Raw genomic sequence first — 143185 nt, 5'->3', positions numbered from 1 at the left:
CGGTCGGTAATAATGTTCTTTTAGGAGATGTAGTTTAGTTGATTTTTCAAGTGAGAGGAATTTGTGCACTTCTGTACCTGCACTTGAGAGATGAAAGCATTCCTCTTGGGCACACTGCCCGCTTTCATAACTGACACTGAAGTCGCCGTTGAACAGGCTGATAATCCCATATGCTACAGGGCCTGTTTAGAAGTTTGGTAGCTGACTACAACTAAAGACAGCAAGGATTATTGTTAATAAATGTAGGACTTTACAGGTTTAGAAGCATGGACAGTATACGGTGAAATGTCATAATAAATAATTCACTAGCAGGGGCCACATCCTGGGAGAAGAATAGATCTGAGGCTGCGGTTGAGGACTGGCAGCGTCGGGCAGACCCCCATGTGTTAATGAGAGGCGTGAGAAATGAGAAAGGGGGGAGGCAGGGTGGGGGCACAACAATGAGAACAATATACCTGTAGTTCAGGGAGGTGTGTTGTTATGGCATGTTAAAGAGCAAGGAGGGTAGTGTATGAGGTGTCTCATTTCTGATCTCCAAAAAAGGTGGTGGTGTTGTTGTTGTTGCAGTACCATGCATGGCCACTGGGAACAATTGCCATCGAGGGTTGTGCTAATAAATTCTTAATATATCCATGCATATATCTGGAACTTCACTCGGAGCGTTGTTTGATCTCATGGTTTTCTTTCTTTTAATACTTCACTAATTAACTATAAATTGCCCAATAAAGGTAATTTTAAAAATAAAAGGATTTTATTTTTAACAATAAATGAATGGTGTTTTATTTAGATCACGTCAGCTGTCCTAAACATTAACAGCTGATTTCCATCACATACAGTATATCGTACGTCCGAGCTAGGTCTGGTCAGTATGCTGTACTGGCTAGTGAACATCCATGATAATTATGTGGTAGCCTTTGGGTTTGGGGTTGTTTTTGGGGTTTTTGGGGTTTTTTTTGTTTTTGTTTTTTTCCATTTCAAGGGTGTCTGGGCTCTCTTTTAGCGATGAGGTGAAAGGCTCAATCATTCAGGAGGGACTCACAGTAGAGTCCATGTTACTCCACATTGAAAGGAGACGGCTGTGGAGGTTTGGGCATATAAATAAGATGCCTTCTGGGTGCCTCCTAGATGGGACGTGTCCATAGAGGGGGAGGCTCCAGGATAGACCCACGTGAGAGTTTACATCTCTCTGCTGGTTTGGGATGAGCTGAAGGACAGGGCTGGGCATTCCTGCATACGATGCTGCCCTTGTAATCACTGCTTTCTTCTGACATTATAACATACATGTACTTGTAAATGCTAATAAAAGAAGCTGCTATTGAAAATATTGTTTAAACCGCATGGTCACTACATTAGAGATGTGTGCAATCCTGGTGGGTGGCCTCTATAAAGGGGCCATGCACACCTGACTTAACGTGAATGTTTAAGCAATAAATAGACTTTTGATAGTTTTACTAATAGATGACTAAGTACCTGTAGAGTATTTATCTAATTGTTTTTTGTTTTTGTTTTTTGCTTGGCATGCCCTCAGTCTACTCTTAGCCTTCATCGGCAGTGTCTCTCCCAAACATAATATGGCCTTGTTTCGCTCTGGTCACCCATGAATGGCTGCTTTTCAGCTGTTCTCCTCCTCTTTTCTTTTGTCGTGTCCTCTCCCTGCCTCCCTCACTCTTTCCCGTCCCCACTCAACCCCGTTGTCACCTGTGTAACGTAATGTCTTGTGTTTTGTGAAACCCTGCACTGTTCCAGGTTGAACTACAACCTCGATGTTGCCGATAGACTTGCTGACGAACATGTACTCATTGGCCTCTATGTGAACCTACTCCAAAACAACCCCAAAACATGGTTAGTGGGTGTGCCGCTGTGTTTGCCAAACACTAGTGGAAACTATGTGCTCCGCTGAACTGCCGCCTTTCCCCCTTTCCCCCTAACCTAATCCGAGTGTGTTAAAGTCCTAACGATGCATGCTGTCAGATTGTTTTAGAGGCTGGTTGCTTTGACCTTTGACCCTTTCTGCATTCCCCGGCAGTGTTTCTGACTGATTTGTATCCAAAGTGGGTAACAGGGTCTATTTCTTCCAACATTATGACTCTATAACTCCATGCAGTGTACATGTGTTGTCTTTGAGTGAAATTTATCAAGTTAAAAGTGGCAGCTTTTTAATTTTGTGTAACTTCCAATACAGATTAGTTTAGTTAACTGGTATCAAATTATTAGTCTTTTGTTTGTTTGATCCTGTAAATCCTGTGACTTTTAATCATTTTAATTTACTGCAGGTGATTTGACATATTTTCTGTTATTGTTGTGTGGCCTATGATAAAATGCCTATATGTGTGTTTTATTGGTGAATGACTTCCAGATAACATGTTGTGTTATTGTAGCAGCTTTTGACCCTACTGTACGCATGTGTGTGCATAAATGTGTAAATACAGGGCTGTATGGTTTCTTTGCTTTTTGTTTTTGTTGTTTTTACTGTATTTGTAATTAGATAAGCTTTCAAATACAAAGCGATCGATTGCTTTGTATCTCCACTTTTTTACTTAACCCCTCTTAATTTATTGTTTTGCTTTTCACGCGACTAGCTTAGTGTTACTTCCTGTCGAAGCTTTCATGCCGAATCTGACTCAGAAAAGTAAAAGTTATTTGCTTTTTTTAAAATTTCGAGTGCTCATGTTGCGTCCACATACACTTTTTTTTTTTTTTTTAAATTAATTGTGCTGTGTATTTTTTCTCCCGTCTCTGTTTTCCTCTTGATCAGTTTGCTGGAGAGCAGTAACCATCAAGATGACGAGCACAGTCTCATTGCTCGCTATGCTGCTAGACTGGCTGCTGATGCTGCGGTGAGATAAAAGATATCCATTTCACACAAACATCTTTCATCACTGTCCAGTTAAAAAAAAAAAAACAACAACATAAACTCGAGTTGACATTTACTGCTACTCTACGTTAGAGGCTTTCATTCGTTTTTTTGTTTTTTACAGTCAAGAAGGTGATCATTCTGTTATCATTCTTAACCAATACAGGAGGGAAATATTACTACTAGAAATTTATACTCTGGATAGTTCATGTTACATGAACTATAACAGCTGATTTCTAACCCTTAGACAGTGTAAAGGTGGAATTCAGTGAGTGAATCTAATTAGCATCATTGGCTCAAACTCAAATTGTTTGTTGCCCTGGTACACTGACCATGAACGCCACAGCTACTCCTCAATAGTCCAACACAGTTCATTACTCTAAACTTTGCCACAGCAGAGTACTCACAGGTCAGTTGTTCGCAGCATGCACACAAAATCTACTGGAGCTCACAGTAGAAATTATTGTGACTAATTTCTAAGTGATTCTCTTCTCTACACGCCACCACTACAACTGATCTGTTCCCACAGCAGCCAAATCCCACCGTAACCCCCGACTGGGCTCATTTTCCGGTTTAGATGTGGAGGCAGAGTGACCCATCCACAGCGTGGGCAACAGACGTTCAAGCTGAAAACGTTTATTAGAATTAGAAGTTAGTTTGATTTCTCATGTGCTAATACTATTTTATCATTGTATTAACATGACAAGTATCAGTTAGTTTTGCACCAGTTATTATTGTATTTTATGATTAGCTTTTGTTTTTATTTAATTTTGACATTTTAGTTTTTAAATTCAGTTTTGTTGTGGGAAAATGTTTTATTTAATTTAGACTTTAGACTTTTTAAATATTATTGTATGTAAGTCATTAGCAAGAGTTGGGAAGATCAGTACAGCTATTACAATGGAAATGATTTTATCTGACTTAACAACAATGGTTTTTAACATCTGGTTTTGGTTTTTTCAACTATAATAACCTTTTTTTTTTTTTTTTTTTTTTGCACACACATAGTTGATCGAAATGTCCTCCAAAGAGCCACTTACTATACTATGACTACATTTCACACCCTGTACTTTTTCACTATACTTGAGTAAATTAGTCAAATCAGTATTTCAGCTTTTACTAGAGTATTTTTAAACACCTTTTTTTTCTTTTCTTTTTTTTTTCTTTTTTTTAAATCTGTATTTCTGCTAAAGAGACATTAGCCACCTGTGCTAACCAGAGCCGTGTGCCTGCTCATGCTCTTATCGGAGGTCTTGATGGATGGCTGGTGACTTAACTGCTTTGTTCCCTCCTGTGAGATATGTGATAAGCTGGTGGATGACATCACCTAGAGGTGAAGCCAGTTCACGTGATGTCTCTCGCTTGGTTTCACCAACAGGCTCAACAGCAGAGGGTCCCCACAGACCTCCCCTGCTCTCTGGATGCCAACAAACAGCAGAGACAGCTCATTGCCGAGCTCGAGAGCAAAAACAGGTTAGGCATGGCTGCGTCCGAGAAACTGCTCGCCTCCTTTCTTTTGAAATTTACCTCTCAGAATGAAGGCATCTCTGAACAGACCTCAAAAAGCATTCACTACTCCAGGCTGCCATTAAATACTAACTTAAACACTGCAGCTGAAAGTCATTATTTAAGGAAATAAAACCTATTTCATTTCAGTTATATTATTCTTGAATAATTTTTTGAAGTGGTTTAAAATTGCTAATAAAAAGACATAAAATATGATTCTACAAAGACTATTAAGAAATATAAAAGAAGTAGCTGTGAAAAAATTTATGTTTAATGAAATTAGGGAAATTTATATTGAGGTGGAGGCAAAGGTGAGTAAAACATGTGAACCAGAAGGCTGTAATCATTCATTTTAGCTAGACCTTGGATCATATCCTTTTTCCCTGAGCTGATGTGTCTGCACCAAAGACATTTGGACTTATCAGCTTAAAAAAATATTAATGACTCTATTTATCTTCCTCCTATGGAAGCTTGTTTGAAGTTAGAGATTTAAATTTTATTTCAACCTGTGTAGTAATATTATATTTTTATTGTATTTATATGATTAGGATCAGTTAATTGAGTAAAAAGTAACAAAACTAGGAAGCTCTAATCAGTATTTTTGATCTATGACTTCTTTTCTTGTTTCCACCACTGGAAAAAAAAAAAAATTACATTTTGCCATCCATAAGTCAAACTGTTTATTCATTTTGCCTAATAAATATTTGTGTACTATTAACCAGATACTGGCCTGTGGACACTACAATGGTGTATCAGTATACCAGTATTCAAAAGGTAGAGGGGTTTCGTATTGGAGCATTTAGCTGCTGAGGTGTTTCCTACAGAAGTTGAAACCAAACAGCTGAGAGAAGGCGATAGTTGAACTGATATAGTCACAAAATTATATTGTTCTGTGTCTGCTGGATGCTATAAATAACTGAGCTGATGAGCAGCTTGTTTCTGCTGCCTCATAGTGGACAGAAATACCAGTTACTGCAGGTTTAGATCATCTTGTTGACTTCCTGTCAGAAATGCGGTTTGACGTGGCACTTGCACATGTTTGTACTCATCGCAGAGAAATCCTCCAGGAAATCCAGCGACTGCGCCTTCAGCATGAGGAAGCTTCCCAGCCGCCACCAGACAGGGGCCAGCAAAACCCCACCCTGCTCGCTGAGCTACGACTCCTCAGGTAGCTCCGCCTACGTCGCGTTACCAAATGCAAATGGGTTATGACAGACAGCTTTGCTTAGGGTGCTAAAGAACATGCGTAATGAATATTATGTTTTTCAGTCTGCAGATGTTCATTATGTTTTGGGGGGGGTTGTTTGAGCCACTGACGTGACATTGTGGCTTCATTATGCTGTACAACTTGTTTCTTCTGTTAGGCAACGCAAAGATGAGCTTGAACAAAGAATGTCTACTCTGCAGGAGAGTCGCAGGGAACTCATGGTGCAGCTGGAGCAACTAATGATGCTTCTCAAGGTACTACAGACGTGCCTTTTATCTCTGAGCGCAGTGCAGTCAGATAGTGAACAGTTTAGTTTTATTCCTTCTGATCACTGAAGGAGCAGACGCTATTTTTCCTTTTTCCAGAGTTTCTTGGACTGAATCATATCCATCGCAGACTGTTTACATAGAAAACATGGACATGTGGGCTATAGTGAGCTTATATATACATAATAATAATAATAATAATAATAATAATAATAATTATTATTATTATTATTATTATTATTATTTTACAGCAGGTGGTGACCAATATGCTCCGATAAGGGATTTTTCCTTGTATTACTATTTCTCTTAGCTGTGAGGACTCATCATAGCTCGGGAATGTCAAACTGGCTCTTTCCCACAGTGTGTCTTTTATTCTGTCTCCCTCCCTTCACCCACAACCAGTCATGGCAGATGGCCTACCTTCCCTGAGCCTGGACTGCAGAAGGTTTCTTCCTGTTAAATGGGAGTTTTTCCTTCCCCCAGTTGCCAGTTTTTAGCTCAAAGGGAGTTGTTTGATTGTTGGGGTTTTCTCTTTATTACTCTAGGGTCCTACAATATAAAGCACCTTAGATGACTGTTTTTGTGATTTTTGGCGCTTTATAAATAAAAGTGAATTCAACTGCTGTAAAAGAGAACAGTGATAAAGGTGGGTCTTTATCACTAGGAAAAGCTGTAAAACTTGTGAAAATACAGTTTAAAATCCAAAACTTGTGCCCTCCTTCATATTTTCCAATGCCATTCAGTGGTGCCGGATTGCAGACTTAAATGGGATCTTAATTCAGAGGATGCTTTAGAAGACATGTCTGCCACCCTCTACTATGGGGGGTGAGCTTGATCTATAGTCGACATAATGCAAGTTTCCCAAAGCCTGCACAGCCTGCCTGCAGTACTGCCTTAAGTGGGGAAGATATTAATCTAATTAGCCCAATAGGATCAATGTTAATCCACTAAACTTGCACGAGGAAGCCGCGTGCTGACCAGGTCTTTGCGGAAGTGCGATTCGATCTTACAGACATGGCTGCTGTTTCATGAGCCGTCAGACATTCTTTCTTTTTTCCTTTTTTTCTTTTTTTTTTTTTTTAGCAGGAGGAGGAGGAGCGGAATCAAGCTGTAAGTGTGAAAGAGAGGAAAAAGAGACCAGGATGCATGTTCAAAATGAAACCTTTGGTGTGGGTGTGTGGCATCTGCAAGAAATAAATACCGTACATACAATACCAGTGAGATGTCCCTTTTGGAAAAGTGTTTTTGTTGTAAATGCATTGTGTGTATATCTTTAGAACAACATGTCTTATACTCACAATAATGTGACCACAGTATCAGATGCAGACACTATACTGCCAAAAGTATTTTCTCATCTGCCTTCACAGGCATATGAACTTGAGTGACATCCCATTCTTAATGCATAGGGTTTAATATGATGTCAGCCCACCCTTTGCAGCTATAATAGCTTGAACTCTTCTTTGAAGACCTTCCGATGCCATTTAGGAGTGTTTATGGGAAATTTTGACTATTTTTGAGGTCGGACATTATTGTTGGATGAGAAGGCCCAGCTCACGGTCTCCACTCAGATTCATCCCAAAGGTGTTCTGTCAGGTTGTCAGGAATTCACTGAACTCCTGGGAGCGACCCATTCTTTCTTAAATGTTTGTTGAAGCAGTCCGCATGCCTAGGTGCTTGATTTTATACATCTTTGGTCATGGAAGTGATTGGAACACCTGAAGTCAATGATTTGGATGGGTGAGAGAATACTTCTGGCAATATAATGTGTCATTGGTCACCATATATGAAACCTAATTGTTTACTAATGGACATTTTCCATTTCTTTACATGCCAAATGATGTTCCGGATTAGTTGAAACTTTGATAAATATTAATTCAGCATCTTGTGGTTTGTTCTCTGCAAATACTTGAAGTGGTTTTTAAGAATGTGATTCTGTTTGTAGCAGCATGTTACCTTATACTGCATGGGAGTCGTTCAGGCTTTCTTCTTACACAAAAAACTAAATGTGTACATCCTTTAGACTCAGGGTCCCGGCTCGCCGCGCTCTTCACCCAGCCACACCATCAACCGGCCAATTCCCACACCAATCCACTCGGATTCTGCCGGCACGACCCCGACTCACACACCTCAGGACTCACTCATGGGCGTGGGCGGGGACGTTCAGGAGGCCTTCGCTCAGGGTAACACAGCGACACTACAGCGGTCTGAGTCCTTGTTATTGGAAGCTGCACAGGATCCCACTTTAAACTGTTTTTGTTTGTTTGTTTGTTTGACCGCAAAAGGTCCAAGGAGAAATCTGAGAAATGACCTGCTCATTGCTGCTGACTCCATCACTAATACAATGTCATCACTGGTTAAGGAGCTCAATTCAGGTAAAGATGAATGGAGGGAAAACAGTAGTCACATTCAGACTTATTATACATTAACTGTTTTTATTATCTTTTTTTTTTAATAAACAGAGGGTGGAAGTGAAACGGAGAGCACTGTGGATTCAGATTTTGGACGTGAACTACTGGCCACAAACTCCTCAGATCCTTTCTACGCTTACAAACCAAGGTACTTTTAAGATACTGCAAAAGCAGCCATGTTATTAAAAGTACACAGTCTTTTTTTGTCAAGCCATACCATGAAGATATAAGAAAGAGATGTTGACGCTAGGTTAATAAGAGAGGTGACGAGCACTGAGCAGGAGTCATGCTGAGCACCACAGATGTGAGGTTTGTTTTAAGAGTGTCGATGGAGAAGTATCGAGAAGGTCAGAAGAAGCTTCACTGTGTTTTTGTGGATCTAGAGAACACATATGATAGGGTGGTGAGAGAGGAACTGTGGTACTGCATGAGGAATTCACGAGTGAAAGTATGTAAAGGTGGTGCAGGACACGCAGGGCAGTGAGATAGAGGCGGGATGTGCACCTGGAGTGACAGATGGGTTCAGGTGAGGGTGGGACTACATCAGGAATCTGCTCTGAGCGCCTTCCTGTTTGTCATGGTGATGGATTCGCTGACAGATGAGATCAGACATGAGTCTCTGTGCGTTATGATGTTACAGACAACATTGTGATCTGTAGCGAGAGTATGGAGCAGGTGGAGAAGAGTCTGAAGAGGTGGAGGGTTAAAGTCTGGTTAATTTTAGGCCCGTACAAACAGTTTGAAATTTTAGCTCAGTTCAAAAGATAAACGAGAAAGATTTTTTTCAATCTTCTTTCTTATATTAGTTTATTTCTGAACATTTTTGGGGGGCTTCAAGCCCTTCAGATTAAAGTATCTAAGAATTTTAAAGAACTCACACAGAGGTGTCTTCTGGCTTCTGCCGCCTCTGGGCTGCGACCGTGTGCATCGGGGCACAGTGGACGGTTTATCACAACCGGGTTTTTTTTTTTTTTTGTTTTTTTTTTGTTTTTTTTTTTGTGCCGTGGTCACAAACCTGTCACGAGCCGACTTAACCCACTCATGCAAAGAGTCGAGTTTGATCACACAATAGCAAAGGCTGCTTATAAATGCACCGTGTAGTGCTTTGAACTTTTCTGTTTTGCCATGTTAAATTACTACTTTGGACATTATTTACATTTATAATATGTACCCATGCAAAAGCAGTATATACTTGTGAGGGACTTAAACTTTGGTGGATTATCCCACCGAAAACAGATTTTCTTCTGTCTGTTTGGGGTGGGTGGGGGGGGGAGTCATTGCTCAAGTTGTTCCTGACAGCTTTGATTGAACAGCGATAAGTGACGGCCTCTTCAGGCATCTTTACGTTATCCTAATCCTAAACAGTCCTTTGCAAAAAGAGCCTTTCACCTCAGCAGGCGCCGACAGGAAACGTCAGATAGCCTTAGCTGTGGGTAAATGATGATTGAAATCCACAACAAGCTCCCTTATCCCCCACAGGAGACGTCAGAGGGTGCAGCTAATATGTGTCTGAGCCTACTCTGGTAGCGCCGACACTCCTGCTCCAACACTATCATCCAATGTCAAAGCTGCAGTTCTCCTGTGAGCTTCAGCTAGCAGCGTCACGTGACCTCCCCCCCCCCCCCCCCCCCCCCCGCACAGGAGGCAGAACTGAAGCACTCCCACAGCTGTTGCTGACAGTTTATGCTTTGCTGACCTGCTGAGTGCGCCTTTCTCCCATAAACTGTTTATGCTTTCCTCACGTTAATGGATAGTTGACATTTAACCCACAGCTACAACCTACACTATTATGACATGATTTAATCTGATCATATATTAACCTTTCAAACCCTTTCATACTATACTACTGTATGTTTTTAAAATCCCATTACTGCAGTTTTCATAATAATGATGCATGGATTGGGGAAAAAAAGCTGAAGACCAAGTGATAGCACTGGCTCCAGGGCTCTGGGCGTGCACGCCCTTTGCTTCGCTCAGCTGTCTGTGGGACTGAGAACAGTTAGGGCAGTGAGATTGTTTTACTTACTGAGAGGAAGTCCATGCACCTTCTTCTTATTTGTGATCATCTTGAACAGTATTATGCTTGAGTACGGGTTATAAAAATGTGGAATTTTGTTATGAATGCTGCTGATTTTCTCTTTGATTTGGCTAAAATGTCAGTGGAGTGGGTGCAAATTCAAGAACTTTAGTTGTATTTCATAAAGCATTCAGGCAGTTCACCGTTTTGAGTACACCAAGCACTTTATACGTAGGTCATATATTAGACTTTTATAGAGAACTATTCAGTCGCATCCATCCCTTTTTTTTCCCAGTTTTAAACTGCTTTGTTTTTTCATGACAGGCCTGCAAGCGCTGCCGATGAGGAGTGCTTTGAGAAGGATCTGGAGCGGCAGCTGGAGGATGAGCTCCAGTTGGATGAACTGAAAAAGCACAGGCAGGAAACGGACAAAACGTGCATGGTGAGTTATAGCTTTCCAAGACTGAAATAGCAGGAGAAGGTGGCATATTGTGTGTTCTGAATTATTAAATTGCCCCTTGTCAGTACCTGCTCTGACCTGCTGTGCTGGTTTTAATTATGTGGCGCAGGTGACTCTGCAGCAGTGACCACGTAGGTCCGGGTGACTGGTAAGTTATTTCTACCTGTCAGCTGTAGATCTTTTTTTTTTTTTTTTTTTTTGATCTCTAGTTTCTAGTGCATCATACCAATGTAAGGGTACACAAGGCTCTGTGATAGGCTAACCAAAGATGTTATGGGTACAATAAATTAAAATTCATAATAAAATATGCAACAAAAGGGAAAAAATACACTGAAGCCACCGCAAAAGGAAATTTACAGTGTCGTTGGTGATCAACAACAATTAACCCGGGTTAATTCTGGTCAATTGCGAAAACAGTAACCATAATTTATAACCATGATATTGCCTATAAAAATATGAGAAGTCTAAGTGAGACTAGGGTAACTGATGGGCGTAGGGCAGCAGTGGACAGGTAATTTCCCCCAGGGGCCACATGAGAAACTGAGACTGTTGTGCAGGTTCACCCCAATAGGCTGAAGTCAGTTCTGTTCAATATTAATGCTGTCTCTGTATTGTTGGTGTGGCCCTCCACAACAGTCTCAGTTTCTCATCTGGCCTCTGGGGGAAATTAACTGCCTCTCTTTGAGACCTTTGATTTTATCCTCACCCAATCAAGAGTAACAGTTTGAATACCTGACACTCTCAGGGTTGAATTACTTCCATGATGTTCTTCAGTGCAGTGCTTGGCCAAAGGATAATTCAACAACTGTCAGGTGATGTCCTTAAGGGCTTACCATTGCCCCTAGAGGCAAAAGAAAATGATGCAAGTACTTGCTGCACAGCTGTGGTGTCTGAGGCTTGCTCTGTTGATATCTTTGTATCTCTAAGCCCTAAAAAAGGCACAAGCCAGTATACACTGGTAAAAAAATTTTATCTGAAAATATCTACCAGTAAAATAAAGACATTTTATTACTTTTCCAAGCTGACCTTAAGTGCCTGGACTTGGATGTTTTATGATATCTTTTAGTTACAATCTTACCATTTTACTTTTTCTGTTGTTTTTTTTCCCTTGTTTCTTTGTTTCCTTTTTAATTTATTATCGTCCAAGAACTGGACAGCTAGACTAACTGGACTTGAGTTTCAGCATTTAAGAAATACGTTTGATCTACAGAAAAGTGAAGGCAAAATTTAAAAAGGTGTTTCTGTCAATCCTGAAATCCATGAAGCAGGTTGTCCAGGAGTTTTTTGGGGGGGTTTGGCAATCGCAGAGCAGAGAATCATGCTGAGCTTGTGAATAACATGTGGTAACATGCTCAATTTCAACAATTGCCTCAAACTCTTCTGAGCACGCTGACTTTGTTGTATTTTAAGCTAAACTGGCAAAAATGTGCATCTCTGGTTTTGTCTCCCAGTTTTCAGAATAAGTGCTTTAAAACAATTTTGGTGGGAAATAGTTAAAATCGATATGAAGTGTCAAAACCTCAGTAATTTGTATCTCAAAAATAAGAACTGCATTTTCCTGTTTAGCCAAGTTGGATTTAGATGGACATCTAATTGTTTGAAGAACCGTTTCAGCTTCATAGCAAGCTGTTAAATAAGCATTATTATTATTATTATTATTATTATTATTATTATTATTATTATTATTATTATTATTATTATTATTTAAGTTATAATGGATTGCATTTATATAGCGCTTTTCAAGACCCTTAAAGCGCTTTACAATTCCACTATTCATTCAATCTCGCATTCACACACTGTGAGAGTCTCAAATGTAGACTTGGGGCCCAAACCTCTCTCCATCTATGTAAAGTTCTTAAAGCAGCAGATTACGATGATACTCCAGTAAAATTTAAATAAATGCACCTTAGTTTGAAAACTGTGTGCATGATTTAGGGAGCAAAACTTTGTCCCTTCAATAAAGAGCTGGTCTGAAGTTCTTTTTTTCTTTCTACTTTTCTACAGATGTTGCTATATATTCTTTTCACCAGTCATGTAGTGAAGAGCAGATGATGTATCAGGCTTATTTTAAGACGTTTAAGTTGATCTCTACATGAAATGTATGAATCGTTTGCCCACATGGCAGACGGATGAAGCACAAACGAGCTACAGTACTGATGTTACTATGGGAGTACAGTCATCCTTCCATCAATCCAATTTGTTTACCGCTTATCCAGCACACTTGTCAGAGCTGGGATTTGTCTGAATAACGCACTCACACGCCTTCTAACGTTGTCCTTATTCTTCACAGGCGAGCAATATGAAAAGCAAAAACAGCTGAAGACACTGGACGAGACGACGTTTGGCCGACAGTATAGAGCACTGCGGACATGAAGAATTTAAGTTATGCTAAATCCAACCATAAAATACATTTATGTAAAGATATATATTTTTAACCAAGCACATATTTAAGGTAATTCTGTGAGCTTATGTAAAGAGATTAATTCCTGAGCTGTCTCTTATACCACAGGTGCCATAAGGAAGAAAACAGAAAAAGGAAAGAACACAATTTTGGGAAATTATTTCTTAATTTTTATCGGGGGGTTTTTTTTTGTTTTGTTTTTTTTCTATATATCAGTTGTTTAGCAAATGTACAACTGCACTGTTAGCACAGGGTGGACACCGTGATTCTTTGAAGTCAAATTGTTGTCATCTTCTTTATAATTTGTGATAATGAGCCTGGGATTACGTTGGAGCTGATGATGATGATGATGTAAATGATCAAAGCTGAAATCTTTTGTAAACGTGTTGCCCTGGCCAGGTTACCATGAACAAATGTTAGTATATTTCTTACAGCTGCTGTTGAGTTGCTTTGGCATTTTTTTTTTTTTTTTTTTTTTGAGCTGGCCAATCAGATGCGTTTGTTTTATTTGATACATTAGTGTTAATAATAACTCACACTGCCTTAGCTGATTGGATGACCTCTCAATGGAGTTTGCTCAACCTGTCAGTGCAGCATGTAGCTTTCAACAAAACCTGCAGCGATGCTGGAAGTCTTCACTGGAGATGATAATACTGATACTAGTAGGGTTTGTTTGTCTGCAGAGGGAACTGGTCTGCAATCATGTATGCTGTCTATTAAATGTCAATTAAATATAAGATATAGATGACTGGTTCTGATGTCTGGAATGTTTGTTTAAAGTGGAAGCAGAGATGACACAAATGGATCCAAATCACTCAAACTTAAAGATTTACAACCATGAGGGCATCGAAGAAACTGCATTTACTATCAGTGGTTTATGAATTAAGGTTAAATCATAGATAATCTGCCATTGTTCCCTTTGCTAGTCACTCAAATCTTTGTGACTTGCACACAAACACACATATACACACACACACACTCGATGTATTTTCTGAGTGTGCACCAAACTTTACCCAGTCACTTTAGGAAAAGTGGCGAGCCAATCTAAAATCATAAATGTGTGAAATATCTAGTTTGATTTTTGAGCAAGTTCATAGCAGTGATTTTGCATGGTGGTGGTGCATAATAAAGTGTTGACACAATATCAAAATTTTCGCCTATGAACTCCTTTCTCTTTCTTTTTCCATTCCAGAACGGCACACTTCAATTGGCTTGGTTTGGCAGTGCACATTTATTATCTGTCATAAATGCACTGTTGACTGCCCTCAACCTATTGTCTATAATTCATCACAGAGACCCACCATCTGAGGTAACATAAAAGCAGCCATCCGGCACTGAATCTCATAGTCATGTGCATATTAGGAGGGAGATTTTTGCTCTTGGCTCAGGCGCCATCAAAAGCATATGAATTAACTGATTTTTAGGCTTTATTATTGTTATATGGGTTCGAGGTTTGTTTGTTGTTGTTTTTTAAAAACACACAAACGAAGGCCAATCATTTGATCGTTTGAAGACCGCTTAAATAGATACACACTGAACATTCATCTCCAACTCTTTACAGACTACTAACCACTTTATGACAGCACAATATAAAGAATATATTCTGCCTTCATCTGCTCCATGTTGTGTGTACTCAGGTAAAATATGTAACAAAAACTAACAATACAACAAAGAATATAGTCCAAGGCACTTTTGTCCTGTCTCAAAAGTGCATCACTGCACCCTGGTGGTAAACGCGGAGAAGTGCAGCTTCAACGATAAATCAGAAACATTCACTTTTTGTGTCTCTGAAAAACTAAAGATGTATTATGGTCCATAGGTTTTTGGACAATGACACGTTTTTATTTTTTGTATTTTTGCTTCTTTACACCACCACAGTGGATTTTAATTCAATCAACAAAGATTTTATTTATAGAAGAACCTGACAACAGCAGTCGCCTCGAAGTGTTTTATACAGAGAAAACTCCAACAAACAGACAACCCCCTATGAGCAGGCACCTGGTGACAGCGGGAAGGAAAATCTCCCTTTCAACAGGAAGAAGCCTCTGGCAGAACCAGGCTTGGGGAGGGTTGGTCATCCGGGTTGGGGGAGGAAAACATTGAAGTGCAACAGTTTCGCATGAACTGTTAAGGAATTACAGATGTTTTTATACAGATTCATACATTTTCAGAAGTAATGGGAAAATGTATGACAATTTTAAATATCAGGATTGTTTTTAACACCAGGATGCAAATCCTTTGCAGTCAGTGACTGCCTAAAGATTAGAACCCATGGGCATCGCCAAATGCTGTGAGATGCTCTGCTAGGCTTCGACTGCAGCCGCCTTCAGTTGCTTTTCATTTGCTTTTCTGCATTCAGTAAGTGAAAAGCGTGCTCTGCTGGGTGGAGTTCAGGTGACTGACTTGTCCATTGAAGACTATGCCTTTTATTTACCTTTACTCTTGGGTTGCTTTTATAGTATGCTCTGGGCCATTATCCATCTGTGCTGTTAAGCTCAGTGTAATTGGTTTTGCAGCATTTGATTGAATCGGACCAGGGAGTACAGCCCTGTTAACCTTACAATTCATCCTACTTCTTCTATCATCAATAAATGCTGGTGACCCTGTTCCACTGGCAGCTATACATGCCCATACCATAACACTTCCTCCACCATATTTGATATATGATGTGGTATGCTCAAGATAATGAACTGATTTTCAGCTTTAGGCTCTTTTGGATGTTCTATGATAAGTGAGTGTAACCAGTAGTTTGCACATTGCTGTAAATCATTTGCATTTCCATTCTTGAATGCATCCATTCATTGTGGTCGTGGACAATACACCTGCCTCCACAGAGTGCGTTCTTGTCTTGTTTAGGTGTTGTGAAGCTGTTTTTCATGGAAATAATTCTGCCATCATCCCTTTTGGTTGTCTTTGTGTTTTGTGGGGGACATTTTGGTGTTACTGACAGTCAGTCAGTGCATTCCTTGTTTTTAGATATGTATCAAATTTAGCCATTGCTACAGTTTTTGCCAACTGTGTGAAAGGTTTATTTGAATTTTTCACACAGATATACATAAGGCCCCACCTGGTCATGAAACTGCTTGCTAGTCAGTTGCCCAATTATTTATGAGCCACTGAAAAAGCATAAACAGTAAATGCAAAATGTTTGTTAAGTACCTCGAATTACAGCTGAAAGTCTACACTTTAATCACATTCTGGGTTTTTCAATACACTAGCGTGTACAAGAGGGAACAACAGCTCAGAATATGCAGATACTCAGTTTAAATAATTCAGCCAGTCTTACATTTCAAGTGCTGAAAACAGACAATATATGGAAATTTTGCTTGATTAAACCCCTGTAGTTATTATTTGGAAATTAATTAATCAGCCAAATGCATCCACTGTCTCATATCAGCAGCAATACCATTTTCTTCAGTGCAAAAAAAAAAAAAGAAAAGAGAAAAAAACCCCGTCATTGTATCACTCAGTATGCCTGACTATATACACAAGTTTTCCAGGATTTAGACATAAACATAGACTTTATTAATCCCACACTGGGAACATTAATTTATTACAAGGGTCAGGAAGAAAAATGAATTAGTTATATTAGAAAAATAAAAATCGAAAAATAAATAACAAGAATAGTGTACATAGATGCCAAAACACTATGTTATATACAAATGGTCATTATACACTGTAAAACAACAACAAAACAAACAAACACCGAAATGTATGTACATAGAGTGCAGTAGGTGTGGTAATGTAGGTCTTTTGACCTACATTACCATTGAGGTCTTTCATTCGTATTATTTTACATATTTATTTTATAAACGGTGGTGTTCAGCTGCGTGCATCTTCAGATGGACGATTTGCATTTTCCTGGAGTAAAAGTGAAGTGACACGAGGCGACAGGACAGAAAGCTGTCTGATTGTTGTGAACGATCAACGCATCACAACTCGATTGGTCAATATCATGACAGAGGTCGGCGACGCACCAATCAGCAGAAAGAGCGATGAGACGCTGTCCATTCAGCTCTCCGCTCGCAGTTCACCGTCTTACGAGAATGGGCGTTTGAGGGTGGGGTGACTCAGCCGGAAAACAGCCTTTTTTTTTTAACACCTTGTAACCTGCGGATCGGAGTTCACTGGTGAGTGAGATTTGCTTTTACTGAAAATTTTCACTGTGGAATTTGAATTGAAACGTGCAACGGCGAAAATCAATGCAGAAATATGAACGTATTTAAGCGGCGGTCGCTGTTTTGTACCGTGATGTTGCCCGGGTTCAGGACATACGTCTGCTGTCACAGCACTGTCAAAGTAATGGCAGGAGAAAATATTAGCCAACTGTAACTTGACGGTTAGCCGGAGAAGATGTAATACTGTATTTATAAGTCACGTCTACCTTCGTAAAAGTCTGTTTGATAGCATTAGCTTGCTTTTCCAGGCAGTCTGTCATTTCTAATACAAAGTTGAGTTAGCTTCATTTACGAGACTTGGTGCAGCAGCTAGCTGCTCGGTGGCGGTGGAGGCGCTTAAAAAATCTCAGAAAAGAGGAGCACTGTTTGGTGTTTTCCCTCTTCAGCAACCACAGCTAAAAGAAGGGACAGAAGAAATGAAGAAGGGGTCACCATAGACGAGTGTCGCCTTTTGTCTTGGGTGCAGATAATGCCCTTTCTAAATGCCAAAGGAAAACTTTCTTTCTAAAGTAGCGGGTTAACAATCTCTCAGGTCTTAGGAAAAGACTCCTCGCAGTCTAACAGGGGTTTTCTCCCTTAATATCATCCTAACCCGTTTTTCTGGAGATCATAACCTCTACAACCTGCAGCTCGGATTAACAGAGGTGCATTTGGGATCCTCTACCAAAGGTTGGTTAGCTCTTAGTGGGAAAAGGGCAAGCACAACTCTGCCTGATGCTTCACAGCCCAGTGTTGACTCATTGCAGGCTAACGTATAGCAACACTTACTGTAAGAGCATCATCTTCCAGATGTGGGCTGACATGCTACCCCACCCTTACAAAACCCTCAGCAAGCAGCATTCACAAGACAAAAAAAGCTCTCGGCTGTCTGGCTGCTCCCTTACACTTAAAGACTTATGTTTAAAAAAAAAAAAAAAGATTCACTTATTGCTCTATATATGACGTACTGTGTAGGAATGTGGGGAAACACAAGGCGAGCAGTCTTTTTACTACTAAAAAAAGCCATATGAATGATAACAAACTCTATGACTAGTCAGTAAATCCATTATTTATTCAATTAAATACACAGAAATTCAAAGATTTAGTAGACTATAACATAGTTTAAATGATGTACAAAGCATGCAATCCACAATTACCACTTAATATCCAGAAGCTGTTTAAAATGAGGGATAACAAACACAAATGACGATGTATGATGATGATTATCCAGTTTAGTGTGAAGATGCTTTAAGTACTGAGAGTTCATCTGTAGCTGGATTTGACATGAGCGATTTATTTCTTTTTCTTATTTAGTTGCGATTCTTTTTCAAATGTTCCTTTTTTGCTGATTTTAGGTGTTCCAAAAGTCTCACCTTTAACCTATACCCTTTTGGATTTCTCATTAATTTCTTGTCATATAAATAAACTGAATAAAGATAAAGAATTTGCAGCCTAAATGCATTTTTACTCATAGTCTTACTCAAGTCTGACTCAACTAACATATTATTAGGTTAGTAAAACTTATGAGTTAACTTATAGTTGTACTCCTAAAATTCCATGAATGAATGTTAAATGGTCACCATATTTCCACTCTCAGTATTCCTTGTCTTACCCCATTTAAAACTATTTCAAGGGATTATATAAGATTGCTGTTTCTCAAGATTACATTATGTGACACATCATTTGATTGATGTATATATTTTCATTTTAGTGTTAGGGTACATCCATACTAAAAACTATGCTTTAGTTTTCAAAACATGTAACTTTTCCTAATCTGTCTCGCATCCACACAGCTTAAAGAGACCGTTTTGAAAAAAGCTTCTGACACACTTTTAGTTGGAAAACTCCAGCATTGGATATTTTAGTCCAAACATGCTGATGCTTTTTGTAAAGGGATGACTGTGTTCACCTCATGATTGGGTCCTTTAAAATTGAGCCAAAACAATCTAGCAAAGCTCACAAACCTTTTATTTCTACTGTCCCACTGCCATGACTTAATCAAGCAATGTCGCTGTTACTTATCCACAGTTTTGGTCAGAAGTTTACATACACTCATCATGGGCAGGAATATCATGGCAATCAGCCTCAAACATATATATGTACACCCACACTAATGATTTGTTTAAATGTCTCTTAGCAAAAGCATCTAAACCAGATGCTTTTGGTAGCCATCAACAACCTTCAGTACCACTTATGAAAAGATTTGAGTGAGTGAATATTTGTGAGCCTGTATATATACTTTGATCCTGTGTGAATTAGAAAAGATGTGCACTTTACGCTTCCCTGTTCCTGCTCCTTTTTTGTTTTTATAACCTACCATACAGTGTTTTAGCATCTAATAGGCATTCATGTTAATGGATCTACTCTACTTTTTATTTCAGTCAATAACTATAAGTGTGTTGTTTTTTTTGTTGTTTTGTAATGTAGTGGTAAGCATCAGCTACCTGCCTCAGATTGCGATGATACTGTACACATTTAAGAAAATTTCTGTTCTTTATTTCAATTTCTTTTTGTCAAGTGCAGCACGGAGGAACATCCCTCTGCAGTTGAAGTAAGCAGTAATAGACCCAGAGGATGTGTGTGTTTATATTTCATTCTTAGGGCTTTACAACCTGACCATATATTTAGAAAAAGCTATGCATGCTCCACCTCTTCAAGCCCTTCAGATTGGGAAGTGATAAGTTTATTCCTGTGACAGCCTAGAGTTGACATTAACCCACCCACCTTGCAGTGACACGGTATGGTGGGGGTACAGTTTCTGGCCACTGGGACGAGCACACTTTCCTGTTTTCATGCCTTCCCTGAAGTTTGACCATGACATGCTTTCACTGTGTGCTGCTGCCAGACACAAAGCAGACCTCTGTGCTTGTGTTGTGCCCAGCGTGCTACGGTATGGCTGTCACTTGTCAGTCTGAAAGGGCTTCTAGCATTACCATAGTGGAAAAGTAGCATTGCATGCCTGTGGCTGTCAGTGGAAGTGTCTGCAATTCAGTCATTAATGAGATTAGTCTTGGTTATGCCTTGTGTTCAGCTCTGCAGGAATTTGTGTAGACTACTACACAAAGACTACTTTTGACCCAGCAGAGCAGTGGTGTCAAATTCATTTCAGTTTTGCGGGCTGCTTGCATTTGAGTTTGCTCTCAAATGAGCTGAGCCCAGTAAAACCAACTACTAGCAATGTGGGCTTAGTTCTTAATATCTCATTTAAAAAAAAAAAAAAAACCTCACACCAAATATATTCAGTAAATTAACAAATAATGAAGTGCAGCCTCAGTCTTTATGAAAAATAAGAGCAAACTCAGCTTTCCACACTTAGTTTACTGCCATGACATAGTCATGAACTGTTTTGTACTCTTTAATGACTAATTGGAAGTATCGATGACTTCTTTACATTTATTTCACAATTTGGACTCTTGGGTGTTCCTTGTGCTGGATGTTTGACACCCTTACAGAAGAAGAAGAGGGAATGTCTTTCAGGGTGACCGCACAAGATTCCCAAGTTAAATTAGAGATTAATATTATGCATACTGTTCACTGCCTTGATTTATTTCTGTTACCTCCATCTGAGTGATTCAAATGGAAAAAAATAAGACTCATAGTGTAAATTATGGGAGCAACTTCACAGTTAAATCATATAGGAATCTGCAGCTTCAGATTAAAGCTCTTTTGCATTGTTGTCCAAATGTTGAAGCCGTATAATTACTGTTGTGAGTGTACAAAAAGTAATGCATGGAATTTTGACATGTTGAAGGCCCTGATTTATACTGATGTGGACATTTGTAGGGGGGTAAAAACTGATCACAGAAGGAGAAAACAACATACACCTAAAGCAATAAAACTGTCAGGAGAAACTGCTGTAAGACCTACCTGTCCTGTGTTCTGGACCAGAAATGTACACATCCTTCAGCAAGTGACATTTCTGTCATTTGTTTGGGAAGAGTTAGCGGGTGCTTTCCAAGCTAACAAACTGACTGCACCCCCTGGGTAGTACAGCCTTCAATGCCTCAGCTGCTTCTCCAACAGAGATGGATTTTTTTTTACATATAAACAACTGTATTGGCTGTGTATGTCTGTAAAATACAAACTGGAAAAGCTGATGTCCACAGCCTTCAGCAGATGACATAAAAGAAAAAAAAATTGAACCAGAAACAGAAAACTGATGTTTTATTTTTTTTGTTTGTTGTTGTTGTTGTTGTGGTTGTTGTTGTTGTTTTGATTGTATTAAAGCTGTTTGCTAGTGGAGCAAGAAAGATAGGTGTTATATTCAAAAGTGCTTTCATCACCTGGCAGTATAATGAAAAAAAGAACTAATGAAATTTCAGATGATAGAGAACAGATGACTATTTTCTGCACATGTAAGCACAAGTGTTCTTTTTAAACTTTGACTTGCCCTTTGGTATGTCTTGGATACAAAAAATGTTAAAAGCTGTTGTCCTATATCATTTCATAACTAAGTTAATAAAACTCTGTATATTCACTGGCCACTTGCACCATGCTAGTACAGGATTGGATCTCCTTTTGCTTTCAAAACTAATGGGTTTGAGCTTTGTGACATAGTATGTTATCTGTTGGAAGCAGCCATTAGAAGATTGGTACACTGTGGTCATACAGGGATGGACGGGGTCAGCAGCAGTACTGAAGCAGGCTGTGGGATTTAAACAATCCTCAGTTGGTACTCAGGAGCCCAAAGTGTGCCACGACAATATCCCAAAAACGGGTTAAACCACTGATGCAATGCTGGATGGCTCTATGGTCTGACCCTACCATCTAAATGTAGCAACAGAAATTGAAACTCATCAGACTAGGCAACATTTTTCCAATCTTCTGTTGTCCCATTTTGGTGACTGAATTGTAACCTCAGTTTGCCTTTTTGAGTCTGACCATTCTCCTGTGATCTCTGGCATCACTGAGGCATTTTCAGACAATGAGCTTTTCTTTTTCTGACCATTTATTTAGTCTATAAACTCTAGAGACTGTTATGTTGGGATCCCAGTAGATCAGCAGTTTCTGAAATACTCCGACCTGCCTGTCTGGTACGAGCAACCATATTAAATTCAAAGTTGATTACACTGCCTTTCCTTCCCATTCTCAACTTTTTGAAATTCAGCAGGTCGCCATGACCCTGTCTGCATGCCTAAATGCATCGAGCTGCTGCTGTGTAATGATCTGATTAGAAATTTATGTTAATGAGTAGTAGGTGTACCTAATGTAGTGGCCTGTGAGTGTACATATGGGGCAATTAAAAAAGAAAGTCCTTATATTTATACTGAAAATTGTATTATCAAAAGACAAGAAGTGAATAAAACTGGACTATATATATCGTTTTCCATTTTTAAAACATTCATCTAGAGTTAAATTTATTGATTTATAACTGTGACCTCAGCTTTGGCCTGATGGTGGCACCAGAGTTCTATTTAAGAGTTTCAGCTGAGCACAAAGACTGTTGACTCTGAATTGTGAGTATTTGACATTAGAAGCAGTATTGTTGATTTTGACAGAAAATTGTTGGCCCCTGCATCAGAGTGAGTGTTGACTTGAGGATCAAATTCCAGTAAATAAGCCCTGCTAATGTTTAACGGAAGTTGCTCCCTTACATTGCAGGCCAAAAACATGCTGACATGAAAAAGTCCAGTCACCTCAGGTGTGAGTTTACCTTTGGACCAATGATGGTGGTGAATAGATTGTAGGATAGACCTCAAAATCTGTACCTGTATTTCTTGCACCATCACCGTTTAAGTTTATATGTAAACTGTAAAGGCCTGTCCTCAGACTCAAATAGCAATTGGGTCTTCTAAATAAAGGAGTGGCAGAGAAAATATAAGAAACAGTAGGAAAGAAATCAAGGCAATAGAACAGAAGAGCAGAAATGCTTCATCTTTGTCCTTTGAACATAGTTTGTGCATAAAATCCCTGCATCTTTGCTTAACTGTTTTCAGCAGGTAGCGTAGTCCCCTGCTATTATAAAGCTTTTCATCATCCCTGTTAAATACCGTCATGTGTACTATTGCATTCTTGATTACTAACCATAACAGGCTGGACTGATTCTATTTTGATATTATCAGTTTAATGCTGGGCTATTTGCACAAATCATTATTCTTATAGTGTGAAAAAGAAATTCATTTTTAAAATCAATACAAATGAGATATTTGTATTAGTTACATTTATTTATGTAATGCCTTTTACAGACATAAAAGTTACAAAGCGTTGTACAACAACTAAAACCAATAGAGAGTGACTCACACTTGTGTTTAAAATATATAGAGCTCACTTTTTAGACCTTATTTCTGTGTCCCATTTCACTGTGGTTGCCCAGCAGTGATAAAAGCAACACAAAACAAAGCAGTTTAACACCAACACATTGGTAACACAAACAGAAGAGAGCTTAGCAACCACAGGACTGTTGTTTGCACTTAAACCACAGACCCGTGCATACTGATTTATGATGTTCATGTGGTTTATAATTACATTTATTACACACATTTTATACATTTTAACGTATGTTACAGCTGAATTATAGACTGATTAATTGGTTTGCTGTTGAACAGAAAATTAATCTGTAAATGTTGAAATTGGGAATGGACCTATTCTCAAATTATGGTTGATGCTGATTTATCATATTTGTTCATATAGTCTTGTTTGTTATTCATTTCCCCTTTTGTGTCAGGCAATCAAATCAAAAATAATATGAAATAACAGTTTTAAAGGCTTTACATTTACATTTACATTAGATTTCATGACATTTGAAGACACCACTTGCATTTTGGGTAATGGTTATAATGCACTGATATATAAAGGCCAGTATTTGTCCTTGTGGCTTGTATCAGTGATTGAAGTGGTGTGTTTATATTTTGTGTCATATCAGTTTTTGATGGCTAAATGATTTAAAAAAATGTACTAAAGAGCTAGAAAAGTATAAGCAAGGAAGCAATTTATTTATATAGCACTTTCAGAACAACTCCCAGCTGAACACGAAGTGGTGTACACCTGACATGCCAGAAATGATACATTGAATAAGTAAAAAATAAAATAAAATAAAGATAAAAATTAAAAAACAAGATGATAATTAAAATTACATTTAAAATAATAAAATACCCTGGCTTTCACTGTATGACCACTACGTTGGACTCCAGCCCCCCTGTGACCCCAAATTAGGTTAGCGGTTTAGAACATGGATGGATTGCTTTGTTTCTCTGGAACAAAGGTGAAATGACTATCGTCAATGACATAATTTTGATTTTCACATTAGCTTCACAATTGGTACATCCCAAATAATGGTGATATTTTTTATTTTATTTTACTGATTGGACATTTTGTGATTATAAGTAGATTCCTCAGATCATTTAAAAAGTAAAATAAAATGGATTCTTGTTCTCGGTTGATTTACTGGTGATGATGCCGAGTAATTGATGTTGATTAGATCGATAGTTTGCATACATGCATCATGGTCATGAGGGTTATGCTAATTTGTAGCTTTTAAAGATTCATTTGAGCTGTTCTTTTTCCAGGGTGGAATTGTTGTAAACCATTAATCTTAAATGACTTTTAAAAAACTAAATTTTGTGAACTGGTTTGAACTTATTTTGGATTTACTCTAATCTGCAGACCCTCAAAAATATTCATGCACCCCCACTAAAATTTGGTTATATGTCTCTTAGCAAGTTGCTCTTCAACCAGACTCTTTTGGTAGTCATCAACAAACTTCTGACATAACTCTGGCTGGATATTTGAACACTTCTTACGAGAATCGGTAGAGTTGTTGGTTTCGTGGCACAGACCTAGCTTTAAGCGTAGTTCATAAATTTTCAATGGCATTGAGGTTTGGGTTTTGGAAGTCTATTCGAGTCTATTTTAGGTGAAGTTGTACAATTTGGAGATAGTCTTCCTTCATTATTCTGTCCACTTTGTGCAATATACCAGTTAGAGGTGGGAATCACCATACATCCCATGATACGATATTATCACAATACTTAACGCACGATACGATATTATTGCGATTTTTAAAAAAATATATATATTTTGCAATATTCAGATTCTGTACATAAGGTTAAACTTTATCAATATTCATTTTATCTACTATCAAAGTCTTGCACTCAGTCTTTCTCTCATTTCAGTCAGTTTTATTGTTGACAAACTGAACGGTTTGTATTACAGTCTAGTCCAACTTAACTGAATGCAACCATCTGGTACAATTATAGCTATTCTAAACTATGCAATTTATGAAAACTATGCAGCCCATTCAGCAACTGAAGAATTTGAAAGTAAATTAAAACAAAATATAAATTTACATTAAATAAAAAAAGTTTTAAACTTAATTAAGATAAAACATATCTTAAATTAAAATAAGTAAACTGTCATGTTTATTGCTGCCAAAAAAAAGTTAAACACATTTGGACAGTGAAGGAATGTCAGGATTCTTGCTCAGAAAAAGGATCAACATGCTCTGAGCACAAAAACCATTTTTGTAACAAAATATCGATTTCTGCTGTCCCTGTATCGATACATTATTAGCAAACAAAATATCACGATACTACACAGTATCGATTTTCCCCCCCCACCCCTAATACCAGTACCACTAGACATGATGCCCCAGAACATAATGCTACCACTACCATATTTTTTAAAAATGTATGCTGTACAGTATTTCCACCCTGGAAAAAGAACAACTCAAAGAAATCATTAAAAGTTAACCGGATATTCATGCCCATGATGAGCGTGTGTAAACTTCTGACTGAAATTCAGTTAGTAATCAAAACAGCATTTTATCACACACCATGAATGGACATGATTTCATCACCAACACTACTGGGTATCGTTTGCCTACATCTGCTTTAATACCAATCAGCTATCTGATGATCTAATTAAGGTGAAGTGGATGTGCTGCGTCTTCCCTTTATTCCCATCCCTTCTTTTTAGCTGATTGGTTGTCGCCTCTGAGTTTTTTTGTTGTTGTTTTTTTCCCTTCTTTTAATAAATCCCCTCGCCGCACCTCAAAAAGCGACGAGCATCACACATCGATCTGACCTCCCCGGCGATACTTTTCAGCACTCAAGTAATCAATGAAATTTTGGTGTACTGAAATAGCCCACCATAGGGAAAACAGGCAGCCAACCCCGCGAGTCACGTGGTACAGGGAGCAGCAACGTCATTAGGGCAGAGATTTGTGAGGAATAAGCAGACAGAAGGAGAGAGAGCCCCGGAGGTGCGGCACTTTCTTAGCATTTTGCATCGTTCCTCTTGCTTTTTTTCCCTCGTCCCCCCTCGGCCAGAGAGAGAACAGAGTTTCTGTTCAACATTTTAGAGACCCAAATGCCCGGTCCCACCCAAGCCCTTTCCCCAAATGGAGAGAATAACAACGACATCGTCCAGGACAACGGAACCAACATCATTCCTTACAGGAAAAATACAGTGCGAGGAGAGCGCGCCTACAGGTAAACCAGTGAAATGTCGCATTTGGTTTAATGTCAGGAAAAGAAAATCACACCGCTGCAGACCCCCCCAAAAAAACCCGCAATCCGGCCTCCTCCTCTTCTTCGGCGTTTTCCTCCCTGCACCCATCCGCTTTTTCCCCCCACTCACCAATCACACTCCCCTGTCATGTTAGCCCTCTGTACCCGACACTGTGTCGTAAATCGCTCTTAAGTTAGCTTAAACCCTCCCCCTGCTTCTCCAGTAGCACCCGAAACCACTGCTGGGACTAGCATGTAACGCTGTCAACTGTTTTATTGTATTTGGTGGTGCGCAATGGTACAGGCACGTTTTTTGGAGGAGTGGGTCCAGCTTGTCAGATGACAGGACTACACAGACAGCTCCTCCTGTTCCTCCTCCTGCTGCTGCTGCTAGAATATTCCCATCGTGACTTGACACTCCGCAGCTACTGAATCCCCCCCACTGTCGCCATTAATATGTGTCTGGGTGATGTTGTACTGTGGGTGTCTGTAAGGGGGAGACCCTCTACTAAGACTTGCCGCACAAGCCCGGTTTCTTCTTATTGAATTGAAGCATCATGCCCAGCCCTGGTGTCGGCAGGCTATCCCTGCAAGGCTAACAAAGCATGCTAAGCGGCGCATACATCCGCTTTGTTGACATGGAGAGGGGCTGGCCCAGTTTCCTTCCTAGAGCCGAGGCTCTGCTGCTGCTGCAGTGGTCTGATAACCCAACTTTAACGCTGAATGGTTGGGGTTATTATTATGCTGCATATCCTGGTGTCTGTTTGAGGGGGATGCTTTGGCACCATATTATCGCGGTTATAAAACCACCAGATGGGTGTTTCTTTTAATGCAGCTGTTCTTGTCTGTGAAATGTTGTAAAAATTAGAATCAGTATTGAGATCAGCTCGACTTCTTGCATTGAGGATTGTAGACCTGCGAACAGCCTTTGGAGAAGTGAGATTGTGGGTTTTAGAGAAGGCCTCAAGGCAAAAACAGCAGTCAGTGAGAAAATAAATGCTTTATCTTGCTTTCCTTGCTGTTGGAAGTCAATATTGTAGTTGAATTTAGTTTTTCTTTTTTTTAATTCATTGCACAGCTTTGCTCCTTGCACAGGAACATTATAAAGCTGCAGTAATATGTGCAATGACATATTTGCATGTTTATATATTACTGATTGTGTTTTAAAGAGCTCATTTCCATTATTATGATGCTCTGTTGCAATTCTCTGAATGATATTTTTTCATATTTCAGATATTCTCAGGTGGGATGTCCACTCATGTGCAGACTTTCCTTCCACAATATCTCACGCTAAGAGTTAACAAATGAATTAGGAAGAAATAACTGTTTTGTTGACTTCTTTTAAATGTGTAGCTTAAGGGTCAAAGTTTGAGTTTACTGATGTATCTTTGGCACATTGCATGCTTTCAGTATGCATACTGCAAGTAGAGCAGGTGCCCTGAGGCCTCCAAAGTCACAGTTTTGCAATTCGATCAAATCTAATCAGCCTTTGCAACAGCTTCTGTCTGCTCCGCTGTGCAGGAAAAGTCAAATTAAAAGATCCCTTTTTCATCCTGCAATGTATTATAAGTAGAGCTGGGCGATATGAGATTTTTTCATATCACGATATGTTTTTTTCATTTCAGGCGATAACGATATCTATCACGATATAAGCCAAATAACTATATTTGTAAGATTTAAATGTGCCGTTGCTCACAAGTAAAATGTGAAATAATCAGCAGCTTGTTTTGATTTAAATATTTATTTCCCATAATAAGTTCAACAGGGTAGATGTACTTAAGGAACATGAGACTTTTTCAGATAAATAAAGGCAAATATTGCAAACTACACAAAAGGCAGCCGCTAAAGCGTTTAAGTTTCAAAATAGAACAAACGAAACAGACTACTAAATTGTCAATTCCACTTAGAAACAAAATATTAATTCTAAAAATAAATCTTAGTTTGTTTTACAGAAGAACAGACAAAACTGACTAACTTTTGTCAATATCAAATAAACTGAGAACTAAAAGGAAATTCTCAATCTCTCCTTGTATAGCTTAGCTTTTCAAACAGTTTTAAGTTACTTTAGTCTGACAAAAGCCGAATGACGAATTAGCGCTTCCAGTCAGAGACTGAGGCTACGTCCACACGTACACGGGTGTTTTTGAAAACGGAGATTTTCCGTTTTCGTTTTAAAAAATAATCCCGTCCACACACAAAGGCAGAAATGAAGGAAAACGCTGCTATGAACATGCCAAAGCAGCAGGTGGCACTAGATTCCTAACCGTGCAGAAATGTTGGCCAATCAGAAGTCTAGAAGCCTCGGTGGGAAAAAGTAAACAAAGCTGGGGCATAGAAGCAGACCCGAGTCGTATGTGTGGACGGACAGTAACTGTGTGTATATGTAAGCATTTAAACACTGCAGAGTAGAATTAACAGTAACAGTATTGTAGAAATTCATTTCACCGAAACAATAACGTGGCGCACAGTGTGACGCATGCACCAGTTTATTGTATTTCCAGACTTGCTTTCGTGCCGAGTAGCGTGCAATTTACAGTGCACGCTACTCGGTTTTTTGTCAGACTTGAAATAGCCGAAATACCTTCACACTACGGAACTTCTATGGCTCTTCCGTTCGACAATCTCTCCGGCATTGGAACCGTCATCTGTTTTCTCTTCGGTCACGCTCGGTTGATTTTTCTAGTCGGCACACTCATTTCCTCCATGACGCGCTGGCTCCATTACCCACTGCCTGCTTCCCAAACAAACACACGTGCGGCTTGGCACTTGTGCTGTACATAACAAGTCATGCGACGTGACGCTGCGGCTGTGATTGGTTCGGCTCTGCGCTACTTAGTTTGGATTGGCTGACCTTTTTTTAAAAATGTTTTTTATTTTAAGAGGACAAGAGCGGCGAAGTCTATCGCGATAGCTTAATTTCTCTATCGAGTAAAAGTTATATCGCGATACATATCGTTATCGTTCTATCGCCCAGCTCTAATTATAAGTATCTACAGTAGATCATCACCTCACTCAGTCATTGATTTGGTTAAAAAAAACAAAAAACTGCTCAGATATTTTAAGGAGCTTGGAAATAAAGGGACTGGACTTCTTAAAGACATTTCACCTCTCATCCGAGAAGCCTTTTCAGTTCTAAAACCAAAAGGCGGAGAGTCCCTGCTCAGATATGACTGTTTCTTAAAGTGTATAGCAAAGAACTGTTTATGCTGAGATAATTGAATCTGCTTTGAGTTTGCAGACAAAGTTACCCCCACAAACCCAGGGTAATTTCTTGAATTTATTGCTGTGCTTTTGTCCCGTGTTCCACTGCTGTGTGGTTATTTTAATGTGACTTATCTTGTTAAGCAGATAGTCTTGCATGCAGAGATCATTTTGCCCAAGATAACATTGATTCATGCCAGATTTCAATCTCCAAGCCCAAACTTGTATTTCCAGTATCAAACTGTGATCTTATCTGCACCTCTACTGCTTTGTGTTATAGTTTGCCTAACAGTCTATGACAGACTGTTAGGGAGGGCTTTGGACTCTGTGTGTCACACCTGAGGATGATAATGTGGACATTAGTATTGTTGACATGTAGCAGCCAGGGGTTGGGTGGCATTGGGGGGTTCAGAGTATGTTTTATGCTGCTGGGCTTCTTTGCGGGTCAGTCTGGGCATGTGGAGAAATGCTAAAGATCAACTCGTGTGCTATGTCTAGATGCAGTCTCACTGTTTGCTTTCCAGGCTGAAGATTTTATTTAAGAGATTATACAATTCTGTATAGTTTAACTGATTGGGCTAAACATGAGCAAAGCAGTTAGGATTTGTTTGGCCAGTAGTTGTTCTAATTAACCAACATTAACTGTCCAGCAGCTCTTTTTTTGTGGCCTTTTTAAAATTTGATTTGATTTTTAGATCTCGTCTTTGTGCTTTGAAATAATTTAAGCTGGGCTGTTTTATTGTATATTGAATAGTCAACTGAATTTGCATTAGTATAAACTGTTTATTGATGTTTTTTGTGTATTACCAATTCTTATTTCACTTTCCCAGGGACTGCAGATAGCTGAGTCTCTGAGGAGACTTAAAAAAAAAAAAAAATACATCGTCTCACAGTAAATAGCAGCCCCTTGTCACCATGTCTTAAAATCTTAACCTATTTAAGAAGTTGTCCCATTTTTGAAGACCAACAAACTGACTTGAGACAGAAAGAAATAGGACATCTATCACAGCAACCTAGCTTTTGTTTTTCAGTGTTGTTTCCTTTCTATTGCAGTTGGGGGATGGCGGTCAACGTATACTCTACCTCAATAACCCAGGAGACTATGAGCAGGCATGACATTACTGCCTGGGTTAACGATATCCTCTGCCTAAACTACACGAAAGTGGAGCAGCTCTCCTCAGGTGAGAACAGACGGACCTTTAAAAAGAAAGGAAAAAAAACTTGTTCTTCTCTCTCGCTTCAGCTCATCCTCTTCCTTCCTCCTCCTGTGCCCGACTCGCTGTCTGAAATGGGGGGGGGTGTGTTTTTAGTGGTTGGTCTTCGCCTGAATAGCTTTCGGTGTAAGCTGGCGGTTAAAGCAACCTGTGGAAACATGTTCACCTCTCCCTGGAAGAGAGTTGTCTATAAATAAACTCTGCCGTGTGCTCTCCTGCTGTGACCAAGTAATCCAATTTCAATCACCCTCTGCCTACACAAACACATGCACACCCACCCCCTTTTTCTCAGGGTGTGGTTTGGTTTAGATGGTTTTCTCATGAGTTCCCTGGTTGGGTTCATGTGAGCTTTACCTAAGGTTGAGCTGGTGTCCTCTTTTCAAATGGATCACTAAGCTTCAGGTTATGTGAGCCATGTTAACGTGAAAGCTCATTAATATTTGTCTTTTTAAAGAAATGAGGTCAAGGATCTGGACATGAAAAGCCTCACATGTACAAAGGCAGGCATAAAAAAAAAAAAGAATCGTAGACTGTGTGCAATAACATAAGATGTACTTTATTTATCTCCAAACTTTGTGAATGCTTATGTTACAGCAGCTAAAATTTAAGATTAAACACTGCCTTTAAGAAAATGGGTTTATAGTATATAGATCAATAAGATAAAATGCGCTGTGACAAAACCGGTCATTCAGGAGGAAATCTGAGTACAGCCGCTACTCCTCTGACCAAGTTGAGGTGGTTCACCTAGGATGACTCCTAGGTGAAGTGTTTTGTACATATCTTGCTAGCAGGACAGACCCAGGACAGGCTGGAAAGATGAAATAATAGGTAATAATATATTATAACAAAGTAAAATATCTCAAATTTAACCAAGAAAAGAAAAAAAAAAAGCTGGCTAAACGTAGTAACAACACAGTAAATATCAAATCACATTCAAGTGACTCCGTATAACAGTGCAGTGCAATAAAGTTGCTTATTGTACACAGTTTTAAGTGTTCTGACTGCAGAGTTTATTTAAGCTGTTAACACGGGAGAACAGATGATTCCCTGCCCGACAGACGTGTGTATTTTAAAGAGTTATTGCACGAGTAGAAAAGATTTCCTGTAACTGTGGTAGCACAATCAGTCTGTTAGAGATTAAGTGGTGCAGAGTGTGGTCAGGATTATTCACGGCATGTTTTTCAGTGTTCTGCTCTCCACCCCCACCCCCCCACATACATAATTATTCTTGTGGTGCTTAACTATTTTTATTATTAATAATTCTTTAGGAGCTGCTTATTGCCAGTTCATGGATCTGCTCTTCCCTGGCTGCATCAGTCTTAAGAAGGTCAAGTTTCAAGCTAAACTAGAACACGAGTACATTCACAATTTCAAACTGCTGCAGGCATCCTTCAAAAGGATGAACGTGGACAAGGTGAGTGTCCTGAATATATTTTACTTTTTTTTTTCTTTTTTCTTTTTTTTTTTTTCACCTCGCTTTACTGTTCGGGGGTTTTAACAGTCTTTTTTTTTTTTTTTGTTCAGATTATTCCTGTGGAGAAACTGGTCAAAGGCAGATTTCAGGACAATCTCGATTTCATCCAGTGGTTTAAGAAGTTCTTTGACGCCAATTACGACGGCAAAGATTACGACCCAGTTGCAGCCAGGCAGGGTCAGGATGCCATCCCCCCGCCTGATCCCGGTGAGCAAATCTTCAACCTGCCAAAGAAGTCTCACCATGCAGCCAGTTCTCCTACCGCAGGTAAGATTCAACTGATGAATAAAACAAAACGAAGGTTATAAATCATGCATGTATGCTTACTGTTATCTGCACATTTTTTTTGACACCTTTGCACTGGATGTATAGGGTATCAAATGGCTAGACTGTTACTTTTCCTGCTCATATATCAGCTCCTGTGATTATTGGGTCTGATTTGTCAAGTTTACACTCAGATATAGTGACAAGCGACCCTTTATTCATAAATATTTCTTCGCTGCAGGAGCATCCAGGTCGAGCTCTACTACTCCTAAGTCTTCAACGCCAACATCCAGACCCTCTTCCGCCAAAAAGATCCCCACATCCGTGTCAACTCCTGCCAAAGGAGAGAAAGAACTGGAAGCACAAGTCACGCATCTTACTGAGCAGGTATGTCTGTGTACAGCTCAATTGTGAGCTTTTTTAAAAATGTTAATTTTTTATGGTAAATGGCCTGTATTTATATAGCGCTTTACTAGTCCCTAAGGACCCCAAAGCGCTTTACATATCCAGTCATCCACCCATTCACACACACATTCACACACTGGTGATGGTAAGCTACATTGTAGCCACAGCCACCCTGGGGCGCACTGACTGAGGCGAGGCTGCCGGACACTGGCGCCACCGGGCCCTCTGACCACCACCAGTAGGCAACGGGTGAAGTGTCTTGCCCAAGGACACAACGACCGAGACTGTCCAAGCCTGGCCTTGAACCGGCAACCTTCCGATTACAAGGCGAACGCCCAACTCTTGAGCCACGATCGCCCTTTTATAAACCTTTCAGCTGTAAACGGCTGGTAGGGCAATAACAATACCGTAACGGGTGGCGGCATGGACATCCATTTGTGAATGTGATAACTTGAAAATGAGGAAATGTAGGATTTTGAAAGTGATAACACAGGTGTATCTATTTAAAATCTTGGATGAGTTTGAATCTCAGTGACCTCAAGGTCAGAGGTCAAGTTTTCTGAAAATCTTTTGAATGCAATAACTAAGTAGGAAGTCACCTAGCATTTTTAAAATTGTTACTCAATGTTATTGTGACTCAAATAACTGGATCCTAATTTATTAACATCATAGAATGATAGACTGTAGAATTTATTGTATGTTTATCTAAGGGCCAGTTTATGCTCACTGCTCTCACCAAATGACAGAAGTGATGTCACTTGCAGTAAGGCATGGCATGTTTTGGCATTTTTTTCGGCCAGCCGTGCACCTTTTCAGTTTACGTAGCTTTGGAGCTATTGCAGCCTCAGCTATTTAAAAAAATTGACAGGCTTGAGGCAAGGCTGTCTATATGGGCATATATATGACACATGTATGCAGGGATTCCCATATGGTACAGAACTCATGGAGAAAGATTTCTACAGCAGCTGAAGAAGATCGCAAAGAGACAAAAGCGCCACAGTGACGAGTAGAAACAGACGTAGCTGTGCAATATCAGCACATCGGTGTGAGAAGTGACCAATGCGGCGAGCATAAATAGGGTTGAAGACTCTGTCTCTGTCAGGCTGTCAGCCAGCTCCCCTGCATTGAATCTCCCATATGTTACTGTGGTGTGATCACTGTGTAAATCAGCCTGCATGAAGCTGCAGAGACACACAACCACTAATCAATGTGAATTATATTTGATGTGTCATAATCAGTTGCACTAATGGAAAACTGCCCGTCACAGTTGGTATCGTGTTGGAGTTGATGTGAAACTGAGTCTGAATTTACTATGTATATATTTTTGAATGGAACTAAATTTGAAAGACGAGTCATTTCATGTTGAAGTACAGTCGTTAAGTGCAGGAGTTTTGACACATTTTTCACTCCAAATTGCCCACATTTGTATTACTGGGTCTAATATTACAGGTCTGTAAGTAAACTGTCTTTTCTCTTTGATAAGATATAGTTTTATCTTCAGTTGTCTGCATGTTGTCCCTCCAGGCTTTAACTGTTTGGTCGTGGTTGTGGTCCAATGTAAAATTGGTTGGTTGGCCCTCACTGAATCAGGTTGGTAATCAGTGTGGGCGAATGACAGAATAAAATTGCTGTTTTCTAGCTTCCTGGCATGGTCCTCACTGACACTGATTCGTGTTCTTCCGTCTACTGGATTAAAATGGAGGGTCGTCTCTTCATTTACTCGTTGCCATGGTGAATCCTGGTATTGGAGCTCCATTGATGATGGCTTTTCTTCTGCTACACATACGCTTGACTGAGAGAGAACATACTCAGAAATGATTCAATAATAACTAATAGCTGTGATCAACTTCTGTGGCACTCAAAACTCAAACTGAGTTTGTTAAACCTGCTTTGTGGAACATGGCCAAAGTCGCCCCCTGCTGGCTAAGAAAGGGTGCAGATTTAAGGCACTTGTACATTTCACTTTTCAGATCTGGAGCTACATCTATCTTTTATATACAGTCTGTGTCAAATTAGGAGTCAGACCTAAATCCACTTCTCACTCTGTGGATAGACTAATGGTTCCTTAGAAAGCTGGTATAGAAATAGGCTGTGATTAATGTTACACCTGACGCGTCATATTTGGAGATTCAAAGTACTAGAGATTTAAAATCTTAGCAGACATTCAACTTGTTTCCAAATATTAAAAATAGCACTGAGGCCTTTTAAAGGCACTGTATGTGGTTGGTTTAAAAAAACAAAAACAAAAAAAAACCCCTGTGCATACAAAGCTGCTAAATGCTGTGTGGATATTGTGTAGTTGTTCCACTCTGAGATCCAAAATGTTGCTGGCTGCATTAAATTTGGTACAGTACATGTCAGATTCAAGCCAAGGATTAAACTAAGAAGAAGCGGGCTTGGAGCTCTTGTGCAGTGACCACAAGCCAGAAAATGCTGCCAGGCAGCATTTGATTTTTTTATTTGATTTTTTTTATGTACATTTGTTAAGCAGAAACTGGTGAATAGAAGACAAAGACTTAACTGATCGGTAGATCCTTTACTGATATAATGATTGCATTCAATCATTCAGAGCTGCTCTAGTGCTCAAATCACATGTAACTGAAGACAACTTGTATCAGTTAAACAGTTTATCTTGAGTCGTTTTCTTAGAAAGAATCATTCGGATCAGTTTTAATCAGCTTTGTGTTTCTTCTCTGCTTATCTTTTAACGTTGTGAGTCTGTTCAGAGTTTGTGTGTTTTGAAATGCTTGAACATTTATTTTTGCAGGTGAACACACTAAAGTTGGCACTGGAAGGAGTGGAGAAGGAGCGAGACTACTACTTCAGCAAGCTGCGAGAGGTGGAGCTGCTCTGTCAGGAACAGGGGGAGGAAAACGCCCCGTTTGTCGATCGGCTAATGGAGATCCTGTACGCCTCCGATGAGCAGGTCAGTCCAGGCCTTTAGATTGATCCAAGCAGGATCGTGCTCATTCTTTGTTGAGGAAATCATGTGGATTTAATTCAGTGTTTGTGTGCAGTCACATGCGCTTGCCTCAACTCTCTCTTTTCTTTTTTAGGAACGAGGGGAGCTAGCTGAGGGCGACGGACAGGAAGTGGACCAGCAAGCCCACGAGGAGGTGCCAGACGATCAGCAGGAGGAGCAGGATGAATACTGACTGCCATCATCCTTCACCGCAGTTACACCCCACTCTCTCTTTATTTTATTTTTTTAATTTAATTTTTTTGACTATGTGAGAACTGTTAAAGGATTTTGATTTGTCCTCATTTTTATTTTTCATCCTCTCCGAAACTGAGCACATGAAGAAGCCTCCTGAAAGAAGCACCATCACAGGTTTTTGTTTGGGTTTTTTTTGTACCCCTCTGCTCACTGTTCAATGTTTCTTGTGACTTTTGGTGAACTGCTGTGGCGGGTTTGTGGCAATGAGCTCCACCAGCGGACAAGCTCAGACCATCAGAGGACTGTGTGGGCGCAAAGTCAATTCAAATCCTGCAGTTGATGTGATGAAATGCTGAAGTTTAGACAGGTAACCACTACCTGTCAGTGCAAGTGTTAGACTCCCTGCTATTTTTATTTCTTTCTTTTTTTTTTTTTCATATCAACAATATTAATCATAAGAATGCAATAAGCAAAGCCCTGGAAGGGCTCATAGTAGCTCTTATTTAACCTCCTTCCATATGTTGCACTGACATTTGACTTCGTATTGGACAATCTGTCCATAGACCCTCACCGTATTTATTATTGTTGTTGTTATTAAGACTTAGGAATAGTGCAAGGATCTGAATTGCATCCTCGTGAAGGAGGATAATAAAATGTAGTTAAATCCCAACTGTATGACTGTGTCACAGCTGTCATTACAAATTACAAGATTTCAGATAATCAGTGTGCTCGGCTTAGCGTTTGTTCCCACCACACAAGGTGGCTTTAGTGATAGAGATTTAAACCGTAAACATAGGGAAGGAAGAAACATTGTGGAGTAGTCTTATGATGAAGCAGCAGTTTTAAGTTGTAAACCTCCGCTGGAACTGTTGGGATATTTTTTATTTTTTATTTTTTTTTAATCACAGGTCTTAGGGAGATGTCAGTTCACTGAGCAATTTGTTACACTATATTCCAGTAAGTACATTGTATACCCTTTCTTAATATTGCATTTACTAATATTGAACTGGGCAGTGCACCATGATGCTTTAGTCATATATTATTGTGTAAATGAAAAAGAATGTAAACATGTACTGTCAATAATTAATGAATGGTAAATGTTTTGTTTTCTTTTTTTATGTCCCACTCATTATGCATTCCCCGACAAAAAATCGTGTTGCATGTTTGCATTTTATTTGTGAATAACTTGACCTGCTTTTTACATATTTAATAAAAAACAAAACAAAAAAAAACATGTTAAGTGAGCTTTTGTATGTTTAACCTGCTCTTTGAAAGATGTTGAGATTCGAATGGATTTGCTGTAATAAAAATCACCTTTTGAGTCCACGGGAGGTTGTTGTCCGTCAATCCATTTTCTTCCACTTACTCGGGGCCGGGTCGCAGGGCCGCCGTCTAAGCACACTAGAAGCGAAACTATGAAACAGGAAGTGAGAACATAACTAAAGCTTAAGTGAACACTTAACTACAACAAGAACTAAAGATGCCAGTATACTCAAGAATATATAAAGATCTATGAATGACAAAAAAATTAAAAAGCTTTAAAAAGACCCAGTCATATCCAGTATCATCACAGAATGAGCCTGAATTCATTTAGCATGACCTGAGATTTAATTTATTCTGTAGCTGATTTTAGACAAAAGGAATTACAAATCAAATTTTATCTTCATTTTCCAAATTAATCGGGGGCTTTAAGGGGACAGGTAGAAGGTACAGGACTTCTTTACATCTGTGGACTGTGGAATATTTAGTACTGAGGGATTTACACAACAGGACTTGTTTCACAGGTGGCATCCTATCATGGTACTACGCTGGAATTTACTAAGCTCTTGAGAACGACTCATTCTTTCACAAATGTTTGCAGAAGCAATTTGCATGCCTAGGTGTTTGATTTTACACACCTGTGTCTATGGAAGTGATTGGAACACAGTGAGTGAGTGAATACTTTGGGCAATCCAGGCTATCCAGGCTATTCGGGGCCTGAACCAGGTGTAGGACTGGACTCTCCCAAACACGTCACTATAAGACTGGACTCTCACACACGTCACCACACGCACCACCACACATTTCCTATAATCCTATAATTCCTATAATTTATAATCCTTATCTTTAAAATCTCTTCTGCTATTTGCACATTCTTTACTGTAAATTCCTAAGTTAATTTGTAAATTTTTGTAGTAAATTGTAAATATTGTAGAACTTTTCTTCTGTCATTTAATGGTCGGGCATTGTACAGCTACAAGCATTTCACCCCCATGTCATACTGTGTATGGTTGTGTGTGTGTGACAAATAAAATTTGAATTTGAATATAGTGTATCTAGTACAGCATTTATAGTTTGTTTTAATCAGCAACCAAAAAAAACTCTTTCTATATTATCATTTATTAGATTTACTACAAACCATTTTCCCCCTTTGCCTTCAAGTCAAATGTTCTTGAGAAAATCACAAACATCTATTTATTTCGTTTTCTGTTTAGTTTTATTTTCCAATTAAGAGGCAATTTATGTGAACAACTTAGAGTGTCCAAAAAGTGCAAGGTAAAGACCTCACAGTTAGGGCTGGGCCATATTATACCGTTCACGGTAATACCGGTATAATGTTAGGCAACGATAGGAAAATGAAATATCGCGATAGAATGGGAGTAAAACGCGCGTGCGCAGTGCCTTTGTTTTCATACGCACATGGCCGATTGTTGAGTGAAACAGATGAACCAGAATTGGTTTGTAAAAATGGTGCAACTTCCGTGATGTGGAACTGGTTTGGTGTTTGTCCGTCAGATACACAACAAAGCACATTTTTTTGCAGAACATGCAAGCGGCCGTTGTTATTGTCATATTTGTCGGACTAAGATGCTCTTAAATCTGGGAGTAATCTGGGTCCTAAACGCCGTATTCTTCAGGTCAAACAACACTGCAGCATCACTTAGAGTTAAAAACTGTCTAAATTCTTTCATCTTTAATAAAACGATCAGCATTGCTGCTTTACCAGGTGTAACTATGAAGTTTAACTTCCAGGCATCCATGAAAACAAAAGTTATTACATTTAACGGAGTTAGAAGTTAGCAGGAAGCTAGCGGAAGTTAGCTCGCTAGTTTCGCTAGTTACCTAAGCATGATATTGCATGTTCTGACTGAGAGATTTCTGAAAAAAATCAAACGTACAGCTCTGCTATCACTTCCAACATAAATGAAGACGGGAAACTAAACAGCAGTGACGTTTGTAGGGTTACTGAAGTTGGGCTAGCTGGTATATAATGATGTGCTACGTGATCGCTAGCGACACAGCTATGTTAGCATAACATAAACAGTGAAGCTGGAGGACGAACACTAACACTTTTCCACTTATAAAAGTTAACGTGAAGGTTCCTCATGGTTAGAGACAAATGCAATCGCATGGCAGGATACTGTAAACGGACCAAACTTCAGTCAGGAGAACAACTGAGATAATCCATCCACAATACGAGGTTAGTCATTAATATACTGCAGCAACATGGGAATAGAGCAGCTGCCAGAGAATTCAACATTAATGAATCAATGGTACAGAAGTGGAGGAAGCAAGAAGAATGAGTTTAATAAAGTTTGATTTATCTGACTGCTTTGTTTCGCTTAATGTGCCTTATAATCCCGTGCACCTTATGGTCCGAAAAATGCGTACTGCACACTGCAGTTTAATGTTGCAAAGCACCTCTTTTTAACTTCAGTGGATATTATACATGGTTATGCTCAGGATATGTCAGCCCATTTCTACTGGAAATGCCTTTTGGTTAAACTGTCAGCAAGGAATTTGCATTTGCACTGTTATATTTTTATAAAGCTTTAATGTACATAAAAACCAGCTTCTTGTTTAAGTGAAAATAAATGGAAGGTTGTCTTTTTGCGCTAGTAATGTTGTGGAGTTGTATTTTGTCTCGCATCAATTATATCGTCGGTTATATCGTTATTGCAAATTTTCAAATATATATCGTGATAAATATTTTTGGCCATATCGCCCTGCTCTACTCACAGTATTAGGGAGGAAATTGACAATCAGACAAATGTAATCTTTCCAGTGTGTCACCTAGGACCACCTAGGACCACCAAGGACCACCAAGCGGGAAGGAAAAACTCCCTTTTACAGACTGAAACCCCTGGCAGAACCAGGTGGTAAGGGGTGGTCATCTGCTGCAGCCTATGTACTTATATTTTGAAAAGAGGGTTGTAACTTCGCATGTAAATAAATATTTCCTTGTCTCTGTTATTCAGTGGTTATGCAGCAGGCGACTGTCTTCCTTAAACCACAAAACATGGAAGAGAAGATTCTTGGGTTGATTTTTTGAGCTGTGCTTTTAAGGCCTCCAAAATGCCTGGAACGACAGTCACATCATTGTTTTCCATCACAGTCTGAAGCACATATTTCGATCCAAATTTGTGACACAGTTCTTTATAGATTCGGATGTGCTAATTTTTTATTTTTACAGTATTTGGTACCGTAACTCAATTCTTCTACAATCCTCTCCTTCACATAAGTCACTATTTGATGAAAAAATATGTTTGCAACTGATGTGTAGGTTTTGCTAGCAGTGTGGCAGACTAATTTTGCAAGACACAAGGTTAGAAAGGTCTGGTCAACTCAACATTTAAGAAGCAGTGGAAGTGGATATGTAGTCGAACATCCCAAGGAATTAGCTCCCTCTGTTGTAGAGGTCTCTGCACAGTCCTGCTCAAGATTTTTTTACTTCAGTGATGCAAAAATCAAGATTGTGGCCATGCAAAGTTTAGCAAGCCAAGACTCATTTCATTGCTGTCATAATTTTCGAGCTCATATGGAGCCCTGGATCCTATCACATTCTTATTGTGTAAAAAGAACCTTTCACACAATAAGGCATAGTATTTAAACCAAAATTTGTGATGGATAGTTCAGTTGCAGAAAAAAAGTGTTTAGATATTTTACTTAAAGTAGGTTAATAGTTCAGAGGTTGTACATTGTAATATATATGAAGTAAAATGACAGTTTTTAGAATCATATACATGATGTCATTGGATAACAGTTACTGATTTATTGCTGTCTATGTCTTTTTCATGTCGCAGCTATTGATTATTTTAACTATTTATATGTTGTTTAGTAGCTTGAGTTATAATAATCCACTTAATTTTCGGAATAATACATAACTAAAGCATTTTAAAAAGTAGTAAGAAGTAGAAGAGTAAGAAGTGCAATAATTGGATTCAAAATGGGAGTGGTTGTAGCTCAGAAAGGTAGAGCAGATCATCTACTACTTGGAAGGTTGGTGGTTTGCTGGTTGCTCTATTCTGCACGCCAGATACCCTTGGACAAGATATTGATTCCAAGTTACTTTCCGATGCATCCATCAGAGTGTGAATATGTGTCAAAGTGCTTAAGTGTTTGTATGTATGTCTGGGCTACTCTAACATTCTTTGTATGAATGGGAGAATGAGGCATAAAGGGCATTGAATGCTTGGGCAGGGAAGAAAAGCTTGAAAAGCTTAAAGACTTTTAAACAGTTATTGTTATTATTAAAGAGAAGGTCCCTTTGCTTCCATGCAAAAATGAGAAATGCATTAAAGAGGCTTCCACCATAGATTCCAATTCCAATTAATAATAATAATAATGATAAAAATAATAATGACAGTGTGATATGACTCTTTATAAAGAGTAGTAACTTGGCCTGTATATTTACTGTAGTAATGATTTTTGGACTTTTACCTGTATCAGTAGAATAATATACCCTTTGGTACGTATTTAAACTTGTGCAGTTCAGCCTAGTGCAGAAAAGCAAACTCAAGAAGAAAACTGTATTAAGAGTTTCAAGAAAAGTGAATCAATCTAAATTTTACAGGCATAACTGAGTGATTTGGTGTGAGAATCTCACCCATATCCGCCTCCGGTCCACGCTGGTGAGTTATGAAACGCACCTCCAGATTGGGTAAGCGCCACTAGTTTGTTCCTGCGCTTAGCAAACTAGTGAGGGAGGAAACACTGGTAACTTCACAAAGATGGGTTCGAGATATATTATATTTCTAATGACGCTTTGGGGACACGCACACAGACCACTTCAGTAACTCTGCATTGACTGTTTTTTTTTTTCTCAATGAGTTCCAGGAAGGTAAGAAGTCTGGTAACTAGCTAGCCAGTTAATGCTACTCAATGGAGTATAGCTAGTTAGCTTTAGCAGCCCATGTTATCCGGTTTTGCCCGCCCACAGCGGAAAGGGGTTTACTAGCCAGGCATGTGTTGCTAGAATCATATTTTAACTATTAATAACAGCAAATATAGCCACTGTCATTTGTAATTCAGTTGTCAGAGTAAATACAGGTGAAATTATCATTAAAGCCTCCAGCAGGGTTATCTTAGCAAAAACCGTTAAAGGCTTTTAAAAAAATTATTATTATTAAGCTAACCCCTTTTACTTCTTCATTAATTTTCTGCAGCGTAAAAGGTACTCCAGGGACATAAAGTGCGTTTTCTTTCCCGATGATATCCAAAATGCTCTCCCGAAAGTGGGCAGGGAGCCCTCTTCGCTCTCTTCCCTTTCATCCGCTAAGAGCTGGGAGAAGTGTGGAGACAGTTTTTTGGATAGTCCGGTGACAAAGGTGATAAAGATCAACAGCTTTCCGTCCATCTCTTAGCATTATCACCCTGCTACTCCCAACTGTGTTCATACTGTGGATTTCTATTTTTTGTTGCAGATCATTCCGTCTTCAGGAAGAAAAATATCTACTCTAAAGAAGCTGAAACAGTTGTCTGCTGCAGGTATCTTGCTCAGTTTGCTGGCCTTTTTTGCTATGGTCCATCTCAGATTTTTCTATCTTCTATCTTACCTCACAACTTTTAATACTCTGTAAGTACCTCATACTTAAGTGTACAGTACTGTTCACAAGTCAGGGCCCACTCATTTCTTTTAAATTTGTTAGGAAAATGGGAAATATGTACAGCAGTTATAAAATTAGTTAGTCTGTGGCAACAGGTAGCTTCCTTATAATAGCTGTCCGAAGCTTTCCAGAGGAAAAGAAATATCTAATGTATGATGTTTCAGAGGGCTTTTACTTTGAAATGCACAATTAGACTGGGTGACACTGTGAGGGTGTATCCTATTACTCCAGGGCAATTACTAAGTAGAAACAGGAAGTTTCCTTATCATAGCTTTCTGAAGCTTTCCAGATGAAAAAGAGCTCATATATGCCATTTCTTTTACTTTGAAATACAAAATCATACTTTTTGGTTATTGACTGGAAAACACTTTAGGGGTGTGTGCTCTTAATCTAAATTGAAATTAGTCTGTGGAAACGGTGAATTTCTTGTACACGTTTTTTTAAAATGGAAATGTTTAAAAAGGGTTATTAATATATTTGTCATATTTGCATATTTTTAGTTGTCATTTGAAATTTACTTTTCATATTGATTTCTGTATCATTGCTTATTTAATGAATCATTACATAATTAATGACAGATTAAATGTACTGGTCAATCTTGAAATCACCTTCACCTGAAGATCACTTTTAAGTGGGTTTCTCTTAACGTGATAATAATAATAATGATAATAATAATAATGATAATAATAATAATAATAATAATGGATACTTTATTGATCCCCATGGGGAAATTACTTGTTTTTCCTCTGCATTTGACCCATTCACTCAGTGAAGCAGTGGGCAGCCCACTAAGCAGGCGCCCGGGGAGCAGTGTGTAGGGACGGTACCTTGCTCAGGGGTACCTCAGGGTAGCCGTTAAGTGGATTCGAACCGCCGACCTTCCGATCATGGGGCGACCACTTTACCTACTGAGCTATCCCTGCCCTGATACCTAGTATATGCGCACATAACACAAAACATGGGGCATGCTTGATTTATAGTAATTATTAAAACATGTGCAAACCTAAATGGAAATAGTATCTGAGGCAAAAACAGAGTTTGTACAATTCTAACAAGCTAGAAAGTCAGTATTTATACAGCCACCTTTATTTTTCAGCACAGCCACAACTGTTATAGGCAAGCTTTCTTGTAATTTCTTCAATAGTCTTCAGAAGTAAGTCTCCAGTTTTAACAAGCACCTCATAGTGATTCAATTCGAACATTGCATTGTCCCCTTCTGTATGTGTTTCCCAGTTCAGAGCAGTTCCCCTCACCGTGAGGAGGACCCAGTGAACATTGCATGGAGCTCCAGTGACTCTGAGCAGCCTGATGATGAGACCCAGGAGCAGCATCCATCCAGAGTTACTGCACAGAGGCAGCAGCAGTGTCACAGTCGAGGGAGACCCACAGCTTCCACTCAGTCTTACAGCAGAGCACTGCTCATGCTCAGCACTGATAAAGGTATAAAATTAAGTTGTGACTTGCTGAGGGAGAAATTTTACATTTCAGGTTATTCTAACTGAAGTTCACCTTTATCTTCAAAATTTCTTCTTTTTTTTTTGTCAATTTTTTAACGACAAAACAAATAGTTTCTGACCTTTGGAGGTGCTTTTATGGTCAAACTAGCGCATTCTTTGTTTCAGTCTTTATGACAAAAAAACATATGTTGGTGTACTATCAGTCTTCTTCATTTACAGTTACTTTTTTTACAGTTTGCCATTTTTAGAAGCTCAAAATGAATTGGACAAACCAACATAACATTTAAATGTAAAAGTAGTTCTTAATATTTAGCTGAAAATCCTTTATAGTCCGTGACTGAGTACTAGAACCCATGGACTTTACTAAATGCTAGTGATGGGATTTCCGGCTCTTTTTAGAGAACCGGCTCTTTCGGTTCGGCTCACTAAAAAGAGCCGGCTCTTTCGGCTCCGAACCGGCTCTTCAGGTTGTTTTGTTGCTTTAATTAATTTATTATTAACAACAATATAAAATTATGCACAAAAGGAATCACTAATGTAAAAAAAAAAGTGGTTTTATTTATATATGTTTATATATAAATATATGCGGTGGCCCCTAGAGACAAAACACCTACAAACTTCAAAACACATTTCTAGTATGAACTGAACTTCCAAAACAGAGCTACCTAGATCACTTAAATTACACAATTAAAAGCATATGTGTATTGTTTGTGTATTTATACACAAGCATTCATATATAGTCAAATAATAATTTAAAAAAAATGTTCATTTACCTTTTGCTACCACACACCAAATCCGGTCGTTGGTACTTGCTGGCTTGTGTAGCCACTAGGTAACAAAAGTTCAACACTGCCCCTAGCATCCTGGAGCAGTTCTGTTATCTTTTGTACGTGTTTTGAGTTTTTATGTGCTTCTGAGTTTTTATGTGTTTTGGAGTTTGTACGTGTTTTTACGTGTTTTGGAGTTTTTACGTGTTTTGGAGTTTTGAGGGTGAGAGAAAAAAAACAAAAACGGCTCTCGATAAGAAGCCGGCTCGCGTCGTTCACGTCAAAGAGCCGGCTCTAAGAGCCATTTCATTCGCGACCGACCCATCACTATTAAATGTGCTGTGTTTCCTCCCTTGAGATGTTCTGGTAGGCCTTTACTGCAGTCACCTTCAGTTGCTGCTCGTTTGTGGGTTTCTCTGCCTTCAGTTTTTTTATTTAATAACTGAAAAGCGTCCCTTATTCACTCGAGATCAGGTGACAACCGTTTCTTTGCTCTTGGATTGCTATTGCAGTATGTTTTGGGTCATTATCAAGTCAAGTCAGGTGGCTTCATTGTCATTCCAATCATGTGCAGTGGTACAGCACACAGTGAAACGAGACAATGTTCATCCAAGACCATGGTGCTCTATATGACATATAACAGACAATCAACACAGGACTACATAAAGTGCAATGTGCAAAAATTGTCAAAAAACACAACAAAAACAGTGCAACACCAGAGAGAACAGAACAATACAGACACAACAGTGCAATTGAAATGTGCAAAAGAGTGAGTATTGTGCAAAAAGTGAAAGCACGTCTTTATTGTAAACTTTAACTCCTCGAGAAAGTTGTCTTCTGTTGTTTTCCAGCTCCGTTGGTGTTGCTGAGCTGATCAGTGCATTCCTGCTTTCCAAGAATGGGCTAGTTGGACTAAGTGTAGTATTGGCTATAATTCGTGACTAGTTAATGCACCGCTTTTGTTAAACCCCTTGAATCAAAATCTCAAAGTGTGGCCTTCAATCAGATTTTCATTATTTAACCTACTGTGCTGGTGTACAGATGCAAATTTTAAAAAAAAATGCTTATTGTCTGTAACGCTGGGTAATACAGTAAATTAACTAATTTCTTAGAAAGCTTAACTGTTCCTTTAACTCAGTCTACTTTGTGGTCCATTTCCAGATTTTTCTTAGTAAAAGCAATTGACTTAAGGTGATAAACTTCTGTTATATATTAACAGCTCAGTTATCTCTATAGTCTGATAAACGCCATAAGATAAAATTTACAGCACTAGCACAGCTCTTTCTTTCATTCCTAGATGACCTTCCCGTTATTGACACAGACAGCGACCTGGGTGATGAGTCTCAGGAAGATGTTGAAAAGCACAGTGGGCAACAAATCTCAGACTGTGATTCCTCTGAAGAGAAGCCAAATGACTTCCCTTCTAAAACTGAAGATGTAAGTAAACCTTAAACTATCTGTGCCGTGAAAGTGTTTTTTTTTTTTTTTTAAAAACTCCTGCATAGTGAGGCACACTGATCTGTAGATCAGTGCTGTTTGTGTTAGGGGACACTAGGTGGGGCTATATGCCTTCCTAAGCTCTTAATACCTTAGTCCAGTATATTACCAACTGTGTTTCTAATTATCAGCTGACTGCCAGTTGATGCATTTGTCTAAGAAGTGCTCATCTGTGTGTTTTAACAACTTTTCTGGCGTCCTGCTGGAGAATACTGTTCGCTGCTAATCTGATGGTTTTGTTTGCAGCTGTAGCAGATGCTGCATGAAAGCCTGTGTTCTTGCAAGATACTATGTAGATATTATATTTTAGTGTTTGTCTCAAAGTTGTTGTTTTTTTTTTTGTTTGTTTTTTTCAGTAATTTTTTGTTCAGTTTGTCGCAGTTGAATGTTTAGCCTTGAAACCACTAGGTGGAGCGTTGTCTCAGCCATGTTTTGATGTCCTAAGAAGGCCCCATAGGCTCAAACCAGAGTAGTTTCTAGATTCAGGTTATGTTCTGTCAAAGTTCAGAAGCTGAGCCAGCAGTAAAACACAGGTTTAATGTGAAGGGCAAAGTAGATCTGAACACTGGGGCTAATTTATGCGTGATGTGAAACTCACAAAAAAGCACTTGCCTCTCTTTAAGTACAATATGTAAAGAATTGCATAGTTTACACTCGTGTTATTTATAGAAATAAAAACACTGTAGAGCTGCGACACAGAGAAAATGGAAATTATTGAGTAATATTTGAACCTTTCAGGTTTACAAATGTGCAGATTTGCGCTCCTTTTTTGTACTTTGTCAAAGTAAATTAAATATTTTTGAAGTGTTTGTTCTTTTTTTTTTTCTTAAAGCCAAAACACAAAACATAATTCATGCAAACTGAACCATCAGATTCAACGGTGTAATGAAAGATCCCCCCCCCCACAGTGGCTCGACTGCTCCCGCTCACAAGCCATTCAGAGGTACTGTTTGTTGAAGGCAGGGCTGGCATGGTGAGAATGTACAAGGAGTGGTGACAGTGTTTAGCTCATAGACCACACACATGCAGTTTAGTTGTTAGAGCACATATTACAATTTAAAAAACAAAAAGATCAGCAGGTTGTGGCAAAACTGAATGAATGCGGTTGACTAGATAGCGGTTTGTGAGAACACCGTTGAACACGAGGATGGGTCAGATTGAAGCCGGTGATCATTTGTCTCGGTACTGGTATAGCCTCTGCCTGTCGCTTACGGTCCTTTTATTGAGGCTGCAAAAAGCACTAACTTGATATATCGAGAGGAAGCCTGATGAGAGATTAACATCAGTCCCGCAGACCCCAGCTACTTCCTCTTGTCACACTTATAATTTGCTGTTATCAGCTCTTTGGGGTCAAAAAAATATAAGATCAACAAACAGGAGGCTTGTGGTCAGAGGGCCTCTAGAAAGAAGCCTTTAGAGTCCTACTTTTATAGTTTAATGTAGTCGCACTGAAATATGTGCACGGGGTAGTTTTGGCAGATCAAATGTTACATATTTGAAAGGAATAGTACGTAGCTTTCTTGCATCCGATTATCAGTGGGATTAAATTTAGTATATGCACAGTAAATATTGACTTAATTAGAATATCAGAATGTTCTGGCCTATTTGGACTTTTTATTTGCTGCCCGGAAAGCTCACTTACACATTTCCAATTGTAAATCAAACCGGATCTAACAGGATACGGGAGGGGGAGGGGGGAAGGATCCTAATCCTAGGCAAAATTTACTACTCCAGATAAACGCATGGCTGAGTCACTTAATGTGCCCCTGCCAGATTTCTGTGTTTTTGTACTAGCCGCTAAGAGAGGACAGGCGGAGCTGTATAGGCGACTCCGCGCTTCAAGGCCAAAGGGGATGGCTGCTTCCCAGATGAAGTGTGTTGCTCGGTCCGACACCCACCGACATCGGCGCTTAAAGGGTCAACCACCCACACCACATAAGAGCTCGAGAAGGGCTATAAACAACTTTTTTACTACTGTTTGTTCAAGAGAACTTGAGTGAGTGGAAGAGGCTGCGTAGAGCTGTGTACTTATAATGCTTTCAGTGCTGGTGAAAACATTTTTGAGCCGGGGCCAGGAACATAGTGTTCCTTTTTCTCTGTAGCTGGTTGGAGTGTGACGTCTGCTGGCACGCTGCCTAGCAGGGTCAAGTTGATTCAAAGAAGAGAGCATATTGGCTGACAGGGCCTGGTATGCTGGTCTTGTCTGCACATGACAGGAACTCAGGTTTCTCGTGGATTTTTCCATGAGAACAGATTCCTTCAGGTGTAGCCAGCAATGATACAGCAAGAAAGATTGTTTAGTGCACTAATTTGCCAATTAATCAGCCTGACTGCATGTCGGTGTATCATCCTCTTGATTTTTGATATTGATTTTATTGTTTTTATTAATCATTAATTACTCATGAATATGTTACAGGTGGATGAACCCTTTTAAAAGCGTTACTTTTTGCCTTTATATATAATATACACACTTACACTTTTATAGGGATGGGTGCTCCTATTGTTGAAATGTGTGTATGTGCAAGCAATAAGCTTAGACTTCTGATTGCTTTAAACACTGTTTCAGACAGTTTTTCTATTTCAGCTCTGTACAGGGAGAGGATATCCTGGTGATTAATGCAGCAACCTCACTCACCTGCTGACACCTTCTGTTTACAAGGGTCAGCCAATCAGAAGAAAGGGGAAGGAATTTAACACTAGGAGGGTCATTTTGACTGCAGTAACAACAGCAGTAATAGCAAAGGTATCATTTCTTGAAGAAGTTAGGTTGTTAATTTTCATCTAAATTTTTATAATATTAAGGAAGATTTGACAAAATACATATTTAAGATTCATTTTAAGGGGTTTTATTAGTTTTATTAATGATTTACAGCATTTTCTTACAGAATGTGAAATAAAAAATATACATTAGAATAAATGTAAATGAGATTGAATTGACCTCACAGGTAGCTGTGCTCTGGATTTACTTTACTTGCTCTGCACAGCCAGCAACCTGCCCTGTTCGGTCAAACACTCCCCGCTCTGCTCCAACTCATCATGTGCCCAGCAATAATTATTCATGTGTTATCTAACTACAGTCACTCTCTATATGTATTTATCAGTCACATCTACCTAGCTGTAACTCGTTTTGTGACAGGCTTTACACACAACCTCACAATGTGTGTAAAGAAATCATGTTTCTAAGCAACATGCTGTGCTGCAGTAGTGGTTTTACATTACATAACATTTCGGCTTTGGTAAAAGTTGTCCTAATTCTTTTGATCGCCCACACCCCAAAATTGAGTATTTGATGAATAAGCCAATTTTTGAAAATGGCAGAAAATATGACATGATTGAATTTTAATTTAACAAACCTACAGGATTTTTAAAATACCAAAGGGCTCAAAATGAACCCTTGGCAGTTTCTAGTATGAAGTTTTTTGAGAGGTTGCACCAAGACAAATAAGGGTTACTTTGAGATGTAAATCATTCAGAGTGTGTTTAGAGTCCTAGAAGAGAAATGTGGAGCTGGATGTCAGCATATAACATACAGTTGCATTTGACTGCAGTTGAGCATTTTTAACATTTTCATTCAAGAATGTCAAACTACAAAATTACAACTGTTCTCCACGTCAAATGCTTACTTTGTTCCCAGGTTAAAGAGCTTGAGATCTCAGGGTATGTGTCTGATGGAGAGGATATTGGCAGCCCAATGACTTCAAGCAGACTGGACTCTGAGATCTTTCCTTTCCAAACTGGTGAGGGCAGCAAAAAGTCAATCAGCAACTGGGTGAGATCTGCTCAGGCGATGCTGCAAACGCCCCAGAAACCAGTCAATAGACAACCCAAGACTCCAGAAGACTCTGCCAAAAAGAGAAGAAAGTTTCAAAGGTGTGACTTTTGTTCCAGTCCACTGTTTTTAAATGCCTAGTACCTCTGCTGATACGCAGCATATGAGCGTATCATATTACTGCACCGAATTTAGTTTTATAGAAGTTTGATATCAGTCAAGTTACATAACATTAACCTCACACAGGTGAGCCTTCAAAATTATCATAAAGTTATGTCAGTGACGCTCAAGAAACCGCACTGGTCTTTGCAGCCTTCATGGAGTTAGAGTTTCTGCAGGACGGTGTTAGTTTTAATAAAAATTGCACCTGAGCGTATAATATGTGTGATAGTGCATTGCTTCACAATATGAACAAACAAAGCAAGATGTATTGCTTGCAGCCAGGTGATAGACAGACTTTGGTGACAATGTTTCCACGGCAGAACTGATGATGAAAGGGACACCTGGTGGCACAATGTGGGTGCTAAATGTCGTTTGCAATCTCTAAGCCCACCAAATCTGACAGATGGCTTTCTATAGTCTTTGACAGCTGGTTCTGTGCATCAGAAAATCTTTTACTTCACTTTGAAATAAACATTTCTGCTTGTGCGTTGGTTAGACTGCTTGCGCTCTGTGAGTTTATCACATTACATCATCTACCTCTGTGGGGGTGGGGGGCGTGCGCGTGTGTGTTTTTCACAGTGGAGGTCTGGCAGAAAGGCTGAATCGACTTCAGTGCAGGCAGAGGTCAGCTATCAGCTTCTGGAAGCACCAGTCCATCTCTGGTTCCTCGGCAGCAACAACCACAACAGGTGATCCACGTCACACGAGTCCTCTGCCAGATCACACCAGGATCATACACACATAAACCTGTGAATCATCACTTAAAGTTTAACAGTGAACTTTGATTTGTGAGTGGGATGAAGCCTGGCTGAAAGGTGTGATTTTTTTTTTTTTTTTTAACCATACATGTGATTGTACTTAGGGGCCACGCTGAGGAAATGCTGGCTGAACTGTGAACTCGACATGTAGGTGACAGGAAGCTGCTTGCCTACCTTTTTTTTTCTTTTTTCCTTTCCGCGGCGTACCAAACCACTTGCATTGTCTTGTTGTTAAGTATCTCCTCGTAATAGGACATGAGCATTGACTCAGAGGTGACAGTTGATTGTGGAAAATGAAAACGCCTACCTGATCTAACTTAGAGTTTGTGGTCAGTCGATGGTTTGACTAGCGTAACGAGCTACGAAGATGGGTTGAAATGTAGGAGTTTATTTTGACTTGACCTGGTTTCGAAGTCTAATCAATATTTGATCTTTCTTTTGTCTTTTTTGCACAAAGACTTTTGTTTGTTTAGTCTTTTCAACCCATTAACGTCACATGGCTGACATCAGGATTTTTTTTAAATATAAAAAAATATATATCTTTTGGTGCAAAATGTTCTTTTTCCAGAACATTTTTCACAATTTAATCTGCTACACTCAACCCGCAAACTGCAGGCCAAACAGTCACCATGGAATCAATGGTTCAAATCACCAATTAAGTAGCATTAAAAGTCATGTTTTCAGCCTCATACAAAGGCAGTTTTGGCCTCTCTGAATAATTTCCTTCATTATTTTATATATATATATATATATATATATATATATATATATATATATATATATGAGTGAACTTCTTTCTGACTCATACATTTGGATGTTAATAAGGCTCAGAGTTCACAGAATGGCCAATTTGACTGACACGTGTGAAGACACACACGTACAGAGTGTCTCTGTCTCCTAGGCCTCTCTGCTAATTTGGACCTGGTTTGCACCTCTCCACCACGTTTGTGTAGTTGGTGCCTTTCGGAGCATTTTAATGGCATTTATCTGGTAAATGCTACGCTGTGTGGTAGAGTTCAGCCGAGGAGTTTGTGCTTCTGTTTTGTTGAGTGAAATTCTGGCATTTTAAGCAAGATTTAGCAGGTTATGGATGCAGGTTGCTAAAGCCTCAGTCACATAGGCCTAGACACTTGTCTGCGATGCCCTTGAAACTTCTGGTCAAAAGGAAAAAAATGTGCATTCCCGACTCATTGCGAGTGTTTCTTGGAGGTTGCTGTCTGTTGCTAGGTGAACCTGGTCACGAAGATGGTACTGCATTAAAAAACCTTCTTGTGATTGCTTTTGTTGCCCATGGTTTGCATGACGCACATCGAATTTCTCTGCAGACAGTGCTAGCTAGCTGCTGAGCAATAGTGAAAACTGAAAAAGTGCAACGCAAACTGGAAATGGAGAATGTTCGTGAAACTAACACGTTTTAAAAGGTGCTACTTTCACTTTTAAGGCAAACAGTCTGTTCCCGGTTTGCCACCTCAAGGCGCTTTATATTGTAAGATAAATACCCCACAATAAAACAAGTATGCAGGTGTTGAGTTGTTTCCTAAAATATTGAATTTGCAGGTCAAGAGGAGGACTCGAGTATTCTCTCGGTTTTGGAGTCCTGCCTGGTGTTATTGTAATGATTTTGTTATTTGGGATCTCAATGCACAGAGCACAAATGAACCACTTAGCATTCATGTTTGGACAAATGCTTGTTAAAACCTAATACCTCTCCAACAGTCTCCTTGATCTGATTCATTCGTATCATATTAAAATTCCCCCTCTGGCCACTTACCTACACACACACACAATGAGCTGCATTGACTTTGCCCCTTCTCTTCTGCAATTTTAACAATTCAATGCAATCAAGTTTACACACTTCGCTTTCATGATGCCAAGTCTCCCTCCTATCTCGCTTTGGTTTACAGCTGCAGGGCATCGTTGTGATTTGCTCTTCTTAAGTATCTCTGTGGACTTTATAGTTCACGCCAAGCAATCAGCGTTGTGGTGAAATTCCAAATATTTGTGCAGTCATCCATTGGGATTTACTGTGTCTCGTATCCAGCTCAGGCTGAGTCAGTAACAGCTTTACAGATATGCAATGCAAGTTGTTCTGATGCTAAAAAAAAATTTCATAATGCATAATGAGTCCCACAGAGAGCATGAGTACACTGTGTACACAGACACACACACACAAGCATTAAACATCTGTGTTGTTGTTGTTGCTCTGATCTCCAGTGGACAAGGCTGGCGTGCTGGTGCTCGAGGTACTGGAGGTTCATGAGGAGTGCAGCATGCAGTTGGCGCACTGCGAGCACCACCAACCCCCCGGAGACGGCCACCAACACATTAACCCGGTCTCTGAGGAGAGCGCTCGTATGTTGGTGTTATTCAACAGAGAGACAGCTGCACAGCTGATTCCTGCACCCAGTGACATCATCCACATATATCCACCATGGTAAGCAGATGGTGCACGGGGCACACTTTTAAAGCTGACCCCTTTCATTATTTTCTGTTACAAAGTTATAGTTACATATTAAACATGGCTTAAGTTTCAAAAGGTCAGTGTATATAAGAATAATTCCAGTGAGCCAAAACCTTGGACTGCAGGTGGCTCCAGTTTTTTCTACTTTTAGCTCTGTGTGATGTCACTGAGAGCAGATATTCCTACTATGGTGGTATCAGTCAGAAAACGAGCATAGAGAACTCTCTTAGCTGCAGTTCAAACATGAGGGATAGCCATTCAGAAGAAAGCTGGGCCTTACCCAGAACTAAACAGTTCATTTTATTTTTTAAGATATTTATTTTTGGGTTATTTGACAGTTCAGGAGTGAAGAAGTAGACAAAAAAAGAAAATACGCAGCAAAGTGCTGCAGGTTGGACTCGAACCCAAGCTGCTACATTTCAACCTTAAGAAATATGGCCGCCTAAACAACTTGTTTTAAAAAGAAGACAAGCTGAGGCCCACTAACACACCAGAGTTCAGTATAAGATGAATAAGGTTTAATTTGAACTGTGAATAATGCAGAGTTTGTTTATTTATATTTTTTCTGGTGTTAATAGTTCTGTGCTGTGAGCAGCTGTAAGCAGCGTTTTATTTTTCCACTGCGCCACTTAAACTGATAGTGAAGATGTGCTCAATCTGTGGTTAACACATCATAGTTACTTTAACTGCTCCACAAAAAAGCACCACATTTACCAGTGGAAAGCTTTTAGTGTTTACATCAGCTGTGACTTCTCTGATGCACCTGAAGTGTGAAATATGGCTGATTTGTGACGGTACAAACAAGGAGACCGAGCTGAAACTAAACTTCAGACCACAAATATTCAGACAGAACCGACAAAGTATTAAGAGCTTAAAACTGGCAGATAGTTTACATTGGTGAAGACAAGGAAGTAAACTGGTACAGTTGCCCTTGACCAGCCCTGCTACTTAGTGTCTTTGTACAGATAGAGGCAAGGTGTGTGGGGGAAAACATGTAAGACATGTACACTTGTGAATACAAGACGATCCTATTGTGTCAAAACCAGTTTGCAGCCATTGTTATGATGTGCAAAGGTCAAAAATACAGTAAAGAGAATTAACTCTGGACCAAATTTTGAGGAAAGATTTTTTTAAAAGTACATAATCTTATGTTATTTTATGATTTAAAATAACAATGAATGGTTTTTTTAAATGTTTAATGTCCTAATTTTTTTAAACTCTTATATTATTAGGCACATGTGGTTGAATCTGGGCATGTGGTGCTGGAGGGTACTTGGTTAAATTTAGAGGTCCCATGTAAATGTCAAAAAATGCAGAGAAGAAGAAATTCCTCACACTGAGAAGCAGATGGTCAAACGACAGAAGAAAAACCTCTGTTTTATTTTTTTTTAATGGAATAATGGATGAATTATATCTGCTGTAATAGGCACATAATTAAATTTTAAGAATTAGAGCATTTTTTTCTGTTAATGTCTAAAATAACACTGGGACTGGGTGACACATTTGGGGAGTTATATCGGTCAGTGAAACCATTTTTTCCCCCATCTTTGGTTTTTCTTTCTAAATCATCTCTTGGCCGACGCTCAAAACCTACAGAGCAAAATACACTGTTGCGGGCAATTACTCAATGCACGAGTGACACAGTACATGCAGGGCAAGGAGCTCAGAAGACACTGAATAGGAGGTTTGCTGGAAGTTGCACGTCGAAAATCTTTCAAGTTGTACAACTGTGTGTTTTTAAGTGTTAAAACTTGGTGTTCTCATTTTACAATAGTAAATACTCGAGAGCCAGATGTGAAGAACAGTGCCTCACATGGGGGGATTGTTTTTGGGATTGTTTGGGAGTTGGAGCGAGGTAGCGGTTGACTCCAGCTGTTGGGGGTTTGGGTTGATCTGGAATATCCAAGCTGGCGGAAGCGCAGGGGCCTCCTCAGCGCTCTGACGTCACAAACAGCTCCAGGGAATGCTTCGCATTCCTCTTCCTGGCAGTAGTTAGGTCATTTCCAGCAAGCCGGGGAAAAAACACAGTAGGATTATTTTCTGGAGCATTTGGGAGTAGAGAGTGGAGGGAGCCAGAGGCCTGAGATTGAAAACACATGGTGGTTTGAGAGGATCTCTGGCTTTAGCACCTCTCCTTTCCTGTTTTATTCTCTTCAGCCACAACCATTTACTCCTTCAAAGCATTATTTTTGCGTGTATCTTAAAATTTTTCTGTTTATGTGTGGGGTTGACAGTTTAAATCAATCAGTATTCTGCCTGTATAAAAGCACATCATAACAGCAAGAAAAAGTGGATGTTCTCTGAGTCTAATGTTAACAGCTACAGGCCAGGCCAAAGTGGAAAAAACACAGAAATTAGATGAGCAGCCTGTCTGGTAAAATTCCTCTTATCAGTTTCCTGTGCGACACTCGAGGGGTTAACCACCCCCATAATTCCTGCAACGAGTAGTTTGACTCCTCCCACCTCCCACGCCTTGTTTTAAGTGGGCCAAGGCCCGAGCGGAAATACCTGCAGGGATTATTCACTTACAAGCTGTGACGCAAGCAGTCAGTGCCGCTCCTTAACCTGGCTACCTGTCTGATGATGACAACTGCCCACTCACCTGTTCACAATGGATCATGCTTCCTGTAAGGGTGTTGTTCATGTGAATATGAACAGCACGTTCTGCTCTGCTAAGATTAGAGTACGGCTTTTACAGATTGTTGTTGTGATCTCTTGTCAGATAACGATCGCTGAGGCTTAATCGTTGCTTGTCTTGCGCTTGTTTAGTTTAGTTTTGTTTTTTTTAAGGTTGGCAAAATTCAGCTGTGGTGGAAAAAAAAAACTAATCCCATCATCAGAGTAAACAAGGTACCGTCGCTCTAAAAATACCACACTTCAAGTTGAAAGTCCTGCATTCAGAAGTTTTATTTGTATAAAAGCACTGGCAAACATTATTTAAGGTATTCAGAACATGCAAATTTATTTAAAGTACACCAGAAATACTTACACTCACTCAAACCACACAGGAATTGGTTTAAATGCTGCTGAACGACAAAAAGAAGAAACCAGATATTCAGATAACGATACTATTGTATTGATGCATTAAAATGTAAGTATTATTTTAATAGTGTAGATCATATAACTCCTTTATTTTTGGTAACATTGCATCATGTACTATGTACTGACATTTCAAATGAATTCAGGTCAATTCAGTTTTATTTATATGGTGCCAAATCATAAAAACAGTTGCCTCAAGGTGCTTTATAATGCAAGAGAAAAACCTACAGGTTTAGAGATACAACTTCAACACTCAAGCGCTGTTCACTCCACTGTGAGCAAACAACTGGTGACGGTGGGAAGGAAGAACTCCCTTTTAACAGGAAGAGACCTCTGACACGACCAAGCTCAGGGAGGCACAGCAATCTTCTACAACTAGTTGAAGTGAGGAAAAAGGAGACCATAGGGAGATGAAGAAAAAACACAAACCACTGAAAAGAGAAGACACAATTTCATGATATGCAGTAGTGATATATTTAAAAAAAAATAGGCAGGGGATACACTGTGCGTCACAGGAAGTAAAACAGTAGCAGCATAGCTAGGGGTCCTTCAGGTTTGCAAGATACAACTCTAACTATCACAAAGGAAAGGGTTAAACTTGACCTTAAAAGTAGCATGTGTATGTTTCATGAATCCAAACTGGGAGCTGGTTCCACAGGATAGGATCCTGATAGCTATGAACTCCGTGAACCTGTCAGTCTACAGTCTGAGAGTAAAATGCTCTGTTAAGATAAAATTACAATATAAGGTCTTTAAAATATCACAGAGATTTCATGGTAGTGGTTATTTTAAGTGGAGACCACCAGAACTCTGCACAATATCTTACTCTTAATCCTACAGTTTTGATTTAGCATTAAAAGCTGTAGACTGGGGGCAATTTGTGTTCATAAAGCTAGCATAGTGTGTCTTGTGTCATAATTTTATGCCACTATGAACTCATATGCTTGTGACACAGCACCTCTGTCTTCTCAGGTGCAACAAACTGCCCTGCTGATAAGCATCTTGCTTTATTAGCCCACTGCTTGGCTGGAAAGCAGAGGAAATACTAGTCTGCACTGTCAAGTGATACTGAATCCGAACAAGTTGAGGCTGTGGTAGAAAATATCCCCTGTGCAGGGTCTCTGGCCCCAAAAAGTCTACTATCCTTTGTTTTATGATATAGAGCCACCAAGAAAGGAAAAACTTCTTTTCATATATGTGTACTTGATATACACCTGCCATTAAGAGGGTAGATTATTTTGCAGTGGATGAATCACAGATGTCTCCACCTGCACTGGTAAAAACCCATTACTGGATTTTCTCCATAGTCATTGTGTAGTTGGTAGTCTTGCATGACAAAAATGCTCCAGGGGATGGAAACAATGCCAGTAACAGTATGTACAGTCCAGCGCAATCAGGGACAACACTGTGGCAGGAACTCATACTTGTGTGGTTTAGCTTTTTTTTATTTCTTCTTTTGCTGTCAAACATGGCTCTACTTTACAGCTACAGTCTGTTTAATAAAGACATGTGGAAGTGGACAAGTGTAAAATATTAGAAACACTCATCAGTACTATACAGTAAGGACTATAAAAAAAATAAAGCCTCCAAACTGACCAGCAAATAAAGTAATTCCTGTAAATCCAGAACTCTCAAAGTCTGAACTCTTTAAGGTCACATTAGACTCCCTTTCATTAAATGTGGGTGCACATAAACCGTGTGAATCTAATAATTTGGCTCATAAATTCTTTCCCACGGTGTTTTCATTATATGTCTAAACAAATAGTCCCCCCCTCCACACTTATCTGCGTGTTTAAGTATCACCACACGTCTTGGGCGAGCTGCGACATGCACAGAGGTTCCAGTCACAGAGTGCATTTGGCCCTGACTCAGCGATAAGCCGTCATCACGGTATTATCAATGTTACATGTGGAAAAAGTCGTAATTTATACTTACCAACAACACAGTGCTATATAATTACTGTTATCCTACTTTTTTTCTTTTTTTTAAGCTGGTGCCACTCAGATGGGCCGTATTTATGTCAATGAGCCAAAGTACCAGACCTGAGGTGGTTTTTTTTGCTTTTGTTTTTTTAGGTTTTAAAGGAGTGGTTCAGCATCTCTGCCACTTACAGATGAGTGAAATCTAAGCTGATAACAGTAAAAAAATTAAAGCAAGATCAGCACGTCAGGTCACACATACACACACTTTGAGCTTGATTTTTTATCAGTTCACTCTCAGGCTTGTTGACTGTGACGACTGAAGTATTTTTCCACACATGACATCACATTTGGAAAGTATTCTCACCCGCATCCCCCAGATTGAGCACTGCGACATGTAATTACTTGGAAATTTTGTCTTTCACTAGGTAAAGTAAAAGAGGACGCATGCATCCGTTGCGTTCTTCTCTCGTCTTGGAGGAGGTTAACGTATTTGAACTTGTACTTTGTGCTGGGTGGTACGCAGCGAACAGACCTGTGGAGGTGGCTGGTACCTTATCTGAGTTTGACATTCAAAAGGTTCTCGAGCTAGCAGCCCCCACCCCTCTACATTTATGCAACAGCCTCTTCCATTTAATTCACAATCTGACTGTTTTCAAGTGTTATCAAGACAATCATAACATAAAGCTGTTTATCTTTGCCCTTCAACTTTATAGATGTGTATTTCATGCAATATTAAAATACTCAAACCCCGTGGTAACTTTTATTAAGAACCAGCATAAGAAACGCTCAAACAGCTGCTATACCAGATTTGCCTTGAATCTAAACTTGATGAACTTTACTTGTTGCAGGCAGAGCCTTTCTGTTGAGGGCTTCAGCTGTCCTATTATTCTCAACACACACTTCAGCAAGAAGGTCTTCTGTGCTTCCAAATCGGCCAATGCGTCTATTCCTAGAGGCCCAGTCTTTGCAGAAAGGCGCATGCCATATTATTTGGGAAAAACATTCGGAGTGCTGGATGCATGCAGGACCACAGAGGAGAGCAATGTGAAGCAGGTGTGTGTGTTTTATCGCCTTTACAGTCAAGTGTGTAACATTTTATTTCAATTCAAAATGTAAAGTACTTGTTGACATAAAGAGGAAGGCGTTTAGGAGATTATACAAACCGTATTATGCCTCTAAAACTCCTGTCATCGGTTTAAGAAAATGACTGCACTTTATGATTATGTGTGCAGTAGGTTTCTACTGGCTGTAAGGTTTCTGCTCAGGTTTAGTCAATATGTATAAACACAAAACACTCAGAGGCTTGCATCAATGTTTTTTATGACTTTATAATTATGAAATCAACACTGAAAGAGTGTTGTTTTTTTCCCCAGGTTTAATCATGCTCACTTTATACAGATCTCAGATATAAACAATAAATGGTCTCAGTTGGATGCGGAATCACTCTATTCTGCTGCTGTAGCAATCAGAAGTGATTGATATATGTATATGTTTGATTCACTGAGTGAGTTTTAATAGCAGTACTTTCATGAAGTTTAGTTGATCAACTAAAAAAAGAACATTTAGCTGTTTTCTCCTTTATGGAGCTAAGAAAGGCAGAAATTGTAGTTCTCTTTTACTTGTGAAGGATCATACACTACATGGACAAAAGTAACACAGGTGTATAAAGTCCATGCAGTCTGCCTTTACAAACATTGACGCTGAGTGAATTCAAGGATGATACTGTAATAGGATGCCTTTGTTACAGTGAGTCAGTTTGTGAGATTTCAAAGATATTCCACAATCAGCTGTAAGTGGTATTGTTACAGAGTGGAAGTGTTTAAAAACCACAGCAACTCAGCCAAGAAGTGCCAGACCACGTAACATTATAAAGTGAGGTTACCGAGTGCTGAGACATATAGTGTGTTTAAAACAAATTAAATAAATAAAAAAGACCCACTAGCTGCAGAGCTGCTTGACTCCTCTGACATTAACATCAGCACAAAAAACTGTGTGCCACACAGCATTTCCATTAGCCAACCTCCGCCTGTGAAATGTGTAGGTGGCCCAGTACTTTTGCCCATATAGCTTTTATAGTCTTTTTTTCATTTCTTTGTCTGAGTGTTTTAAGAACAGTGTAAACTGGCCATGTTCGTCTGTGTATTTATGTATTGTTTATGCATTTATCCTAAAAAAAAAAAGGCTTAATTATTTAAAAACACAAACAACCTTAAAGTCTAGGAGCTTATTGCACTCTCTTCCAACAAAGATGTGTCTTATATTCATACTTGAATCTATTGGTGAGTGTCATATAGGGCATTTTCTAATAATAAGACATGCCTGCATTTTTTAAATGTTAAAATGTTAAAATGTTAATGTTAAAATATCTCTAAATATCAAATAATCTACTGATTATCTTATCAGTGAATGAATTGTTTGCTTATCACTAACTTCCAGATTCAATACATGTATTGTTTTATCCAGTTAACTTTGATTTTAAGCTCAGTAAGAAATCCAGATGTTCGTTCATTCATTCATTCATATCTGAGATGTTGAGACAAGTGACAGTTGACTGTTTATGCCTACAAACTTATCAAAGTACTTATCAGCGTAATCTTCTACCAGTCAGCTAACTGATTAAATAACCTATTCAGCTCTGAGAAGTCACACTTTGGGGCGATGTGATGTTATTTTCTTGCGTTTCTCTGTTACAGGTTGCTCAGTGCAGTTTGGGGCCTTCTAGAGTTTTGACAAGATACTGCGTCTCTCTCCTGGAAGCTATCGAAGGTCTCGGCCAGGCTGGCTCTGTGGAGCAAGATGTAGAGGTGGTTGTGCAGAGAGTTTACTCCATCCCCATTGCTGAATGCTCTCCTGTGTCCATCCTCAAACCAAGACTTCCCCTCAGGTCCTCTACAGCTCCTCCTGCAGAGAAAGGCAAAACAAGGTATTGTTGGGCGAGCTCATAATTGGGATCCCAGGGAGGCCTTTTGGTTTGTCACATGAAGCCAGAAACAGCTGGGAAAAATGAATCGTATTTTATCTGCTGTGAGAGCTCTGCCCCAATTGAGATCTTTTTGTTCAGATTTCATGCTAGTTTCTTTGCTCTCGGGCTTTGCATGCTTCTCCTCGGTGGCACGATGTGTCTCAGCGGTCGAGCTATTGTTCACAGCACAGCAGGCCCCACAAAGTGCTCACGCTGTCTCCAGCCATATGGCATTGCTTGACAAAGGACACAAACATTTCTAATTGAATCCAGCCCCTCTGTGAATGGTTCTGGCCAATTCTCAGGAAAGACAGCATGATGTTTTCAGAATCTCGTGCACCAGCAAGTCTGAGTTGAATTGTTGCCCGTTCGCACTCCTCTGGGTGGAGCAGCTTTGTAGCAGTTTTTTTTTCTTACCTTAATAAGGGGAAACCAAAGTGTTTTTCCTTCACATGTTAAAACATAATTCCTCTTGGTACTGCAGAAAATGTATGGTCATAAACAAATGAGGCAGATTTGTTTTTCCTTCATTTAATCAGCAAATAATTTAAGAATCTTTTTATTCATTTGTTTTGTTTTTTTTAAGACAAAACATTAACTGTTACACCGTGTGTCGCCTGTCAGTCATTTATCTGCAGTCTTCAGAATCTCCTTATGGACTCTGCTGTTTCGGTAAAATAGCCTAGTATCCTCTAGCATTCATTGACCAAAAGAGTTGCACAGTATAACTATGTTTGCCATGTTTCGCCCTTGGGAGGCGTTCAAGCAACAACCTGATCAGATACCTGCACCACTTTTTCTGGCTTTTTTTCACCAGAAAGATGCAGGGATTCCTCTCCCGACTGGGGATTTTTCACCAGGAAATCTATGTCCTATTATGTTGGAACCACTGCACCCAAGAAATGTTTGGTCGATGCTGCCCACGACTGTTGTGATGGGCCTCATTAGTATCATTGACTCCTCTTGTCCTGTATATTTCAGGCTCCTCTTTAAACACAGTTTTTAAATTGATCAGTGACAGAATAACAATCATGGCCTTAATAATAAGGGATCATAATTATAGCATCAATTTTAGGACTCACATATGTCAGCAAATTCCTGGACCAAATATCACATTGGACGTGAGGCAATCTACAAATCACTAGAAAAACTTAAGCTCCGCCCCACAAAAAAATAACCCCAACAAAGAATTGGTACCCAGGATGCAAAAAGTTCCAGCATTTTATTTGTTTCTAAGTCATCGGTACACCACCACATAGTAAATAACCCATAATGCACATGCACATGCACAAGCGTCAATTCCGGCAAAGATGTTGGCAAATTGTGCGTGTTATGCCGTAGGCTCTATAACGATTCCTCCCTGTCTAAATCAGGCCTGAGTCTGAATGTGATCCCTTTAGTCACAAGCTCATGGCTGTGGGTAAGAGTAAGCCTCTGGATAGACTTTCTTTCATCACAATGACAGACTAGTACAACTGTAATCCAGCTGCCAAGCTCCAGGTCCTGTCTGCCCTCAGTGATAAATAAGACTGTGAGCCCTAAAACGAACAGAAAAATAAATAAATAATGCACCTAATTGGCTCAGGTGAGGAATTTCTTCTCCCTTGTAATTCACTCCCATCCTACCTGAAAATGCATATAGCTGTCCTTACTTTTTTTTTTTTTTTTTTTCGTAGGTATGTCATTTACAGTTCATTTCTAAATCATTGTGAAACTGTTTCTCTGGCAGATATTTGCTATTTTTAGTCATTGTAATACTACAGAAGGGCTGTATGTGGATCGTAAGGGCCCAGAACTTAGTTTGTTCACATGTCTTTGTATTTCCACTTCTGAGTTGTTATGTGGTCTGTGAAAACGATGGGAAACTGACAACCGTGTGGTCTTCTACTGTGAAGTGTATTTGAAAGGCGGTTTGCCCTCCTGGGCTCTGCAGAGTCACCCACCTATGACATTGTAGACAACTGTTTTGCTGCTAATAACCAGTTAGTTACACTTTGCAAAAAATCGAACAGATTTTTACATTCAGAGACTCGCTCAGTTTTGGGGGGTTTTCACACTCTTAATATCTGACTACAAATATTTCACAATAAAAGCCACCTAACTAGACTGCTTTTAATTTGAAAAGGCTGTATTGAGTTTGAACTGTAATATACCAAGGGCACTTGTTGATGAAGTTCCAGCTTTGTGTTCTTGTGTTCAATGTAATAATTAGCCTTTTCTAACCCTAATCAAATAGTTTGATTGTCTAAACTCAGTCAAAGAAAGAATTTTGAAGAAAAAAAAAAGCAACTGAAGTGTTAAAGTAATTCCAAAGAAAGTATAAAAACGATGTGTGGGAAGTGAGCTGCGGTCTCTGGTATGAGAGGAGTAATTACTTACGTCACCCCGACTAGGCTCCAAAAATATGGGCATATTTTGTCCTTTTAGACCTGGAACAGCATCACTTTGTGTAGCTGAATGATTAGCTATGACACCAACAATAAAATAGTAAATGAAGAAAGGAAGAAGTCAAGTTCCAGGAACATAAAATCTGATTACTTTTTGTAAGTATTTCATCGTCTGCCTTGAGGCTTTTTACATGTTTATGATCCTCTGACAGTATGGATCATGTTTCCGTAGACTGAGTCATTGGCTCATTAAAGTTTATTTGCTGTAAACAGGATACTTGTCCACTAAGGATGGAAAGTAGCTTTTCTTTCCCGTTTGATTCTGATTACCGTAATGCACCAAATTGTTCGCTTCCACTTTGCTGAGCATCACCATTAAGTCATGTGAGCGAGGTACAGGTCTCTCCTTCAGCCATGACCAAGTGGTAGCCGCTCAGTCTCACGTCTACTAGCGTTTCTTTGTAGATGTGTTTGAAGCCACCCATAAAATAAAATAAAAATCCTTCAAGCTTTGTTTTTGTTTCCAACAATGCCTGAGGTAAATATTTGTCTCCTCAGTTACCAAATGTCCTACTTTGTATGTAGCGCTGCATACGAGTGCGGCAGCAAATGACGCAGATGAGCGCGCCGAGACTGAGCCAAAACAGTGAAGTTGCAATGAAATGAAACATGCTCGAATGCTCAGTAGAGCTGTGGTTTACTACCAGGGATGAGTAATGAATCTGTGGATTTGCCACACATAAAATGCAGGTTTGTTTCCACTGCAGATACAAGAAAATCTGTTTTTTGTTGTTTCATACATGCTAAATTATCAAAAATCCTCCAGTCTTACTGAAATGACTTGTTCGTGTGGTCTTGTAGTAGTTAACAAATCAGTAAGTGCTACATTTGAAGCAAATCCAGTAAGTATGACCTTCAGTTTCCTTGGCCTTCCCCAGGCATGTTGTTTTTGTCCTTTTGCTGAGTAATAAAAGCAGCGGTTTCTCCAAGCAGAGGGACCCGAGGGCAGGGGAGGAGACCCCCGGTCAGCTGACAGGCTACATGAGCTGTGGTTGTAACATGACACTCCTGCCATGCTGCTTCTGTGGCTGGTAAACAAATGAGCTGCCCTCTGACCGGAAACACTCTTACCCTTTCCTCAGTTTCTCTCTGGCTCGACCAGATTCAGCAGCCTCGGGTTTATAGTGAAAGGATGAAGGTGGGGCTGAGGTTAGCAGTCGATCACGAGGGTTCAAGTTTAGAATATCAGGATGACTCAGCCGCCTTTATTGTGACAGATGTGAAGATGGTACACAAAGTTTATTTTGTTTCCCAGCCGTTCCTGAATTTAATTTATTGTTATTATTACTATAATTTTTACTATTTATTCATTTATTTATTTTTGATAACATGGGCAAGCTTTGCATCACTTTGATCACTTGTATGTCTTTTTATGAGAGGCTTTGCTTTGCATTGCTGCTCAGAAGTAACATCATGTGCTACAATCTGTTGCTTGTGTTATTTTTTTCAGAATACATGGCTGCTTTGCGGAGAGCGGTGTAGTTTACTTCGCAGCCCACTGGGCTCATTCTGTGTAAACACGAGGACAGTTTGTACCTCTCATGTTGTGTCCCTGGCCTCTATGACTCACTCGCCTGGTCAGCGCTCTTATTTGATCCTTTTGTTGTTTAGCCACTGTGTTAAAACACGAGGGAGACGGGCCAGTATGATATTTATGCCTGAAGAAGATGTTAAGTTCCCGTAAATTTGGGATGGAATAAACAAGGAGATTAACTGTTTGCAGGAAGTGGAGAGAGACTGGTTGTTTTTTCTTTTTCTTTTTTTCCTTCTTTTTTTCTTCGTTGAGCAGGAACACAATGTGCTGCAGGGATCCTGTTACAAACGTGTTTATCACTCTGCCTGCAGTGATTGGTGGACAGCACATAGGAAGGAATCCCGCCTGTCCGCCCCCCGCCAATGAGGCCTCTCTGCTGTATTCTTAATGTGTGGGACTTTAACTTGGTGTTTTTCCAAGTAATGTGAATGTGCGCTGGCTTCCATGCATTCGCAGTGTGCCTGAAAGAGTTCATATGTGTGTAAGCACAGACCCAGTGGATCGCACTTCCTGGAAGAAAACCTGAGTTGCTGAGAATTCTGTGATCGCTCACAAAAACAAATTCCTGAAAATGGCCTGTAACTAAAACTGGCCAGTCACTGAGGATATTTTTTCTTCTTCTTTTTTTTTTGTGGGAGTGAGGAAGTAGGTCTTTGAACAGCTAAAAGGGCTGACAGAGGGGGGAGGTAGTTGTTTATGACAAGCCAGCACCACAACAAGTCCCGTCACCCTTTTCTCTCCAGTCTGTCAGGTGTCCTATCAAGTTTCATGCTTCAGGACTGAACATGCTCTACGAAAAGTAAAAGTGTATTTACACCAAGCAAGACTCTACCAGCTGTATTTATATTTTAGGAAAGGTCAGATGTTGATTTGTTGACAATGTCTGGCTTGTTTTGATAAAATGCAGCTTTTTTAATCACCCACGCTTTGTGCTGTTGGTAACTGTGGTTTTAAATGATTAATTTCTTTCTTTTTTTAAATGAAAATACTAAAAACTTTGTGCTATAGACCTCCAAAACTATTAGTGAGTGCATAAGAATCACAACAAGCTGTGATTAGCATTTCTAATGTCTAATGTTCTATTGAGTGTTTATCAGTAGCAAATATGCTGTAATAAATACTCAATAGAACATTAGAAATGTGTATTAATGAACTAAAAGATTTTCAATGTGAACTTTATTTACTCCTGGTTTAGAAAAACTGCAATTTATGTCCTTTAAGAAAATAATTGTTTGGATCAGTGAAATATGAACACCTCCAGCAGGAAACACCAGGCTTGGTCAGGTGTGGACAAACAGAAAAGCATTGTTACTTTTGCACTTGTTCATGGGATTTGTCAACCAACAAACAAACATGCAAAAAATACAGCCAGCCTGTTTTCTCGAGATATTAAAAACGTTTAAAGTTGAGCCAGTTGTATTACTAACATATCTAAATGATACAATCAAGCAAACCATTTAATAGTTATTAGAGAGCGAATTCCCAAGTGCTAATGATATGTTTAACAGTCAAGTTTTTGTTTTGTCATAAAAAATACTTCATCCTGTATTTAAGCAAATGACTGATAAGTCGTCCCTTTATCTAAAATACCTCGCAGTTTGTGGTTTCACATACTTGAGTGAGAAGTTTGCTGCTTTGCTCTGTTTTCTATGACTCTGATTCGAGGTTTAGTTATTAGTTGATCAAAATACACAATATGTTAGGGGCATACGAGGCCACCTACACATTACACCTACAGGAGCTGCTTTGCCATGGAAACCCATGCCACAAAGCCCCTAGTGCGAAGTTTATGCTGATGTTATTGAGTCAGCAATAACTTTTACCTCCTTTATCACATGTTGACCGACTTCTGTTAGTCAGCACTGGAGAGCCTTCTGCCCTACTGCTGTATGGTGTGGTTCACCGAGAGGACCTGCAACAGGTGGTGAGGAAGGCAGAAAGTGTTATCAGTGGAACTCTACACTCCTTTGGTAATAGTCACACTAGGCCACTGCGAGGGAAAGCCATTTGTATCCTAATGGATCACACCCACTAAAGACATCACCTACTCTTCCCGTCGCCCTCTGGGACCAGATTCTGAACAATGAAGTCCAAAACCAACAAAGTAACAGTTTTTTTTCCCATTAGCAGTAAGAAGCATAGCCCCTTTTCCTCTCTGATGGTGTTTTCTAACCTATAGTTCATTTTCTTTGGTTAGTTCTTTTTTCCCCGTGGTTTGGTTTGTTTTCACACAGAGAAAAATCCAAGCGAACCAAAATGTGTTTCTACAAACTACATGAGAATGTTCAGTCCACTTATTGGCCAGATGTGTCTGGGGTGGGAGCATCAAAAGTAAATACAGCAAGAAGGTGCTGTGTTCTGGGCTACTGGAGAATTTACCTTTATTTTACTGCTAGCTGCTTGCCCGTACAGACCTTGCCACATTTATAGTACCTTGCCGCATCCTGGAATATAAAGCATAGTTGTCTACGGGAAGGTTATTCGGTCAAACTTGCAACCAATTGGTAGTTGATTTGGATAGAGGTCGGGTCCTGTTCACATCATAATCGAATCACTCCGGAGTTCATTTGGAACCACATCAAGACCACTTCCTCCAAAGTTGTTTCGGTGCAGTTGTTTTGGTCTGTACCAGAGTACAATTACTGCACTGTGTTCAATCTGCACAAACAAAGTGCATCAAGGGTATGATTTAAACTGACTGAACACCAGAGGTGTGAAAACACCCGAAGACTGGTGTAAGATCTGGACGTTCAGTTTTAAACATGCTACCCTCAGATCTTGCAGTGTCACATCCAACTACACCCCAAAGGGTCATAGTATCATTGCGCATGTCAGAGGTGAAGTTGCTCAGTAGGACAATGGAGTGACCGGAGATTGGGAAGGTATAGGTCTACAGAACGGGTGGCCCCTGTGACCCGACCACCAGACACTCTCGTGCACGCCTCTGTCCTGGGCCTGGCTCCTGGATTGGGCAAGGTACCACGATCCATTGTTTTATTTCTTTTAACTCCATAAAAATCACCTTGCCCGCCTATTAACTTAAAACAAATAGGCATTTGGAGATCCTACCAGGTTGACCCCAGCAACATACCTCATAGGATTACTAGGGCACATAAAATGCTTCGCTATAGTGGGGATTCATGTGGGAGTCTGTTCTATTTTATGCACTTTGTAACTTTGCTCTGTGACTTTCTGTGGTGTAACACTTTGTGGCTGACTTGCCTAAATGCTTCCACTTCAGAATTTGAAAAGGTGCAAATGGTTGCACTTTACAGTAATATCAGTTCTAGCTGAGGGTGGAGTATCTTGGAGGGAAGAAATATCACAAACAGACTTGCTGCAATGGCAGCATCCTATTGCAGAACTACACTCAAATTTAGAGAGCTCTTTAAAACTATCAATTTTTCTACAAATGTTTGTAAAGGCAGACTGCATGGCTACGAGCTGGATTTGATATACCGGTGGCAATAGGACTGAAAACAAGGTTCAGACGAGGTGTGGCTATATATTAAAAAACCCCAAAAGAACTGGTTAATCAAGTTATAGTGTTAGTAGGAGTCCATGCTTCCTCCAGCTGTAGTCAATATAGATATAGATATAAATGTGTTTTTAAACATTACTGTGTTTTGGAAGAATTTTAAAGTTTTGTCTTTGACTTGCTGGCTGTTCCTTTCTCTGATAAACATCATGTATAAAATGAGCAGGGGTTCATTTACTGTGCTATACAGGCTGAACTTCTGCACTCATGTTTACAGCTTTGTAAGCGGGGAAAAAAAACCCAGAGAGGGCAGCATTTGTCTCGGTCTGGTGTGTCAAAAATAACTTGTTAATTTAACAAAGTGTTGTATATGTCTGATTTGGGATTTTAGATTAAGCAAACAACTGAAAATAATCTTGGTTAAATCTTTGGCTTATACCACCGAGAGTCATGTCTGGAATGATATTTAGATATCTATTTCCAGGTCCTTCAAAACAAATACAGACAGAACCCAAGTATAGCAACAGAAAACATTCGTAGGCCCAATCAGTCGGTTAAAAACAGTCTCAAAACTTTCCTCTGTCTGTTGTATGCACATGCATCCACATGCATTATGGACAGTCCTCCCTTTTCCCTTGTTTTTCTTCCTCCTCCTCCTCCTTCTCTTCTACTTCTCTGGCCGTTGCTTGTCTAACCAGGGGATATAAACTCTGCTGTTTACTCTCAGGGCTTGTACAGGGCTGTGTCTGGGCTTGACTGGGAGAGATAGTGGAGCCTGTAGCAGTTCAAGCTCTTCGCTCAATGGGAGCAGCAGAGTGCAGGCATACACAGCAGTTCACTGCCTCATAACTTTGTATGCCAAAGGTCTTCTGTGTCAGCGGCAACCTGTCAAACCAGCCACCAGCATTAACAGTCATAAATCTCAGGACTAATCCTGAACTACATGGGTGTAAATAAAAATTTTATTTCATTTAAAGGGGAATAAGAAAATATGTTACACTAATATTTTCAACACAAACACTTGTGCTAAACCATTTATTTCGACATTATTTATTGATCAGTTAATTTGCATTTACAATCAACCCATGTAACAAGCCAGTAGTTGCTGCTGAGTTTGATTAAAGTAATCCTGTTGTTACAGAATAACAAACCCTGACAAGTATTTGGTGGAAAATGCTTGTAATTATCTGCTTCTTTTGAAAAATCCATCTATATAACGTGTAAACATACATTCAAAGGATATTGCGTGAAGTTTTGAGGTACAAAATAGCAACGCTGTTTAAGTGGGTTCTGGTTTTGTGTGTACTGTTCACCTTTTCAAAGACACATCTTAAATATATCTGGAGTTTGGAAGGTGGTGAATGGTGTCCCAAAAAAACACACCGACATGCTGTGGAAAGCAGTTTAAATAAACTGCTTCTAGCATATATATCATGGCCATATAGTCTGTCTATAAATATTTCGGTCTGTTCACGCTAAATGCAAATGAACTAAACTATGGTTACATTTAAAAGTCTGCAGAGACGCAAATTCATGCCAGTTATGTGTGATAAAATTTGTCAACTAGGCAGAAAAATTTGCTTCATGCTGGTCCCGAAGGCCTGTCAGTGATTCTCTTGATATCAACAACAATTAGAACTGGAGGACAAACCTAATGTAGGCATCTGTGGCCAGCTAGAGGTGAACGACTGAACCTTACGTTAATGCAGAGAGTCCTGAAAGAAAAGTGACTTCTTAGGAGGTCCTGAAAAAATACCGTCATTTGATTCAAGCTGTCAGGTGTACTTCACTTCATCCTCTCAGAGGGTGTTATGACAAATATTTATAGTTTTCTATAAATCTCTGACCACTGACAAGAGTCAAATGCACTTATCCTCCTTATACCACATTGTTTATGTATCTATTACAATACGTATCCAGTTTCAAATGAAAAAGTGAGGTCAACATTTAAGAAATAAGCCCTGTAAGCCCTAAAGCTTAGGCTCCAGACTGCTCTGTTTTTTCTCCTCTTGGCCAAGTCACCTAGATCAGACATCACCTAAATGTTCACCTCAGGGACACAACTCTGTTACCACTCCCCTACAGTTCAAACCTTCTGTCTGTGGTGGTCAACCAATCAGAAGAAAGCAGGCTTAAGGGGAGAGAAGCAAGAACGGCTTGTTTAAGATAGAAAATGAACCTTAGATTTCTTTTTACTCTATTCAGTCAAAGAAGGAGTCTGAAATAAGCATAGCACTTACGAGGAAGGAAATGTATTAGGCATGTCTATTAAATACGTATCTTCAAGGTTATAGAAGGAGATTCACAACTTAAAAAAAAAAAAAAGTGATTTACTTAATATGTTAATAGTTAATCACTTAACTTTTCCCAGGTTGTGTGTGCTCGTCCAGGACAGCTACGGGATGTTCAGTGTGATCCAGCTGCAACTCCTGCCTTGTGAGGATGACCTCAGCAGGTACTGCCAGATGTGGCAGGGGAAGACCTGCATGCTGAGAGGCATTAAAGTGGTACAGCGGGTCACACGAGAAAGGTGAGACCCATATCTTCCACTTCTCTTTGTAATATTGTAATATTATACAGTTCTAATCGCATAATCACCCTGCATTAAGAACTATGTAACCCATAGTCCCCCTTCCCCTTTCTTCGCCCTCACCACCTGTGCTGTCATTTGGTTTTAACAGGATACACAATAATAGCGCATTAAAAAAGAGCACAAACACACGCACACACAAAGTCCTCTTTGCCTTTTTATCTACATTTCAGTTCCCAGAAATTGGGGGAAGTTCGTGCTATGACTGATACCAATCTTGCTTCACAGGTTATCTTGTCAGTCTTTAGCCATCAGGGACAAACTGCCCTGGGTGGATGCTTGTCATAGACAAGTCCTTTTAAGAAGTGTTTGTAAAGTAGCCTGGGGACCATATGCGCTGTGCTCAGTGACTCTCCAGTATGCTTATCTTTGGATGTCCTGATTTTTTTAAAGCATTAACAACCACATTTACAATACAGTGAGAACTGGCAGTGCTGTGGCTTTGAACAAGATTATTTTGTTCTGCCAGCAGTGTGACTGTGTTTACATGTAAAATGATACTGAGGTGCATACTCGCTTTTCCTTGTGAGTTTCCATAGTCAAGATCCCAGATTAGTAGCAGTTAGAAGAACTGACATGGGTACATTTAGACACCGACTGAAGGTATGTTTACATCCTTGGTATTTTCAGTGCCATCGCAGCCTATAATTTCCCCAGAGGGTGTCTGTGGTGAGACTCTGATGGATGGGCTATCTTCAGAGGTGCACATTGACCATCTTATTAGCTCAAGTGGCAAAACACGTGAGATTGAGTTAAATCAGGCATGTGTTTCTGAGAAATTGTGACTACTGGACTTCTAAGCATATCCTAGAAATCATACCGTAATGTGGACCTATTATGTGTTCCCTTATTATTTTTGTCATTTGTTGCAATGGTGGCTGCTCATATTAATCGTGGTCAGAGTATGTACGAGTAAATGAGGTGGATCAGACTCAGCTTCAGACAGTTTGTTTAACTCTTTGCTCTGTGTGATGTCAGTAAGGGTGGATATGCCTAATATGGTCTTCTCAGGAACACAGCTCTGCAGCCCCACCCACCTGCTGTTCAAACCTTCTGTTTGCGAGGAACAGGCTTAAGCAGGTAGCTTAAAAACGGAGGGAAGGGAACTAAAACAGCATGTTTGATACTGCATGGAGTGATACTCCTAGTCTTTATATTCCCTAAAAAGAAATTTACAGTCTCTCACAACAAGACGTGCTCTCCACCCATGTCTGTTCATAGTGTGTCTTAAAGATGTGAAACGTTGAAGTGGGATAGATTTGTACACCCAGAACCAAAAACCTAACATTCAGACAGACCATAAATCCACATTAAAGCAAACTAATTAACACCTCTGAGATAACAAGACTGCAAGAAGTCACTGCTGCTGATAAATAGAGAACAATTTTTTTGTATTTGTTTTTGAACCTCAACTCATGCTCACTTGGTTATAGTTACTTCATAGTGTCATACACCAGTTATATGGCAGATCTTGGTTTGATCTTTTTTTGGCCAAACCAGAAATATCTGAAATTGATGGAGATCAGTTAAATCTGCTGCACGCGTTTCAGCTAGCAAACATATTGCTGTCTTGCCAGTTGTTACATGAGAAGTTTAACACAACTCTCGTGTCTGTACATTAAATATCAGGCTACATGTAGCAGGGCTGTATGTCAACATAACGACACTTGTTTTAGGTATCTTTTAGTTGTTTTAGGCTATCAGATTTCCTCAGGTCTTTATCGTATCCCGAGCTAACTTGATGTTATTTTAGAGACAGATATGTGAGTGTCAATAAGCCCTTGTCACCGAACAATGGTTGAACTATTCTGTTACTGTATCAGCCTGGCATGTGAGCTGTATGGGTTGTCATTAAGGAAACGATTGATTGATTGATCGTGGGTTTTGTTTTTTGTTTTTTTTTGGAGATTTGCCAACAAAATCAAATAGAAAATGTGTAATGATCAGTCATCACCCACTAACAAAAGAGATTTAAGTATCACTAACAACAGACTGTGGTGGCCATTACCACTTGTTGCATTCAGATGCGTGTGCTTAACTTTTGTTAAACTAAGTATTCAAAGGCAGCATTAAAATCACTGCGTCCTGAATGAGACCTGTTAGCTTGTCATTACTCATCCTTGAGCAGTCCTCACTGGACTCAACTGGGCTGCAGAACCAGTTCCACACAAAGAAACTCTGTGATTAGAGGCTGACTAACAGGTTGTTAACCACTGGGTGATATGACAGCTCACACATGCACAAGTTGGCAGCTCTCACCTAAGCAGAACTCAGAAGGGGCTTCTTAGAAAATAGACAAAAGAGCGGGAGACTGACGTGATATGCTGGAGTTGCGACTTGCTGTTATTCCCCCGTTTGTAATTATTGAGTCCTTACTTGGAGTTTGACGTCACTTAAACATCATAAAAGCACATCCAGTTTGATCCTGCTCCAGTCTGTCATTCCGGTGATTAAGACTGCGGTGAGAAATGGCAAATGTCAGTCATCAGGGCTTAAAGTCACGGACAATTCATGTCACTTGTAATTGGTTTTCCAAACCTTGTTATTTTTGTGCCACAATAATATCATAATTTGCACAGGGTGTGAATGTTTCCCAGCCTTTAACCTGCCGGTAAGAAGCAGTTTCAGCGTGGTTCTCCTCTCTGCCAGCCCGAGCATGCTCACTGTTAATTCTAGGTGCTGTTAGGACAAGCTCTGTTTTAGCAGAAAACTGTTTCAGTGGAAGTGAAACTGGCTGTGAAAGCTCCCCATCTCACTTATTCACTAGTTTCACCTCCCCATCCCCCCCCCCCCGTGCCCCTCTTTTCACATTTTCTCTCTCCCAAAAAGTTGATTCAGTTCATCTGGTCTTAGTATTTTCAGCAACCTTATAAACCCTAAAGAAACCTGCATTCAGCTGAGACCAGAGAAGTCACTTGGATGAGTGATAAAACGTTTCTCCCACTGAAAACACAACATCCACATAACAGAAGCAACTTTTTGTTGATTACCTGAATGATTTAGCATACATCAAGGTATTTTCTCTCTCTCTCTCTCTCTTTTGTCTCACTCCCAGGAGCTCCAGGCTTTTCAGCTTGATAGACAGCCTGTGGCCCCCAGCGATGCCTCTCAAGGATCATGGAGACTCACTTAGTATGCCAAGTGTAAGTCCTCACTGTAGAGATAATTCAGCTGAGCCCTATAACAGGAGCTGAAACCAGATTTAACCTGCTGATAGTTTTGTATTCAGCTGATCAGTTGTTAAGCCTTTAAAATGGCCCAAGGTAGCATTTAAAACTTGTGATTGAAATGTCTATTTTTTTTTTTTTAATTCAGATCCCAAACAAAATCATTAGCACTGTAGTAAAATAATTTCTAAACCAATTTTTGTTTATTTTGCAATGCTTTATTTCCAAGTACAATCCTTTTTTTTTTTAAATTCGGTGATCAGAAATTAGATTAAATATTTCCCTCCAATAAAGCAGGAACAAGAGGACGTGGACTGACCATGCTTACGTTGCGAGTCAAGTAAAACCACAAACTAATAATGAATGAATTCAGCTACTGTTGCAGCCCTAATTAATTACACATATGTTCAGTTTGCATTGTTATACAACACAGAAAGAAATCCCCGAAAACTGTGACAACTGAAACGCAACAGGAATGAAACTGCTTTTATATAAACTGTGAATTTAGTTGACATCCTGATAACCAAATTGAACTTTGAACTTCTTTCCTCCTCATGCTCGCTCATTCAGAGATGCGATCTATAAGTTGGCAGCAACCAGCTGATGTTTTCTTCCAGCATACGTGAAACCTGCGGTAGAGATTTCGGTGAAAAGTCTGTCCCAACAAAACAAAAGAAAATAAGAGAAAGACATTTCAGAGTCACAGTTTTTGTTTAACTGCATTTGTTTCATCCTTGCTCACAGCACTTTTAGCACAGATAAAATCACCCTTCTTAACCCCACCCACTGACTAAACTCTGCTTGGTCATTATTGAACACACCACCCAACCTGCCTGAATCACATATCAAATTTGAGATGTGGGCGGTGGTTCACAGAGCTCTGGAACCACTTTGAGTTTGTAGTTGTCTCTTATTTCCAGCTTTTTCTTGCAATAAAACAGGAATGTAGCATTGCTGAAGAGTCAAACGGATCATTTTAACAAAGGGGAAGTCAGCATAGAGCAGCTTAATTAAATTAGATGAAACCATGAAAACGTCAAAAAGAGAAATCCACACTGCCAATTTCCAAAATGTGTTTTCATTCATCTCCTTTGGTCTCAGTGTGTAGAGCTCTCAGGGCCGTGTGAAGGCAGTAGACTGCTGAGAACGCTCTGTGACTTAGCCGTGTCCTGTGTCCACAGGAAAGCCGATCTTTGGCTCCATCTCCGAGTTTCTGCTACCTGCTGTCAGGCCAGGAGAGCTCAGTGGAGCCCACCGAGGATCAGACTGCTTCCCTGCTTTACCTTCACCCTGCACAACGTACCTTACGAGACATACTGCAGGTGAACAGTTTCTCAGAGCACGCACACAGAAATCTTCAGCAGATTGAGATAAGTTATCTTCAGCAGATTGATTCAAACCTTTTCTTTTTCAGAGCGAGACGAAAACCTGCCGCTGCACTTTTATTGCCACTGTTTTATACAAGAGAATGCAGGTATTGTATCTTTATTGTCACGCCACAAAAAGAGCAATTTAATTGAACCTCTGTTAAAGAACAGAGCAAACACTCTGCCCTCTGGAGCGCCGCAGTCTTCCTGTTGAGATCATTTGAACTAACGTGCTGATAAGCTCTGACGTAGACTGCAGAGTTCATATCGCCCGGTCTATGACAGCCTGTGCGAGGCCTCGCTGTTCTTCACCATTGATTGGTGAAACCTTTAAACTTTGACCAAGATGAGATAACAGCTCAGATCAAAGTGGTGGACTTTGCCATGCACTCACCGCACTGAAACACAGTTATTTAACTTTTTAGTGTTCTTGCACTCCTTCAGCAGCATTGTTTGTTGATTGATTCCTCTTTTCGTAGCTCTTTTCAAGCAATTCTTCTACAGAAGTGATAAATACCATCTGATTTCTGCTTTGTAAGCTATGTTGTGTCATGTTTCCTTTAATTGGCCTCTTTCTAGGTCATTTGGGTTTCCACGTAATTCCCTGCCTGTGTTCTTTATTGTCTTTGTCTCTGTTTCTTCTGCAGAACACTGATGTAGGCCAGGGTGAGGTTTGGTTGGTGCTCACCGACCCGAGTCTACAGGAGGAGCAGTCAGAGAGGCCGTGCAGGCGCACTGTGCCTCTGTGTGTGAACACTTCCTGTGTGCTCACTTCCTCCGTCCTCAAAACACTAAACTCTCCCGCTGTCTGTCGCCTGTCGTTCAGCGATGCCATCAAAGAACACGGTAGAGCTTTATGTAAACCATTCGAGCATTAACAGTGGCCTCATGTGTGCAAAAGTCACTCTCAGGGAGGGAAAGCAAAAGAGCTGCATTTAAAATTGTGTTCATGACGAAATCAAAACTGGGATCATCAGCTTCATAAACTTAGAGTGTTGTAGCACTGGTAGGTATAAAATAAAGCATCTATGGTTACAAATTTTATGATTTGTTACACTGTTAAACTGCTGTATGACTGTTTGAGGTGGTATTCAGTAGTTCCCAACCACATGGATGGACCCCAACAAAGGTCATACATCAAAGCAGCTGCTATACAAATACCTTTTTTAGGGCAGATGATGTTGATAACCTTTCATTTCAGACATAAAACAACAATTTATACATATACACATCTAGACAGATGCCTGTTTATACAAGTACGCATACGGATGTTTACACATATGTGCTCAAACAAAATCTAAATAACCAATCATCAAGTTTGAAATAGAAGAGGAAGAAGTATGTTCATAGTTATTAATCCCTGAGGTCTGAGAAAAATGGCAGGAGGCGGGGCTTAATATACTAAGATTTTGATTTGGAGTGACCAGGATGCATGGGAATAAAAATGACAACTCAGCTTGAGAAAAAAGTTTGTTTGAGAAGAGTTAGAGAAGCAGGGCTGAGATGGTTTGGACAGCTTTGTACAGATGGATATATTGGATAAAGGATGTTGAGGATGGAGGTGCCAGGAAGGCAGTAGGTGCCTACTGCAGGGCACAGCCATCAGGCCTAACGACTGCAAACATGAGTTTGGTCTGAGGACCTGAGCGCTGTGAATAAAGCAGTGGTAGAAAGGTTAAAGCAGGTGAGAAGTTTAGAGGTGAAATGTTTCTGGTGAAACTGATAACCAGACACAGACATTTGAAGCTTTAACTAGGAAAGTGTAAGTACCTCAAAATTGTAGTTTAAGGATTTTGTTTTAAATTTCAATCAGGCACAGTTCCCATCACTGTGGTTGTTGTAGCTCTGTACTTATTACTTAATCAGACATTAAAAAATACATTTTATTATTGTAAAAGTCACATTTGTTGGAAAGCTCCGGAGAGCTCAGTGCAGTTGCTCCCAGAAGGAGTCCTCGTTTCCAGAAATTTAGCCAAAGTCAGCATGATTCACAGCTGGTATGGGAAATGTGACGAGATGAGGCTGCCAGGGTTTGAGCTGCAAGAATTATACTAAAAAAAAGTGGGTTTTTTTTACAGAAGTTAGTCACTAGTTTTCAGTATTTATACAGTTATGTCCATAAGTTTCAGACTGTGACACATTTTTTTATTTTATTTTTTTTATTTCACCTAATCAAGATGTGATCAAAGTGCAAACATTCAGCTTTAATTTGAGGGGATTTCCATTACTGTTTCAAAATTTCAGTCATTTTTTTATTCATAGTAACCCATGTTCATAGCCTCAAAGTCAATTGTTACAAACTAGCATAATTTTAAATATCAGGGTTGTTTTAATACTTTGTTGAGAATCCTTTGTAGTGTCTTCCTGAAGTATAGAAACCATGGATCCATAGACCTTTGAGTTTTGTGTTTCCTCATTTGCTCTATTAGGGGTTTAATGCAGCCGCCTTCAGTTGCTGCTCGTTTGTGGGTCTCTCTGCGTTCAGTTTTATAACTGAACAGCATATTTCATTGGGTTGAGATCAGGTGATGGCTTGAGAAACGCTTAGGGTTGCTTTTACAGTTTGCTCTGGGTCATTATCTTTCTGTGAATCTGAGCAGAGAGTATAGATATGTAAACATCAGAGTTCATCCTGTTACTTCTATTATCAGTCACATCATCAAAACTTTTTTATCTGCTTGTATTTGTTGTGGAAAAATTAGAAAATGGGACTCGCCTAATGTCGAAAATGTCACAAAACTGCTTGTCAACCAAGAGTCGAATTAATTTTGAGCCTTTAAGGGGGACAAAGTATAAAATTGGCTGCAATTCCTGACCAGTTATTCCAATACATTTGGTTAACCGCTCATATTAAAACTGAAAAGCTGCGCTTTATTTACATCACATTGCATTTTATTTAAAAGCCTTTGTGGTGGTGAACAGGGGAAAAGTTTAAAACGCGTCATTGCCCAGAAACTTATGAACCTAACCGTACTTGCACTACATTATATTTTGTTGTTTGTACTTCTGCATGGCCAGCTGAAGCCCACCTGTAAAATCAGCCATCAGAAGCATGCGGTGCTTCCTGTTTTCCCTTGGCAGTTTCTACTTGGTAGTTTCTACATCTTTACCACAGTAGCAGTTTTAAGACTAGAACTTGTTCTTTCAATGTGATATTTCATTTTTGGCATTTGCACCTCCAGGTGTCCTTCTCTGTGCAGAGCAGTCAGTTATTCAGGTATGCTCCGACGGTTGCCTCGAGTCCACAAACAGGCCAGAATTACTTTTGCAGTCGCTGCCTGAGCCCCAGGCGAAGACCCTGCCCCAGCCTGCGAGACTGGATCCACTGAGTCTGGAGACCACACCCAACTCCCTCTGCACTCTCACAGGTCTGCTTCTGCCTTTCACTCGATCCCGTGCTTTTCCATTTAGCTCAATTCCTGGAGAACATGGCAAGTGTGTGCTTACAGCGCAAGAAGAGGCTTTGGTGTGGATGCAGGAGTTTGCACTCTGTTTGTTAGTCACTGTCCTCAGGTTGAATTGTAAAGGATTTTTTTGCAAACAAAAACATGAAAAATGACTGGATTCTTGTCCATTCCTGTTACATTTTTTCACTAAACCGCCTGCCTCCCCCGAAGCTTTAAACTTCTGGTGACAATGAGTTACAGTTTGAGGGAACGTTGGTATTTTCCCTCAATTGTTTTTTGTGCACACAAGCAGTCTTGCTGCTTTTAGGGATTTATAATGTTTGCTAACACCAGTTATGATCGCCACCAGCTGCCACATCTGAAACATAAATGATAAACTACTCGTATGAGTTCTAATTAAAGTATATATCAACTAATTAAATTTATTGCCACCAACCTCACTTACTTTGGTTAAACATCCTTGCTTTGAAGCTTTCTTGGTTTGTTTTTCTCCAATTATGTAAATGTGGTGTATTATAGAGCTGCTTCAAGCAGATAATAATCTACATCTGCTGATTTCATGTCAGCATGGAGGGCGAAAATCACACTGTGTTCTGGCCTCTGTTGCTCTACATGTTTGGTCAGATGGCTGAATGAAAATAAAACAAGCTTGTGTCTTGCACTCACACCTTCTGGAAATCACCAGTGGAAAAAAAAAGGCCCAAAATGGAAAGTACAAGAAGTTATTATCAGGTTTGAATTTAGTATCCTGTGTAAGGATACAAAGTCGTGGGGCTGCAACTGTGGTTGTCAAGTGTGATGATGTTTAGGCAGGGAGTGCGTCTTTGCTGCATTTATCATGACAATCTCAGATAAAAATTGAAAGGGATGTGTTTATCACTTACACCCTGTCACCAGCATGCACACATTTTCAAACTTGTGCGTCGAACATTTATCACTGTTCCTTTGGCTAAAAATATCAAGAAATGAAAAAGAACCGGTTAAAAACAGAAACTAAAGTCTTGCAGAGCTGTGCAGCATGCATGAATGTCCCCCCCTGTCATTTCTAATGGTTTTGTTTCTGTCTGCAGGCGTGGTTGTCGGTGTGGATGAGAGCACGGCGTACTCGTGGCCTGCCTGTAATCTTTGTGGAAGTGACAACTTAGAGCTTTCAGCTGAAAGGCCGTAGGTCCTCACAATTAAGCAAACTAGCTTCATGTTTGTCATCCTGGCAGATGTATCACATCATATTTGTGTTCTTCTGCAGTCAGAAGTTCCACTGTGTTTCTTGTAAGTCTGCCGTGGATAAGCCGCACACAAAGACTCAGCTGGAAGTCTTCCTGACTTCTTCTTTATTAAGTAACTGCACCATGAAGGTGAAGGTGAGAACAGCATCGCAGGCTTTAAGAAATCCAAGTGTTTCAGGGCTGTACTTAAAAGAATAGTGTAATATTTAAAAAATATATTGTTTATTACTTCTTCACATTTTATGTTTCTGTGATGGTTAATCAACACACCCTGATGAATTTTTCGACTTCTCAGAGAAGTCCACTGTGCCGGCTCAGAGTTTCTGACAGATTTCTTGTTACGTTCCCCTGGGGGGGGGTCTAGGCGGTGAGGGGGAAGTAACAAAAGTGACCGGGTCAGAAAAAGGAGTCAAGGAGGCGAAACAGTTTAAATAAAACAGTTTTATTGAAGTAAGTCAACTAAAAGAGACGGACAAGCCGTTATCACCATAAAACACCAACAAAACACAGGCGTTGGTCAAATAAAGCAAAAAGTCAAAAGGAAAGCGCAGCTCACTAGCTGGAAACCACACTACACAGCTCACTAGCTGGACAACACACTACACAGCTCACTAGCTGGACAACACACTACACAGCTCACTAGCTGGAAACTACCGCAAACACTCAGCTCACTAGCTGTACCCACACAAAATGGCACTCTGGCCCAGAGCTCACCCTGCTCTGGGCTTAAATACCCTTAATTGCTGATGGGAGTCAGCTGTACAGGAGGGAAAGGTGGCACCTCAGGCAGGAGGTAGTGGGACACGCCCACACAGGCACCCTCAGGAGAGAGAGAGGCCCTGCTAGGGCCGTAACATTTCTAAAAACATTGGCGTTTTCTTGTTTTTGTGACAGGTGGTCTAATGAATTTGTTAAGCACTGTACTTCTTTGCCCCGTTCGATAAGAAGATCACTACCACTCGTGCATGACAGAACAACCTGAAGACAGTTAGCTTAGCATCAGCCTGGCTCTGAACTAATGCTACAGTCACACAAGGGAAAAGAGTGATAGGTGTGCAAGCACTCACAGTCAGTTGCCTTCTTCTTCAAAGCAGCTTTTGTTCTTCAAGATGGTGATAAAGCAACAATAAGACCAATTCAGTCTGATGTGAGTTTGCAACTGAATATGATCAAGTTGGCCACTGCATGCACTTTCTTTGTGGTAATATGGTGATTAACCTCAAATGCTTCGATTCAGATTTCAGCCAGAAGCTCATAACCAACTGCAAAATAATAAAGGTGCGTGGTAACCCTGCCATAAAAAGATATAACGAGAATACAACCAGTTAAGCTCACCAATGCATATTGCAATACCAGCAACCTTTCGACTGCAAGGCGATTGCACAGATCGCCTGGTGGGAGGCAACCTGTCTCAAAACAATCACAATTTTGACTCGCACTGACTGCAGTCACTCCTACACAGATTGGCGAAGGTTTGCTAATAATTGCTAATTTATAAACACTGACTGCCAGCATGTTGCAATAAATTTGAGTTGGTGCACATCAATGAACACAGTTTGTCTGCAACTCATCTTCTTTGCAGTTGGGGACTTGACTCAGCTGGCTGCCAACTGGTTGTACTCTGGTTGTCTTATTTTATAGCAGGTTAACAAGCACTCATGTCATTTTACAGTCAGTTATTTGTAAATATTTTGTATTAGTTTTAAGTAGTTATGTGAATTTCTGTGTACGTAGACATCAACGGATTTGCATCTTTCAGTTGTTTAGCACAGTTAATGATCGTATTACCACAAATGAATTGCATGCAATGGCCAAGGAGTAGTTGGCTGCACCACTTGAAATCGGTCTCCAACAGGAAAAAAAATGTAATGCAGTCGCCAGGCAACTATGAGTTTTAACTAGTTGCAAGGAGGTTGAGTCGTAAGTGAATCCACCTACCAGGCCACTGATTTAGACAGATTATCTGGTCTGTTCAGTCCACACAAACCTGAGATTTGAAAAGACAGTTCAGTATTTTACAGGGAATGATGTGCTACGGTTCTTCTGGGTTGGGACAGTAACTTTCTGGTCAATATCTGTAATATGAGGTCTTTCAAAAAGGAGAAATTCAGTCCCCCAACAGAAAAGTCCCTCTGTAGCAGTCAGCAGTTGTTGTTGCCCACCATAAGACGGCCACTTCCTCAACTTTTTGTCTGTTATGTTCTTTAATGCTATGAAAGCAACAGAGCTACAACAGCAGTCATATTAAATCTGATACTGAAAGCACTTCCTCATCCGATTGCCAGATTAGAAATTAGAAACATTTATGACCACTTATCGCAGAAACACTTTTTTTAATGTGAAAATTGGTGTCACTTTTTGTCCAAGTCTGCGTAATGACACACGTAGTGACTTCTCTTATTCTCTGAACAGCAGATCATCAGATATAAAGTCTTAATTAGTCTCCTGAACCATGCCACAAACCGCAGCATTTGTAGCCCAAGCTACTTTGCAATGCCCAACCTTAGCTGGACCTTCAAAGTACAGAAAAACTGAGCTACACGTGCACAAAATATAATCAGAAAGGTCCTTTGGACAGAGACAGGTAGCTATTTGCACTGCACAAACAAGTGAAAAGTTAATCTAGCCTAGCCTCATATTGACTACACAGGTGTGACAGCGATAAGAAGATAAATGAATGGATGTTTTAGGTGCTGAGCTGTTGATTTAAGCAACACTTAAAAAAAAAAAAAATTAAATAACAGAATTTAAAATAGATCAGGTGTCCATCCTTGAGGACAGTGGATCATCCCGCGCTGCCTTGGTCTTCTTTTACAGCAAGACTCATAAAGATAAAAACCACATTCTGCACAGTTAAAGGCTGAGCACATCTGCATAAAGATATTTTATTGTGGAAAGGCTGGTGTGTGACTTTGCAATCAGAAAGCTAAGCAAGCCAAACTGATAAAGTTATCAGAGTTGTTCTTATCGAACGGCTGATACATTAACCCTTGAGAGCTGTCACTAAGCGGAGGGCACAGTTCCCTGGTGCAGCATTGGTTTTGGATTTACTGCACTGAGGTGATGATTAAAAAGTCATTACTGTGTCCACGTCTTCTTTTTTTTTTTTAAAAATCAGCTGCAGCAGAGGACGATCATGACCATCCTGAATGCCGCAGAGGTGGAAGGAGGTGAGGTAGGTGTGCTTATCAAGCTGTTACATAACTCTGAGCTCATCTGAAGAGCGCATTGATCTTTTGTCAATATGTTATGAGTCAGCATTAAGTTTTCTCTGCTGAGGTGAAAAAAACAAAACAAAAAACGTGCTGTTCATTGATATGTTTGAAGGAATTGGTTTCCAAAATATTGACACACTCTTTTTCCCGGCCTGATTATCATTTTTTGGCTTTTACTAACCTCAAGAACCCACTGGTGCTGTTGGAGCTATTTTTAACATACAAATGCAATGTGCGCTTTCAGACTTAGATCACTAGAATTACTGCTGAGCCAGAGTGCAGAGGTCAGGGGGCTTAAGGATGCTTGCATATTACTGTCAAACTTTTTTTTTTTTATGTATGGGAGATATAGGAGGGAGCTATTTTAAGTGTTGATTGCTTTCTGAACGCTCTAACACTGCCAAGTGATTTAACCTCGCTGTTTCAGTTCCCAGGATACGATGTGGAGGCCGTGTTGGGAAAAGAGGTGGGCCCCATCCCCGTTTATGTCCGAGTCATCACTAGGAAGCCTGCCCTGTGGATGGGCCTGGAAGAAATCTGCCTCTGAGGCTGTCAGGGCAAGGAACTAATGAGATCAATCCTCAGGCTTCAGCTGGCTCCAAGGATCTGCACGCTGGGCCTCGGTCCGAGCCAGTTTATCCTCCTCCCTCCCTCTGAAGGCCTCCCCCTGACAGCTTGAGGCTCTGCTGAAGGGAACAGGCTGTGAAGAGACAAGGTCCTGTTTGTGTTAATGATATGTGATCTAACCAGCCAGGGGTTGACAGCCCAAGGGTAGAGCAGTGGCATGCAGGCTGTCAAAAGGAGCCCACGTGGGTTCATTAACTTCAGATTTCTGGGTTTAAATGTTGTCTTTTTTAAAACTTTTTCATCCTTTCTGTGTTTAAGATTAACTCGCTTTGTGTCAATAAAAGGCTCATTTTTGCTGACCTTACTTTCTGTTTCCTGTTGCACTTCTTGTGTCAGTTTCCTCAAGCATAAATCATGACACACAAAGATTACCCACAGACCAGGCAGTTCTGCAATTTTTCCAGCAATGTTTTTATTACAGATAACAAAAACAAACTTTTCAAGGTTTCATACAAACTATATAAAAGATCATGCTCTGGCTCTTATAGAAAGTTTGGAATTATAAAAAAAAAGGTACCATATCAGGTATAACAACACATAAATGCAGTGGTAAAATAATTTAATACAGGGGAAAAATCCCACAAAAATATGGCAGCATCATATTTTCCAGTGCCATTATGGTAAGCTTAATACATCTGGTACAGATGGTAAGAAAAACAAAAAACAAGTGTCTGTTGAGGTATGTCTCTTGAAAGTTCAGTTCAAAGCAGTTCGAGAATTTGTCACCGGCTCTCTGCACTCGTGGAGCCCGCAAAGCTGGAGCTGGGCATCTGCTTGAAGAACTCTCTGAGGCCGGTGAGTTCTCTAGTTAGCTGCTCGATGGTTTTGTGAAGCCTGTCGTTCTCGGCGCTCAGTTCAATCAGCTTCTGCTGCATCTCCATGTTGCGCCTTTTGGCTTTGTCCCTGCTTTTCCTCACTGCAATGTTATTCCTCTCTCGCCTCTGTCGGTACTCCAAGCTGAACCTGTCCACCGCCTTCTTCCCCCTTTCCCTGCCCAGCTTACGCGGCGAGGATTTGGCCGAGCTGACGGCGGAGACTGGCTCCGGGGTGGTCGGCGGGGTCGGTTGCCCCGTGGGGAGGCTGACGGAGGTCTGCGCGCAGGTCTCGATCTGGGAAGGCAGGGATGAAGACATGTCGCTGTCACTCCAATCGGACTCTTGCTTGATGGGTGCGCTGAAGGCGCTCTTCCCCAGCGCGCCGTCCGTCTTCCTCTCTGCTGTGTAGGCGTTTGACAGCTGCTGCATGCCACCGGGCAGACCGGAGCTTTGCATGTTGTGGAAATCCGCCTTCTCCTGCTTGACGGTGTTGAACAGGTCGAGGAAGAGCTCATCGTTGCACAGCTCCAAGTTTGGCACGGTTGTCATGGACTCGATGTACTGGCTGAAGTCGATGGCGCTTTCGTCGTCGTACATGGCGGGGGTGGTGCTCAGCTCCACCATGGTGCCGTCCTCCGCCGGGCCGTCACTCCTGTTGCCCGGCTTGCAGACCCCCTGCTGCGGACCCCCCAGCTTGGTGCTGTCGTAGAAGTTAGCAGGCTCCATGGACCAGCTCATGTTGCATTGTGGAGACACGCAGTGCGAGTCCAGGCTGTATATGTCACACATGAACCCTGCTGACTTGTCCCACGTGGGTTTTAGAGAGAAAATAAACTTTTTTCTTATAGAGATACCCCTCAGGTGTGACAGCTCTGCAGCGCGATAATCCTGCTGCGGCTTCTCTTTCTGCGCAGGCGCTTTTCTCCCTTTTTGCGATATTAAAAAACTTTTTGGCTTTTTATCCCTGGGTGCTGACTGTCAGGCTCCCGTCCCTTTCAACCCTAACACACCTCTTGTCACTTCTCTGAAGCGGCTCTACTTTCGCGCAGTGTTTTGTATCGTCTGCACCAGTTGACGTCACACACGCCGCCCTTTCACGAGCCAGTCAAGTCCAGAAGGCTGTCACGTGGTGCACCGTAACTTCCCATTTGAGGAGCGAGGGGCGTGCTGCTCGTGCCACCCACTTCTTACTATGATGTATGAATGGTGCAGAGTTGTTTACATAGTGAAGGCTCTGCTCTGGCTGTTTGGGACCAGCACTCATTTCACAGCAGAGATAAAAAGTGGCGCAGGAAGTGCTCAGAATATTACTGAAGTATAAGAAGCAAGAAAAATACTCCATAGCATGTTAAAACATACTGCAAGTACCCGGACACTGTAATTAAAGTATTTAATGAAAGTAACAATACATAATATCAATATTAATATCATGTATGATTGGATTCTTAATCGATGCTTTATTTTTATAGTAAAGCTCAGTTTAGCTACTATTTATAATGTTGGGTAGTTTAATAATAGGTAATAACAGTGTAAAAGTGGGAGAAATTTCACTGAAACAAACAATCTTACAGTCCTATTTTTCTCTAGTTAGCTTTAAATAGACTTTCATAATAGTTCAGATTCATAGTTCAGTTTTTATATCACGTCATTTCTAATTTGCGATTAAGTTTCGATTCTGGGATCAAGTTAACAAAAGGTGTTATAGAGGAGGGGAAACCAGCAGAAACCGAAGGCCACAGGCTGCCTTCCTTACACCCATTTATCCTACAGACATTCATTCACAATCTGCAGTGGCAGTAGTTATATGCTGTTACATCATAAAGATGTGTGGCAACTCATGTAACAATTATTTGAAACTACAAGGGGGAGCACACGTCTCTAATCACTTTTCAAAAGTTGAGTCAACTTTCTGACACAAACCAGTTCCCAGCAGCTCTCAGAGTCAGCGCTGGTTTGGAGCTAAACATGCTTCAAATAGTTTTACATTGTAAAGCACTCATTCAGCTCTTATAGTGAACGAGAAAGCCTCGAATTAGATGTGCCGAAACTTTTAAAGCTTTTTTTTTTTTTCAACTGTCTCTACATATATAGATATATTTTGAATATTATCCATAAATCAAATATCTACTGCGATACTTCTGGGAATTGTTCCAATGTTTTTCGCTTCGGAAGTTTGCAGTATTTGTCCTCTTTCATTGGCCTTTCTGAAATGGAAACAGTGCCACACGCTGGTCACCGTTTGCACCTGCAGATATTTTAAGTAACACTTATTGTCACCCTCACACACTCTTATTAGTCCCAGAAACAGTGCTTTCATGGTGCTTTATATTGTAAGATAAAGAACCCATAATAATACACAAGTAATCTGATGAGCAAGCACTTGGCAACAGTGGGAAGGAAAAACTCCCTTTTAACGGCAGGGAGACAGGATAAAAGATATGCTGTAGAAGAGTGACAGAGATTGATAATAACTAATGAGTAAATGCAGAGTAGTGTGTAAACACATAGTGAGTGAAAAAGGTGAGTGACGAAGGAATATTCAGTGCATTATGGGAAGCTCCCAGTGGTCTAAACCCATTACAACATAACTAAGGGAGGATTCGGGATCACTTGATCCAGCCCTAACTATATGCTTTATCAAAGAAAATTTGTAAGCCTAATCTTAAAAGCAGAGAGGCCAAATCCAAACTGGGATTTTGGCCCCTCTTCCATAGAAGAGGGGCCTGAAACCGGAAGGCTCTGCCTCCCATTCTACTTTTGAATATCCTAGGAACAAGTGAGCCAGCAGCGTGAGAACAAAGAGCTCTATTGGTGATTCAGTACCATGAGATCTCTAAGATAAGATGGGCTCTGATTCTTAAAGAGGATGTATGTGAGGAGAGGGATTTTAAATTAGATTCTGGATTTAACAGGAATTGTGAAAAAGTATTGAGTCTCTCCTCACTTCTTCATAGTTTGCTAGGAAAATGGGAAATCACACTTGTGGTACTTTACAGAAACGTGCAAGCATAAATGGAATACAGCATATAAGAAAAAACAAAGTTTGTACAATTCTAACAGGCTTGAAAGTCGACATTTAGTATCACCACCTTTATTCCTCAACACAGCTGAACTCTCTTGGTTGGCTTTCGGGTATAGTTCTCCAGGCTTCCTGGAGGACATTCAAAGCTCTTCTTTGGATGTTGGCTGACTTCTGTTCTGTCCTCTGTTGAGATGATCCCACACTGCTTCAATGATGTTGAGGTCCAGGTTCTGGGAAGGCCAGTCCATGACTGATAGTGTTTCCTTGTGTGTTTGTCTGTGAGCTATGTTTTTACTGCATTGGGAGTGTGTTTGGGATCATTAGGGTAATGATGAAAATCAAGCCGTTGCTAATCAGGTGCTTGCCAGATGTTGTTGTATGGTGGATCAAAATCTGACAGAAATTTTCTACGTTGATAATTCTGTCACTTTTCACAAGATTTCCAACACCACTGACTGAAAGAGCCTCCACTGTGTTTTACAGATAACTGCAGAGACTCAGTCTTGTAGCTCTCTGCTGACCTCTACTGATGATTTGAAACAAATCTTTAATATTTGCTAATATTTGCTGCATCTACTTGAACAACCCGTCGCCTCTGATTTTCAGTCCAGTTCTTGTGTATTTTGGCATACCTCAGCCTTTTCTCCCCGTTTCCCTTCCTCAAGAATGGCTTCTGAGAAAGCTTCTGACGAGCCATCAGTGAACAGTAGATGGATCAACTGAAGAGCTGGATCTCTCAGGTCCTGTGTTAGGTCTTTTTCTCTATTTCAGGACTTAACTTTGAGAAACTCTTCACCTGATATAGATATTCCTTAGGCCTTCCATTTCTTCTTTTGTCCTCCACTCATCCAGTTTCCTCAGATTTTTTGAAGGACGCATTGCACACCGCAGGGCTTTCAGCTTATAGTTCTTTATGAATCACATTGTCAAGCTATGTTATTTTTCATAGATTAATTCAAACAAATGGGAAGAAATTAGACAAGCTACTTTTAACAAAGTGCTTAAAGATACAAATGAAAATTTAATCTTTACTAAGTTGTCTGTTATATGTAGGCACGACACTCATTCATCTCTTGAATTAGGGTTTTTTTTCCACGCATGAATGATTCATAGATCAGTGTGAAGACGCTTAACAGACAAACAAACAAAAAGCATTCCTCTGAAAATGTTCAGGTACAAAGACTGGACTTAAATGATAAATGGGGTGGTAGTTTTATAGCACCTTCCTACTCAGTTGAGCGATCAAAACATTTTCAATTGCAACTCGCATTCACCCAACCACACCCACATTCATACAGCCCTTTTATCTATACATGAGCACTTTCCAACATTCACAAACACACCCAGTGTGAGTGTGTTTGTGAATGTTGGAAAATGTGAATGTTGTTGGGGGCAGCTTGAGGTTCAGTATCTGCAGGATGGAGAAGGCAGGGATTGATTTACCAGCCTTCCGAGAGGTAAATGACCCATTCTACCACCTGAGCCAGAGCCACCTGTGTTGTTTTAGAAAACGAATACCACAGAAGGCAAGGAGATGTGTTGGTCTGTCCTATTCTGCTCTGTCTTACTTTTGGGCTTGTTAATGGGTTTCCCACCCAGGAGGAAGGCACCGCAAAGCAGTGGCCAACTCAAACAGCTGGTACAACTACAGGCGCCGACCAGTGCTTACCATCCCTACCAGACTGTCCACAGGAATGGCATCTCCAATGAGCAAACTGTGGTCATGATGTACGATAACTTGACTCAAAATGAGGTGAACCTCAAACCTGGGATTACTGAGAATAAGTGAAAAAGTAGCCCAAATACAAAGAAAAACCTTCGCTGACTTCCAGAAAGCCTGGAGAAATGCTGCTCCAGACCACATGTTTGGATCCTTGGAGGGGAAAAAAAGAGATGACTTGAGAGGTTTACATAGTATTGTAGGTGGCAAAGTCATTCTTGAAGTTGGACAAACATTTGGTCCTCTTACTTTTCAAATATCTCTGTTCAGGATTCTTTTGAAAGGGGGAAGAGTGGGGTTCAAAGCTCTGAAATTGTGAGTGAAACTTTGTTTTGTTCAGGTGATTGTGGAGCAAAATCCTCAACTTTACACTTTAGTGTGCAAGTACTTCTCGTAGAGTTTGAGGTGTTTCTGGGGTCGTTATTTTGCTGCATGTTGTGCAAACCAGAGGGTGGGGCATGTCTCTGAAGAATGGAGTTCTGCCTCTCCTTGGTCAGGGTGGAGCTGATTCAGTGCAGAGTACACCACCTGTTTCACTGTGGGTGAAGCAGATCAAAGCTACGTGAATGCATCTGAATCTGTGCTTCATGGAGAGGATACAGGTGAGAGTGCTAATATGATCAAAGCCATAAACTTGCTTAACCAGCTCAAAAAGTGCAGATGCTTTGTAGTCGTTGGTTTTATATGACATGACTTAATGTATTAAACTCATGTAAAATTATTCAAATTATTTTTAGGCTTCTCTTTTTTTTGCTGCTCCCTTTAGGGGTCACCACGGTGAATCATCAGCCTCCATCTCCCCCTGTCCCTAGCATCTTCCTCTGTCACGCCGAACCTCTGCATTTCCTCCTTCTCTACATCCACGAGTCTCAACTGTGGTCAGAAGTTTGCACATGCTCATCATGGGCATTGATGTCATGGTGAATTTGAGTTTTTTAATGATTTCTGAGTTGTTCATTTTCCAGGGTCCAATGTATATATACAGACTCAGATATACTATACAGCCCTACTAATATTTGGTCAAATGTCAAGTTGCATCTCACCCAGATGCTTTTGGTAGCCATCAATGATTCTCTGTTGGTCAGCATTGTCTCTGATGCTGATGTAAAAATCTCTTCACTGTGGGCAGTAATGCTGGCAGGCTTGACGTTTAGTGGTTTCTGGGTTGTTCCTGAAAATCTTAACCAATTTCCTGTAATCTGGGGGTGACAATTAAGGGTTTTCTTCTAGACCTTGGTGAACTGACACATCTGAATAACACATACTTATTTACAATAGTTTGAACTGATGACCCTGGAATCTGCAGTTGTTTGGAAATGGCTCCAATAAGCCTTCACAACTTGTGGAAATCTGCAAATCTCATTCTTGGATTTTCACTGAGTTCCTTGGACTTTCCTATTGTTCTGAGTATTGGTCAATCCAATGAGTGCTGTTAAATAAATCAATTTAATGCTGGGAGAGATGAACTACTTATAGTCGATCATAATCGACAATGGGAAATTAATACGCCCTTTCCTTGTTGAGTCAAAAGACACTGCAGAACCTTCAGCACCAGTTATAAAAAGATTTAAGTGACTGCATGTGGAGCCATTAAAGAGTTGTGCTGTACAATCATTCAACACACGGGGAAAAAAATCAGTTAAAGAAATCAATAAAACCCCCAAATCATCATGACAGTCATGGCCACAATGAGTGTACACAAACTTCTGTGCATTACTGTGAACACAGAAATATGGGATGCGCTGGACCTCATCATACTGAGAGCTGTTTCTTCTCACCCACTGGCATACATGAGTACCTCTACCTGTAGTGAAACCACTACAACCACCGCTGTAACATAACCGGGTGAACATACATCCTACATGTAGAGTAGGAAAAGAGGGTGAATAGTACTTCCCGGTTAGCTTCTGCTGTTGTATTAATTCAAATGTTACATCTTTACATCCGTAGCCTGTCACGGATTTGCTGTCATTTAGTATTTGGGAGGCGGTTTCACACTTGCGTGTCGTTTGCATCGTTACAATAAAGATTAGGGCAGGGGCAAAAAAAAAGTCTCTTACTGCTGGGCCAAACCAAATCGATTGAGGGTTTGATGGAGCACATGAGCGCACAGGAAACGCAGATCGTATTTGACATATCAAAAATTAAAAGTAAATTTATTTATTTATTTCCTATTTAATCTGTTTGTTTATTGAGTCTACAAGATGCTAAACTGAAGCCGGATAAGTAAACGCTGAACAAGAACCCCCCTTTTTCGGTGAAGGGATCGACCGGAAAGAAAAGAAAGTCAATCCCAGCCTCTCATTGGCCCAAAGTTCCCCGCGAAAATAACGTCACCCGCAGTTTCGCGCCACATCTTCTCCGCTCGGACGTATACACAAGAAGAGGTAAGAAGAGACGTATATAATGATATTTTTTAGCTTATTACATCTGTAGTTTTGGTGGTTTCGTGAAAGCGTGACACGTTAATCAGGTTGACTTAAACGTGCACGAAGGTGTTTTGTTGTTTTACGCTGACGTTTAATGTTAAATCGTCGCAGTCGAGGATCAGCTTATTGTGTGCTCTGCAGCCACATGTCAAATGGAGGTCGAGGTTTTAATGCAGTTAGTGCTTTAGTGAAAATAAGACACTTCAAAACATCTAAAAAAGACACGCAGTGTAGCACATCAGCGCGCCGGAAGTGTTGTTTGTATAGTTAAGTGAACTTTTCGTGCTGTTTGACTGATATCTGGAAGCGATTCAAGCACGCATTCATAACATAGATCCAAGTACCAAATGTAAGGAAAAACAGTTGGTTTGTTTCATGCCCCAACCTTGGACTAATTGTTACACAAGGTTATTTGTGCTACATCAAATATTACCTCATTGCATGTAAATGTAACCGGGCTGTTAACGAGGCAGCGAAAGGCAGGCTGCTCAGTTTATATCCATCTCATGTCATTTTCTCCACAAAACTGAAAAAAGATCTAATAAAACAAAAAGGAAATAGTTAAAGTTTTTCAGCCAGCCACATATGTGAATGTCAGTTTTCTAAATGCTCAGTCAAACTTGAAGCCATCAGTGATGTCCTACAGCCAGAGCGACAGTATGTAAGTGTTATTACATTTCTGTTACTGAGTGTCACCTTTTGTTGATTTCCCAGCAGCAATGTCTTCTCCAGCTTCAACCCCTGGTGGCCGTAAGCGTGGAAGGAACACCAATCCACCTACACGTAAGTTCCCCACCTGCTCCATCCTTTTGCATATGGACCTCCTGTGATTGTATGATGACCGTTGCCTACTTTTCTTCGTGTCTGTGCGATTTTAGCCAGCAGTGAGGACCCCACCTCGCCTCCCTCTCAGCGGCGCAGAGGTCAGGACTCCTCCACCGGGGACCTGATGCCGATGCCCACCTCCCCAGCCACGGACATTCTCAGTCCTGCAGCACCCCAGGACACGTCTCTGCTCTCCAGCCCCCGACCTTCAGGTATGACATGTTTGAGTTGTTGTGGTCTTGTGGACTCAAGTTTGGATTCTTAAATTGTTTTATAAATCTGCCTCCTTTTAACAGTGCCTCCTAACGAGGTGGACATGAGCTCCCCCTTGATGTACGGGACTCCCAGCTCCAGGATTGAGGGAACCCCACGGAGCGGAGTGCGGGGCACACCAGCCAGGCAGCGTCCTGATCTGGGATCAGTCAGGAAGGCTCCCCAAGTTGATCTTCACTCTGAGCCGGTCAGTAACCTTGTGTTTGTCATGTATTGAGCTCACATGAAGCCTGAACCCTCAGAAGTTAACTATTCGCTATCTTCTCTCAGCCGAGCGCAGATGGCGCCGTGGCCAGCGAGTCGAACGCCGGGCAGAGGCTGGTGATCTGGGGGACTGATGTGAATGTCGGCACCTGCAAGGAAAAGTTTCAGGTATGAAGCCGAGTCAGCTAGATCCCATAATAAATGTCCTGTAGGGAGTCCATGAGTTAACATCGGCATGCTTTGCGTTTCGCTGCTTCCAGAGGTTTCTCCAGAGGTTTGTTGACCCGACCTCCACTGAAGATGAGAACGCTGGTCTGGACCTGAACGAGCCGTTATACATGCAGAAGCTGGAGGAGGTGCAATTTTTATTGTTTGCTGCTCCAAACGTTTTTAAGTCAGACTCGCACTGCACGATGGTGTTTCTGAATGATGAACAACAGCCAAGAAATGAGACAATACAGGAGGAGGCGGTTGCGCGGGATTGCATTCAAAGACGTAATATCAATGTTTCTCCTCTCGTCCCACAGATCAGCGTCGTCGGCGATCCTGTGATGAACGTGAACTGCCGCCACGTGCAGTCCTTTGATGCAGAACTTTACAGACAGCTCACCTGCTACCCACAGGTAAAGCTCGCTTCATCTGCCATCATTTGTTTATTTTTTTTCATTGCTGTTGTTTTTATTACGTCATTAGGTGTATTCGTGAGTACGGATTAAACAGAGGATGAAACCTTGAGCCCCTGATGAGTGAAATGGCGGCCTTCTGATTTTTATAATGAAGTAATGCCATACGGTGATGTCTTGAATAAATAAAACTAAAATAAGTGGATGCAAATGCAAAGGGAGAAGTGATGTGTAATGTGACGCAAACAAGGTTATATAGAAAACAAATGGATAGGTGAATGAATCCAAAGACAAATACAGAAGCAAATTTTACTTTTTGTTCTATGAGGGGTTTATTTACATTTTTATTGTTATATCCATCTATAATATTATTAGTCACTTTATCCACAGGACCACTGGCATCTGCACTCTGTTAAAGATTAAATCGTTCCCTGTTTCCGTGGAAGAAATTCTGTGGAATTTGGCTGCGTATTAATGGAGTTAACTATGTCGTTTTCAGGAAGTCATCCCAACTTTTGACATGGCGGTCAACGAGCTTTTCTTCGAGCGTTTCCCCGACTCTTTCCTTGAGTATCAGATCCAAGTACGCCCCTACAACGCCGTGAAAACCAAAAGCATGAGAAGCCTGAACCCAGAAGGTTTGAACTGACGTCACACGTGTTACGGGACCCATGTTGTCTTCTGTTTTTTGTAAACAGTGAGGTGTCAACTTCTGTGTTTCTTCCACAGACATCGATCAGCTGATCACCATCAGCGGCATGGTGATCCGCACCTCGCAGCTCATCCCTGAGATGCAGGAGGCGTTCTTCCAGTGCCAGGTGTGCGCCTACAGCACCCGCGTGGAGGTGGATCGCGGGCGCATCGCCGAGCCGGCTGTGTGTCGCCACTGCAACACCACCCACAGCCTGGCGTTGATTCACAATCGCTCTGTCTTCTCAGACAAACAGATGGTGAGAGTTTGCTCATAGTCAGCGACACCTTATCTCAGAATACACGGATGGTAATCGCCGATGTGTTGCTGCGGAGGTCATGGCGACTGTTTGTTTACCGTTCTTCCTTTCGCAACAGATAAAAATTCAGGAATCTCCCGAAGACATGCCGGCCGGTCAGACGCCTCACACGACTATCGTTTACGCTCACAACGATCTAGTTGACAAAGTGCAGCCAGGAGACAGGGTGAACATCACTGGTGAGATTTCTTTAATATCTTGATAATATTAATTTCATGATGACCTGTATGAAGAGTAAAAGATGGGGCTGAAAATGGAAGCAAGAGCTGAGCTGCAATATTTCTAATGACCAGCAGGGGGCAGCTCCTGGCTGCAGAAAGTCATCAGGTGGATTTAAAGTGTTTGGCATGAAATTAAAGCATTTTTTAAAAAAAAAATTTGCAAGGTGGTCGTTGAAGGTCACGTTGTGGTCGGATCACTAACAGCCTTTGTCATCTGTGCAGGTATCTACAGAGCCGTCCCAATGCGCGTTAACCCACGCCAGAGCAACGTGAAGTCGGTTTACAAGACTCACATAGATGCCATCCACTTCCGCAAGACAGACGAAAAGCGCCTGCACGGTTTGGACGAAGAGGCCGAGCAGAAGCTCTTCACCGAAGACCGCGTGCAGACCCTGAAGGAGCTCGCAGCCAAGCCGGACGTCTACGAACGCCTCTCCTCTGCCCTTGCACCGAGCATCTACGAACATGAAGACATCAAAAAGGTAAGACCAAAGGCTACTTGTTAAGGTGGAAACACTTGGCTATCACATAGCCAAAAAGGCCCACAACAGCCACGCCCTCTTTCCTGCATATCGGTCACTCTGCTGCAGCTTTTAAAAAAAGAACATTTTAAGCAGAGGTGAAATGCAGAAATGCCCTAATAAAAGTTTTGGTTGAAGATGAATTTAGATTAAAGTTGTGATTCGATTGTGTCTCTTTCTCCGTCTCCTGGTACCAGGGCATCTTGCTCCAGCTGTTTGGGGGCACTCGAAAGGACTTCAGTCAGACCGGCCGCGGGAACTTCCGTGCCGAGGTGAACATCCTGCTTTGCGGAGACCCCGGCACCAGCAAGTCCCAGCTGCTGCAGTACGTCTACAACCTGGTGCCCCGCGGCCAGTACACGTCAGGAAAGGGCTCCAGCGCTGTGGGTCTGACCGCCTATGTGATGAAGGACCCAGAGACCAGGCAGCTGGTGCTGCAGACCGGCGCGCTGGTCCTGAGCGACAACGGCATCTGCTGCATCGACGAGTTCGACAAGATGAGCGACAACACGCGCTCCGTGCTGCACGAGGTCATGGAGCAGCAGACCCTCTCCATTGCAAAGGTATATGTCACCACATTTAATACGTAATCGTTTGGAAGTACGCAAACGGAAGGAGCTTTCGGTCTCACGGCGTTTGTGTTTTCGTGCCCTCAGGCTGGAATCATCTGCCAGCTGAACGCCCGCACCGCCGTGCTGGCTGCTGCCAACCCAGTGGAATCCCAGTGGAACCCCAAAAAGACCACAATCGAGAACATCCAGCTGCCTCACACTCTCCTGTCCAGGTGAACATCACTGCATTGAAACTCCCGATGCACCGATCCACATGTTGCTGTGTTGCAAACTAAACGTAACTTTGTGTTTGTTGCGCCGTCAGATTCGACCTCATTTTCCTGATGCTGGATCCCCAGGATGAGGCTTACGACCGCAGGCTGGCTCACCACCTGGTGTCTCTCTACTACCAGACCGAGGAGCAGATGGAGGAAGAGTTCCTGGACATGGCCGTGCTGAAGGACTACATCGCGTACGCGCGAACGTACATCAACCCAAGACTGAGCGAAGAAGCCAGCCAGGCCCTCATTGAGGTCTGTGGAAACTCTGTGGCTTAATTTAACCCTTTTAGCAAACATTTTAGTCGATTCTTAGAGTTCTATGTAGCTGACCTTGTTTACGTTCATCCGCAGGCCTATGTTGACATGAGAAAGATAGGCAGCGGCCGTGGGATGGTGTCCGCCTACCCCAGACAGCTGGAGTCCCTGATCCGCTTGGCAGAGGCCCACGCCAAGGTACGCTTCTCCGAGAAAGTGGAGACCATTGACGTGGAGGAGGCCAAGCGGCTGCACCGAGAGGCCTTGAAACAGTCGGCCACAGATCCTAGAACAGGATTTGTAGACATCTCTATTCTGACAACAGGTACGGAAGACAGTGAATGTATTTCTAAAGGTGCTGACATGAGAAATTAAAGATGCACTTTATGAGGGTCAGGCTCATTTTACAATGGCCTTGCTTTGAAATACTAGTTCCATTTTCTCCATTGTGAAGGTGCCACTTGGGCTTTTCCGGCCTCTTTATAGGACAACTTTTTAACCCCAGATTAATTATGCAAATAACCTCTAGGTTCAGTCCTGCAGTTGCATTTCAATGCATTGTTCTTTGCTTGATTACAGGCATGAGCGCCACAGCACGCAAGCGCAAGGAGGAGGTAACCCAGGCCCTGAAGAAGCTGATCCAGGCCAAAGGGAAGACGCCAGCCATGAAATACCAGCAGCTGCTCGATGACCTCAGAGGACAGTCTGAAACTGTGAGTCTTTTAAATCTTTATTTTTATTAAGCCAGCATGAAGTCAAAGCTCAAATATCAGTTTGATTTCAGCTCTTCAGATGGCGATCGCTATGGCTGTAGCATGGCACTCGTTCCTCATTAGACTGAACAAAAGCTAAGCTCTAACATTTCTCCGTATCCTCTGAAATATCACAAAATTCAGCCAGAGTAGCCGTCGACACGTTTGCACTCTCTGAGTATTTGCTGCACTTTTGCATCACTTCCTCTCTAATGGCTTCCTCCTGTCTTGCCCCGTTTGCAGGCGATTACTAAGGAGCTGTTCGACGAGGCGTTGCGAGCTCTGGCTGACGAGGATTACTTGACAGTCACTGGAAAGACTGTTCGTCTCCTTGCTTGAGGCACACCCTGCAATTATGTACAGTCCTTAATTTTAAATCCTATCCCATGTCGACTTCTTTACTCGTGCTGTAAAAAAACGTATTTGTTTAACCGAACCAGCATGTGCTGAATATCTGGGTGTATTAGATGTTTATAGCACCCCAGATTGGTGATTCAGAAGGACCCAATGACTCATTAAACGCTGGTTTCCTGTTGCAGTTTTTATAGGAATGTGTAAAAACTGCATCCAGTGTTGACTTAAAGAGCTCATATTTGAAAGTACTTATTTTCTTTGTTAACTTGTTTTGTGCTGTGATTAAAAAGCTCTTTGGATAACTTGTACATTATAATCGCAGACTTTGTCTTCAAGAAACTGTTAAAGCAAGCTTGAACTTATTTTGTGTTTTTTCTTTTGGATTGAGTAGCTCATGTTGACTATTTGTTTATAGAGAATAAATAAAATGATGTTCACTAAAGGTTTCTTATTTCTGACCTGCATATTTCACCAGTTTCTCTATGTTAAGTTGTTTGCTAGCTGTATCATCTATGCGGAAGAGCCTACTGCTGACTTTACTGGGTAAATCTTGGTAGTAAATGGACTGAGATTTGTTCCAGTTTCCAGTATCCTGGCCAAATATGCTTCTGATGTGCAGGTGAGCCAGTGATTAATGATTATTGTACCTGATGTGGTCTTCTGCTATAGCCCATGGGTCTGGAGATGCTCTTCTGCATACCTCAGTTGTAAGGAGTGATCATGTAAGTTATTGTTGCCTTCCTATTAGTTCAAAGCTGTCTCCTCTGGTATCAACAAGGTATTTTTACCCAGAGAACTGCATGTTTTCTCTTCTGGACCGTTCTCTGTACACTCTACAGATGGCTGTGTGGGAAAATCCTCGTAACCAGCAGTTTTTGAAACGGTATTAACAACCACACCACATTACAAGTCACTTGAGGCATCTCTCTTCCTTGTTCTGATGATCAGTGTGTGGCCACTCTACACAGTAATGCAGTTTTCCTCCATTATGTAACAAGTGATAAAAGTATACAGAGACTTATTGTGAACCATTAAATAATGACATGTAGACATGCTGGTCTCGTCATGTGTCTACTTGTCTATGATGGTCTCCACTACCAAACCCGTTTTATCATTTAACAATGTAGGGCTCGAGCAGAGGAAATGCAAATGTTGAAAGCATTTCACTGGTGCATGAATAATTGAGTATGGTTTAAAACGACTTCAAAAATATACTCTCCAAGCATTTCTGAGTTTCCCAGACATTTCCCAGAAGGTCAAGGTCCAAGGTCAGAATTGAGGTCAAAGGGTCAAAATCATAATTTCATTTTAATTTGACTTTCATACTTTGATTATTCAGGAGAGTCCGATTTAATCAAAACTAGATGGCTAGTTCAGAAAGAGTGGCTATTTTAGGTCATTTTTTCCCCAAAGGTCAAAATGTATGATAGTCATTTCTGCTTTCAATTAAGAACTTTTGGTCTTGGTAGCATTGTGCCATATCATCAAAACTAGAACCAACCAACCATTTTTCATGAGCGCGAGAGCCTGCTGTCGTATAAAATCATGCTTAAACAGACGTGCCAAGCGGCTCTTTTTTGTGGCTTTATCTCAGATTATGGCGGAGACCCCGGAGTTTGTACACCTGCAGCTGGAGCCAGAATGATGTGTTGCTATAGCAACTACAGCTACATGGCAGCAATCCGAGTCAGCGATGAGAGTGGGTGACTTGACCAGCTACATCCACCATTTTGTCTTATCTGTGACCACACTTCATCTGCTTCCCAAATCTGCTGCACATCCTCTAGCAGTTAATCTCTGGCCTGATTATAAATGTAAAAAGTATGTTTTTTGCTATTGTATTTTTATTGTAGTCCAATTTTATCAGGTCTGACATTAGCCAAATAAATGGATAAGATATTGGAGGGAGAAAAACCTTTAATCCAGATCTGTAAGCTTAAATTATCCAATAACCTGACCACTGAAAAGATGCAGTTAAGCCAGATGTGTCTCGAATCTCTCAGATCTCTGCTCTTGATAGCTTAACTGTTTCTTTCCTTCTAACAGTGCAACCTGCATAAATTCTGGACCTGGAATGGACACCTGTATTATCCACAAAAGTGTGTTTAAAGTTTCAAAAATAAAATAAATCTTTTGTTTTGTGAAATATCCGACCCTTCTCATCCTGTTTTAAATGTAACTGAACTCTACAAATCAGCAGACGAGGTTTTGTCTAAGAAGGTCAAAAGCCCGACAATTTGGGAGATGCTCGCTTAATTTTGAACGGTGATGTGTGACGTGTGCAAAATCCTAACCTGCCGAGCTGTCAGCTGAAACCAGGCTGAAATTTACCAGAAAAAGATGATAGTTTTTGTCGGTCATAATGTCCAAAGTATGGGGGTATGATAGAAAACTAATACAGCCTGCACATATTTATATTAAATCTGTTAGTGAAGTTGTTAAGGCTCTAATCCTAATCAAAAAGAAGCTGCACTGACTTAGTCTTAACTTTAATTTCAGCATGGTGACGCAGTGGTTAGCACTGCTGCCTCACAACAAAGGGGTCCTGGGTTTGAATGCATTGGCTGGCTGGGGCCGCTTTGTGTGGAGTTTCCATGATCCCCATCCCTGCATGGCTTCCTCTCACAGTCCAAACACATGGAGTTTGGACTGTGACCAGTTAGGTTAACTCATGACTCTAAATCAAGTCCTGCCACTGCTTTGGTTTGCAAACTCCAGCTGTGCCCCTCTTTTATATGCTGAATGTAAAAACACTTCCACTCGTTAATGCCCCTCAGCCCCAGTTGGCCAAGGATGGTACCAAGCAAGTTAAAGGCCTACTGTAAGAGCACAGAATCTGAACCACACGAAGCAAGTTAACAAATAAATGCAGCCGTCTTCTGACGATACAATCAAATAACTGACAGAACACAAAGGCTCGTCTCACATTTGCCAAAAAAACATGGTGACTATTCCCAAGACCTTTGAGGAAATGTTATGCGGACTGATGAGACAAAAGCTGAACTTCTGGGAAGCTTTTGTTACATTTTCTTTGTTACAAACTAACAAAGAAAATAACATCACACTAACAGTCAAACATGGTGGTGGTAGTGTGATGGTCTGGGGCTACTATGGTACTTCAGAAACAACGCTACTAAAAAAGCCTGGAGGAGACTGTTCAGTCATCTGTTTGTCTCCCGGAGCTCAAGTGTACTTGGATTATGCAGCAGGATGAAGATCTGAATGAAGGTTTTGGAGTGACCAAGTCCAGATTTGGCATGATGTTAAACAGGCTGTTTATACATGAAAAGGTTACAGTATGGCTAAATTAAAACAATTCTGCAAAGAATAGTGGGCCAAAATTCCTCCATAGCAATGTCAAAGACTCATTACCAGTATCTACAAATGCTTGGTTGCAGTTCTTACTGCCAAGGGTGCCACAACCAGTAATCAGGATTAAGTCCAGGCAGGTTTGAGTAACTTTGTAACCTTAATGAATGGAATCATCATTTAAAAACTACTTTTTATTTGCTGTGTTTACCTTTGTCTAACACTGAAATTAGTTTGACGATATGAAACATGAAAGAATGGAACGAGAGTGAGAGTGGACAGGTGCGAACAGCCTGTCAGCAGCGTGCAATGCCGCTCTCCGCCGGTGTGATGCTGCTCGCCCGATTTTTAACCGCCGTGATGTCACACATCTGTGTGCTTCTGGACTCGGCTGAAGAAGATGGCGGCCTCCTCAGGTTTGTGTGTCTTCAAACTAACATATACAGCGACGCAATGTGCAGCACAAGTCGAGGCCTCGATGTTATTTCAGTCACGACACTGAGACTTTTTACTTAGGAGAGAGGTTAATGAAATCGCTTTGATTTGTAATTTACTGCAGTCGATGAAGCAGTGAGCCTCACGGGAGCCATCTATGTCACGGAACTGGTGTGTTGGCTAACCCTAGCTATATAGCGAAGGAGTGACTAGCTGGCCCCGTGAGTTAGCTGAAATAGCTTAAGGTGGTCTTCGCTGTGGCCCATACGGACACCGTGCATGTGAAACAAACGTTAGCTATAAAAATCCAGTATAAATTTTTGATTTGGTTTGTAGGTTTCTGTTAATGTGTTTCGCAAACAACCATAGATGGCATTAGCTAGTGAAGCTAACTTAGCGACTAGAATATTCCAGCACCGCGCGGCACTCACTCCCATTTTGTCCAGCTAGCTTGATCGGAATATTCTTATCGCATATGAATGTCGTAAACGCGTATTTTGTGATTAAATAGCAACAAAAGCACAATAACCGAACAGTTAAACATGCTTTATGAGAAATTTTGTATAGCTTCTCCATGAAGCATCACACACGGCAATACACATAATGGTATCGGAAATGTTTTAATGTGGGGAGCAGTTCCGCCTCTGCTTTCATTAGCACGCTGCTCGCTATTGTTGTGGCACGCTTAACGCCTTTGTTTAACCCGTTTTCCATTAGGTAAAAAATGTATTGTATTTACACGAGGTGGGTATTTGCAGGTGTAGGGCGGGGAAGATAGTCGAGCACCAGATCGATTAACTACAACCGCTGTAGTGGGCACGCTTTGTTTCAGCAAGTAGTCGGGGCCCGTGCTTGCCTTCAGCGCTCCAACAGGAAGCGTGGCTTTTCAAACTTGCAAAATAAACGCCCTGAACGACAAAACAAATGAATAATAGCAAGTCGCAGCAAACGGCTTTTATTTTTGTGCAGATCTTAAGCAACCATAACGGAGACGAAACGGCAAAAGGGAGCGAAGTAGAGAAAGATTTAAGTTGCCCCATTAACGACACACATGTGGGGACGTGGGGAGCTGTTTAGATGTCTTCCAGTCGAGTTCTTAATTTGAATTGCAGCACTACCTTTAACCGTGACTGCAACTGATAATACTTGTCAGACAGGTGAGGGCAACAAAACTAGCATTCAGTTTGGACAGTGATGGATGTGGCGAACACACTCATTACTAAGCCGATCCTTTATTCTGTGGCCTTTGCACCAACCTGACATGATAGACCAACAGTCACCAACTCGGCTCGTGCTGTTGTGGAGACCAGCTGATGAATCAGTCTGCTGATATTAACCAGTCGCATTTGTGTCCGTATCTATGTGTTAATGAATAATCTTTAATTAGCAATACAGACAAAAATGCTGGTAACTGGTTTAGAGCCTCTTCTTTTGCTCCTCTTGACTGTTTTTAGCACAGCTGACATTTCAAGATCGCTCCTGTGCTCTATTACTTAATCTTTCTTTCACTTAAACTTTACCCTGGTGTGTGTATATGTAGATAATATTGACTGATAAATCAGTATTTTACATTTTTAATTGCTGAATTTTTGCAAACAAACAAAGTATGTTTTATGACCAAAACCTTGCACTTAGTGGCTCATCTTCCATTTGAAAAAGAGACCATTACCAGAAAACGCAAACAACAAATTTCCCATTGGGAATTTAATTTCTTTCTCAGAGCTAAAACTTTGTAATTAGCTAAGTATTTACAGAAAGGTATAAATAATTTTTGTTTAATAAAACAAATTGCACAAAAAAAGCCATTCACAGTGAATATAAATGTAATGTGAAGTCTTGCTTTTTTCCTCGTCTTACATTAGAATTTCTGAGCATCTTTTGACGATCTTCAACTCCGTTATTAGTCAATTAACTTGTCATTTATTTTCTCAATCAGTTATAATGTTGCTATTACAGACTAGGGATGTTTGATATAACAATATATATCGGATGACGATATAAAAACGTCTATCGTTTCATTTTATGCTATCGTTTGTTTCGTGGTGTCGCAAAATAAATTGTTTATGGCAATATTTTTTCATCGTTTTGATGGTCACTGTAGTGGCTATATTAATTTCTTAAAGTTCTTTCTTTCTCTTATATTTAATATAACCACACTACAGATGGACAAGCGCCTGTTTTTATGCGTTGTCTTTAGCAACAACGACGGTAAAATCCCTGCGTGTGGCTTACTTATTTTCCACATAAACCTTTCACAATAAAGCTCAAGATCCTGTTGAGACTTTTCAAAATAAACTGAATCACGTGAAAGAGTATGCAGAGTATTTATGGATGAGAAGCGAAAAAGAGCCATCGGGTGCTAAAAAATAAACCTTAGACTCAGACGTTAGAACAGGCTTTTCCCCGCAGCACACCGTGTAATAAATACTCACAAAGAAAACGGCGGCCGTTACAACTTATGTCTAAAAATGTATAGTATCATGCATCGGTTAAAACATTCGACTCCAGGTACGCGACGCCCAGCTGGAAACACTTCACGCAAGTCGAGCTGCCTGAGATTCACAGAATTTACAGAAAATGTTAGATTTGTGTGATTTATATTGTTATCGGGATGATAGATGTCTTATATCAGGATATGAGATTTTGGTCATATCGCACAGCCCTATTACAGACAGTCCTGTTGACATTGGTGTCTCTGCAATGACTGAAATCTTTCAACAGTTTCTAGGGAGCAGAGACATTTTAAGAGTCAGCCATTGCAGTCTCAGATGAAGGGCTGATATTTTTTTTTTTTCTTTAAAACTTATCTCTGAAGTCTGACCATGAGGTGAAATGAAAGATTACATTTCTTCGCCTTCCACTCCAGGCATGTGGTCTTTTTTTTCTTTTTTTTCTTTTTTGAAGAAAATAACTCCCTTCACTTCCCTTTCTGCTGGTTTGTCTTTAGGATCATACTTATGAATACCAGTAGTTTCACGTATGCGCAGCCACCGCTCCTCTAAGAAGTTCATCATTTACAGTCTGCTGAGTGCCTGTCAGGCTATGTGTTTTATGCCAACTTATCAGCCCCCCTACGAATACCCTCCTCTCCGAGCAGCCAAACATTGGGTTGAAGAGTTTTGAGCGATGTTCTCATCGGCCCAGATATTAAGACGCTGGTCATAAGATGGATTTTACTCTGAATCAGGTGTTAAAAATCAGCAGTATAGGCCCATGTGCTTCAGCTCTCGTGACCATTTCGAAACAGCTGTCAAAGCGCAGATATATTTCAAGCTTCAGTGTTAACGCGGCATCGCATGTCTTCAGCGAGTGACTTCTGATCAAGGTATCAAATTCGAGGCACAGAAGGTGAACGTAACATACTGTGAGCCGCGGTCTGCCGAGCTATTTTTTTTGTATCAGCTTGTCCTGTTTTACGCACATTTAACTGCTTCACTCTTGTACATGGATTGCATGTTTTGATCCGAAGTGTGAAGTCATATTTTCATGAAACACTAGCAACGGAAAAAAGCAGACCGCAGATTATCAGAGTGGTGGCTGCTGAATATTTTCCTGCCGGTCAGCTAATTGTTTCAGCTTCGTGCGCTGTACCAATTAATTTGCCATATATTCAGTCAGGCAATTGATCTTTTGACCTGTAGATTGTCATACAGTGAAAATCGTTTTCAGATCGGCATTTTAAAACTGTTTTGTCAACAAAAGTGATTTGCATCCAAGCAGCAAAAGGCAAATTCAGACTGGTAGGATTTTAAGTAGGTGACAAATGTTACATAACAAAATGCAGCTTTCCCATAAAACCAGGTGATCATTACAGCTCTAAACCAGCTGTTATGGACACATCTGTTTATACTTTATGAATATTTTAGTTTTTTCTTTAGTAACAAATCTCGTGAAAGCTAAACTTATAGAAAACAATGACTTCATTGAGCCTCACTACTGTTCGCTCTCCTGTTAGCGATTTCTAGTCCTAAGATCACTGCCTCCTGAGGATATGTGTGATAAACGATCCAGTTATGCATGCAGCAAGCCTTAATATTAGTCAGATAATACGTTACTGCAAAAGGCACCAATGCTGTGGAGAGTTTTAGTTTAATGACTCTGAAGTAGTGGATGAGGCCTGGCGACGCTGATTGGCTCTGGACATGTGTCATTTAGAGCAGCCACGCCGCTATCGCTCAGGTTATTGTTCAGGATACCTCGGAACTCTGATGTTCGACTTGGGAATAATGTCACTCCTGAGTTAATGCATTCCTGAAAAAGCGAGGACAAACGGGGACATCCAACTCCAAATTTTGAGTCGCATATCTCAAAATTCTTGCCTTTTTGACTCAAAATCTGAGGACATTTTTTAGGCAATGACCTTAAATTTTGTCTTATGCGCGACTATTTATTTATTTTTTTAAATAGTATCCAGCTGGATGAGTTATAAAAATGTGTCCCTTGACGTCTCACTGTAGTGGTTTTGTAGCTGTTGCTAGGGCTTGTTCTAGGCAGTAGTTGCCTGGGTAACCCTCCACGTTATTTGACACACTGTCATACGTCAGTGAGTAGTATCATTCGTCCTCGCTGGTAGACAGTGTTTATTAAAAAAAAAAAAGTTGCTGATGTAACTCGGGAATGTACATTTCACTTTGCCAGCAGTTATTTTGCCTGTCATTGGCTGACGTTGCTGAATGTCATTGACTTCATGTGGCCTCTGGTTGCCACATGGTTGCTTCTTTTGACGCAACTTTATTGCGTTGGCTGATGTGTTTTTGCTGTTCACAGATGGCACGATGAAGAGCTGAAAGATTCAATGGGGATTTTGTGTTTGTCTAAGTAAAATAGCCCAAGAAAACGAATGCCATCGACCAATAGACAAATTATTTTAAGTCCTGTTATCAGCCGAGAGTTTCATAATCTCTTCAACCCATTAAAGAATGGCTAGTTTTTGTCTTTTTTGGCCATGCAAACACCTTTAAATCGATCCTCATATTCTCTTCGTTCCTCTGTTATTTTAGGAGTTAAAGTCCCACGCAATTTTCGCTTGTTGGAAGAGCTTGAAGAGGGCCAGAAGGGCGAAGGCGACGGCACAGTCAGCTGGGGCCTGGAGGATGACGAAGACATGACTCTCACACGATGGACAGGCATGATCATCGGACCAGCGAGAGTAAGCACGGGAATCTCGTGAATGAACACACTGCCCGCTATTCATATTAGACACCGTAACCAAAGCCATTCTGTTCTTTTCTTCCTCAGACCAATTACGAGAACAGGATATACAGTCTGAAAGTGGAATGTGGACCTAGATACCCAGAGACAGCGCCGACCGTTAGATTTGTAACAAAAATTAGCATGAATGGGATAAATAATTCCAACGGGACGGTGAGTGTCATCACAGATCTGTCAAGGTTATGTATGGCTTTCGCTATCTTCTCTATCATTTCGGGAGTTGTGAAATTGTTTCGCAGCTTTGTGATGCGAGCCGTGCAATAACTCACTGTCAGCAGTCTTGTCACAATGACTGATTCTGTTTTTTTTTTTTTTGTTTTGTTTCTCCCCTTTTGTCTCGCAGGTGGATTCACGTAGCATACCAATATTAGCAAAATGGCAGAATTCTTATACCATTAAAATTGTTCTTCAAGAGTTAAGGCGTCTAATGATGTCCAAAGAAAATATGAAGCTTCCACAACCACCAGAAGGACAGACCTACAGCACTTAATCGTAATGGATTGTTTCGACCCTCTGTCTTAAACCTTACTCTCTTAGAAATATTGTGTAAAATCATCATGAGGCTCACTTCGCACATCAACAGTATCGTCTGCAAGAGCAAGATTGGACTTTCTTATTACATAGCTCATTCAAAAAAATGGAAAAAAAGTCCCTGCAGTTAAGCACTGAATAGATAGTAAAAAGACTACAAGACCACACTTATCTGCCTATAATAAAGTTTCTTTGACAATGACTTTTGTGTTTTGACCGGTTCCAGCTTGAGTAGGCTTGAAGAGGGAAGCATGATGCCACATTGAGGCTGTACCAGAGTCCCAGTACTTTTGTTTAAATGGCTTGAAGTAAAAGGCAAGATTGGGGGGAAGGGTATGAAGGCATGTTCTGTAACTAATACCTAGTCAAAGAGAAGCCACATTTTTGAGATGTTAGTAAAATTTAGCAGGTTCTTTGAAATATCATGCAGATCGCTGAATATTGAATACTGTGGCTGTAGTCTAAAAGTAGTGTCACAAGGTAAGAAAGATTTTTTTTTAATAAATATATATAAATATATATATATATATCTGTATTTGACACGATACCAATATGTTTCTGTTCTGCGGCTCTTTGACATGTAACAGACGTTGAAGCCTGTTCGGTTCTGAAACCCTTGCATTTAACTTCTAGTGGAAATGGCAGGTGTATGAATTTGTGATTTTTCTCAAATTAAATCACTGTCTGCAAAAAAAGGCTCGTCGTGTATTTGACTCCCACACCTAGTGTTTTTTATTTTTTCCACCAGAGGGCCCTGCCAGACAAATAGGCTTCCTCTAAACAGCCGGATACATACACAGTTCGTGGATTATGCCGTGGGAAAGCCGGTTCAAACCACGCTGCAGTCACTTGTGCCAGTTAGAATAATAAAAAGCTTTTTATCTGTTCTGAGAAGCAGAAGCAAGGTTTCCTCTGTGCAGCTGTGGGATTAGCCGTAAAGTTTAATAAACCAAATGAGCATATCGGAGTGTTTAAAGAAGATGCTGTGATCATCTACGCGCACAGGCCTCTTTATTAGGCTGCTTGTTAATTCAAATATTTAATCAGCAGCTTGGTGCTATTAGAAGGAGATGAGGTCAAGAGGACCTGAAGTTTCAAACAGCATCACAATCGGGAGGAAAAGTAATTTCAGTTTAGATGTGACATGGTGATTGGTAGTTCAGAAACGGCTGAGCTACTGGCAGTTTCCTGCAAAATCATCTGTAGGGTTTACAGAGAATGGTCTGAAGAAGGAAATTTCCAGTGAGCTGCTGTTCTCTGGGTGAAAACGACTTGTTGATGTCAGATGAGAAGGGCCAGGCTGTTTTGAGCTGATGGGAAGGCAGCAATTACTCAGTAGAAACGAGGTATGCAGAAGAGGGTCTTTGAAAGCACAACATGTCAAACCTTGTAGCAGATGGACTCGTGAAGCAGACTCACAGACTCACCAAAACTGGACAGCTGGAAATGCCTGGTCTAATGAGTTTCAACTGCTGCTTCAATAATCAGATGATGGTGTCAGAAACAACATGAAAGCATGGATCCATCCTGCCCTGTAGCAATGACTCAGGCTGATAGTGGTGTAATGGTGTGAGGGATATTATCTTGGTGCACTTTTGGCTCCACAGTACCAACTGTGCATCTTTTAAACGCCACAGCCCACCTCGTTATTGCTGCTGACTGCGCCCATCTGTGTGACCACAGTGTACACATCTTCTGATGGTTGCTTCCAGCAGGACCATGTCAAGCTCAGATTATCTCACTGGTTTCTTGAACATGACGACGAATGACCTTCACCGTCACCAGATCTCAACCCAATAGAGCATCTTTGGGATGTAAATCTGCTGCAACTGTGCAACGTTTCATGCTAATATGAACCAAAATCTCTGAGGAAAGTTTCAGCACCTTGTTGAATCTATGCCACAAAGAATTAAGGCACCTATGAAGGTGAAAGTTGGCCTGACCTGGTACTAACAATGTAGGACTACTGAAGTGGCCAGTGAGTGTATATGTAGCAGATTAAGTTTATCTGTCAAACTGTGCAGTGAGGTGTCTGAATCTTAATATTGAAACTTTAATTACCAGGAAGATTGAATAAGACTGCAGCCTTTATTCCTCTGAGGGTGTTGGGTTGTGAAAGAAGGGTTAACACTGCAGTTTGCATTATTTCTGCTGAATTAAATTCCCACAATCAACAAGAAGCAGGCTGAACGTGTTTTGAAAGGATTAATATTGGCCCATTCACACAAAGTTACATCCCAGTGAAAATGACATTTAATGTCTTCATAACTCTTCCTTTATGTGGAGGTGAGACACTGGGCTGCAACGATGAATGCTGAATTTTAAAAAGTGCAAGGCCACTTTTCTAAATTACCATAGCTCTTTATTAATCAGGCCCCAAGTGAGCGTGTGACCTCTAAAAATGATGAGCAGTGGTCCTAGATCAACCTGTGTGACCTCCCAGCTGTATATCTCCTTCGCTGTGGCCTGTGGGCAGCTTGTCTCGTCTCGGGGCTGAGATGAATGCACACCTGTCTGCCATGTCTGCAGCTTGTTAAATAGCTGGTAAAACCCTGCCTTTTGACTTAAGTCACATGTTAAATAAATACGCTACTTAAAAAACAGGTGAACTGAATGTGAATAGAATTACAAAGGAATCTTTTAATTACATGGCAGGAAATTACACATTTGCATAATTGAGAAAGCGTCATTTATAGAAAAACAAGACATGATTGAGTAACTTGTTTCCTAATTTGTTTGCAAAGAATAAGCTTTTATGTGTGTCTGTGTGTGTCTGTGTGCTTGGCCACACTGTGTCCTCTCAAATCAGAGCTCTGTCCCCTAGAGGGCGCTCCAAACTCACGTATGTCCCTAGCAGTGCCCTGAGAAGGGACTTGTGTTTAGAGGACATGGCTTGTCTGAAAAGGCAGCGATGCTTCCAGGCTCCATTTGTGCATGCTGTCATTACTTTTTAGAAACATGATGTGTTTTACTTTGCTCAGGGAGCTGAAGCCCCGCTGCTGTGCAGAGGCTCCTAGCTGGTGTCCCCATGTGTCTTTATAAAAGTAGCTGAGGTTGTGCACATTTAACTAGCATTTCTACTATAAAGCCAATGGATATCTGAAAGCTGGCAAATGTTCCTGTTTCGACTTAGTGTGCGTGCATGTGGGTGTGAGATGAGTCAGTGTTTGCTGCGGAGGATGACCTCGCTCATCCTCAGTCTGTGCAAGACGGGATTTGACTTTCTGGATGTGACAGTTAGTGTATGGGCCTAGCCTCCATCAGCTATACTCTCCCTGCTTGTTGTTTGTTTGTTTTCCTCCCTCTTGTCCCCTTGGAAGTCATGAATATGAAATCAGAAGTGGCTTGTGTTGCAGCCAGTTCACTCAGCGGCTCAGCCATCCCATATATATAAAAGGCAGAGCCCCAGGTTACACAGGCTTAGTCCTTTATTCACCACATGAATTTTTAGAGTAGACTTCTCTGAACCACTTTTTTCTTTTTTGGGGGGGAATCTCATTTGAATGGAGGTAGGAAATCCTTGCTTGACTATTTAACCTCCAGTCCCAACAGACTAATCTGAATTTTAGACTCAGGCACCTGCACAAAAGCACCATCTGAAGCAGCACTGGAAGCCAACTGAGCTTATTACACTTGTACCAACTGTGCTATTTTAGTTTCTTTTTAAGGTGCCAACCCGGCAAAAATAAAGAGTTATATTGCTCTGGGTTGGAGGGGACTCGAGGCACAAAGCCGGAGAGAGCTGTTCAGTGATCTAAGATGGGAAGGAATGCGGTGAGGAGGACATACGTCTCGTCTGCCGGCAGACTGCTGGAACCAGGCCTCTGCTCCCAGAGCTCTCACCTTTTGCCCCGAGGGGCCAAAAGGGCGCGTCTTGTGTCTGTTGATACTGTAAAAAGCTTTGTCTTCTTTATGTCCACTAAAAAGAGACTGTCCTTCTTCCTGGGAAACCCTACTTGTTCCCCATGCACTTACATTTTGAGTCTTAAAGCGAAGAGCGCCTTTCTAATCTCCATTATTCAGGGTAACCTCATACTCCCAACAGTCCCCTGTAATTAAGTCATAAATATCTATAGTATCTGCAGCTAACAGATACTGGCTTTTTGCACATAGAATAGAATAGAATTCAACTTTATTGTCATTGCACATGTCACAGGTACAGGGCAACGAAATGCACTTTGCATCCATCCAGAAGTGCTTTAGTGATATAGATGTATTACAATATATATTAGCAATAATATAGATATGTAAGTATATTACAGAAATGGGTCTATTATGGTATGTTATAATGTACACGGTATGAAGTATGTTATGAATATGCTATAACTATAAGTATGTACAGGCTATGAACAGGATATAAATATGAAAAAAATGTACCCATGTGTAGAAATTATTCATGTGTTTCACTAATGCAGAATGTCAGATTTCTCTAAAATATTGATATTGGCGTCAGACACATTTTAGATTTTGCACTGAGGTTCTTTGAACATGTGTTGTACCATCCATCCATCGTCTCCCGCTTATCCAAAGTGGGGTCTTGGTGGCAGCAGCCTAAGCAGGGTATTCCAGACATCCTACTTCCCAGCCACACGTTCCAGTTCCTCCCTGGAACATTCCAAGGTGATCCCAGGCCAGACAAGATAGATCATTTGGCCCAGAAAACCTCCTACCCAGATGCCCGACCCACCTTAACTGGCTCCTTTGAACGTGCAGAATATCATAGATCCTGCATGATGAGAACCAGAGGATCACCTGTGAATATGAAGAACAGCACTTTGTAAAATTGTAGAAAACTGCATCCTTGACCCATTTAGCAACATGTTGACTTACTTATTCCAAGCTAACCTGCTTTAGTTAAGTTTTATTGTAATTTGTAGCACCCTGAATCTAGATCCTGTATGTGATTCTGATTTTTCTCTATTTTGGTCGCCACCTGGTGCTGAGGGAATCCTATATAGACTCTATAATTTCCAGTCTCATGTTAGCTTAAGTTATCTGGACAAAAGGGCGGAGTGCTAAGATATCAGCTAATGCTTACTGACTCCACAAACAGTAACAGACTAAGAAAAGACTAAAATCTTACTCACAAAAACTGAAGCACTGATTCCTTGGATGGACTGCACAAAACATAAAGTCCACTGAAAAAAGGCACCAACAGCACAGTTCAGTGAAGCAAATGTGAGGTCACCTCAGCCACCAGTTGCCTGTTCACAGGCACCCCTATCATTTAAAGCTCTTGCTCCTGTATCTAGATGAATGAGCTATAAAAGCTGTACCTCACCTAGAGTTGTTTTGATAGTGTAAACTATCCACAGAGTCCATGCTTTTTATCCTGCGTTCCATTTGAAGTGGGATGGTGGAAATTTTTATCTGGAAAGGGCCCACAAGGGAGCTTTCTCACTCAAGAAGTTGAAGAAGCCACGCCAACCCCAACTTTGCAATCCAAGATGGCACCAGTGAGCATGAGCAGTAAAACTGCAAAACTTGTAATCTGTACTACCACTGTATTGTGTTTGTGACTCAGTAAACAAGTCACACACAGAAAGAGCCAGGCTCTATCTGAAAACGTGCTGCTGCAGCACTTTTAGGTGTAAAAACACTGGCATTGCTTTGTGTTTGTTGTATTGCTGCTGATAGCTGAGTGACTCTGCCTTGCTTGGAGGAGAACAAAGGGCATTTTCCCAACTACTACTGTAGTTTATCTGTGCATTATATAAAAAGAAATAAACTCATTGTAAAAGTAAAATAAAATAGGACGAAGGTTAGAAGACAAAAGAGACGCACTACGACACCACCTTTCTAAATATCAACACAGGCAACAGTAAGAGTTTATTCAGTTCAATTCAATTTTGTTTATATAACACCACATGACAACAATCAGCTCAAGAGACTTTATATTGTAAGGTAAAGACCCTACAATAATAGAAAGCAACGAGACGACCCCCTGTGAGAAAGCGCTTGCCGATAATGGGAAGGAAAAACTCCCTTTTAACTTGAAGAAGCTTTTGGCAGAATCAGGATCAGGCAGGGACGCTGTCTGTAGCGACTGGTTGGGAGTGAGATGAGGGAGACGGGACAAAAGACACACTGTGGAAGAGAGCTTTTAAATTAAAAGAACCAACAAAATTACATTTAGATAAGAGATATGTTGACAAACATATAAAATATGATTTAAAAAGTGTTTCATTGTAAAGATTTTTGGATGTTTCTCAAACAGCGATAATGTAGCTGCTGTTAATGATTTAGGTAAACTGTTCCAGAGAGATGGCCCTCTCTATATATGCATGGTGACTAAGGGAAGTGCTTAGAATATCTTCTGTAATACTAATCTCTGTGGAAAGCTTAAAGCAATTCTAGAAAATACCGGGCAGGTGTAAAAATTACAGGTGTATCTATACACAACACACACAATAGACATGAAATAGCGATAAAAGCTACTGGAACAAGGTTAACTGGAGAGATGTGACACCCAGCTGTGACTTCTGTATAGTGGATGTTTATTTAAACATGGCACTTTATAGAGGTTGACTCACTTTTGAAGTCAGCCTCAAGTGGCCACTAGAGGAAATGCAGGTTCTTGCACTTTAAGCTCCTCAGGTTGCTTCTTGGAAATATGACACTGCAAAGCTGCCAGACCTTCCACTGGGATCAGCAGTACTGATCGGGTCCCATATCGACTTTTATCCAACCTTTTTGCCCTGCTGTGGCTAAAGCAAACACATGTGCCATGAAAACAAAACAGCCAGCTTAATCAGGCTTTTTTCTTCTTCTCTTGCACCTTTTAATCACAAACAGGTGGATAGTCGCAGCAACCCTAAACGAGAAAATTCAACTTCCTTTATCAATTAAGTTATATTTTCTTAATTGATAAGAAAATATAACCGGGTCGTAACAGGCGAGAAGAAGGAGTCCGGTTGTTCACCTCCCCCTGGGCCACAGTTACCTCACCCCATCTAACAAACAGAGGATTTAATGTGGAACAGAGTTTTGCATCCAAACATTAAAGAAGATTCAAATAATACATTTAAATGGTGGCAAAGAATGGGGTAAAAAACACAGTGACATTGCTCGCATAAGCTAATCAAACACACACAGACAGTATTTGGGGGCTTGGAAACGTGTGTGCATAAGTGTTTAAGTGCTGTACTTACAGTGAGATAAATGAACGCTCCCACTCTTGCTGTGAGAAAGGAGACAGATTGGAACCACATGTCGTGTTGCACTGCTCCCTGGGCTATTGACATGCACTTCACACAGCCGTCCACATTCGGATGCAACGCCGAGAGCTCGAGGTCATTTCTATGCTCGCTGATGTCGAGAGAGACTCGCAGAGTGACAGCCTGCAGTTTATAGGGAAGCTTTGATTTGAATCTGCCGTCAGCGTATGATGTATGGACGTACGCTATCGGGAACATGAATTTAAAAGTCAAGCCGAGCGTGTTGCTTGTAAGTGAACAACCTCATCGCGGGTCAAAGTGACACAGAACAGGGCTTCTTACAAAATGTTGCAAAAAGCAGGAAGGAGGGAGGGGTGGGGGGGGGAGAAAATGACCAAATCGTCTGTCTGTGTACTCACTGCATTCCAGGTTATTTATACAGAGTGAAAAAAAGAAAAAAACTGTGTAGACTTCATGTCTCTGCTTGGTGAGAACTATTAAATTACTGGTGGATGTTTTTAATTACTTCACATAAATGTTGGAACACAACACTTCTCCAGTGTTTTGAGGAGGAGGGGGGCGTAATGTCTCACATGTTTAGGGAAGCACTGGTTTGCACTTAATCATGGTGGTCCCTGTGTGATTCTGACGCTGGAAATGTGGCTTTGTGAGAGAAAAGTGAGCATTCCTTCTGCTGGCGCAAGGGAGAGGAAATGGGTAATAAAACCAGGGGGAAAAAAAAGGCCTCGGCGGCGTGCTGGAGCCAGTGATTCTGGGATCCACTTAATTGCTCTTAAATGAAAAAGATTTTTGGCTTCCCGTTCGCTGTGTTTAAAGAAAAGTCAAATAAAATCCCCACACGTATACCAGCCAGGCAGTGACTTCTCATCCAGCAGTATGAGCGCTAATCCCTCTTTTTTTTTTTTTTTATTTCAGCGCTGCCATCGGTAATATTATTATTAATATTGAGAAAGCTGCTGTTCACAGGCAGCAGATGCCAAAAGGAGGCAGTAATTCAGCTCTGATGCTCATTTACGGAGGCCAGAGAAGTCACTGGGGAAAGAAGATATCAATACTAGTTTGCTGAAGGTTTTTATCTTGGCGCCTTTTCAGGCTTCTTCCTGACAGATATAACAACAAATAACTGTCTTTGCTTTAATTTCGGTGAGGGCCAAGGTTTTGTTCTTTACTATTTAATGGCTTTGGAGAAGGTGAAGTGATTTTACTTAAAGCTGCTGCTAGGAAAGAGCTTTGTTGCAGGAAATAAAAGTGCAGATTGAGCAGCAAGTTGTACTTTAAGTATTAAAAGTCTAAATATTCATTAGGCAGCTGGCTGTAAGTGTTATAAAATTGGGTTATTATTGCCAGGGCATCACTATGCATGCAGTATTCTGTGTTTTAAGAAATCCGGTGCAGTTTATTAAGACATTTCTGGCTCTAAATCATAATGTCTACATACAATTATCCACAAGTGCACTTGTTTTTTACCAGTGAGCATGAGCTTTGTCACCGATTTCCTAATGCTGTGTCATTTTTTTTCTCCCTTACAAGAGCACGACCTCCTGTCGAGTTTAACATTTTATCGTGTTTTTTTCCATCGCTGGCCATTTCTGTTTCGGAGCGCGATGGCCGCGTGTGAAGTTGCCACTCAGAGAGCCATTAGGGCCTGAAGTGCCACGCTAAGCTGTCATGTCGTGTCAGCTGCTCCTTTTGTACTCATTAATTGTTGAGAGAAGTGTGTCACATCCTGTCAGGCTGACTGCTGGTGTCCCTCTGGTCACCCCTCAATGCCCGGTGCCCGCTGATGCTATTGTGGCAGCGCTGGCCACAGAGGAGAGGAGATGTGGCCCTGCAGGATGTGAGACAATACTGGGAAGGAAGAGGAGGGAATCCCGGAGCTGTGTGCAGAAGCCCGGTCAGCCGGGTGTCTGTGAGAGCACTCCCCTGTGACACCCTCCAACCCCACTTCCCCGGAGGATAGACTTTGTCATCCTCTGCATTTTGCATGGCCAAGGAACGAGACTACAGATTGCTTCTTGTCCAGCTACTTTGCGGTATTATTCATTTTTAATTTAGGTGTTCCCATCACTTGGTTGGCTTCAGAAGCTTTATTTAAATGCCCGTATTTAGCATTTATACGCAACATTGAACCTCTTAACAAGTGGTTTATGACACTAATGTAGACCGAGGACAATGGACATATTGACTCACACTTCCTACACTTGTACAATTCATGGTTTTGTTATTAATAGAGGTAGGCCCATGCTGGCTTCATGATTTGGCCCAAAACTTTAAGTTTAATGTGTTTAAAATGAGATATTTGTAGCATCCAGGTTCATTTATGATAATAATTTTTGAAAAACTCCCTTTCAAGTTTACTTACATCAGCAGAGGGAGCAATGTAGAAATGGTACTTTATATGTTTTTAGACTTAAAACCAGCAGAAACCTCTGGTGCTAAAATACGAAGCCAACATAGAGGTGCAGTTTCTCAAATGACCACTTGAGGCTGACTCCAAAAGTAAGTCCATCCCCATAGACTCCCAGCAGAAATGAAAGCCACTTTTGTTAGCTAATTTCACAATTCCTGACATTTCATAGTTGTGGAATCGGAAAGATTTTATGGGACTCACAGGTTTGCAAAGGTGCATTTGAACAAACCACAATATTTCTGTAACAGTGTCCTTTGGATTAGGATTCAACTTTATTGTCATTACACATGCATGAATACAGGGTGACGAAATACATTTGGAAAGATGAGACCAAACCGGAAATGTTTGACTATAATGCAAAGTACCATGTTTGGAGAAACATTAACACTGCATATCAGCACAAACACCTCAGTGGTGGAGGGGCGATGATTCAGGCACCTTCAGGCATCTCACTGAAATGCTGTGGGGGGACCTTAAGACAGAATAAACAAATGACCAAGGATATCACTGAACTGAAGCAGTGTTGTAAAGAAGAGTGGGCCAAAGTTCCTCCAAAACCACCTGAGCGACTGGCTCTGTAAGCTCTTTAATCATGGCGTGTACTTAGTTTTTCACAGGCCTGAATAACTTTCTTTTTGTCAAAGTGAAAGCTTGCTTTTTCACCTGACTGTATGTGAGGTGAATTTGTGAACAGCTCTGGGAGAAAAGTGCATAATCTGCCTTTACTCTGAGCAGTCAGCTGTTTCTAGAGTAAGTGCATTTTGTTTAAATCCTGTTTTTCACAACTCTAAACCAGGATTCCTTATGATGTAACAGACAATTATGAATGCATCTTGCTAACCAAGCTAGCCACAGCTAGAAATACTTGCTAATACAACACCGTATGCCCATGTAGTAAATATTTGCATAAAATAATCATAAAAATAAATATGTTGGTTAAATGAATGCTGATAGTTGAAGTCAAGACTTTTTTTGTTCCTCTCGATACGGGAAATTCGAATGACATTTGAATCCATACTGAAATGTAGCTTAATTTATGTCAGTGACCCTTTGTGAACATGTTAAAGCAGCAGCGATTACGTGTGAGTTTCTCGTGTTTCCACAACCTGTTTCGTCACATATAACACCGCTTCAGGATACAAGCAGCGACCGTGTTCGTCTGACTGAAAACAGGGCGTTACAGTGGCCGAGCTAAGCTATTACAGATCACTGGGCATGAATCAGCGCTCAAGCAGTGATAGACTACATGGCACGGATGGGGAATTAATGAAGAAGAATCTGGTGTCGTGATGTGGTTGCAAATTGCTCCTGCTGAGTGGCTGAAATGCAGTCGCACAATAAAAAAAAAAAAAAATAAAAAAAATGCAAGCCCGACCTTTTAAGGTTCTGCATCTGGCCACTTGAAAACGTGTCTCTCGACCACAAAAGATGATGCACTGGGTTGCACTACAGACAAGCGGGGGAGCAAAAAAGATGTCCAAATATTTCCATGGCTCCTGTGGCCTTCTGCTTGCATAGTCCTGGCATGAGCTCATCGGTGTGCGGCTAGTTTGTGCTCCCTCAGCACAGTTCTTTCCCAGTCTGTAAGTATCAATGTCAGTGCTAACTAGGCATTGACAAAGTCCTCTGTGCTCCCTTTCCCACTCCCCTCCAGACTGTGGCTCCACTTGGTATTGAGGCTAGAGGTCTTCATAAAGGCAGATTATATCGTTGCGTTACCTAATAGTGAAAAGTGCAGGTCAACTTCTCAGGTTTTACTTAATATCTGGTACACTTTGCTCAATAGTGGCTATTCTCAGCCAGTGTTCTGGAGGATAGCCACATTTATCATCAATCGGAATAAAGCGTGCATGCTTTGTGGTTTGCGATGTCTTTTTAAGTGAGTTTACTGTTCTTTCATTCCTCCCGAGTAGTTATTTTTGCAAGATCTGATCCAAGTGGAAAGAGCAGTCACAAAATGTTTAGAGGACCCTCTTTTGGGGGAATAATCATTCTTCTCGACTGCAGTTCAAATCTCCCAGAGAGCCACTCTCTTGTGGTATTTAACCAATGAATAAATTGACATGAAATGTATTCCTGATAATGCAAACATCGGGAACCGGGGAGCCAGAAATAACTCTTCCAGGCAAGATGTGGAAGAGATTAAGACTGAACCAAAGAAATAAGTGAGTGGAGGCAGGAGGTTGGAAAATGAGATGGAGGAGGAGGTGAGGAGATGGTGTCTGCACGGGTGAACGTACGTATGTGTGCGCAGGGTGAGAGGTGGGTGGGGGGAGACTGAGCCGAGAAGCGAGAACTTAGCCGAGGGGGGGGGGGGGGTGGCCCTGTGAAAAGGAACTCATAAAAGTCACATTTGTTGGTGATGCATGAGGAAGTGAAGCCAGCTTTGGCACATGTGTCTGTGGTGCTAAATTAACTGTTAACACAAATAATCAAAGTGCAGGGCCCATTGAGCACTGGCGCCAGTGAAATGAGGGGGAGAGGCTGGCTCAGTTCTCTCTGAGAAGTCGCAGCAGACTAGTGGCGAGCTAGCAGGTGGAGGTCTACCAGGGGGCTTTCACAGGATGGAAGTGCTTACAAAACAGGCCAGCCGGCTCACTGACAGAGGAAAGCACCGCCGCACTCCCGCTTTCCAGCTATTGTGTGGAAGCGTGCTTCTCTTTTTAGATCTTTCTTTGTGAAGTCTGACATCTCAGAGTACTGGAGGACATGGCACCAGCAATTACCTCCATGACTGACTGATGGTAATTAAATGCCACTGTTGTGACCTTGAGAATTTTATTATTATTTTTATATCGCAACCTTTCTGGGCAGCACACAGGAATACGGTGACTCACTGGTTAGCATTGTTGCCTTACAGTAAGAGTGTCCCAAGCTCCGGTGAGCTGTTGCAAGTTTTCTCCGTACTTGCACAAGTTTCCTCCCACCGCCAAAAACCTGCCAGGATAACCTGATAGCTTTAATAGCTCAGGAGAAAAGAGATTATTTATCTCAATGGTTTTACTCTCAGAGAGAGTATAAAATATTGACGTTGCCACTGTGATGTAACACATTGGTTGACAAAGTCTTTTTTCCAACCCTCGAGCTGAATGTTTTTGCCGTCACGGCCTTGATGTTTTGAAAGCGGACGTGATAAGCAAAAGGTGGATCTAACTGCACACTCGTTGGCTAAACACTTGTCAGTCACAAATTATTACCCAGTCAGCACACCCTCCCTGTATAATCCTGCTTTCGGCCATTAGAATAACCAAAGTTTACAAAATGAACTCAAAACTAGTACCAAAGTCCATGACCTCAGTAAAGATTTACCTGATGAGTTCATGGTGGGGCAGGGCAATATGGCCCAAAATATTTATCACGATATATATTTGAAAATTTGCAAGAATGATATAACTGATGATATAATTGAAGCGAGACAAAATACTTTACAACTCCACAACTTTATTAGTGCAAAAAACCCCACTGAGTGTATTTTCACTTAAACAAGCAGCTGTTTTTATGTGCATTAAAGCTACATAAAAATTTAACAGTGCAAATGCAAATTCCTTGCTGTTTAACCAACAGGCATTTCCAGTGGAAATTGGCCAACATATCCTGAGCATAACTATGTATAATATCCACTTTGGTGAGGGCTTTTTTCTCACCGACTTCCACTGAGGTTTGTCACGTGACATCATGGGCATCTGCCATATTGGACGTGATACAACCTCTGGTTGCTAGGGAAAACCATGTATTCTCCGAGTGGTTGTCAGTGGTTCCTGGAGGTTGCTGGCTGTCAATGGGGGACATTAGTTGCAAAGAAGTTTCTGCACCGCTGCACCAAAAACCTCCTAGTGATTGCTTTGGTTGCTAGCAGATTGCCATTGTTGCATGTAGTTTTTGTTGTTTGTCTATAAGCACTTGCTAACTACTAGCTCAGCAGCAATACAATTTGAAAAAGAGAGACACAAACTAGAATTGGAGAAGGTTCGACTTTAAAGTACAAGTTGTGCTTCAAAGCTGCAGCCATGCTGCTTCAGAAGGTGCAACTTCTTTACTTTGACGGTAAACATTTCCAGTTTGCGTTGCACTTTTCAAAGTTCAAATACTGCTCAGACAAATGTGTCACTTCCATTCAAACTACGACCACAACAACATGCTAACAGCCAAATCAGTCACAAGGAGGTTTTTGCCAACAGGTTGGTTGGGAAATGCATACTTTTCTCCCGTGACAGGTGGTTGTCAGGGGGCCAATGATGAGTCTGTGTGACTGGGGCTAGAAATAATTTTCAAAGCTACCATTCACAACCAGATGGGGAATACAAATGTATCCTTATTGACCGCTGGGTGTCAGGCTCTCTAAGCCTGCGTGACTGCGGCCTTGTTCACTTGATCCTACACCGTCACCGTGATTGTGACACGTCCAAAACGGTGGGCAAGTTAACGTCCGTTGGTTAGTGGTCCTGTGTCTACAAAACCTCAATAAGACCAAGTGCCTTTTGGGAAACCAGAGGAATAGTTGCTCCTGGTGGCCATTAAACAGAATACAGGTTTCAAGGACTTCACTTTTCAGACCTGGAAGATACGTTGGTCTTTTATTCTTTGTATTTTCAATTTTTGTTAAATAAAGGTTAAAAAAAAAGTCTAAAGGAAGCAAGCTGTGGTAGCACTGTGACGACCACATGGCTACAAAACTGCTCGCACCACTGATGCTGAAATGCTATAATGAGAATCCACAAACTCACTGGCATAAAATACCTCTTATAATTGGTATCTGTGTGATTTCTTTTACATTTTTTTAATGTATGAAGCTCTATGGTGGATATATGTAGCAGGGGGCACAATGACGCTATTACATCATCAGCTTAATTGCTGTTAACACTCCTGTGCACATGCTTCCTTGATAAGCCGCCCAAACTCTATGTTTTAATTAGGAAAAAGCACCCTGAGGTGTTATTCAGTTTTGACGAAAATATTCACATTTGTAGAGGTTTTTTTTTAGGTTTTTTTATGTGGAATGATTAAAATAGAAAATATGGTTTACAAACAGAGATGGTTCATGGAGGTAGTGAAGGAGAACACGCAAAGGGTTGGTGTGACAGAGGAGGATGGTAGGGATAGGGTAAGATGAAGCCAGATGATCTGCTGCTGCGACCCCCAAAGGGAGCAGCAGACAGAAGAAGAAGAACAGGAAATGCCAACGAAGGGTCATAACAGTCCAGGGCCCAGATGCATGCAGCTCATTTCATGACTAAAACTGAGGAGTGCATATGCATTCTTTTCTTCACGCTTATCAAGCTGTGCACGCATGCAGTCCTCTTTCATAAATCTCAATCAACCTGAAATTTTTAGGGATACGCACGAGCTTGTTTTCACCTGATGCAGAAACTCCCCTTTTTATCATTTGCATAAGAAACTGCTGATTGCACCTCAAGTTTTCACGCAGGGCAAATGAGGCAACGTCAAAGAAAAAGCTTAATTGCACCGAACGTGGAACCGAAACGCTCACTGAAGAAGAAGCCGAGAAAAGAAAAGTATCTGGTGATCTCAGTTATAGATTAATTAGTAGGAAAACTCCTGGAGAAAAAAAATGCAGTCTAGTAAGTCAAGAATATGAAGATAGCCGGATTACAAACAAGAGACAACATCAGTCCACGCAAGAAAAGCAGACCATTACACATGGTGGCACTTAAATATAGCGCTCCCACTTACCAATAAAAGTATGCAGTGTACACTTACTTACCTTCGATGCAATCTGCAAAAGGGTTAAACCCTAAATCATAAAATGTGTTTTAAATGGTTTTAATGTTTCGGCAAATGACCTCCTGACACGAAAACAAGACTGGAGCCAGCAGCAGTTACGCATCTATGATAACATATTTTTTAAAGTTTTGCTAAATTTCTACTTCTAAAATGTTCTTTTTTTGTCTTTGTATGTAGGTCTCAGTCTTTCACACATATATCAGTGAACACTGTACTCTGTATGGCTGTGTGTCAGCCAAATCTTTAAATGATGAAGACATGAAAAGCAAAGGATTTGAAATGATAATCAACTGGAGAGGTAAAATAGACCGTTAAATGGTTTTCTGCTCTTCATTATATCCGTTTTATGAATTAAGTAACTGTGTTAAAGTGAGCAGATTAAGACAGAGCTCTGTCTCCAAAGTTATGAAGTCACACATGATACCTTTGATGTCTTTATGCAAGATTAAACAAATGAGCAGTGTTTAAATTTATGATTAAAAGGGCAATCTTTGTCTTTACAAGACCACTTGAGCCATAGTTTTCTTCTTGCCAAAAACAGTCAAGTCATGAGGGGAAAATAAATACAACAATTTGGAAAAAGTAATACCCCACAGCTTTGTGACATCAGCACAAAAGAAGCATGCTGATGCTCTCCACTTCCCATGCAGCCCACAACTGGGCTGTAGACTGAGGTTGCCTGGCGCCACAGTCATCATGTGTGTCAGTCACTTGCAAAACTCACTGTTTTCCTTAGAGGATGAGCTAAGCTCCTCCTTTAGCCCTAACGATTTATTTTAGACTCCAGCGTCCAGAGACCCCCGTTCTTGAAATCCCAGTTTATCTTGGCCATGTTGTTTCAATATGAACCAATCAGCTTAGCCTCCAGTGGAATGTCCCCCGAGACTCGCTTTGGTTTCCCAATAGACCCATTCATTTTGAGGACACAAGTTTAACATCTGGTTTGTATTAGCGCGCCCTACAATAGCTCTCATCTTGGGCTCAGTCACACAGGAGGGACAGGAGGGTAATCAGCCCCTCACAAAGACACAAATGAAGAAACAACTGATTAGCTTTTATGAGTAAAGCTGACAACAAGATAACACAATACAAATAGTTAGCTTCTTGCCAAAGAAGTGTGATACCATTAAAAATAAATATGTAGCTGCAGCAATCAGCTGGCTAACTTAGCCTGGCATGGAAACAGGAGGAAATGGCTCGCCGAGCTCTGTCCAAAGATAACATAATCCATGTATGAGCACCTCTAAAGCTCACCAGTTAACCCACTATATCATGTTTGTTAAATCCATATTAAAAAATCGAGCTGGAAAATGATCAAACAATTGAGATACGAGATGTTAATTACTGAGCTTTAAGCATGCTGATATAAAAATAAGTTTTGATCCTGAGCCAGGCTAGATCTCCACCCTGTTTACTTTCCAGACTTCCTGCTTAGTTAAGCTAACCAGCTGCTAGCTGGACCAACTGCTAGCTGTGGCTTGATTTAAAAATCAAGCCACAAGATGGTGTTAATCTTATACAATGGTGTGATTGTTACGCTTTGGGTTTTATATATATTAATGTGATATCCATTCCATAAATAAGCTTTATGATAGATGGATTGTGTTGCCTTCATCTAGAGTCAGGCCAAGGTGGAATCTCCCTCCAAGGTGGGAAAATGAAGCCAAAAGCCACTGAGGCTTGTACATCTTCATGGCAAAGATTCAACAAGGTCTTGGAAACATTACTCAGAGGTTTTGGTCCATGTTGTCATGATAGTAGATAGTAGTTACTGCAGAATTGTTGGCTGCACATCCCAAAGGTACTCCATTGGACTGAGTTATGCTGACTTTGGATGTCATTTAAGTACATAGAACTCATGGTCATGTTCAAAAAATCAGTTATCATGGTGGAGGCATCCATCAGAAGATGGGTACAGTGTGGTCATAAAGAGGTTGTTTTTTGAGCCTGTTCTTAGCTGACAGGAGCAGAGATGGGCAGTAACGTGTTACTTGTAACGCGTTACTGTAATCTGATTACTTTTTTCAAGTAACTTGACCAACACTGGACAGGAGTGGCCTTCTGTAGCCCATCTGATTCAAGGTTTCACAAGTGGTGAATTCTCAGATGCTCTTCTACACACTTTGGCTGTAATAAGTGGTTATTTGAGTTACTGTTGCCTTCCTATCAGCTCAAAACAATCCAGCCACTCTCCTCTGACCTCTAGCATAAACAAGACATTTTCTAGTGTGGGAAAATCAGACCACCAACACTGGCACCAACAACCATGCCAGAGTCACTAAAATCCCCCTCGTTCCCCATTCCGATACTCGGTTTGAAACAGTAGACCGTATTAACCATGTCTACATGCTTAAATGCATTCAACTGCTGCCATGTGATTGACTTAATGACCAGATGAACAGGTGTACCTAAGGAAGTTGCTGATGAGTGCACATATGCACTAATTAGCAGGTAAGTGTGGTTAACCCCGCTTGCAAACAAGGCTAGTAAGGGTTAGTTGTTAACCTAGCACTCTCACATCAAAATACAAACAAACATGGCCCAAAGACCAAACTAGATACAACCTTTAGTTTGATAAAAAATGAGCTCCTAGCTCTTTTCAGATATAAGAGTGCTGTAAGTTTTCCTCTTGAAAACACGTACTCCACCAAACTATTGTAGTACTTTATTCTCATTTATCATGTCTCCATGGTTTGTGCGCATGTAGTTGGATGTCTTGTGCTCAGTTTGGTTGACCTCCAAATGTGTGAAAATTAGGCTTTGTGCCATTGCAGAGTGCTGTGCGTACAAATCTCTGTGATACCAGTCACAGGACGCTTTAATACTCTTGGTAATTAGGCTCCACGTTCCAAGTGTGTCCAGATGTAGCACGGTGGGAGGTTTGTCCTCTGCAAGTACACCCGCTGAACCAGCAGGTGCACGTCTCAGGTAAAAGCTCCTGCTCCCAGCTGCTGATAACAGACCACTTTCCCTTCCTTCTCTTCTCCCCATCGTGAGGATGTCCTTCTCCCTGCCCCCCTCTTCCTCTCCCTTTATCATCTGCACCAGCCTGGAGCGCAGTGCATTGAGGTGGCTGCCAAAATGCATTCCAAATTAAGAGCAAGCATGGGAAGCAGGCAAGAGTGCTCTAAGTCTCTTATCTGGGGTGTTACTGAAATTTCTTTAAAGAAATAATTCATTTGAAGCAACCTTCAATTAGGCAGTGCACGTAGAAGTGTAGCTTTTTTGGCCGTGTTGTCGAAGCACTTTCACTATCTGCCTTATCGTATAAGCATCTCAGAGAGGGGGAAAAAACTATTGTGTTTAAATTAACCTCGTCCTCTCAACAAACTGCTTTTCTATCTGGTGAAGTTCCTGTTTAACTTAATGGAGCCTTTGAACCTATGAAAATGAATTACAAGCTTGGGGGCTTACTGCTTATCTTTTTCACTGTCCATGTTGTCACTTAGTATTTATGAAACAACTCCCCCACCTTGTTTATGTCTGTTGCATAAGTATTTACACTGCTGCTTCTGTCTATTCTCACAATGGAAGCAACTTTTAGCCTTTTAGTTGTAACCAGAAACAGCTGTGATGGAAATTTACAGATAATATCAGAAAACAAAAACCCAAGTTTAAAACCACTCGAAAGAAATTCTCTTTTAGGTGACCGACTAAACAATGAAATCAAAAGAACCACAAGAAAATTCACCTGAATGTGTCACGGGACAGCTCGTCATGACACACTTGCTCCAGTCTACGTGAACGGGGTTAATCTAAATGCACACCACACACAAGTTTCCAGATTCCTGATGTGGTATCATGTTTAATCATCCAGCACCACCACTGAGTGCTGCACACTCACCAGACTGAATGTATCATCGTGTTTTACGAGGTCCAGCAACTATGAGGTACACTATTATTAATTTCTCTCCTGTTGTGTCAAGGGAAAGAGGTGTAAATTCCCCATGATTATAATTACAACAGCATAGGTTTTGTTTGCTAATCATTTGTTTTTTATTCTCTTTGTGTACTTGTATATTTTTGACTTTTCTACATTAGCCTATTCTCTGTAATGGATTATTATTAATTAAATAGTATGAACAGGGGTTATTTGGAGAAGAAGCTTAACATGTGATTAATAAATTATACCAGAAGACAACTGATCCACCCCCTGAAACACAAAATATATAGAACAATGATAACAAACTTAAGTTGGTGGATGGAAATATAGTTGTTAATATGACGAAAAACAATCATAGCCAGGTGCTAAAGTAGGATTTGGCAGGTGAGGGAATCCTAAGATTGGAAATTGGAAAGAAATAAGTTGTATGATAATTTGAAATCTGAGTTCCAGTACATTTTTGTGTATTTAAACAGCTGAATTGAACAAGACAAAAGCAGATGTTAAATCAGCGGCCATAGCTGATTTCAAAAGTCAAACGTTTAGGTTCATACGTTGAAATTTTGGTTTAATAACTCAAACTTTTGAGTTAGGTACTTGAAATTCATACTACTCAGGTAAGTCAAATTCTTTAGATAATAACTTGAAATTTTGAATTAACCTTTTCTTTTTCAGTGGTGGAAACAAGCTTCCATAGATTTTCAACCCACATAGGGTAAACTACATCTAGTATGAAGGTGAGTGAATCTAATCAGCATCATCACCTCAAATTTGAATTACTGTCCACTATCCTCAATGTAACCTTTCACTGACCATGAACACCATAGCCTGCTCTGCACCAGTCTGACATAATGCATTACTATAGACTTCACCTCAGTATTGCAAACTAACCAGTTTATCCTCAACTCAACTGCCTCACGGGGCCTTTGAATAACACAAAATTTGTATGCTTCAGTTTGCTTTAAAAGACATTTCACAACATGGAAAAACTATTTCAGCCACGCATCATGCACATCATGTGATTAAAAAGCTCTAAATTATTTAGGAACTTAAAATTTGCCCTTTATGAAATTTCACTTGTTGAGCAATCCTTACCTTTGAAATAATTCCTCTACTGTCATCTCTTTCTTACAACATCCTACTTAGTGGGGGTCAAGTAAAAGAACAAACAAACAAACAAAATGTAATGGTAACTTTCTGTCAGTACATTATCATTTTTTCCTCTGAAGTTTCTGTAAGTGGTAAATGTCAATATGTGGTTAAAAATTCTTAAAAAATTGTTAAAGAAAATTCTTTCATTTTAAAATAGTAAACTGTAACATATTTTTATGGATTTTATTTTATTACTGTGAGGGGTGAGAAGACAAAAGTATGTATTGTGTGTGTAAGTGGAAGCACTTGATGATTAACGTATTTGACAGAATTAAGTGTTAACCTTCCTATCAGATGTAATTGTTTATTAAACGAGAATAGGCCATTCCGGATTGTTCTGGCCAACTTTAACACCTGATCTTAGCCACAGTAACAACTTAAAGCTAAATGCTAATGTTAGCATGCTAATATACCAATAATAACAATGCTAACGTGGCAGGTGAAGAATTTACCATATTTATTTTCTTTGTTTATTATGTTAACATGCTAACATTTGCTAACTGGCCCTAAACAGGGAAAAGGAGTGTTACAGTTTTTCCCACTGGGGAAGATGGACAAACGCATTAAACCTAATGATGATCAATTCAATATTTATTAAGAACTTTTACACACTTATTTCCTTCAGGAACCCACCGAGATGTTACAGTGGTTACAGTTACAGTTTTTTCAATAGGTTAAATTTTTAGTTTGAAATTTTATTTGATTTTGACTTTTCATTTTCAAATTTAATTTCAGTCAATTTCCAGTGAGTTCTCTTGTTTTTTATTATTTGAAACATGTTTCTTTATTTTAGAAGTTTTATTAGTTGTTGTGTTAGGTGAAGTTCAGAGTGGGTATTGCCCCACAAACACTTGTTGTTTTCAACCGCATGCACAAACACTAAAACAGAAGGGATCACATTTTTATTATACTTCACTTAGTTTTGTAAGCACACAAAGAAAAAACACATTTTTCTGACATTTACTTCTGACATCTACTTTTAGTTTTTAGTTTAGCTGTAGTAACTATAATAACCTCAGTTGTTATACAGCAACAACATGATCCACAGAGTGTTGCCACGTTGCTAAAAAACAAACAATATTGTGAAGAAGTATGTATAATTATATATCACAATGCATATTATATGTTTATATGTTTTATATGTTCATATAACACATATAATGCCTGAATGATGTACATCTGGACTTCCTCACTGTCTTGCTCCATATATGAGAGTGAATGTGAGGGTCACTTATTCACAGGCAGTAACTGTGTGTCATACTTCATATTAAATCCTGGCCATGCTCAAGCTGTGGCGTCTCTCTGAAGCCCAAACATTTCGACCTTTGACCTTCAGGGAGGTTTGGTTTACAGCCAATGTTAACAGTGCTGATAGCATGCTGAGAACCTGCCCATTTGATCCCAGAAACAGCCTGCTTGGGACTGTTTTACAACCAACGTCTTCCACTTGATTATATCAGAAAGTTCATTTATAATCCTATAGATAAGTATGCACATGTTTGGTCTTCTTTCATACAAATCCACACTAATATCCAACCTTTAAACTAAAGTGTGTTTAACCAACAATAAAAACATGTGTCTTTATGTGTCTATATTAAAAAAAAAACCTGACACATAAAGGACACATTTAAAAGTCAAGTTTAATTCAAAAGTCAGGAACAAGTTTGATATGTAAACTAGCAATTTTAGGTCACAGACTCATTGTCCTATATACCAAAAGAGGATTTTATTTCTTTTTAATGCAGGCTGCTCTGTGGGAGGCTTTCTTGGATATCTCAGTGGTAGGTGATCTAGAGGCGACTCATTCTGCATATCAAAATGAGATTTACAATCCTCAAGATTCAGTTTCTTCACACTAGAGGCAAGTGCAGGTCAATTTACTGAAAAAAATGGTTCAAGGAAGACAGAAATAGCTATTAGTGCTAAAGTTTGTTTCTCTTGGGCATATAATAATTGTTATTTATTATACATTCATGTTATATTATTAATAAAAACCTATCTAGCTTCAAAATATGACAATATTTCAAGAATAATTGTTGGTAATTTATTAATAAATGCACATGAGTTTTTATAGGTCATCAGAAAAAAATATTTTTTTATGTTTTTAAAAAATCCAGTCCATAATCGTACATTTGGTAAGGGTCCTTGTTTGAAAAGCAATAAAACCAAACACAAAGGAATGTTGTGCAACCCAGAAATGAGCCAGGAGATGACATTAAGAGCTTGTGAGAGCTATATAAAATTCTTGATTAATCATTAATAAACCCTTTATTACTTGATGCTTATAAAACCTGACACATGGTCACATGACTTCATGATGACAAAAGACTCCTTGATCTGTTTCAAGTCAATAACCTGACCGATGTAATGGTGTAATACTTACTGTTTTATGACAGGTATATAGTGTATAACTGATATAAAAGAGAATTAAAATCAACTGAATACAAGAATAAGCAACATGTTTCATTTACACTTATTTATTGGGTACACCTTTTAGTACCTGGTTGGAAACCCTTTTACCTTATAATAAAGTGTTTGAAACATTCCTTGGAAAATGTTATTAACGTGAAAGCATCACAAAGTTGATGCAAATGGCATGATGGCTGCACATCTATGAGAATCTACTGTACCATCAGATCTCAAAGATGCTCTACTGGACTGTGATCTGTTGAAGTTGGAAAGCCATTTGAGTACTGGGAAAACAGTTTAAGATAATCTGAGTTTTGTGATATGCTGGAGGTAGCCATCATGAGATGGGCACACTGTGGTCATAGGGGTTTGATATGATTAGCAACAATACTCAAGCAGGCGGTGGTGTTTAAACAGTGTTTAGCTCAGTGCAGTCTGAGACGTTTTCACTAGACGACTTCCATTTTTCTGACTATTCTGTGCAAATCCTAGAGATGCTTGTGTGGGAAAATCTCAGCAGACAGGCAGTTTCTGAAACACTCGGACCAACAACCACACCAGGTTCAAAGTAATTTAAATCACCTTCCTTCCCCATTCTACATGCCTAAATGCACTGAGTTGTGATTGGCTGATTAGATATTTGTTAATGAGCAGCTGAACCGATGCGCCTGATAACGTGACCGGCGAGTGCATTTATCATTGTGACGTTGCTTTTATGACATAATGCAGTGCAGACATTTTGAATGAAAATAAGTTTTATTTTTCTAAATTCTTTCCACAAACAAAAGCCAAATGTGGTTCTTATGAAAAGCCTCATTTGACAGTAATTGAATTTGGAAACTACTCTAATCACAACGTTTGCTGTTTAGCAGTTGACTGCAGCTGTTTTAAAATGATAAATGTATTAAAAGCTCTAGTTTGCTTTAGGAAATTGGTCAGCGAAATGCAAAGTATATGTGACTTCTACTGAATTGGCGAAATTATGCAAAAGCACCAGCGTGACCTTTTGAGTAAACCAGAGACGCAGTTTATTAAAAATGCAAAAGGTCAGTGAAAGTTACAAGATGTAGGTGTTACATGAACAGTCTCCTGCATGGAGACAACAGGCTTCCTGTGCCATGTGCTGAACATGTTTTAAACATATTGGGTTCATATTTGTGGATTTCTTCTTGTCACGCAGGTAATTACCAAAATATTATCCTGCAGTCTGCTGAGGTCCACTGAATAATTGAAGCTACTGATGCAACAAGTGAATGGAAACAAATAAATAAGAGCCTCATCAGCCACTGAAACAACAGCATATCTGGTCAGGGCCCAGTTCTGGTATTTTCTTACCCCACAGACTTTCAGCTTAATCCCTACACAGTTAACACTCAGTTTCAATTTGCTTTCAGGGCCATCTTCATGCCCTTAATTGAGAAGGAAACAACATTGTGCTGTTGGCTGAAACAAATGGGATGCAGCAATGTTTCAGAGTGAGTCTCGCTTTATAGACCATATGTCTTATTGATGACCCAAACTACCTAAGCCCTCAATTTGATGTTCCAAACTTGAAATTGAGGGCACAGCAGATAGGTGTTATTTTAAAGCACTGCCTCCGAAATGATAGCAATTTTATATTACCAACATATAGGGCAGCTATTTCTAGGTCAAAACACCTTCTGGGTCAGACTGGAAACTGTCTATTTTAAAAAATACATAAATTTGAAGCAATAAATCATTTGAAGTCAAAACACAGAACACAGAAATAAGATCATAGATCTCAAGCTTTTTTCACCTGTTGATATATAGAAAGAAATAACAGCAATTTTAAGACTGTGTAATTTTATATGAGCTAAATCACTTTGAGATTTATCACAGTTACAGATTTACACTGCTCAGCCACAAAAATAAAAACACCTACCTGAGACGGCAAAGAAGCTCTCAGCCATCAATTAACTCATGCAAGTGCTTTCAGTGCAGCATTAACAAACATTAAGGAGAATCCTAACAGAGCATCACCTAAAGTTTGAATGTTTTCTTGAACCTATGTGGGAAAATCCATCTTTTTCCACCTATCTAGTTCAGGGTTACAAAGGAGCCAGAACCCATCTCAGCTGCGTAGGGTGAGTCCCTGCACATGTTCTCAAAGCACTACATCTATGCCAGTTTTTAAGAGCATGGTTCCATGATGTAAATTGGGGTTAGCAGCATGCAGACTAGAGCAGACGGGGACCGAACCACCAACCTCCCAACTAGTAGGGGAACTACTCTACCATCTGAGCTACAGCCACCCCTTTAAAAGAGGCTTGCCTACCTACTGATTTCTAGATCATGTTGTGCAAATGCTGGCATACGCTTAAAGGACTGGTAGAGTCCATAGTTTCTGCTCTCACATTAGCTGCTCCACAAAATATCAAATAAAGCCATCAACGATAAGCTGCAGCCGTCTGGTCTCTGGATTGGTTAATGACCAGTCCGTATCTATAGCAGCTCATGTCTGTTACTAAAATACACTTTTTCATGACTTCTTATGCTTTAATGCATGGCATGAAATTGACTAGATAGCTGAACTGATATTTAGCAGCAACATTACCGTACTTAACATCTTTGCTGCTGCCTTTTGGTGGCGCCTACCAAAACAATTTGCATCCCAAATCTCAAGGAACCCATGAAGAGAAAATAATTGTGCCTTTCTGATCAAACAATACTTTCTGTGAATGAACCTAATAAGCTCTAAGTGTCCATTAAGATGGCTCCACATAAACTACCTCTTCCCGGACTCTTTTACTACACATTTATTTCCCAATTAGCAGTAATCCTCTGAATGGCTGGCATAGGATCTTGCTAGCCACTCTGGAATAGGCTACAATTAGACACATTATGTTGTATTAGCATTGTGGAGCCTGAAGTCAGCCACTGTGAGGGCCAGTGTTTTATTTGTCACCTGGGAGCACTGCTCTGAGGCCGGGTCACAGCTCTGCACAGCAGGGACCCTGTAAATCGCCTGTTGTTGCCGCCTAGGCTGACCTGCAACAGGACTGCCATTCAACCGTCTTGTGAGGAATGTCTCCTGCACCAGAGGGGGGGCAGCTGAGCGGAAGTTACATGGTTTAAAGGGAACAGACGGATGAACCGTGTGCGGACAGTGTTTCCTTTGAACAGCCATTCAAAGAGTCCTTTGACAGAGACTTTGTCAGCTGATTACAAGTCCTTTGGCTGTTTTCTCTGATGTGAAGAAACACTTCAGCCTCACAGACACCGCAGTGTTATATCGACATTGTCTGCCTGTTTAGTCCTCCAATCCAGTTAAGGACCAAAACTAATAACTTCTAATAATTTCTCCATTACTACTTCCTTCTGGAGAACTCCTCTACATCACTATATTTTGAGGAATGTTAAGGATGTTGTTGTTTTTCATAACTTTGCCTCTATACTCAACAACAGTAGATTTTAAATCAAAGAGTCCACATGTGATTGTAGGATTTTTTCAGAGGCTCAAAATTAATTAGTCAATTGACTGAAAAGCAGCTTCATGGCCAAACGAGGCCCGTTATCTTGTTATTTCATGACAAATCAAGTTGAAAATCAAGTGCCGAAGTAACATTTTGTAGTTGTTTATCGAAACTCTCAACATGAGGTTCAAAGAGATGTTGATCCAAGTGAAGGAGACAATCATTAGACTCAAAAGCCAAAATAAACCTTTCAGAGAGATACAAAAAACGCTACAAGTGGCCAAATCAACAATTTTGGGCCAATTTTAAAAAGAATGAATGCACCGGCCAGCTCAGCAACACTAAAAGGCATGAAAGACCAAAAACTGATTGAACAGAGCTTCACGGAACAAATGGATAATGACCCGAAAGCAACCCAAGAGTTTCTCAATGCAAAGAAATTGGATATTTTTCAGTGGTGAAGTCAGTCACCTAATCTCAACCCAACTGAGCATGCTTTTTAGTTATTAAATACCAGACTGAAGGCAGGGAGCAGCTAAAGCAGCAACTAAAAGAAAAAGCCTGGCAGAGTATCTCAAGGGAGGAAACAGCCTAGTTTGCTTACATTATTTTATTTTGTACTTGAAACTTTTCACAAAAACCAAAAACTACCAGGGCGAAAATTATTACGACCCTTGATGCTAATAGACAATTGCGTATTCTTTTTGCTGGGTAACAGGCTGCAGTTGTTTGTTGTAGTTTGCAACAAGTCTCACACATGTCTCCTAACCAATCCCAGCCCATTCTTCTTCTCAAGTTCTTAAGCTCCTCATAGTCCTTTCATAGTCTTGCGGCATGGACCTTGATCTTCAGTTCACCTCACTGGATTTCAGAGAGATTCAAGACGGGGTTTTCTGCAGGCCAGTCCTTCATGTATGTTTTGGATCATTGTCTTGTTGGAAGACAAAGCAATGAATTTCTTGATGACACTTCTCACTACAGTTCTTGACACTTGGAAACGCTGTGATATATGCTGTATATCCATCTCCTGCTTTGTGAGCAATTATTCTTCAATTATTCTTTTTCTCAAGTCAAAACTGATTTCTGTTGTTTTTGGCACGATCCTTTCTCGAGTGACAGCTCAAACGTTTGCTGAAGTTTTTGTACTGCGTGTAAATTGGAAGACAAGACAAACCTGAAATTATCTAATTGAACTTTTAGGGAATTCAGAGTGGTTTGAATAACGCAAACTGTATTCAGGTCAGTGAAACTTAAAAAAATGAACCCTTTAACACCATATTTGACGTGCACGTGTTTGTGAGTTATTTAAATCCTCTACATCATTTACCCCCAAAAAGCCTAAATAAATTCCATGATACTTTTTTAAACATTAAATTGCAAATAAATAAATAAAATTAAAAAAATGCCGGATGTAGAAAATTTGGTCCAAATTAAAATCCATAAAAGCAAATGAATATTCAATTTCTTTTTTAAATTAATTTGTCAGAAGTTTCTATAAACAATCTATTTTCAAAAATTTTGCTAGAGATTTTTTTTCATGGTTTAGAGTTTATAGGGTTAAAACTTTCCATCCTCAAAGAGTCATGATTGATATATCAATCTACCCCAAATCTTCATAAATGAATGGTTTCGTGACATATACAGGTTCATTTAACCCTGATATGAGGGTACATGCATGCATTGATTTAGACGAGAGGCATATATACAAATGTCTGCGTGCACAACACGTATTCATACAAGACAAACTTTAACCTGCTTCTAGATTCAAGTCAAGTGCTGACTCAGTGCTCCCCCAACAATGTCTCATAGGGTTTGAGTTAACAAATGAATAAAGTTCTCAGAGAAACAACGTTGTCAGAACTTGGTGGAATTATTCTAATGTTTTCACATTAAACAAATCCCCAGTAGGCCAACGAGTCAAAAAGAGGGAAAAATCTGCGGTGATTAAAAGAGGTCAGTCTGGATTTCTGGCTAAAGATGGAAAAATGGCGTTAAACACTCAGACTCAGACTCGCTTCAGCCAAAAGCATCAGGACTTGTGCGTCATCAAATTACCGCGAATGTTGCCAGTCTCAATTGTAGGGTAACATAATGAGTGTGCTTTGCTGTAATAATGAATAATTGCAATTCTAATAGCATGGCATATTTGCCTTCAGCTCTGTGGTGTTGCATCATACCACCCGCTGTTTTTCCCCCCCTTTCATTCCAATGATTTCAGCTTATCAGCAAAGTTTCAGCCTACTGACACAAACATGTTCGGAGACTGCATTCACACGAGACAGCGAGTGTCACGAAACATTACAGCAGTTGTATGAGGCTGTGATTACATTCATCCTTCTGCAGAGCCACTATCATCAGCCCATTCTTCATTATTAAAGCGCAAATGATGGAAGAAACACTTGAGCGAGAATTTCTTAGTCAGTTGATTCGTGCCTCCAGCTACTGTAGCTGTGACTCTGAATAGCCTGTGACTGAAACACAATTAGCTGTAGCAGCAGGGGGCTGATCTTAACAATGCTGTTGTTTTCCTCTTGCCATTGCGGTTTTAGTTTTATGGCCATCCCAGGCACACGTTTTTGCCTCTGTTTTGCATTTAATAGGTAGACGCATTGTGATGTAAGGAGCAAAGAAAGGCGGAGGGTTTCAAAAATATGTATCTCATTTATTATTTAGTATATTTCAGCTGGTGGCGATGTGTGTCACCCTCAGGGGGACAAAATGTTCTTTTTGCAGTTTCCGTCATGGGAAAACTACAATTAACTTGAAGGTATGTTTTCAGTCACAGTCAGGTGTCAGATTCATGAATGCAGCCATAAGCAGCTCCAAGTGGCACGCTGGGGCAAACTTGTGTGGTTGTACCTGCGAGTGTGTGCGTGCTACCCGATAGAAACGCGCAAAGGACGAGGGAGGTGGTGGCAGGAGTGCGGCGCGGTGCAGTCAAGGATAGACCTCCAGTGTTTGTGCAGGGAGGGAGGCCAGCCAGCTCGGGTTCTGGGGGGACTGTGGGGCTCGTGGGTTGGCTGACGGGGGTGGGGCAGTGGGGGTTAGTGGTGGTGTTGGTGGCAGGCAGGAGGGTTTTCTAACCTAGAGACTGTAACTCATTGTAGCCTGACTCCACTGGCTTGGGTGGCAAAGTTCGTGAAGTCCTGGACATTCATCAACCTGCCGAGGAGGGCCGACTGACTGGAGCCAGGTCCTGTTTTCTTCCCCCCGTCTTCTCCCTCTCACCGTGTCAATGGGATCCAGTGCAACTGTGCCGAGGCAGCCGCCCTGAGGAGACAGACCCGGGTCAGTGCAAATAATCAGGCCTCTGACGCCTTGCCTCGTTACCGGGCAGGGAGGGGAGGGAACCCAAAGTTGAGTGTGGGGGATCCCAGAGGAAAGCTGGGACAGACTTTGGGCAGTGAGTCTGTCTTTCAAAGAGGAAAAGGTCATGATGTGGGCATTCCTACACAACGATAACAACTGAGCAACAATTAAGATATGCACTCGGTATCCAGCAGCTTTGACGATCCATTACTTTGCAGTCACCCACGTTTGGTCTTGTACATGTAGATGTTAGAACGAGATTAGAAACATGGTTACGTGGTTATTCAATCTAGCTGCTGAAAGGAGATTTCTCTAGTCACCTAAGCCCATAGATCCTATTAAAGAAATCGTTATTATAAATTTATATCATCCATTAATTCAAATCATTAATTCATAATTCATATATCATTTATTCAGAAAGTCTGCCTTTTGGGCACTTCTCTCTCTCTCTCTCTCTCTCTCTCTCTCTCTCTCTCTCTCTCTCTATCTATCTATCTATCTATCTATCTATCTATCTATCTATCTATCTATCTATCTATCTATCTATCTATCTATCTATCTATCTATCTATCTATCTATCTATCTATCTATCTATCTGGATGCTTGATGAAACAGTAAGTAGAGAAAACGATCCATAAGCTAGAGAAAAAAACTAATTCTACAAGGGGAGCAGCAGCACTGGGATTTTAAGTTTTGCCACAGATATTTAATTAGGTGATCAAAAACAAAATATTTTGTAACATATTTAAGCAATTTCAACAATAACAAGATTGCATTCCTACTAATTGTATATATCTTGCTTATGAGAAATTTGACTGAAGTTCTGCATCAAGAATGATATTAAATATCTTTAAAAATTATTCATTAGATTGCATCTGTTCATATCATTAAAGATGTGGAGCTGACCACTTACTGTCTGGCAAAACTTGGAGCGCACTGATCTTTGTTCTAAATTTCACAGTGAAAAGTTTGGTGTTAAATTTGCCGTCAGCCCAAAATTACACAGCATACAAAAGCCATAACCCAGTCATCTGAGTGTACACAAACACGCTGATTGTTCTAATAAAGCTTTTACTCAGGTAATAGTCCAGACACAATCAGTGGCTTATCCACTTAATTCCTTTCATAGCTGTAGCGTTCTCATGCCTCACACTGCAGCGCGGCTGACCTTCACTAACATCAGTAACATCAGGCGGGAGGAAACCACATCGAACGTGGAGCTAAAACATTAGTCTGGACATGAGGGCTTCACTCTGCAAGTCATCAGCAGCTTTCCGATGACTTGGTCTCAGCGATAATGGCGCTGACTCAGGGCCTGAGCTCAGAGCATGGGAAAATGTAAAGAGAGGAATGTGCGGGGGAAATGCTGTCTACCCTGATGACACTCCAGAGTCTGCTCTGTGTCCTCACTCAAGTCTGACTATGACTCAAGCCTTGTGTATTTACATTAACTCAGTCATATTGTATTGTTTAATAACCTCCATTTTTCTGTATTTATCGCTTGGCTCAGACACTTCCACTCACAAGAACAGCTACAGTGCAGCTCTGTAAAATCCTCCTGCACAATCAGGTTTTATTTGGTTTTGCTTGCTGAACGCTCTTGTTTCCTCGCTTTATGAACTTGTATCATTTTATCTACTTGGAGCTGGAAGATTTGATTGAAAGCGCCCTGAAATACCCCGACTGTGACCTGCTTCCACACTCATGTCTCCTATTTCAGCGGTGGATAAAGTTCTCTGCAAAAGTCATCATTTAGTCTCCCATCGACGTCATCCTCTTCTGCTCATTTAGCGACCCGCGGCTGAGCCAGCTGAGCTCATTATCCCTTTTGGATGAGAATATTCAGACATTTGCTGCATCTTTTGTGCATGTTAACAATCCCCGTCCCTCGCTACTCATCAGTTGCAGTTTGGTCTTCTCACTTCCAAATACCCCCCTTTTCTCCTTTTCCCCTGCAACACCACCACCTCCACCTCCCCCGGGGCCTCGTGGGAGCTCAGCAGTACAAATTTCCGTTTATACCAGTGGCTGGGGCTGACGACACCGCAGCGCTCTACCCCACAGATTGACGAGCCCTCAGATGCCGATTTACTGTACATGGCAGCCACTCTGGAGCCGCCGCACATCTGGAGTGGAGTACGCTTACTGAAAAACAGGGGCCAACCTTGGCCCAAACAAGTGTAGCCGAGCAAAGCCGATGAAAGGCAGCCCCTCCGCACACACAGACACACATCCTCAACCCCCCCCCCCTTCTCTTCAGAGAGCAGATCTCTCAAGCTATTATAAAGACCTTGGAAGGACTGGATTTTGTAAACAAAAACTTGAGAGAAGCATTAAGAGACATGCTGGAGCTAATGATGTGATTGTGGTGGGAATGTCTTCACCGGAGCTGCTGAAGTCTCCACTTTGAAAGTGTGACTGCGTGTGTGTGTGTGTGTGTGTGTATGAACACAGTGAACCTTCAGCTTTGACAAAGTTTGCAACATGAAGACTTTGAAAAGTGGCAACTATAAAGGGAAAAATACTGAGGGAGAGATTTGAATTATACATAGATTTTACAGTATGTGTGTGTGTGTATAAATATATTTAAATATATATGATTGCAATGTAAAAACATGAATGACTGGAAGCTTTGCAGGTTTGAAATCATTTCACAAACTGACATGGTATCCAGTAACAACATAGGAAAGCAGATGGTTTCCTGGAGGAACCTGATATTTTGTAATCTCGTCTTTTGCAATTCACGGCTGACATTGTTCCTCACAAAAAGGAAAGGTTTCATAAAGCTGAGACAAGGCCAAGTCCGGAAAATGACACTGTAAGAAATAAAAAAACAAAAACCACGTCACACATCGCTCAACACAAAAGAGAAGTCAAATCTGCAACTGGTTTCTTTTTTGAATGTAGTTCAAGAAGTCATTTCTTGTAACAGCGCAAGATTAAAACGGACTAAATCTTCAAATTCAGAGCTAAAAATGTTAAAATCATTCGTTTTTCTTTGTTTTCTTGTGTATAAAATATTCAAATAGGCTGCTGTGGATTTCTCTCAGACCTTCTTTCGGCTGAGGTCGAACCACAAAGGCAGCGTCTCCTGCTCACCGTACTGAAAGCGTGTTACTGTGCGTTTGAGACAGTGTCGGTGCGTCTGCGAGCGTGTCTGCGTTTGTGTGTGTGTGCGCGAGGTAAAAAGTGTCAAGGAATTCATTGTCTGTTCTCCACCTGTTATTATTCTGGTCCCAATCAACCTGCTAGCCAGTCTGGAGCCAGTGGCCATCTGGAAACACTGCTCTGTTTATAAACTTGGCAAGGATCAGCACTCTGGGGCTCTGACCTCCCACACAAATCTGGAAACAATTAGAGCAAGACAGTCTGGCTGATTACTGCGAAAGGGCCCAGCGTGGATCCCACTGACGACTGTGGGGACGCCAGACCCTTGTTAGAGAAAATGCAAACTCAGTACTACACAAAACGCCACACACACGCGTGCGCTTACACTTTCAGGATTATGTAGCTTTTCATCCGCAGTCTCTTTTTTGTGTGTGTGCATTTATGACTTTTCCCCACCCACGACACACAGAGGGACACACAAAACCACCCACACGCACAAACAAACGCAATTTATTGATCTCTTTGTGTTGTTCATGGAGTGACTTGCACCCCTGTTTTTATTTTAAGGAAGCATGCTGCCACAGCCCCTGTCCGCATGTTGACTCATGCCCATGAAGCTGAAACATATGAAAAAAAAAAAATCTAAATTTAGAAAATGCCTTTAAAAAAAACAATAAGAGGAAAAGATCAAAAAAATCTTTTGCTCGATAATCTTTGTTTTCTTCTTCGCCAGAAATAACCTTTTAAAAAAAAATCTCTAACTGCTCGAGAAGCCTGGAAGTTCAAAGGAATCTTGATTTTAATTTTAGGAGCTGGGAATGACGTGGAGGTCCCTTCGGATCGTGGCTGAACATGTGTATCACTTGGATCCTCCCAGCTCGCTGTAAGAAGATTGTCCTGACATGTGATATTGCGCCTGGTAATTTGAAAAACAAGCCCTGGAGTTTATGCAAACATTTGATTAAATTCTAATTAAATGGATTCACTTTATTAGCATTGATTTGCAACGAAATTTATGCACCCTAAAACAAACTAAAAGTCTGAAACTAATTTTCCAAAAAGAAGAAGAAGAAGAAAAAAAGTTTTCCTCAGTGTGTTGCAAATTGATGTCTGTGCAGTGAAGCACGATCGGTATCAATAATATACCCCAAACGATTAATTAAAACTGCATATTTTTCCTATTAGAAAGGTCTTATTAATTTGTCATTTTCCATTCAGTCCAACATAAAAGCCCCAAAAACCTGATTATGCAGAGATCTGATTATAGATGTCCTGTTCGCATTCATCACTGGCAAATATCAAAACCATACATCAGGTAATAAAAACTTGCACGAATCACCTTTTTGTCGTAGTGTTTGTCCAGCAGTTTGCAAATTATTCATAAGGTAATACATTCTGTCATTAAAAGAAGTGGAACAAATGAAGAATCATGCATGCTGAGTTCACTCTAAAGTATTGTCCCCTGTCCTGCTTTGGAGAGCCAGTAATTAGTAGGATAATGGATCAAGATGGTAATAATGATGGTGAATAATTGCTCTGCCCATTCCTCTTTCTCTTTCATTTTCACTCTCTTGTTCTCCCTCCTTCTCTCTCTGTCTTTTGGTCTCTCTCATACATTCAGTCTTTTACAAGGATTTATAGTATTCTGTCGCACAGAGCATGTGAATAAAGCAGGAGGGGCTGCTTTTAATAAGCAAAGATTATAGGAAATGGGCCCAAAGCCCAATAGAACATTTCCAGCTGGAAGTTCAGCCTCTGTGCTTAGCAGGAGTGCAGCACAGCTATAGTTTAACAAGGAAGGAGATGGAGATTGAATGCAGATACTACATTACATGGTACTTTCCCATTTCTGTTTCATTACTTGTGTTGTATGCCAAGCTGCTGCTGTGCTTCCAGCGGTGCAGAAGGTACTCAGACGTAGAAATATTTCATTGCAAGTAGCACATTTGTCAATAACAAGTGCTCAAAGCATCAAATGCTAAACTATTGCTGAAAATAACTTTTAATACCGATGGATGAAGCTTGTTTATGCTTTGAAGGGTCAGACCCATTCAAAGCATTAA

The 143185-nt window shown here is 40.5% G+C and overlaps 6 protein-coding genes and 1 long non-coding RNA gene across 29 annotated transcripts in view; 5 read left to right on the top strand and 2 right to left on the bottom strand.

Moving 5' to 3' along the window:
- Positions 1-13288, top strand: part of dtna (dystrobrevin, alpha) — a 24677-nt gene extending 11389 nt beyond the window's left edge. For 9 of the 18 annotated variants that reach the window (XM_026149039.1, XM_026149043.1, XM_026149040.1 and 6 more), the window contains 11 exons: positions 1747-1842; positions 2756-2837; positions 4233-4327; positions 5415-5528; positions 5725-5821; positions 6917-6943; positions 7854-8013; positions 8116-8205; positions 8293-8389; positions 10583-10700; positions 13009-13288. In XM_026149039.1, the coding sequence (XP_026004824.1) occupies positions 1747-1842; positions 2756-2837; positions 4233-4327; positions 5415-5528; positions 5725-5821; positions 6917-6943; positions 7854-8013; positions 8116-8205; positions 8293-8389; positions 10583-10700; positions 13009-13038 (1006 nt within the window). In that variant the 3' untranslated portion in view covers positions 13039-13288. Of the gene's footprint in view, positions 1-1746; positions 1843-2755; positions 2838-4232; positions 4328-5414; positions 5529-5724; positions 5822-6916; positions 6944-7853; positions 8014-8115; positions 8206-8292; positions 8390-10582; positions 10701-10827; positions 10867-13008 lie in introns of all 18 variants that reach the window. The other 9 variants (XM_026149052.1, XM_026149044.1, XM_026149055.1 and 6 more) reach the window with 5 other exon arrangements.
- A 3883-nt stretch (positions 13289-17171) lies between these two features.
- On the top strand, positions 17172-37768 carry mapre2 (microtubule-associated protein, RP/EB family, member 2). 3 transcript variants are annotated; one of them, XM_026150501.1, is made up of 8 exons: positions 17225-17249; positions 19800-19827; positions 30977-31104; positions 32406-32551; positions 32662-32878; positions 33117-33262; positions 36048-36206; positions 36337-37768. In XM_026150501.1, exons 3-8 carry the CDS (start codon positions 30984-30986, stop codon positions 36433-36435), a joined length of 888 nt encoding a protein of 295 aa, XP_026006286.1. In that variant the 5' UTR covers positions 17225-17249; positions 19800-19827; positions 30977-30983; the 3' UTR covers positions 36436-37768. The 3 variants fall into 3 exon arrangements, with proteins under 3 accessions (XP_026006287.1, XP_026006286.1, XP_026006285.1); XM_026150502.1 differs by lacking the exon at positions 19800-19827 and having other exon boundaries at positions 17172-17249; XM_026150500.1 differs by lacking the exons at positions 17225-17249; positions 19800-19827 and adding an exon at positions 25993-26704.
- A 4547-nt stretch (positions 37769-42315) lies between these two features.
- spidr (scaffold protein involved in DNA repair) lies at positions 42316-85459 on the top strand. 3 transcript variants are annotated; one of them, XM_026150497.1, is made up of 20 exons: positions 42317-42537; positions 42863-43024; positions 43121-43184; positions 44537-44743; positions 46825-46964; positions 50659-50894; positions 51535-51644; positions 53928-54147; positions 59984-60188; positions 61829-62058; positions 71928-72086; positions 75202-75289; positions 76495-76635; positions 76728-76787; positions 77328-77526; positions 79863-80048; positions 81158-81251; positions 81334-81448; positions 84432-84488; positions 84956-85459. In XM_026150497.1, the coding sequence occupies exons 1-20, from the start codon at positions 42523-42525 to the stop codon at positions 85073-85075; spliced, it is 2808 nt and encodes a 935-aa protein (XP_026006282.1). In that variant the 5' UTR covers positions 42317-42522; the 3' UTR covers positions 85076-85459. The 3 variants fall into 3 exon arrangements, with proteins under 3 accessions (XP_026006283.1, XP_026006284.1, XP_026006282.1); XM_026150498.1 differs by lacking the exon at positions 81334-81448 and having other exon boundaries at positions 42316-42537; positions 84956-85017; XM_026150499.1 differs by lacking the exons at positions 79863-80048; positions 81158-81251; positions 81334-81448; positions 84432-84488; positions 84956-85459 and adding an exon at positions 79699-79771 and having other exon boundaries at positions 42316-42537.
- An 86-nt stretch (positions 85460-85545) lies between these two features.
- Positions 85546-87016, bottom strand: cebpd (CCAAT enhancer binding protein delta). Its single transcript, XM_026150503.1, has one exon. It carries the CDS (start codon positions 86757-86759, stop codon positions 85878-85880), a length of 882 nt encoding a protein of 293 aa, XP_026006288.1. The 5' UTR covers positions 86760-87016; the 3' UTR covers positions 85546-85877.
- A 5999-nt stretch (positions 87017-93015) lies between these two features.
- Positions 93016-99453, top strand: mcm4 (minichromosome maintenance complex component 4). 2 transcript variants are annotated; one of them, XM_026150678.1, is made up of 17 exons: positions 93016-93099; positions 93856-93924; positions 94020-94178; positions 94263-94426; positions 94510-94611; positions 94704-94799; positions 94971-95066; positions 95566-95704; positions 95796-96016; positions 96135-96255; positions 96520-96779; positions 97016-97381; positions 97475-97602; positions 97695-97902; positions 98002-98230; positions 98485-98618; positions 98901-99453. In XM_026150678.1, the coding sequence occupies exons 2-17, from the start codon at positions 93861-93863 to the stop codon at positions 98994-98996; spliced, it is 2583 nt and encodes an 860-aa protein (XP_026006463.1). In that variant the 5' UTR covers positions 93016-93099; positions 93856-93860; the 3' UTR covers positions 98997-99453. The 2 variants fall into 2 exon arrangements, with proteins under 2 accessions (XP_026006463.1, XP_026006464.1); XM_026150679.1 differs by having other exon boundaries at positions 93017-93099; positions 93859-93924.
- Positions 99454-102654: 3201 nt separating this feature from the next.
- ube2v2 (ubiquitin-conjugating enzyme E2 variant 2) lies at positions 102655-109192 on the top strand. Its single transcript, XM_026150618.1, has 4 exons — positions 102655-102736; positions 107756-107904; positions 107994-108119; positions 108310-109192. Exons 1-4 carry the CDS (start codon positions 102721-102723, stop codon positions 108454-108456), a joined length of 438 nt encoding a protein of 145 aa, XP_026006403.1. The 5' UTR covers positions 102655-102720; the 3' UTR covers positions 108457-109192.
- Positions 109193-114302: 5110 nt separating this feature from the next.
- On the bottom strand, positions 114303-115952 carry LOC113011321 (uncharacterized). The gene is made up of 3 exons (XR_003270518.1): positions 115649-115952; positions 115031-115204; positions 114303-114584 (listed from the first exon to the last, which is right to left on the bottom strand). It is a non-coding gene; the product is annotated as an uncharacterized LOC113011321 (long non-coding RNA).
- Between the last annotated feature and the right edge of the window lie 27233 nt (positions 115953-143185).

Source organism: Astatotilapia calliptera, chromosome 18 (assembly GCF_900246225.1).
Source record: "Astatotilapia calliptera chromosome 18, fAstCal1.2, whole genome shotgun sequence".
Classification (NCBI taxonomy): domain Eukaryota; kingdom Metazoa; phylum Chordata; class Actinopteri; order Cichliformes; family Cichlidae; genus Astatotilapia; species Astatotilapia calliptera.
The sequence above is the reverse complement of the archived record's forward strand: the minus strand, read 5'-3'. Positions and strand labels throughout refer to the sequence as shown.

Bases quoted from the DNA above. Each gene is read 5' to 3' on its own strand.
- mapre2 (XM_026150500.1), top strand. From the start codon at position 26,583: ATGCCCGGTCCCACCCAAGCCCTTTCCCCAAATGGAGAGAATAACAAC. The intron at 26,705-30,976 runs GTAAACCAGTGA...TTTCTATTGCAG, and splicing joins CGAGGAGAGCGCGCCTACAG to TTGGGGGATGGCGGTCAACG. The intron at 36,207-36,336 runs GTCAGTCCAGGC...TTTCTTTTTTAG, and splicing joins TGTACGCCTCCGATGAGCAG to GAACGAGGGGAGCTAGCTGA.
- spidr (XM_026150497.1), top strand. The intron at 60,189-61,828 runs GTGTGTGTGTTT...TCTCTGTTACAG, and splicing joins AGGAGAGCAATGTGAAGCAG to GTTGCTCAGTGCAGTTTGGG. The intron at 84,489-84,955 runs GTAGGTGTGCTT...TCGCTGTTTCAG, and splicing joins CAGAGGTGGAAGGAGGTGAG to TTCCCAGGATACGATGTGGA.
- cebpd (XM_026150503.1), bottom strand. From the start codon at position 86,759: ATGTGTGACATATACAGCCTGGACTCGCACTGCGTGTCTCCACAATGC.
- mcm4 (XM_026150678.1), top strand. From the start codon at position 93,861: ATGTCTTCTCCAGCTTCAACCCCTGGTGGCCGTAAGCGTGGAAGGAAC. The intron at 97,382-97,474 runs GTATATGTCACC...TCGTGCCCTCAG, and splicing joins AGACCCTCTCCATTGCAAAG to GCTGGAATCATCTGCCAGCT. The intron at 97,603-97,694 runs GTGAACATCACT...TTGCGCCGTCAG, and splicing joins CCTCACACTCTCCTGTCCAG to ATTCGACCTCATTTTCCTGA.
- ube2v2 (XM_026150618.1), top strand. The intron at 107,905-107,993 runs GTAAGCACGGGA...TTTCTTCCTCAG, and splicing joins TGATCATCGGACCAGCGAGA to ACCAATTACGAGAACAGGAT. The intron at 108,120-108,309 runs GTGAGTGTCATC...TTTGTCTCGCAG, and splicing joins TAAATAATTCCAACGGGACG to GTGGATTCACGTAGCATACC.